The following is a 143,117-nucleotide window of genomic DNA, read 5'->3' as shown; positions in this document are numbered from 1 at the left end:
GTACGAGTCTCTGTGTAGGCGGATGCTGTCATTACTCTCGGGCGAATACCCAGGAGCGGGATTACTGGGTCATCTTGGAAGTTGATGATTAACTGAAGAAACTCCCAAACTGTTTTCCAGTGTAGTTAGGTGATTTTACATTCCCTCCAGCTGCGTGAGTTCCAGGCCCTCCGAATTCTCCCAGTGCTGGAGGGCGTCAGTCTTTATCATGCCAGTCATTCCAGCTGGTACTGGAGTATCGCATTTTGATTTTGGACTATGAGATCTTTAAGGTCCAGAATACTCATTCATGCTTTCAACAAATATTTACTGAGGACCTGAGGGCCCGTGAAGCACTGGGCGCTGTGCCAGGAGCAAAAACACAAGTCCAGTCGCTGCTCCTGTGGCATTTCCAGCTTCAGGAGTGAGACTGACATTTATCAACTGTGGGGTTACAGGGCCTCTCAGTGCATGAGATGCCAGGAAACTGTGAGGCAGAGAAGTGTGACCTGTTCTTGTGGAGAGGGAATCACGGCAGGCTCCCCTGAGGAAATGATTTTTTAAGAACTAGCTAGTTGGCCGGGCATGGTGGCTCATGTCTGTAATCCCACCATTTTGGGAGGGCGAGGTGGGTGGATCACCTGAGGTCAGGAGTTCAAGACCAGCCTAGCCAACATGGTGAAACCCTATCTCTATTAAAAATACAAGATTAACCGGGCATGATGGCATGTGCCTGTAGTCCCAGCTACTCAGGAGGCTGAGGCAGGAGAATTGCTTGAATCCAAGAGCTTGCAGTGAGCTGACATTGCACCATTGCACTCTGGCCTGGGTGACAGAGTGAGGCTCCATCTGAAAACAAAAGAACTAGCTAGTTACGTGGGCAGGAGGCAGGAAAGAGAGCCCAAGGAGAAGAGATGCCTGCACATAGAAGCCATGGATGAGCTGGGATGCTTTGGGCTTCGAGTGACAGCCGTGAGGAAATTTACTACTGTCATTGCTAGGGATTGAGTGTCTGCCTCTCTCCCAGATTCGCATATTAGATCCTAACTCCCAGTGGGGTGGTATTAGAAATCATCTAATTTGGCAATGATTGGGTCATAAGGGTGGGGTTCCCATGAAGGGGATGAGTGCCTCATCTCATGTGGATATTTTTCCCCACCCAAATCTCATACTGAAATGTAGTCCTTTAGGCTGGATGCAGTGGTTCACGCCTGGAATCCCAACACTTTGGGAGGTCAAGGTGGGCAGGTTACTTGAGTCCAAGAATTTGATACCAGCTTGGGCAATACAGTGAAACCCCGTATCTACCAAATATATATATATGCACGCACACACACACACGCACACACAGACTACCCAGGCAGGATGGTACATGCTTGTAGTTCCAGCTACATGGGAGGCCGAGGTGGGAGGACCACAGGCGGAAGTTGAAATGAGCTGAGATCACACCACTGCACTCCAGCCTGGGCAACAGAGTAAGACCCTGTCTCAAAAACATCAGAATAAATATAATCGCAATATTAGAGGTATGGCCTGGTGGGGGGACTGGATCATGGAGGTGGATTCCTCATGAATGGCTTAGCACCATCCCCTTGGTGCTGTCCTTGTGACTGAGTGAATTCTCACAATCCAATTGTTTCAAAGTGTGTGGCGCCTACCCCACCCCCTCACTCCCGCACTGGCCACGTGACAGGCCGGCTCCCCCTTTGCCTTCTGCCACGATTGGAAGCTTCCTGAGGCCTCCCCAGAAGCAGAACAGATGCCGATGCCACGCTTCCTGTGCAGCCTCCAAACCATGAGCCGATTAAGCCACTTTTCTTTATGTTACCCAGTCTTAGGTATTTCTTTAGAGTGACACAAGAATGACCTCATACAGCACCCTTCTGAAAGAGACCCCAGAGTTCCCTCACTCCTGCTGTGTGAAAACACAGCAAGAAGGCGCTATCTATGAACCAGGATGTGGGTCCCCTCCAGACGTCGAATCTGCCAGCAACTTGATCTTGGACTTCTCAGTCTCCACAACTGTGAGCAACACAAAAAAATTTTGGCTGGGCACGGTGGCTCACGCCTGTAATCCCAGCACTCTGGGAGGCCGAGCAGGTGGATCACCTGAGGTCGGGAGATCAAGACCAACCTGGCCAACGTAGTGAAACCCCATCTCTGATAAAAATACCAAAAAATTAGCCAGGTGTGGTGGTACATGCTTGTAATCCCAGCTACTAGATAAAAAAAAAAAATTTTTTTTTTGAGACAAGGTCTCACTCTATTGCCCCGGCTGGAGTGCAGTGGCATGACCACAGCTCACTGCAGCCTTGACCTCCCAAGCGCAAGCAATCCTCCCACCTCAGCCTCAAGTAGCTGGGACTACAGGTGCGCACCACCACACCGAGATAATTTTTTTGTATTGTTTGTAGAGACAAAGTTTCACCATGTTGCCCAGGCTGGCCTCAAACTCCCAGGCTCAAGTGATTTGCCCACCTTGGCCTCCCCAAGGGCTGGGATTACAGGCATGAGCCACCGCACCCAGCCTGAGCAATAAAGTTTTGATGTTCAAAAGCCACCAGTCTATAGTATCGTATAACACAGGGTCACCAACCCCCCAGCTGTAGACCAGTGCCAGTCCATGGCTGGTTAGGAGCCGGGCCGCACAGCAGGAGATGAGCAGCAGCCAAGCGAGGTTCCCACCTGAGCTCCGCCTCCTGTCAGATCAGTGGCGGCGTCAGATTCTCCTGGGCACGCAAACCCTACTGTGAACTGCGCACGCAAGGGTCCCAGGTTGCCTGCTCCTTATAAGAATCTAACGCCTGGTGGTCTGATGTGGAGGTTTCATCCTGAAACCATCCTGCTCACTGACAGGCCGTGGAAAATTGTCTTCCTCAGAACTGGTCCCTGGTGCCAAAAAGGCTGGGGGCTCCTGGAGTAACAGCAGCCTGAATAAGACACTCACATAACAGAAGGCCTCGGGAGGGGCAGTTTCAGAATGCTGGAAAACTTCTAGGCTCTTGCTCACAATATCAACAAGAGCCTAGGAACTTCCCAGCTTTCTGCTCCACTAACCTCAGTGGGTCTGCCATGTTTTCCCTCAACGTCACAAAGTGGCTGCTGTGGCTCCAGACAACACAACCTCACCCTCACCCAATGAGCCAAGCAGGAAGGAAGACAGGCAGCAAGAGGCACTTCTTCTCGTTTCTCTCCTGTCAAAATCTGCCCCAGCTGAGTTTCCCTAACATTTTGCTTGCTAGAACTTGGTCTCATGCCCACCCTAGACCAACGAGAAATCGGGTTCCCTTAGATCTATCATGATCAATTCCATCGGGCACGGAGACTCACCCTCTAAATAAAATCCAGACGGTTTGAGAGGAAAGGAGGGAATGCCTGCTGAAGAGCCGACCACCAGGGGCTGCCTGGCTCAGATTGTCGTTTAGCAGAACTGGGGGCTATCTCAGGAATGCCTGGGTTGCTGGCCTGAGAATTCACCCAAAGTGATATGGCAAAAGCTGAGAGATTGGGCCAGGCAGGCTCATCCCAAACACAAGGACTTAGTTCCCAAATGTCCTCTAGGCTCCAAGAGGACCCAGTGAGGGTTGCAGGTGGGAACAAGGGGTGAGCCCCCGGAGCCCTACCCGTGAGGCTTCTGAGTGGGGGTCCCAGGCCTCTGCTCCCCACGCTCCACTGAGACATTGGGTGTGGAGCTGGGGGCAGGGGCCACGCAAATCGACCTTGGCACTGGCCCGAGCCCAGGCAGCCACTGACATTCAGTCTGAGTGCGCTCTCTTGCTGTCTTTTAAAAGACTCTTTTTTTCACTTCACATCTCAGCAACCCCTGAACGCAGCTCTGAAGATGAAGGGCGACTTAGAACAGAAACCATCGAATGACGCCCATCGGTCCCCTCCCTTCTCCTCCCAGCGCGGGGAGGCCCCTGGGCCTCGCTCCACCCGAGATGCAGCACAGTGCGTGATCACCTTCCTTCGGGCAGCCAATCATGTGCCTGGGCCTTCTCTGAGTTCCCAGAAGGTGGTGGGGAACAAGCTCCCTCCACCCAGCCTGGCATCCTCCTGGGAAGCAGAGACTGTCAACAAGAAAGCAAACAAACGCAGCAACGGCAGAGAAAGCTTCGTGCTGCCATGCGCAGCTTGGCTTCTCTACCTGAAGTTCAGAGAAGGCTTCTCTGAGCAGCTGACCTTCAGCTGACAACTGGACGAGGAGCCAGCTCTGCAAAGACCCCAGGGAGGCGGGGTCAGGCGGAGGAACATCCAGTGCAGAAACCCTGAGGTGGGAAGGAACCAGGTGGCTCCAGGAACAGGAAGGGCTGTGTGGCTGGCGAGGCTCGGGGCACCCGAGGTTGTGGGCAGAGCTGGCTGCAGGGTCTGGGTGCACTTGGCTCCATGTGGATTTGGGTATTCAGCCAATCACACCAAGAACACATCTTAGGTTTTGCTTGAGAATTTTTCCTTTTTTTCCAGAAATCCTAGAGACAGAGCAATTGAGAAGCTGTTTTTAGGTTTGTTTTGTTTTTTAAAAAAAAAAGAAAAATAGACATGGGGTCTTGCTATGTTGCCCAGGCTGGTCTCGAACTCCTGGGCTCTAGCAATCCTCCCACCTCGGCCTCCCAAAGCACCGGGATTACAGGCTTGAGCCACTGTACCCAGCCAGAAGCTATCTTTGACTCCAGAGTTGGGCACCAACCTTTGATGTTTTCAGGTGTGACAATGTGCCTGGCTAAAGAGTGCCCTTGCCACGCTCCCCTGCAGACACAGGTGGTCGGTGAGTGACAAGCAGCATGTCAGGCAGGGCTCTTTGGAAGCAATTCCTATTTTCTTTTTCATTTTTGAGACAAGATCTCCCTCTGTCCCTCAGACTGCAGTGCAGAGATGTGGCCTCGGCCCACTGCAGCCTTGAGCTCTTGGGCTCAAGAGATCCTCCTGCCTCAGCCTCCTGAGTAGCTGGGGTCACAGGTGTGCACCACCATGCCTGTGCAGTACATGCCCAGGCTGGTCTCGAACTCCTGGGCTCAAGCGATCAGCCTGCCTTGGCCTCTCGAAATGCTGGGATTACAGGCGAGAGCCACTGCTCCTGGCCAGCATTCCTTTCTCAGAGCAGGCATAGGGAGGCAGCCTGCGGGAGGGGTGGGAGTCCTGCCTTCAGGCTGGTTGTCACCAGGGCTGGCTCTCAGCTCTCAGGCCTCTGCTTGCCACCCAGGAGCTGTGACTTCTTCAAAGCTGGCGGAGTTCCTCTGCTAATCCAACTTTCCCATGACGTCATGCAGTCACAGGAGCGACTACACCATCACTTTCTTGTCATGTGGCGTGGCCTGATCAAGGGAACAACTACCACATCACACTCTCACTCAAGGGGGGGATTATCCCAGGCATGGACACCAGGGGAGAGGGGCTTAGGGGACATTTCAGGATTCTGCCTCCCACAGAGGACAAAGCTTTGGGGAGCTTGGCCTGGTGCAGATGCTAAACCCAGAGTTCCCAGTCCAGGCATCGCCCAGAGTTCCCAGTCCAGGCATCGCCCAGAGTTCCCAGTCCAGGCATCGCCCAGAGATCCCAGTCCAGGCATCGCCCAGAGTTCCCAGTCCAGGCATCGCCCAGAGTTCCCAGTCCAGGCATTGCCCAGAGTTCCCAGTCCAGGCATCGCCCAGAGATCCCAGTCCAGGCATCGCCCAGAGTTCCCAGTCCAGGCATCGCCCAGAGTTCCCAGGGCGGTGTCCGCTGCCTGAGCAGGATCCGCCACTGGGCAGTTTCCAGCACGCATTGCCAAGGCCTCCCCTGCAGGAAGTAGATGCGATCAGGAGAGTCGGGAAAGGCTTGAATGGAAGTAGGGACAAGCCAGGAGAAGGCCAGACTCCTGTGCCGAGCTTCAGGAGGGCCCGGGAGGTGGCTAGCAGCTGCCACTTCACAGAACCAGAAGACAAAAGGCCCGAGGGCGGAGGAGTCAGGACTAGACTCCACTGCTTGGCCTAGGAAATGCAATCTCACAGCAGCATGGGGTCCCTGGGGAGTCCCCAGTGGCTGCTGCTATAAATAGAAAAGAAATCCAGCTGCCCACAGAAGGTGACCTCCATTTTAGAGATTACAAAATTAATGCTCAGAGAGGTTAAGTGACTTGCCCAGGGTCACACAGCTAGGAAGTGGTGGAGCTGAGATTTGAACACCCTTGACTTGACTTTGTCACTTGCAACAAATAGGTCCTGATCACTGTGCGATGGGACCCTTGACAAACCAGGGAGTGAGTTTCTGAAGCTTTTGTTTTAGGTGTATGTGTGTGTACACATATGTGTGTGTGTGTGTGTGCGCGTTTTTGAGACTGAGTCTTGCTCTGTCGCCTAGGCTAGAATGCAGTGGCACCATCTTGGCTCATTGCAACCTCCGCTTCCCAGGTTCAAGTGATTCTCCTGCCCCAGCCTCCTGAGTAGCTGGGATTACAGGTACCCACCACTGCACCCAGCTAATTTTTGTATTTTAATAGAGACAAGGTTTCACCATCTTGGCCAGGCTGGTCTCGAACTCCTGACCTCGTGATCCACCCACCTCAGCTTCTGAAAGTTTTGGGATTACCGGCATGAGCCACCATGCCCGGCCAGGGTTGTGTTTTAAAATATTTGCAAACAGGCCGGGAGCAGTGGCTTATGCCTGTAATCCCAACACTTTGGGAGGCCAAGGTGGTCAGATCACCTGAGATCAAAAATTTGACACCAGCCTGCCCAACATGGTGAAAGCCTGTCTCTACTAAAAATACAAAAATTAGCTGGGTGTGGTGGCGCACATCAGTAATCCCAGCTACTTGGGTGGCTGAGGTGGGAGGATCGCTCGAACCTGGGAGGCGGAGGTTGCAGTGAGCCGAGATCATGACACTGCACTGCAGCCTGGGCGACAGAGTGAGACTTCAAAAATTAAAATAATAAAATAGAACAGTCTGAGCAAGCATTGCTGTAAACCCGCATTGCTCAGGTCCTCCATGGATCAGCAGCCCCAGATACGCTGGGAGCCTGTTGGAAACGCAGTCTCAGGCCCCACCCTCCTGCTGAAGCACAACCTGCGTTTTAGCCAAATTCTCAGCTGAGCTGTGCGCAGTTTTGAGAAGCTCTGGACAGATACCTACGAGCACCCGCAGCCACTAGGGCTCTGAAGGAGCTCCAGGCCCGCATCATCTCTCAAGCATCCCCCAGATGTGAGGGAAGCTTAGGGCGGTGGCAGGAACTGAAAACACAACCCCAAACGTCTCCCACGCCATAGCCCGGCCCTCCCCACTGCCGCCTGCTGGCACAGCTCTCCCTGGCACTGTGCCCACGGCTTCCCACCGCCTGGGTCTCTCAATACGTCCTGGGAGCTCTCAATACCACACACCCAACTTGCCCAGCGCCACCCGGGACAGGCCTTGCAAGCTCCCCAGAAGTGGAAATGGGACTTCACTTAAAGAAACAGATCACACAAAGGGTGGCGACCAGTTCCTCTCTGCACTGCCATGAGGGTATATCCACGAAAAGCTAAGTTTGCAGCAGGAGGCATGGAAGTCAGATAGGCAGACAAGCATGGCGGCGCTCTAGTCACCACCACACTTTCTGACCCCTGTCTCTACCCAGCAGTTCCTTGAAAACATTCATCCACCCACTCACGCACCCACCCACCCACCCATGCATCCACCCACGAATCCACACACTCCATCCACCCACCCATGCATCCGTGCATGAATCCACACACCCATCTACCCACACATCCACCCACCCACGCATTCACGCACCCACCCACGCATCCACACACCCATGCATTCACCCACCCACCCACGCATCCACACACCCATCTACCCACGCATCCACCCACCCATGCATTCACCCACCCACCCACGCATCCACCCACCCATGCATTCACCCACCCATCCATGCATCCACCCACCCACTCATCCACCCACCCACGCACGCATCCACACACCCACCCACCCACCCGTCCACCACTGACTGAGGTCCTCCTAAGTGTCGGGCACTGCTCCAGGGACTGGGGTACAGCCGTGAACAGACAGGTATACATTCTGCCACTAACCCACAAGGTGACTTCTGAAGTCGCCAAGCCACTCCAGGCCTGTTTTCCCTTTGGTAAAATGTAAGAGTTAAACAAGGAGACCTCTAAAACGTTTCACTTTGATCTTTCTTTCCATATGACAGTAACAGGGTGAATGGCACACAGTAAGCGCTCACTGAGTACCTGTCCATGAACAGACACAGCCCGACAGCACTGTCCATGCCCTTGATTTTAGAGAGGCAGTCCCAGGCCCAGCCCCACGGTGGGTGAGCTGATGGGGTGACCATTCTGCACTGCTCTGCCAGCGACTGGCCTAGGTGTGGTCACGTGACTCGCTTCTACCGAGGAGACATCAGAGGAAGTCTACCGGGAACTCAGGAAAGATTTTGCTTCCTGATATAAGAGAAACACACAGAGAAGCCCTCCTCTCTCCACCCAGCCCCTTTCTTCCAGTTTGAGAGGCTGCCGTGTAAAGAACTGATGTCTAGAGCAGCTGCAGCCATGTTGGGACCCTGAGGCAAGAAAGACGGCAGCGCGATAGGCACTGAATGCCCTGGCCTTTGATAACATCACTGAGCTGCTGAGCCATGCCTGGAAACTCAGACCTCTGCACTTAAGTTAAATGGCCTCATCATCTACGCCACAGCGTGCTGGGTTTTCTGTTACCTACAGCTGAGGCATGCTAAGCAATCCAGTCAGTTCTTCAAAGCCACTCCTTACCCACCTCCCAGAGCTCTGCTCAAACGCCCCTTCCCTGACCAGCGCCCATCCAGACACCCTTGAATTCACCGCAGTCCTCAGCAGCACCCTGATCACAGGTGCCGTTTAATTTGCCAGGAGAGCTGGCGATAAATGCCTACCAACCCTAACCTCTCACGTGGGCCACGCAGAAGGAAAATCCCATTTTTCTGGTGCCCTCGTCTAAGTCAGAGCCCTGGGCTGCATTTGCGTGGGGACCGGATGGATTCCTAGCCGACCCGAAGGTCGATGGTGACAGCATGGGAAGCCAGACTACATCCGCGCTCCCAGCTCAGGCCAGGGAGCCAAACGGGCCTCAGCCTTGCGATTCCCTAGCTGTGTGCGCTCGGGCAAGTGACTTCACTTCTCTGGGCCTCAGATTCCCCCCTGTGAAATGGGAACAGTAACACCTCCAAGGTCATGGTGAGGGCTAAATGGAGGCAAGGAAGGGCGCCAGCTAGCCACTTGGAGGTCCCTTTCCCGTGGGAGGAAGTGAGCATGAGCGTGGCTGGGAGGATGACACCCACTCCCGGGAGTGTGGGAATGGGCTTTTCTGGTCATCAGTGTGTGGCCAAGGCCATCTCACAAACTCTCCACTCCAGATTCGGCATCCACAGAGTTCCAGGGCGTGAGCCGCCACTAACCCTTCCCCGGCTGCTACCCAACAGCAATGCGGCCTTCCCCTGCACCGCCCAAGGGCCCGAGGCCATTGCCAGGCCCCTGCTGGGGATCACGTGCCGGCCAGGCCCGGCTGTTTCCCGATGCTGTGGGAGGACGAGGCAGGCGAGATGACAGGAAGGCCTTTCCTATCCAAAGTGCAATCAGACAACCGGTACCTGCTCCCACCTCACTGTGAGGAGAGGCCGCTGATTAATAAGGTCTGACATTTCTGGAGCAATCCTACGTGCCAGACGGGCTCTAGCACTTTCTATCAACGTATTCCATCCTCAGAGCAACCTATGCAATAAACACTATCATTGCCATTTTATAGATTAAGAAACCAAGGCTCAGAGAGGTTGAGTAACTTGCCCAGGGTCACACAGCTAATAGGCAGTGGAACTGGGCTTTGCACCCACCTGATTTGACTTTCTGATATTTGCAGCCGGTCAGTCCTGATTAAGGTGGCATGTGACCCTGGGCACCTGCTCTCAACCCACTGGAGGGCGAGCTGGCTGAAGCCGCTTCCTTCTCGACAAACGGGCCGACGCTCCAGCACTCCTACTCCGACAGAAACCCTGACAAATGGAGATGGCGGTGGCCAGGGTCAGCCAGAGAAGCAGGCGGCCTGGGCTGGGGGCCCCGGGACCACACACGGAAAGCGCCGCGTTGCTTTCTCACCCGGCACCAGCAGAGCCGGGCAGCTTAACCCGGGAGGTCACCGTCTCTTTTGAAGTCTGAGTCACAGGACGAAGATTCCATTTAACGCCCCGATAAAGCAAAACCACTGAGAAAACAAATGAGAGTCCGCCCGGTCACGAGCGCGCCCTCCCTCCGGGAGCCCCGGCTGGCTGCACAGCAACGGGGCTCTTTCCAAGCCAGCCTGTCGCTCAAGAACGCGCCCAGCCCGGGAAGATGCAAGGCCGTGACTATCAGCCCCATTTTACAGGTGCGGGAATGGAGGGCCAGAGAGGTTGCACCACCTACCCAAGGTGACACAGCCCATGAATGAGACCGGAAATGGGGAATAAAACTGAGGTCTCCCCGTTCCCCCCAGTGCTCTCCCCTCCTTCCCAGGTGAGCGTTCTCCCTCCACTCCTGTAGAGAGGAGGTGCTGTTTTGGGGCACACTGCATTCATTTCTCTTAAGAGACAGGGTCCCGCTCTGTTGCCGAGGCTGGAGTGTGGTTGTGCAATCAAAGCTCACCTCAGCCTGGAACTCTTGGACTCAAGCAATGCTCTCACGCAGGCCTTCTAAAGCGTCGCGATCACAGGCGTGAGCCCCCGCACACGGCCTCGCTCCCTTTCACCGGGAGCCTCGCTCTGCATTCCCTCCACCTGCCAGCACTCCCGCAGTCAAGGGTGGTCAGGTGGCTTCCACCCCCTCGAAGGCCAGAGCCCGTGCCCCAGGTCTGGCCAATCAGAGCACTGCCAGCCAGGTGATTGGCTCGGAGATGGGCACCGAGCCGGTCCCATCCGAGGGATGGCGAGGTAATTGCGCCAGTTTCCAGGGAGAAAACATTCCATCTCCTCCGAGACTAGAACCAAGGGAGATGTGGTTTAAAACGACACACATTTATTATCCTACAGTTCTAGAGGTCAGAAGGCCACAGTGGCCCTCACTGGACTAAAAGCGAGACGTTGGTGAGGCTGTGTTCCCTCTGGAAATTGCAGGGGAGCATCCGTTCTCTGCCTTTTCCAGCTTCTAGAGGCTGCCTGCACTCCTAGGCTCGTGGCCCCTTCCAGCAACGCCGTCACGCCTGCCCCTGCCTCTGCAGCCACAGCTCCTCTCTCCGACTCATGCTTCTCTTTCACTGACAAGAAACCTTGTGATTACATCACCATTATGATAATCCAGAAGAATCTCTCCATCTCAAGATATGTAACATAATTATATCTGCAAGGTCCCTTTTGCCATGTAAGGTCACACATTCACAGGTTCTCTGGGATTGGGACATGGACATCTCTGTGGGTGGTTGTTTTGTCTACCATAGCAATCACAACCATAGCAGGCAGGGGGCCCAGATGGAGAAAGTAAATCCTGGTGAGTGTTTTGAGCCCCTGGATCAAGCTGTACCTGAAGGTATGTACTTAACTTTTCAGTTACATCATGACGATTACATTTCCTCTTGTGCCTAAGTTCGTTGGAGGCTTTTGTTTTGCTTTGTTTTGTTCTATCACTTGCAAATAGAGAGCCTGGCTGAATTCACTCCCAGCCCGTAAAGATTTCAAGTGAGAAATTACCAGCTTGCCTGTCTCTCTCACATGAGGCTGAAATCTTGAGAGTAAAGACACCTCCTGTAACTTTCTCCCATCAGCACCTACAAAGGAGGCACTGAGAAAATGTTTGTTGATTGAATAACAATTTGCTGATGGACTAGACACCCTCCTACATGCCCCTGCTCAGCGGTCAGCACAAGAACAAGCGGCCAGAGAGAAGCCTTGGCAGGATTTCCCAGGGGTGAACGCCAGGCCAGTCATTTCCCTCCGGGGGTGGCAGCTTCCTCAGAGAGGGACGACGCGGACAGACGTCCTGGAGAAAGCCTGACTTCCGTGGGCAGTAAGGGGCCCGCCACCCAGAGCCAGCACTTCCCAACTGGTCCCGGGACAGCAGCTGCAGCGCTCTGCCGACAAATCCTTCTGAGTCATTTCTGGTCAGGAAGCAGCTCGCTGTCAGATGAGAGTCACAGCGGCTCCCTCCACACACCCGGAGGAGGCAGCAGCCTCCTCGTTTTCCACAGCTGCAGAGCTCAGCGGCCACGGCCCTGCAAGGAGAGTCTCTCGGGGCAAGGGGAGGAGCCAGAACAGAAGCCTCCCAGGAAGGCCTGCGTGTCCTGGTCCCCAGCACTGAGCTATCATTTTACCCGGCGATGAGGTCGCAGCCATTCTTGTTCCCATGTGCGTCTGAGAGACGTGACCAAGGCAGGCTCCCTCCCTCTCTTCTGCAACTCCCTCCTCAGACACACCTGCCTGGCTGAAACGTTGCTTCTGGTTCGTGTAGCATCTAGCATTCATCACGATCGCTGGTGATACGGATGCAGCGCTCACAACCTGCCAGGCTCAGCATCGTCTGTTACAGACGTACGGAACAACTCACTTCACCTTCACCAAAAGGCTAAGAAGTGGGGAAAGTGAGGCACGGGTATTAAGTGACAAACCCAGCATCCAGAGAGCTGCCCCCAAGGGCTGGGTGCTCAACCCTTGAGCTACCCCACACACGACAGATTTCCAGGACTCCTGGACTTTAGCCAAGTCCCCCTGCTGTGCCCCACCCCCAACTGCCTGCTAGACCCCAGGAGCAGGGGCAGGGGCTGCCTCGTTCACCTCTGACCCTCAGCACCATCACTGAATGGCGCATACATACATAAATGAATGAATGTGCAACCAAGCCCTGTGACCTTGGGCACGTAGTCCTGTGCCTCAGTTTCCCTCCTGTGGAATAGGGACAATAATGGTACCGACTGACAAAAGGCATATCTGAGCCCATCCTCTTAGGGGGAATCCTGACAAGGAATTTGAATGAGAGATGGGGGGTCTGGATACACATCAGTGATTTCGGTGGCGCTGCCCCACAGAGGCCCAGGCAGGAATGACGCTATAAATATTTAACAGCTCGACGGCCTGGGCTCCCGTCCAGCGGAATGAAACCTGGATGTGAACACCAGGCACAGTGTGCTGATGTGGATCGGTGTGACTGACCCCTGGGCACCTGCTGGGAGCACAGCTCCACCGAGCCCAGTGCTTGGCAGACGCCACTTGCCACCGTGCGTGAGCCAAGGTGACTGTGCAGCTGCAGGAAGGCCATCCAGATAAGTGAGTCACTGGGACCCTTCACAGACTCCCGAGGGGCACTAGAGGCCGCAGAAAACGCCGTGGGGCTGCACAGCTTGGACTCCCCACCCAGGCCAGGCGTCCCCAGCTCAAGGCACACACAGCGCTTCCTCCCCACACGTCTTCAATGCCTGAAACTGGGCCTCCCCATGTGGCCAGTAGGTCCTGTTGAAGTGGCCGGAGGGGTCCTGTTAGGGAACCCATGGATGGCTCAGGATTTTAGAATACTCCGAGCCTGGGGTCCCCAGAGAGCAGACCTTCAGAACCCGCATGACTATCTCTGACTGTGACTCCTGGCAGCTCTTAATCCTAAAGAAGCCAGATCTGAATCTTGGCAAATTGTAGCCAGGAGTTCTCAGGCAGCCGGAGAGTGGTGGGCTTCCACTGGCAGAGGAAAGATCCAGCCTTAGGAGCAGACTCACACCTGCGAGCCGGCCCTAGCGAGCTGCGGCCCCTGCCTACACCCCTCCAGGGACAGGGGCCCACTCCCTCCTCGGTTCGTGGCTCAGGGTGGTGGCCAGACCCTGCCTGTGCAGAGAAGAGTCCCGCAGCCGCCAGCTGCACCCAGCTCTGCCACACAGCTGCACGCCCAGCCTCTTGCCCTTTGTCAAGTTCACCACAGTCATGCCCCATCCCCCATTCCCTGAAATCAGCCCAAACTGCCCGGAAGCCCAGACCCCGCACCCCCTCCCCAGCTTTCCTTCCTCATGGAGTTTATATTTCAGAACAAGAAAACAGATACCCCAAAACAATTAAAGAGATCTGTAATTACAAACTGTACCAAGTGCCATGGGGAGAAATGGCAAGCAAAGGAGACGGGCTACTTTCCAGGATGAGTTTGACACCAAAATAGTTCCAGAATATTTCCTGGGTTTGAGAGAACAAGGGTTTTTATCCCACAAAAGAGAAAAAAGAAAGGAAGGAGGGAGGGAAAAGAAAAAGAAAGAGAGGGGAGAAGAGAGGGAGGGAGAGGCCCCAGGAAAGAGGAAAGGGACACTGGTTCCCCAGAACCCTGAGCTCATCCGGGGGCCAGCAAACCGCAGCCGGGAGACGAATCCAGCCCACAGCAAAGGAGAAGAGTTGGCAGCCTGCGTACCAAGAATCATTTTTACATTTTTACATTATTTATTTATTTGAGACAGGGTCTTGCTCTGTTGCCCAGGCTGGAGTGCAGTGGCCCAATCACAGCTCACTGCCGCCTTAACCTCCTGGGCTCAAGCGACCCTCCGGCCTCAGCCTCTAGAGTAGCTGGGTCTACAGGCGCATGCCACCATGCCTGGCTACATTTTTTTTTTAAAACACTGGGTCTCACTATGTTGCCCAGACTGGTCTCAAACTCCTGGTCTCAAGCGATCCTCCCTCATCAACCTCCCAAAGCAATGAGATTACAGGCATGAGCCACCGCACCTGGTCATTCTTTACATTTTTAAAGAGTTTTTACAAACAAAACAAAAAACAAAGAATGCACAACAGAGACCTCATGACCCACAAAGCCTAAAATATTCACTATCTGGCCCTTGACAGAATAAGTTTGCCATCTCTGAACTCCGCCACTGACTCCTGCCGGGGCCAGCTATGAAAAGTAGAAAGAAGGGACAGATCAGACAGCCGAGAATTGTCCACTTCTGCCCACAAAGCCAAGCGCCATCCATCACAAACTTCTAAACGCCAAGGCTGGGAAAGTTAAGTGATTTCTATTCCAGCTCAGTGAGGCGAGGTCAGGGGCCGGCCAGAGAATGGATGTCCTCACGCACCAAAGAGAAAGGAGTCATCGCCCAGCCTCTACCATTAGCCATTGCTCATCAGCTGTTCAGGAAGCAGGGGAACTAATTTTGCTTGTTCCACATGTGGTGTTTTACGAAATAAGGGGAGAGGAAAGGCCTGTTTATCAGTCAGTGCTCCTGGCTGCAAATGACAAAATTTCCAATTCAAAGTGGCCGAAGCGACAGAGTTTATTTATCAGCTCATGTTACTGAAAAGTCCAGGGGGTGGGTGAGCTCCAGGCACAGCTGGATCCAGGGGCTCACAATGGCACCATCAGGACTCATTCTCTCCATTCCTCTGGGCTTTTTTTTTTTGGCGGGGGCGGGGGGTGTTTTTTGTTTTTGAGATGGAGTCTCACTTTTATCGCCCAGACTGGAGTTCAGTCGCGTAGTCGCGGCTCATTGCAAACTCCACCTCCCGAATTCAAGCAATTCTCCTGCCTCAGCCACCCAAGTAGCTGGGATTACAGGCACCCGCCACCACACCCAGCTAATTTTTGTGTTTTTTTGGTAGAGACGGGGTCTCGAACTCCTGACCTCAGGTGATCCGCCTGGCTTGGCCTCCCAAAGTGCTGAGATTACAAACTGAGCCACCACACCTGGCCCTCTGGGTTGGTTTTATTCTCAGGCAGGCACGCCCTTCCTGAGGCAAGAATCTCATTGAGCCCTGACTGCATCACGTGACCCTCCTTTGGTCCAATGACTGCAGTCAGAGGATGGGATGATCTGATTGGCCAGGCCTTGGTCATGTGCTCTGCCAGGAGCCAGGGAGGCAGGGTCAACCTCACCTGAACTACAGATGGTGAGAGAAAAGAAGAAAACTCTTTCCCCTAGCAAGATCCCAGGCACTGTTACCAGGAGGAACAGATGCTGAGCTGGTAAAAGCAACAGCTGTCCCCAACAGAAGCAAACCCATATTTCCCAGGCCCCTGGCTAAGTCTCACCACCACCCATTTGACAGCTGAGTAAACTGGGGTCCTGGAGGTGAATTCAGTCTCCTTCGCTGGTGATGCAGTCAGCGCACCAGTCCTAATCTGGGTCTGATTCGTGCTCAGGCTGTTCATAATCCTGCCCTCCAAGAACCCTGCAAACAGTTGGTATGCAATAAATGCACATCACATTGAATTGTTGTTAAGAGTCTGCCTCTGCCCACTGGACCATAAGATGCCTGAGGGCAGAGATCACGTCTGTCCTGTTCACTTCGGCACCCCAACACACAGCGTGTAGTAGGTGCCCCACCAATGCTTGGTAAATGAATGAATGGCCCCATGGTGCATAGTAATGCTCCACAAATACTGATAAACATATGTATCTCTGTGGATGCTCCACAGATAATTGGTAAGTGAATGCAAGTCTCTAGTGCCTCACGCACAGTAGGTGCTCCACAAACAGTGTTAAATGAGCAGATTCTTAGTGCCTGCACATAGTGGGCGCTTAGTAAATATTTAGTGAATCGATGAGTGAATCTCGATGGGAACCAAGCTGCCTGGGTGCTCAAACATTGCCAGATCATTAACAAGATAGAGAGAGGGAGAGAGATTAGGGGGCTGGTGGGGGGGAAATGAATAAATGAAGAATGAATGAATGAATGACAGAAACCTTTGCGGGACTTTAGTGTCCGGACAAGGAGCCACAGTCCCTGCAGATCCACAGTGAGCATCAAGGTTGCTTGGAAGGAAAACCCAGTTTTGGAAAGGGTGCTGGATCTTTGTGAGCTAGGAGAGGGGGCGGTGGGGCTGGCAGCAGAGTCAGGAGGAAGGGAGGTCAGCCAGGGCGGGTGAGCAACGGGCTGTGCCAGGGACACTGTGCCCTGGGCAGGGCCTGCTCCCCCTGCCCCGACCTTGCCTCCCATTCCACAATAGAGCATCCTTTGTAAGTGGGTAATTGGGTTTCGGCGCATCCCCTCCCCCGGCTGGGGGTGGAGGCAAAGGGAAACACAATCTGTTTTCTATTTGTCACGGCTGCCAAGACACCACTCCCTCCCCCAGCCTCCACTCCAGGCTGGCCGCTGAGCCACAGCCGCTGCAGACATTCCTTGGCCTGGGCTGAGCCTACGTTCAGAGCTGCCCACCCCTGCTGGCTGACCCAAGAGAAATGACATGACAGAGACCTAGAAACAGCCTCAGGGGCCTTCTGGCCTCGTTCCCCAGCCTCCCCCATGGGAAGCCAAAACTCTCACTAGAGTCTTTCCACCCCAAAGGAGACTCACATCCTGGCTCCTTCTCTTTTTAGCTGTGTGACCTTGAGCCAGTCACTCAGCCTCTCTGTGCCTATTTCCTCCTCTGTAAAATGGGGAGGACATCAGTGATAGAACGGCCCTCTTGCATGTTGAATGTGTTCTCCAGGCAGAGTGCTGAGCGCATAGTAAGGGTTTGGTCGCCGTTAGCTGTCATTTCGTTTATTCTTTTAGGGAGTGAGTAGGAGCTTCCTGGTTTCAGTGTAATTCGCAGAGTTGGGTGTCTCTGTCCCCGAAAACTTTGAAGTGGGGGAGATGAGGGCAAATGCTCAGCGGGTCTTGTGCCTGAGACGCAGGCTGCCTCACTGCGCTGCCACCCACCTGCAGAGGGCCTGCTGGATGCCTCGTGTGCGCCCAGCTCGCACTGACCTCATGGGAGAGGAGCAGGAAGGTGAGAGAAGCGACACACAAAGAAGTCCCAGGTCTGAGCTCTGCCTGTGAGGGGCTGGCAAGCCGTCATGCTGGGTTACAAGGCAAACGGGCTCTGCTGACATGCCCCTAAGCCCCGGAGTTCTGTGGGGGTTGGCGAAAGGCAGCAGGCATGGAGGACTTCCCGGAGGAGGTGAGCCAGGTTTGAATCCTGCCTCTGCTGTGGGTCTTGGGCAATGTCTTCACTCCTCTGGGCTTTGTGATTTCATCTTTTGGGGACTTCTTTAAGAAAAAGGACAGCACAAGTCAGCTGGGTCTTTAACAGGCAAGGTTAGGGCAATTTCAGAAGAAACCAAGACACACTGAACTTGGCTTTTGTTGGATGAAATCCCATGGAGGCCTTGGCCTGCATGTCCGGAGTGATCCTGCTTCAGCCCCACCAAGGGACCCTATGGACAGACGTGCACTTGCGGCTCTGACCCCAAGGCCCTCCCCACCTGGGGCAAGTCACTGAGCCTCCTGAGACTCAGTCTCCGCATCTGTAAAATAGGACTTCAGAGGTACCAGCGTGAGGCCTTAAGCTAACAGACTTGGTGCACAGCAGCTGTTCAACAGATCTTCGCAACCACCCCGAATTCCCAGAGGCAGGGGCGTCTGAGCAAAGCAGGGGCAACAGACAGCAGAGGCCACAGCTGATTTGTGGGCACCAGCAGGGACCTCTGCTCCCCTTTTGATGAATAAGCTTGGACGTGTCAGGAATGGTGTGCATCAGCCCTGCGTGACCTCAGGTGCATAAAATCAGATTAGTCATTGTCTCGTGACTCACTCCCGTGGTTGGTGAAGCCTGACCTGTTTTTCTGATATGGGTTTATTTCTTCATTTCTTTTTGTTTTTTCGAATTTGTTTCACAATATAACGGACACTCATGAAGCTATCCGCCATGTGAGAACAAGAACATAACTCAGGCAGGGACCCATCTAGCTCTAGACCCTCCCCAGAAATAAGCCCCAAACACATATTTTGTCCTCACTGTGGGCTTTGGGAATGAGGATTTGTGCCTAAACCGGTGCTTCTCACACCACAGTGTGCTGGTCACTTGAGAGGCTGTGGAAACGCAGGTCTCAGGTGCAGCCCAGAGCGTCCCGCTCAGCAAGTCCCGAGTAGAGCCCGCGAATGTCCATTTCCAACACGTTTCCAGGAGCTGTTGCTGCTGCAGCTCTGGGACTACACACTTTTAGAAGCTCTTCCCTAAAGGGTTTATTATTAGGCTGGGCGTGGTGGCTCACACCTGTAATCCCAGCATTGTGAGGGGCCAAGGTGGGAGGATCACTTGAGGTCAGGAGTTCAAGACCATCCTGGCCAACATGGTGAAACCCCGTCTCTTCTAAAAATACAAAAAAAAAAAATTAGCTGGGTGTGGTGGCGTGTGCCTGTAGTCCCAGCTACTCGGGAGGCTGAGGCAGGAGAATTGCTTGAACCCGGGAGGTGGAGGTTGCAGTGAGCCAAGATCACGCCACTGCACTCCAGCCTGGCACCCGGTGACAGAGTGAGACTCTGTCTCAAAAAAAAAAAAAAAATTATCTGGGTGTGGTGATGTGCACCTGTAGTCCCAGCTACTCAGGAGTCTGAGGCAGGAGAATCGCTTGAACCTGGGAGGTAGAGGTTGCAATGAGCTGAGATCGTGACGTTGCACTCCAGCCTGGTGACAGAGCAAGACTCCGTCTCAAAAAAAAAAAAAGAATTTATTATCGAGTCATAGTTGTTGCTAAACTTCCTGGCGCAAGGGTCGTGGTGTATGTAGTCTTCTGTGACTAGGGTTTTTTTCACTCTCCACCGATGAGTCTCGGCTTTACCTGAAGTGAGATTGGCTCCGGGCACTCTGGCAGTGTCTGGAGACATTTTTGGCTGTCACGCTGGTGGAAAGGGTGCTGTGGCTGCAGACACGACGCGACACATCCCACGGCACACAGACCCGCCCCACCACCAAGAGCGCACTGGCCTCCGGTGTCCGTAGTCCCAAGAGATACGAAGACACGCGTTCATGCAAGAACTTGTACACACGTGTGCATAGCAGCGTTATTCACGACAGCCCAGAAGCGAAAACAACTAGAATGTCCATCCGCTGACGACTACATAAACCACACGTGGTCTGTCCACGCAGTGGAATGTGACCAGCCACAAAACGGATTCAGCACTGACGCACGCTACAGCGTGGATGAGCCTTGAAACATGATGCAGCGTGAAAGAAGCCAGACACGGGAGGCCACACAGTATCCATCCCATTTCCATAGAAAGTCCAGAACAGGCAGACCCAGAGAGCTGGACAGTAGGTTGGCAGTTGCCAGGGGCTAGGGGAGAAAGGAACAGGGAGGGACCTCTCAGGGGACAGGTTTTGTTCTTGCTTTTTTTTTTTTTTTGACAGGGTTTCACTCCCATCACCCAGTCTGGAGTTCAGTGGCTCACTGCAGCCTCTACCTCCCAGGCTCAGGCAATCCTCCTGCCTCAGCCTCCCGAGTAGCTGGGACCACAGGCACACACCACCATGCCCGGCTAACTTTTGTATTTTTTGTAGAGACAGGGTTTCCCCGTGTTGGCCAGGCTGGTCTCGAACTCCTGACCTTAAGTGATCCTCCCACCTTAGCCTCCCACAGAGCTGGGATTACAGATGTAAAGATGGGGTCTTAACATTTGCCTAGGGTGGTCTTGAACTCCTAAGCTGAAGCAATCCTCCCGCCTAGGCCTCCCGAAGTGCTGGGATTCCAGGCGTGAGCCGCCGCGCCTGCCTGGGTTTCCTTTTGAGGCGTGAAGATGCTGCTGCTGCCCACGTTCCTGTCACATCGCCTGGGGTACATGTTCAAGAGTTCTACCTTGGCGCACACCGAAGAGAAAAATTACTGAGTCTTAGCGTAAGAAAGCGCCACTTGGCCAGAAATTGTTGGCGTTATGTTGAGTCCTTTCTTGCCCCAGGCACTGGGCTAAAAAGATCTACCTGTTTTCTCCTCGAAATGTCCCTACACTAGTATCCTTGGGTCCATTTTAGAAATGAGGAAACTGAGACTCAGAGAGGGGACTGGCCGGCCTGGCCCGGAAGTGGCAGAACAGACGTCAGCTCTTGGCCACTCATCATACAGCTCAGTCCCGTCACCCCCGGAGCCTGAGAGACATTCCCCAAGCGGGCTCACTGCCGGTAGCCGGGCGGGGAGGGGTCTTGGCAGAAGCCACCCTCCCACTCCCCCAGCAATGGCCTTTGAATAATTCACCAGCCGCTTCCAGTCCAGGGGGTAAACACTTGTTTAGAAAATAACCAAGAACTTCTGAGAGGTTGCCCAGAGGGTGGACTGCTGAACTTTCTGGAACCCCTGGTAAGCCTACATCACACATGCCAGCCATCTGCGTCCTGAGGTACACAGAACCCTCCCCTACCCCAATGCCGCCTGCCTACCCTGCGTCCAAACTCCAAACGGTGCCTGCACACACAAGCAGGGAGGAACGGCACAGCCACAGTGCACGCGGGGTCTGCAAACTGCCAGCCTGGTTCCCAATGCCAGTTTTACTGTGAACTTGCTGTGTGACCACAGGGCAGTGACCTGACCTCTCTGAGCTCCAGTCTCCTCAGTTAATATAAGAGGGATATCAAGGCAACGTGCATACGGGTCAGGCCGTGAAGCCAGATCTGCGAGATGTAACTGATTTTCATTTCTTTCCAATCCACTGGGGGCTGGTTCCAAACCCCATCCTTCCAGGATGAAGGGAGATTCGGTCTCAGGATCGGGGCTTCTCTGTGCTAAGTCGGATCAAAGGCCAAAGTTCATGAGGTCCCTTCGGTCACTGATTCCCTGTGAGCCCTGGAGAGCCCTGAGATGGGGAATGGGGACTGTGATCCTTTCTGGGGTGAAGGGGGCAGGCCTTGTCTGCCCGGGAACTCTTGGCTTAGGGCGCCTTCTTCCTAGAGCAGGACACAGCTTCCAGATCCCATCAGCTCCAGAGCACTGTCAAGGAGCCAGGTCACCAGGCCTGCCGTCACCCACTCCCAGCATGGGAAAATCTCGCTCCCTCTCTCCATCTCCCTCCAGAACCAGCAACACTTTCCTCAGCAAGCTCAGGTGTGGCCAGCGTGTAGTTCTCCTGGCTGGGCACGGCCACAGAGCCGGAGACCAGAGACCTCGCTCCCGCCTCCCTTGCTCTGCTCTGCTGGAATGTGTGGAAGGGTCCACGCCCTCAGCTTGCCGGCTCCTTCCTCCGCGCTTTCTGAGAACTGAAATGTGGGCGTGGTTTTAACGTTGCTTCAACCACGCCTTGAGGACCATATCCAGGGAGAATGGACGACAGGATGGCAGGGCCTGGGCCCCAGTCACTGCAGGGCACAGTCACTGTAGGGTCCATTCACTGTAGGTCCCAGGTCCCAGTCACTGTAGGTCCCAGTCACTGTAGGGTCCCAGTCACTGTGGGTCCCAGTCACTGTGGGTCCCAGTCACTGTAGGTCCCAGTCACTGTAGGGTCCAGTCACTGTATGGTCCCAGTCACTGTAGGTCCCAGTCACTGTAGGGTCTCAGTCACTGTAGGGTCTCAGTCACTGTAGGTCCCAGTCACTGTAGGTCCCAGTCACTGTAGGGTCCCAGTCACTGTAGGTCCCAGTCACTGTAGGGTCCCAGTCACTGTAGGGTCTCAGTCACTGTAGGTCCCAGTCACTGTAGGTCCCAGTCACTGTAGGGTCCCAGTCACTGTAGGTCCCAGTCACTGTAGGGTCCCAGTCACTGTAGGGTCCCAGTCACTGTAGGTCCCAGTCACTGTAGGGTCCCAGTCACTGTAGGTCCCAGTCACTGTAGGGTCTCAGTCACTGTAGGTCCCAGTCACTGTAGGGTCCAGTCACTGTATGGTCCCAGTCACTGTAGGTCCCAGTCACTGTAGGGTCTCAGTCACTGTAGGGTCCCAGTCACTGTAGGTCCCAGTCACTGTAGGGTCCCAGTCACTGTAGGGTCCCAGTCACTGTAGGTCCCAGTCACTGTAGGGTCCCAGTCACTGTAGGGTCTCAGTCACTGTAGGGTCTCAGTCACTGTAGGGTCTCAGTCACTGTAGGGTCCCAGTCACTGTAGGGTCCCAGTCACTGTAGGGTCTCAGTCACTGTAGGGCCCAGTCACTGTAGGGCCCAGTCACTGTAGGTCCCAGGTCCCAGTCACTGTAGGGTCTCAGTCACTGTAGGGTCCCAGTCACTGTAGGGCCCAGTCACTGTAGGTCCCAGGTCCCAGTCACTGTAGGCCCCCCGTCACTTCAGGGCAAAGCTGCTGGCTGTCCTGGCAGCCCGCCTGCCTCGGCCCTCTTACCCGCCTGCAGTAGACAGAAACAAGCTTCTCTCCTGCTTCAGCCAATGTTGCATGGGAGCTTCTCTCTCTCTTTGTTTTGTTTGTTTTTGAGACAAGGTCTTGCTGTGTCGCCCAGGCCGGAGTTCAATGGCTGTATCATAGCTCACTGCAGCCTTGACCTCCTGCCTCAGCCTCCCAAGTAGCTGGGACTGCTAGTGTGTGTCACCATGCCTATGCCCATATCCAGCAATATGTTTTTTTTGTATTTTTTGTAGAGACAGGGTCTCATTATGTTGCCCAGGCTGGTTTCAAACTCCTGGCCTCAAGTGAGCCTCCCACTTGAGGATCACTTCCCAAAGCACGGAGATTACAGGCATGAGCCACTGTGCCCAGCCTAGAGTTTCTTTGTTACAGCAGCTGAACCTAAACCCTGAATAATACACCCAGTTTTCACAAAAGGCCAATATAGATGGACTATCTTCCAGAAGCTTCTCATCTCTGCCCAGAAAAACAAACATCAAGGAAAGGGCTAGACGTTGCCTTGGAATTGAGGGAGAGAAAATTACAGGGTGAATAAACACAAATGAATATCTCAGCAAAGACTCTGCTCACCACGGTTCCTTCCTTGGGGAATGGTTTGAAGGACCCCCAGGGACAGACACACACAAGACAGCTGGCTCCCAAGGCCTGGGGCGCAGCACGTGCCAAGTGCCAGGAAATGCCGTGGCCACGGGCGGCTGCACTGAGCCTTATCAATAGTGAGCACTTTGCTGTAAGCCCTGTCTGGCTTAGAATCTGGCATGTGAGCTTGGGCAAGTCATTGCATAATTGCACCAGATAATTACTGAGCACCTACTGCATGCCAGTTCTAGAAGCTGGAGACAAAGTGGGGAGCGAGAAATACCCAGACTCTGCCCTCTCTGAGTCAGACGTGGCTATCTTGAGAGGTGCCAGCCCAGGGGTTCTTTGAGTGCCTGGCTGAGCGGCTTCAACGCCCTGCAGCAGGCGCTCAGGTTCACAGCAGATGGAGTGGCGTGGCAGAGGCACGAGGAGAATGATTAATCTGGCAGCGGAAAGCAGAATGGCTTCAAGTCAGATGATGAGCAGCCCCAGGAGGCACAAGAGAAAAAACCCTGACTCTCCGATGGCTCAGCAGAACTGCTCTCTCTAATAAATAATAATTCTCCAGCTTCCCTGCTAACAGGCACCGGCAGGGTTTCTCATTGCTACGCCCACCCCTGACCAGAAGTCAGGCATGTCTGTGTGGCTTGCCTGGGCCAATGAGATGTCAGCAGAGGTGATGTCAGTTGCATCTGAGAAGAAGCTCTAAGAAGCAGTGCACAGCCTGCCCCAAGCCCGACAGTGCTCCACATTGCAGAGACCCCCTCTGCATCCCAGAATGAGGAGACAGGGCACAGAGCCCCCTGCCAACACACAGCAGACACGCAGCACGAGGGAGAGACAAACGCTGGTTGTTTTAAACCATAAGATTTTGGAGTTGTTTGTTACTGCAACACAACTGAGCCCATACTGACTGATACATCTCCGTGTCACAGGTGAGGAAACAAAGTCTGGAAGAGGTCGCATAGGTTACCCAAAGTCAAACAGAGCAGAGGCATGGACAAGCCTCATGGGCAGATCTGCCCTTCGCTGCAACCCTCCCTTCCGAACAAAGCCAGCCAAGCCCCTCGCGGCTAACCCCTTCAATTAAAGCCAACGTCAAGGTCTCCTGGTTTCCAAATGAACAGCCCTGATCATGTTTGTTAAAGACCCTGTCTGCGCAGACTGCCCATTTTATCAGAAGCCGCCAACAAGATAAATGGCCCTGTAACTTATTGTTCTGCTGCAAAGCACCTCACGGCAAGTGGCGGCACAGATGCCAGGAATAAATCACATCTGATCTTCCGAGAGCCAGGCAGAGCGCCCACGAGGAGCGTCGGAGGCAGGGGAGGCCGGAGCAGCCCCGGACCCTGGGGGGCTTCACTAAGGATCGGAGTGCTGGGAGGTCTTTATTAGGGCCCCGGAGCTCTGGTGTACACACTGTTCTTTTTTACCAGCCCAGCAACTCTTTCCCCTTCTTAGGGTTTAATAGCACCCCTTTTTCTTTGGGAAAACATCTCTCCTCCACTCTCAGTCCGTCTGGTTTCGATGGGGTCATGCCTTCTCCCAGTTACGGGGAGTAGTATGAACGCATGACCTACCCTGGCCAACCAGAGCCTCACGTTATTTGCCTGCCGTGACTGGCTCAGGGTCGGCAGGTGACCCACACCAGGCTGATGGGACCCCAACCTCAGACTTCTGCTGAAACTGTCAGAAAAGAAGAGGTCTCTCTTCTAACAGAGGCTGCTCATGCAAGGAGCTTTTCCATTGGATTACCTCTCGTTTCCAGCACAATTACAGGCACACGGTAGGTGCTTAGTGAAAATGGGCTGGACCAGTGAACAAGCCACCTGGAGTCAGCACAGCTAGCTTCTTGTCTGGGCTCAGCCTTCCGTGACTTCAAGACAGCTTCTTCACCTCTGCAGGCCTCAGTCTTCTTACCTGTACAATGGCATCAATAACAGCACTTAGCAACAGCTGACTGTAACAGTTAGTTATTGCTGCCAATATGCTGCATAACAAGACTCCCACATGCAATCATTCATTATCATTTCCACGTCCACCAGTTTGCTGGGGGTCACCTGATCCAGGTTGGGCTGGGCTGCCCCACCTGTCTCTTTTCCTCCTTGGATCAGCGAGCTAACCCAGGGCGTGTTTGTCTCACCCAGTAGCAGAGGCACAGTTAGGACAAGGTCCCTGAAGGGAAGGGCCAGCACTAACAGCATCATTTCCACTACCTTCTTTTTTTATTGAGACAGAGTCTTGCTCTGTCACCCAGGCTGGAGTGCGGTGGTGCGATCTCGACTCACTGCGACCTCCACCTCCCGGGTTCAAGCAATTCTCCTGCCTCAGCCTCCCGAGTAGCTGAGACTACAGGTGCATGCCATCATGCCCGGCTAAGTTTTATATTTTTAGTTGAGACGGGTTTTCACCATGTTGGCCAGGCTGGTCTCAAACTCCTGACCTTGTGATCTGCCTGCCTCAGCCTCCCAAAGTGCTGGGATTACAGGCATGAGCCTCCACGTCCGGTCTCCACTACCTTCTTATGGTCAAAGCAAGTCACATGGCCAGACCCAAAGTCAAGAGGTGGGGAAATGCACTCTCTTCTTTGCCACCTGGCGAAGGGCGCCGATGCGGGGGCTGAGTGGGGGGACTGAGGCTGGCCGTGCACCCCCACGATGCGTTGCCTGTGCCCTGAGTTGACTTGCCCCGCGTCTGCCTCCTTCTCCACTAGAAGAAACCTCCGAGCACCAGGATCTCCGTCTGCTCTGCTCACGGCTGCATCCCGGCATCTAAAACGGGCCAGGGCAGGGTCGATGCACGAGTCCTTGTGGAGAAGCCTGGCCGGTTGCCCCAGCCCCGCTCTGCTGTGAGGACTGAGTCAGCTCAGAGACCCAGACATGGCGTCGGAAGTTACGGAAGCCCCCAAGACTCAGGGCGCAGACCCCTGCTCTGGCTTTTAAATATCCAGGGGGAATGAATGTCCCGTCTCTGACACCTGATAAACAGCAGTGCCAGGGGTGCAGTTTGGGTGGGTGTCGTCACATCTGGGGAGCGACCTGCTGGCCCTGGCCCTGTTTGCACGCCATTCTCTCTCCTCTGACCCAGTGGCCCTGCAGACACCCCTCACAGCGCAAACCCATCCCCTTGGATCAGGAAGGCACAGGTTTAACCCCATGCTGAGGCCACAGACCTGGCTGGGGTGTGCCGGAAGTGGTCTGAAAAGCCCCTGGGAGAGGAACAGCCGGCTGGGGCCATGTGCATGGCCCAGGGCGCCCGAGTTCCAGCCTTGCCCGGGCCTCCCTTCCCTGCCCTGTGCGGTTTTCCTCTTGCCCTGCTTCCCATCTCTGAGAAACAGCAAAGTCACCCTCCCCATCTGCCCTTCCCTGAGGGAGCGGCCCCCGCCCCCACGTCCATCTGGACCTCAGCGCGGCCACCCCTCCCATGCGCAAAGCTCCTCCCAGCTCCGGTGCACAGGAACCCTCTCGAGCCTGCCCCCGTGGTGCACACTTCAGCACAAAAGCCTCCCCCTCTCCAGGCCCAGCCTGAAAGAACCAAATGTTCCTCTATTATGCAAGCTCATTCCTCTCTTCCTGCCGCGGCCGAAATTGCAATCTGTGTGGAGGGGTGGAGGGGGAAGAGCGGGCCTCGGAAAGAGAGAGCTGAACAGCAGCGGAAGGGGCCTCCCTCCCACCCCGCTAAATGCCAACTTAGCACCAGCCCCAACCCTCCCCTCGGAGGCCTGGCCGGACACCCCAGCAGAGGGGATGTGGTGTCAGCACCTGCCACCCCACACAAACCCTGCTGTCCCTGTCCCTGTGGTTTGCCCGGAGATAAACGCTGGGTGTTTTCCCACAGTGAAGAAGGACGCTGCTCCCAGCCAGCTGTCAGCTACAGAGTTTTCACTCCCAGAGGGGCTGGGGCGGGTCAAAGGCGCTGATCACCGGAAAACAACACGTGGAATTGTGTGTTCCGAGCTGGCTGTGCATCAGGCACTGTTCTAAGCACCTTACCGAGTTAATCCTCACACTCTATGGACAGGTCTTAGGATCACCCCCATTTCACAGAGGAGGAAACCGAGGCTCAGAGTGGGCGGCTTCATGGAGGAAGCATTATCAGGAAGCAGAGGAACTGGGGTCCAAACCAGGCAACCCGAACCCCGATCTGCCCCGTAAACTGCTTCTCTGTCAAAGCACAGATCCGCATTTGTGTTCTGCAAGGCTTTCTGCAGCCAAACAGCCACACCATCTAACATCCAGCAAGCCCACTTCTGGGATGGATGGATGGATGGATTGATTGATTGACTGATTGGAGATGGGGTCACACTCTGTTGCCCAGGCTGGAGTGCAGCAGTGTGATCATGGCTCACAGCACCCTCAATCTCCTGGGCTCAAGTGATTCTCCCACCTCCGCCTCCCAAATAGCTGGGACAGCAGGCATGTGCCACCACACCCAACTAATTTTTAAAGTTATAGTGGAGACAAGGTCTCAAGATGTTGCCCAGACTGGTCTCGAACTGCTGGGCTCAAGCGGTCCTGACACATCTGCCTCCCAAAGTGCTGGGATTGCAGGTGTGAGTCACCATGCCCAGCTCCCACTGCTAGGCTTATATCCGAAAGAATAGAAAGAGAGTCTCAAAGAGGTACATGCACACTGAATTTTACAGCAGCCTGACATGTTCATTCACAAGAGCTCAAAGCTGGAGGCAGTCTAATGGTCTGTGAGCGGATGAATGGATAAACAAACTGTGGTCCGTCCATACAGTGGAATATCATTCAGCCAGGAAAAGGAAGGAAACCCTGTCATGTGCTAACCCAATGGACGAACCTTGAGGACATTATGCTGAGTGAAATAAGCCAGTCACAAAAGGACAAATACTGTATGATTCCACTCAGAGGAGGTAGACAGAGTCATCAAATTCATAGAGACAAAGTAGAATGGCAATTGCCAGGGGCAGGGGAGTTCTTGCTTAAAGGGGACAGAGTTTCAGTTCTGCAGGATGAAAGCCTTCTGGAGATCTGTTGCACAACAATGTGAATGTCCCCAGTGCCCCTGAACTGTACACTTGAAAATGTCCTCAGTGCCTCTGTACGCTTGAAAATGGTTAAGATGGTAAATTTTATGTTATATGTGTTTTGCCACAATTTAAAAAAGCAAAACACCATCATTGTTGTCACCACCAGGAGAATTGCTGTGCTTGGGTGGCACCCTTTGGATGCCCACTGCACTGTTGTAAAGATTTGACTTAACCTCCCTGATAGATTGTGCCGATGGTCCCAAGTTCATACCTCACCCTGCATGCATGCCCTTTGCTGTGTGGCTTTGCAATTCCTCTCACCAAAGAGGTAAAGTTACTCCCCAACCCCTTGAATCTGAAATGGCCTTGTGACTGGTGTTGACCAATCAAAGTAACAATGTGCTAATGCCAAGGTGGGCCCTGAGAAGCCTGGCACAACTGCTTGTACTCCTCCACCTCTGCCATGGTCTCAGATCCTGCCCAGGCTAGCCTGCTGGAGGAGAGATGTGCCGAGCAAAGCAGGGCTCTCCCAGCAATCCCAGCTGAGGCCACCCTGGAACAACCAACAGCCAGCCACCCGCAGACATATGAGAGAGCCCAGCTGAGACAGAAGAACCGCCCAGCCAAGCCCAGCCTCAATCACTGACCTGCAGACGCATGAGCCTAATAAACGCTTATTGTTTGAGGTCACTGATATTTGAGGTGATTTGTTATGCAGCATTATTTTGTCAATAGATAACCGATACAAACTCATATAAAAGGCCCCATCTGTTCACTCATGTATTCAGCTGTTCCAGCACATGCTCGTGAAGCACCCACTCTGTATCCAGGGATGGAGCTTCAGGCAAAGTCATCATGGAGCCCACAGCTCAGAAGAGGGAGAAAGACTAAGACCCAAGTGCTCACAACAGTGTGAGTAAGTGAAGATCCCAGGCATAGCCTATAGCAAAAGCACACAGTCAAGGCTTGAGAGATCAGGGAAGTCTTCCTGGAGGAGGAGTGATCAAAATGGAGGCCCAAAGAAGAAGTGAGAGAAGACAGACTAGGGGTTGCATGCAGGCAGGAACAGAAGAAGTTGTCCCAGGTGGAAAATCAAGGATAAAGGCAGTGGCTGGGGGGAGGGGAACCAGTGGATGACACAGCCTGGCTACTTGGAAGAACTGCAAGGCCTTTGGGAAAGTTATGCGGGAGCCGGGTCACACAGGGCGCTGCGCCCCCCATTTCAGAGCTGGGACCTGATCCTGGGGGCCTGGGGGATTTCAGCCGGGAGCTACATGAGCAGATTTGCACTTGAGAAAGATCACAGGGGCAGCTGTGCGGAAGAGATGTCAGCTGAGCGCCAATTAAGCTGGGCGATGAGAGGCAAGGTCCCTCCTCCACGCTGCAGTGCGGATGCCCTGATCACCAGGAGTCGCCAGCAGGTGGCTGGCTGTCTCCGCTGCCCTTTCCGAGGCTGGCTCCCTCTTGGGCAGCGATGCAGAAACCGAGGTTGACCAAGGGTACGCCGCTCCATCATTAGCCCGGCTCCCCAGGGACCCACACAGTGGCAGGAAGGCAGACTTCTCCAACTGTCAGCCCGCTCCCTACCCAATCAGCGGGGCCGCCAGCTGCAGAGGATGCCCGGCCCAGCCGGAGCTCGGACGCCCCTGGGGCCACCTTCAACGCATCAGTGGAGAACTAATCTGCTGATCCCAGCTCTGGCCGGAGCGGCCAGAACCCTCCTGCCAACCTCGTCAGCATGTCCCCACCTGGTCGGGCAGCCGGCGCCCCTGCCCCAGCTGGCCCCCTCTCACTGGCGAGACCCCGCATCTGTCAAGCAGGATCACCCCTTGGCATCCATCACTCCGGAGAAGAGAGATAAAGACATTCCCATATCATTGTCCCAGGACTGATTTCCCTGCTGTGAAAACAAACGTCGCGTCTTCCCGCCAACATTTATTTTTGATAAATGCTGTGACTTTGCCTTGACATTTCAGAAGCAGCAGGAGACCATTACCCGGTGACAATGTTCTATTCCACTGACATTATCTCTTAATTATAATATGCAAGGAATGCTGGAAAAAATGGCCCATAAATAGCTCATTTGGAGTTGCTGCATTCTGCCCTGTCAGGGGACGCTGAACGATTTCATTCAGCACTTGCAAATGAGGGGAGACAAGGGGATATCTGGGGACCTTGTGTGTCCTGCCTCCTCAGTGACAAAGCTCGCGGGGTGGCAGAGAGGTGGCAGGGAGGTGAGGATGTCGGGGCATCCGCCGGGCTTCCACCAGTCCCCAGCGTGCTCCTCCCCCTCCCCCAAATCAGAGGGCACTTCACTCCCCCACCGTCAGCCTGCCAACTCCGTTCCCGCAGAGCACTTTAATATTTCCTGCAGAGGGACAGGCATGGTTTTTTTTTAATCAGAAAGTTAATTGTGTTAAGAGGCAGGGAGGTGAGGGAAGGGCAGCCTGGAGGAAATCCCATTTTGCAACTCCTTTGGGTCCTTGAGGGCGGATGAAACAGTTCCCGAAGTTCAGAGAGAACAGGTTTCTAGGAGAGGGTCTGCAGGGACGAGGCAAGCAGAGGCTTTGGGACGGCTCAAGAGAGGGACAGGGACATCCTGTGTGGAACAGCGGACACAGAATTTAGGCACTCAGTAGAGGACAGGCACGTGGCTCATGCCTATAATCCCAACACTTTGGGAGGCCAAGGTGGGAGGACCTCTTGAGGCAGGAGTTCGAGACCAGCCTGGGCAACATAATAAGACTCCATCATCTCTATTTAAAGAGAGAGAGAGAGAGACCCACAGTACAACCAACAGTCAGCACTAACATTTATGGGAACCTGACACTTCTGGGGACAAGAAGGGCCGAGTTAATTTCTGCTTTGAAAATCCTCGTGGTGGCCCGGCGCGGTAGCTCATGCCTGTAATCCCAGCACTTTGGGAGGCTGAGGCAGACGGATCACCCGAGGTCAGGAGTTTGAGACTAGCCTGACCAACATGGAAAAACCCCGTCTCTACTAAAAATACAAAATTAGCCAGGTGTGGTGGCGGGCACCTGTAGTCCCAGCTACTCAGGAGGCTGAGGCAGGAGAATTGCTTGAACCCGGGAGGTGGAGGTTACGGTGAGCTGAGATTGCACCACTGCACTGGGCAACAAGATTGCACCGAAACTCCATCTCAAAAAAAAAAAAAAAGAAAGAAAGGAAAAAAAAAAATCCTCGTGGCTCCCAGCACAGATTGGTAAAAACAAAACCTCCAGGCAAGGCTTCCCAACCCTGGGCAATTCTGTCCCCCAGGGCACAGCTGGCAACGTCTATAGACACTTTGGGTTGTCACAACTGGGAGTTGGGGTGGCCCTGGCAGCCAGCAGCTGGGGATGCTGGTAAACACCCCTCAGCGCACAGGGCGCCCCACAGCCCCAGTGCCGGCAGAGCGGAGGCTGAGTAACCGCGGTCCAAACAACCACAGAGGGAAATGGTTGATGGGTATTTGGAGAATGTCAGGTTCCTTGATTGGTGGAGAAGAGCCTAGAAATACAGATAGCTGTCACCTCTGGAGGAAGATGTGCAAACGTGAGGCTTTACCATCTGAGGACAGCTGCTAAAGGAACGAAGTCTATGCTTTCCAGACGGGCAGGCGAGGGGTGGAAGTTGGGGGGCAGGCGAGGGGTGGAAGTGGGGGGGCAGGCGAGGGGTGGAAGTGGGGGGGCAGGCGAGGGGTGGAAGTGGGGGGGCAGGCGAGGGGTGGAAGTGGGGGGGCAGGCGAGGGGTGGAAGTGAGGGGGCAGGCGAGGGGTGGAAGTGGGGGGGCAGGCGAGGGGTGGAAGTGGGGGGGCAGGCGAGGGGTGGAAGTGGGGGGCAGGCGAGGGGTGGAAGTGGGGGGGCAGGCGAGGGGTGGAAGTGGGGGGGGCAGGCGAGGGGTGGAAGTGGGGGGGGCAGGCGAGGGGTGGAAGTGGGGGGGGCAGGCGAGGGGTGGAAGTGGGGGGGCAGGCGAGGGGTGGAAGTGGGGGGGCAGGCGAGGGGTGGAAGTGGGGGGGCAGGCGAGGGGTGGAAGTGGGGGGGGCAGGCGAGGGGTGGAAGTGGGGGGGCAGGCGAGGGGTGGAAGTGGGGGGGCAGGCGAGGGGTGGAAGTGAGGGAGCCGCCCGCTCCGTTGTCACACCAGCTGAAAGGCCACGAAGGGAAACATCTTCCCATCCGCGCTTTGAGGAGGTTCTTCTTTGTCTCACAGATGAGGAAGCCGAGGGTCCGGGAAGAGCGCGCGCCAGGTGCCATGGTGGTGAGGACCCCCGAGGGGTGCAGCCTCGGAGTCGAACGGCGGCCGGGCTCACAGGCGGCTCGCCCTGGGTGGACAACCTGACTTCTCCGGGCCTTTGCTTCCTCACCTGGAAGTGTGGCTGATGAGCCCGCCCTGGGGGCTGCTGCGGGGGTGGGCGGGGCTCACAGAGCAGCTCGGGCAGGGAGGGAACCCAAGTCCAATGGTCGAGACTCTCAGGAAGGGAACTGCTGACCACGTGGGGAGCGGGGAGGAGGGAAGGGCCAGGGAGGTGCTGGGACTCAGGGGCCGGAATGGTGGGGAGCTGCTGTCCCACTGCCAGGAAGAGTTGGGGAAAGAAATTTCACCTGCAGGCAGAGGGAAGAGGGAGCCACGGAAGCGAGGCCTCCCAGCAGGGGCTGAGATGTAGGCAGGGGACAGAGCTGGCCCCATGGTCATGGTCACAGGGCACCAGCCACAGCCAGAGCAGGGAGGGTTCCAGGGGCTGAATACCACCCCAAACTGACTCCAGCGTCTCCAAATACCACCCCAAACTGACTCCAGCCTCTCTGCTTCCTGCCCAGCCTGACACCAGAGGCATGGAGTGCACAGGGTCCCCTACCCCATAGAGAGTGCGGATTGGGCACCGCAGGGGCCTCTGGGAGGATAACCAGCAGAGGACAAGCTCCGCACAGGCCCCAGGAAGGAGAAGGGTGCTGGCCTGTGGTCATGAGAAGCAGCAGGAGCGATGGAGCACAGACTGAAGCCCAGCTGCCCAGGTTCAAGTCCACACCGAGCCCTCCTGGCTGTGTGACCCCTGCAAGTGGCTGACCCTGTCTGTGCCTCAGCTGCCTCATCTGTATAATGGGGTAAGGCTGACAACCACCCCTGTGGGTCACTGTGAGCGTGGAACGAGGGAACTCAGGTAGAATGTGTAGCAGGGCCCGGCACACAGTAGGTCCTCAGACAACCAGGCAAAAATCATCCAAACCTTCACTTGAGGTCAGGAGTTCGAGAGCAGCCTGGCCAACGCAGTGAAACCCTGTCTCTACTGAAAATACAAAAATTAGCCAGGCATGGTGGCACGTGCCTGTAATCCCAGCTTCTTGGGAGGCTGAAGCAGGAGAATTGCTTGAACCTGGGAGGCAGAGGTTGCAGTGAGCTGAGACAGCACCCCTGCACTCCAGCCTGGGCAACAGAGCAAGAATCTGTCTCAAAATAATTTTTTAAAAATATTGTTCAAACCAGAAAGAACAAAAGATGGCCCCAGTGGGGGCTGGGCTGGCCTCTGGAAGGGGAGGGGGCTCAGGATGCCTCGAGTCTTCTGTGCGTATTTTCCTCTTGCTCTCAAGAAGGCCATGAGAGCTCAGCCGAGGGGACGCTCACGAGCTCTAGGGGAGAAGACCTGGCTTGGAGTCCCAGCGCCCTCACGCCCTCGCTGTGCAGCTTTCCGTAGCTCACTCAGCCTCTCTGAGCCTTGGCGTCCTCATCTGTAATGTGGGAGAACTCCTCCTTGAAGAATGTGTACGGAGGGAAAGACGCAACAGAAGGCAAACACCAAGCACGTAAAAGGCACTTGGAAAATGTGACGCCCTTTTAGAAATTCCCGATGTCTTTTTTAACCACAGCCCTGGCTGTTGCATCAGAGTGGAGAGCTTGGATGGGAAACGTTACACCTTTGGGTGTTCGGAGGTGTGTGGAGACTTCCTCCCCCAGCTTCGTGCGCGAGTGTCTTCTACCAACACATTTCAACCCACTCCCCAGGGAGCCCGTGCTGGCCCGGTGCCATCACTGCCGTCGCCATGGGCAGCCTGGGTTGACCTGGCCTGAAACCCAAAGTCCCCACAATCTGTCTGCTGGCTTCTCCAAAAGGGAGGGGTTCCCCACACCCTGGTATCTGCAGACCTGCCTTTCAAGGCACTGTGGCCCCCAGAGAAAAGGGAACGGCTCGTTTTCCTTGGGCATGCAGCGAGGGCGGAGAATAGCTACCCGGTTGCTGGAAGGGATTTCTATGGCAGCAGGGATTTGGGTCTGTTTTGTTCACTCCTCTATCCCCAGTGCCTAGAACCGAGCCTGGCAGGGAACACGTGCTCCGTAAACCGCTGCTGAATGAATGAAGAGGAAGCTGCCATTTGCCGAGTGCTTGCTACGAGCCAGGCACTGTGCTAAGCCCGTCCAATGCATCGTTTCATCGGCTCCTCCTGCCCTTGCAGAAGGTGTGGCAGTCAGGGAGGTCTAAGTCATGCTGCAGTAACAAACAGCCCCCTTGATCTCCAGAGCTTGAAGTAACAAAAGTCCATCTCTTGCTCGTGCTGCAGAAGCCAGCTTGGACTCTGCTCCGTGGAGTCCTCATTCTGGGACTCAAGGTGATGCACCCACCAATGTCTCCGACCCTGCCTGTCACGCAGTGGAGGGGAAGAACTCTGAAGGTTCTCGCACCAGTAACTAAATGCTGCAACCAAGAAGAGAGCCGAGTGATACTTCACTGTTAGCTCATCAGCCAAAACGAGTCACATGCCCCCGCCACACACAGACAGGCAGGCCAGGAAGGCCCATCCCCCATGTGCCCAGAAGGTAAAAGTTAGAACTCATGGCCACCACAGTGGTGTTTTTATTATCCTCATCTTTACAGATGAAGAAGTGGAGGCTCAGAGAGGTTAAGTGACTTGCCCAAGGTCACACAGCTAGTGAATCATAGACCCAGGATTCAAACCCAGTTCTGTCTGACCCTAGAAGCTAGTGGTTGTTATCATTCAGAGCCCCCCAGTAGGATCTGCTGAGCCCTGCTCATGGGAAAACACCACAGTCAGTGAATCGGGCGGGTGAGGCACACCCACCCACACACCTCCAGAAAGGGGTGGGTAGCCACAGACGTTTAGATTTAAGTTACACACCTAAAAGGCAGAGGCAAACACCACCCCAAAACTGACAGACTGAGTCGTGGCCTAGACGGTTTCCTTTGGCCCATACGGCATTTTTTATTTTTGAGACACGGTCTTGCTTTGGTGCCCAGGCTGGAATGCAGTGGCAGGATCTCAGCTCACTGCAGCCTTGACCTCCTGGGCTCAAGCCATTCTCCCACCTCAGCCTCCCGAATAGCTGGGACCACAGATGTGTACTACCATGCCCTGCTTATTTTTGTATTTTTTTTTTAATAGAGACAGGGTTTCGCCATGCTGCCCAGGCTGGTCTGGAACTCCTGGGCTCAAGCAATTCACCTGCCTCAGCCTCCCAAAGTGCTGAGATTACAAGCATTAGCCACTGCACTCAGCTGGTCCATATAGTATTATTATAATTGGAATTCGTTGCCAATAATTAAAACTCAGGAGATTTCACATTTAAAAAAAAAATCTTCTCTTATAAAAAAATTAAAAATTATATATTTATATATGATGTGGCAACATTGGCCTGCATTCCCGTGAGACAGTAATCAGTTCTGCAATCACAGGAAGGCAGCCTGGGCCAGAGTGCAGACGGTGGGGGAGTCATTACCCCAGAACCCGACACAAAATGCCACTCTCTTTAACCACAGGTCTAACAGCCTCACTTTCACACTTTAGCATGTTTTCATCGTGATCTTAACAATAATGCTGTTGGCTGGGTGCAGTGGCTCATGCCTGTAATCCCAGCACTTTGGGAGGCTCAGGTGGACGAATTAATTGAGGCCAGGAGTTCGAGACCAGACTGGCCAACATGGTGAAACCCCATCTCTACTAAAAATACAAAAAATTAACTGGGTATGGTGGTGCACGCCAGTAATCCTAGCTACCTGGGAGGCAGAGGTCGCAGTGAGCCAAGATCGCGCCACTGCCCTCCAGCCTGGGTGACAGAATGAGACTCTTTCTCAGAATAATAATAATAGTGCCAACAGTGTACCTTTAAAAGTGATGAACAGGTGCCACTTTGGGGAGGTACGGCATCAGCTGCTTCCACACCCACCCCCTTGCTCTCTAGCCATGCTTGTGGACGGGGCATGCCTTCCCCCTCTAGCCAGCCACACAAGCTACCCTACCACTCAGTGAACAAGCCCCTGACCTGTAGGGCCTATTTACACACTGACTGCCTGCTTCTGTAAGCATTGAACTTGCCTCCACTGATGCACATGCATTCCTCCATTTATAGAAACTAGTTTTACACGATGTATGATCGCACCTCTCCCATGTGCAAGAACTCACGATGTGTTTGACAGTGGCACCTCCTGGTGATGTGTGGTATTACAGCTCAGCTCCACTAGACCTTGTAAATACTTAGCTAACTGGGTCATGGATGTTAGGGTTTGTTCCAAGAGTCCTTTATCACACACTTGAAAAATCTTTCTGAACTATTTTCAACTGAAAGTACATAAAATGTTTTTCTTAATGATCCTCACGAGAATCTGAAATAGATGGGGCAGAAATTAGAATTCCTGTTGGGCAGAAGTGGACACAGGCACAGAGGGGTCAAAGTGACTTGCCTGAGGGACACAGTGAATCCAATCTTCTTCAGCACACACTTCTAGCTTCCAAACCCTGCCATCTGCCTGGTCTCCAAGGCTGACATCATGAAGGAAACTACGTCCTTCCCTCGAACAGCTGTTGCTGCCATAGACAGAGAGACAACAGGGCCAAGCATACCACAGTATATGACCAGAGATGCCACGGTTGAATCTCAGAGTCCCTGTTCCCTGAAATGGAAGAAATTCCTGTGGCCCAGAAAAGAACAGACGAGGCGGGTCATAGAAGCAGAGGGAAAATCCCAGAGACCAGAAGAGTGCTGCACAGTTCTGAGAAACCACAGCAGGCCCAACCACAAGCCTCAGGCTTAATGCCTTCCACGCCAAGTTGTTCCAATCCATCTGCAGAGATGTTTTCCCAGGGGCATGGAAGCCCCATTTTGAATGGGAGCTGAGGAGGTAAGTGAGATCTGCTTTGCAGAAACATGTGCTTCACTGCCAGTGTTGCTCAAACATCTGTTCCTGAAAGTGGGGAAGAAAAAAAAGCTCCCTCTTAAAAGCCTCCCTCTGCCTCAGCCAAGGACTTCTAAATGCTTTCAAGTTTGCTAGGGCTAAGGCTTCATGGCAAACGTGTTGTGAAATCTGGAAACACTCATGACTCGAGATGTTTGGCCTTCACCCTCAGGCCCTCCATCCAGCCTGGCTCCCAAGACCTCAGAGAGGAAAGTCAAAGAAACAGCCCCCACCAAGGCAGGTGCACCTGGTTCTTCCCTCAGCAAACCTCCAGGCTCTCCCTCCCAGTTCTCCTGCCCTCTCTTTCCTGTGGGTTGTGGGTTTGGAGATCCAGGCACTATTTTTAGACATATTTATGCTTACTCCTCTTCCTCCCCTCCTGTTCTCGACCTCTCTGGAATGAGCCTGGATGCTCCCCTGCCAGGGACTTTTCTGGAGCGATTGGACACATGCTTGGTATGCGGGGACTCTTTCTAGATGGAGCTGGGATGGGATTTGGGGGAAATGAGACTTGCAACCTCCTTTCCTCCCCCAGCTCCTCAGAAGCTCCAGAGCCAGGACCTGTGTGGACTCGCTGCCTTTGCTTGGAAATGATGTTCCTTGAAGCTGGGTTCCCAAGTTCGATTCCACTTGGGATAAGGGATAAGAGAAAGTGGGGTGCCTCTGCCACCAGCCATAGGAAGCTCTGCTTCCTGGTCAGTGAGGAGGCGGGCAGAGTCACTGATAAGCACGCATGCCCCCGACCGTCCAAGATCCAGATCCAGACTATGACCCTTCCCGGCCATAAGACCTTGGACAATGGCCTCACCTCTCAGTGCCTCAGTTTCCTTATCTGTAAGATGAAGATGATGGTGATAACAGCACTCACCTGGGTTATGATGAAACTAAGTGAGCATATGCCAAGGGTTTAAAATAGTGCATGGCACTCAAATACTCAGTTCATGTCAGCAACAGTCTGATGCAGGAGGGCAAGCCAGGATGCCAGAGCCCAGCTTGCCTGACTGGGCTGCGAGTGGCCAGCACTGAGATTTTCTTTCTTTTTTCTTTTTTTGAGACAGAGTCTCACTTTGTCGCCAGGCTGGAGTGCAATGGCACAATCTCAGCTCACTGCAACCTCCGCCTCCCAGGTTCAACTGATTCTCTTGCCTCAGCCTCGCCGGTATCTGGGATTAAAGGTGCTCACCACCATGCCCAGCTAATTTTTGTATTTTTAGTAGAGACAAGGTTTCACCATGTTGGCCAGGCTGGTCTTGAACTCCTGGCCTCAGGTGATCCGCCCACTTCAGCCTCCCCAAATGCTGGGATTAGGGGTGTGAGCCACAGCCCAGCGTTGAGATTTTTTATCTTCTGGGCATCTGAGATTTGGATCAGGAGTGCCTATCCCCGGGGGGGCCACAGACCGCCATTTGGCCTGGACCCTGCATTCACAAGAACACCACAGATCCAGTTTTGGAGAAGAGTGTGAATGTACTGTCCTAAAGCCCCACACCACCAAGACTAAAAGAGCTGTGATCACTTCCTCTTTCCAAATCGCCCTCTCTGGATATGGCTCATCAAGAATTTCGCAAGCCCTGTAACTTAACAAAAATATATTGCATGATTATTTCGTGTTTGGAAACTGTTAACTTTTCACATGTAAACATACAAGAGAGCATAGTTCATGCAGCCCTAGTTCACCAGTTTTTCGTTTTTTATCTTTGCCATGTCCAGAGCCTCAAACAACAGACATTGCTCAGCCCCTGGGACCGCCAGAGAGGTTCAACCCGTTGCTGGGGCCTCTGCGCCTCGATCAGGGGCTGCCATGCGAGGCTGGACCCACGGCGCCCCCTGGCGGCCGCAGTCCGCACATGCAGCCTCTGGCAGGCCCTGGGCAGGTCCGCAGAACTCCGCTCCCAACACCAATCCCCAACCTCGCTGCACCCCAGATCATTTATTCATTAATTCAGCAAAGACTGATTTGCATGCGTGCCTCATGAACCATGAACCCCATAGAACTCAGGTGCCTGCCTTCAGCAGCGTAAATTCTAAAGAGGGAGACAGTGCGACCAAAGGCTCACACACAAAGATCCGCCTTGCAAATATAACCCCACCCCTCAGCCTCCGTCTTCCCATCTGTAAAATGGTCCCCTCAAGACTCCCTGGCCGGATAGGTCCAGGAAACATGCGCTCCCCTGAGCATCCAAGAGGGCTGCTGTGATTGGTGCTGTCGCTGTGCTGGGATTCGTGGTGCTTTCTCCCTCTGGCCGCTCACAATCCAGCCGCCCTGGGGGTGGGTGTATTGGGATAGGGGCTGAATCGGGTGTGGGTGACACAAGAACCTCAGGGTCCTGACGCCCTCCCCTACACCCTCCACATGAGGTCACAGCCATTCAATCCACGCTGAGCTAAGCCCAGGTCTGCCTGGGTGATGGGAACCTCCTTGTTCACAGCCCTGCCTTCCTGTCCCTCCTCCGTTAGAGGCACCTCCCTCTGGCTCACACCTGTAATTTCAGCACCTTGGGAGGCTGAGGTGGGCGGATCAGTTGAGGCCAGGAGTTCGAGACCAGCCTGGGCAACATAGTGTGACCCTCTTTCTACAAAATAAAAAAAAATTTTTTTAAAGACGGGGTTTCACCATATTGGTCAGGCCGGTCTTGAACTCCTGACCTCAGGTGATCCACCCGCCTCAGCCTCCCAGAGTGCTAGGATTACAGGCGTGAGCCACTGCGCCCAGCATAAAATTTTTTTTAATTAAAAAATTGGCCAGGTGTGCTGGCATGTGCCTGTAGTCCCAGATACTCAGGGGGCTGAGGCAAGAGGATCACTTGAACCCAGGAGGTCGAGGCTGCAGTGAGCTATGATTACACCACTGCACTCCAGCCTGGGTAACAGAGATCCTGTCGCAAAAACAAATGAAAACAAACAAAAAAATGGCTCCTCCTTCCCCCTGACGTCAGGATCAGACACTTGAGAGTCTCACTGGATGCTTCCTTGCCCCTCACCCCACATCCAGTTTCACACCATGTTCTAGGAGATCCAACCCCGAAAATACACCCCACATCTGTCCCCTCTTCCTCCACTGCCCCACCCTGGCCCAGGCCAGCACCACCACCTGTCACAGGAGGGTCACTGGCTGCAGCCGGACCTCCAGTGTACACGCCTGCCCCCGCAGCCTCTCCCACTGCAGAAATAGCCAACACAGCCCTCCTCAGCTTCAAATTCTCCAGTGGGTTCCCAGTGTACTTAAAATCCTAACGACAAGCCCCCGCAACTCTCCACCTTCATCTCCCTTCAACCCCTCCCACTGCAGTCGTGTAAAATATTGCTTTGGTATCCTTGGAATCTCCAAGTGATGTCCTTTTGTTTGCTAGAGACTCACCCAGGTGGCCCGCAGCCCCTGTGCAGCTTCAGAAAGGGGACTGGTCTCAAAAAAGACCAAGTCAGAGTTAGAGGGTTAGGACTTTCAGCCTCACCCCCAACCTCCCTTGGGGAGAGAGACTGAAGGTCAGACTGATCACCAACGGCCTGTGGTGTAATCAATCATACCCCCATGTATACAAAAAATATATACAGAGAGAAAGAATGAATAAGACCTACTATCCGATCACACATCAAGACCCCAGAGAAAAAGAGTTAAGACCCTTTTGACAATCTGAAGACTGTTGAGGAAATGCTTCCCAGAATAAAACTCCCAGACACACATATAAAACACAATTTCTAGGGGTCACAGGTTTCCTGAGCCAGGCTGTGCACCACAGCCTTCCCCGTCTGCAATCAATCCACTCCGTTCTAGGAACCAACTGACCCGCAGCCCCTCCTAAGCAGCAGCCTCTGGACCACCTGTGTGCACAGCTCGCCCCCAAGTGGCCGAGCTCAGAATCGACCTGAAGTCTCCCGCGTCGGGCAGCAAGATTGGGGGGGATCGCGGATGGAGAGACAAGTTGTGGGGCGGGACTTTACTCCCAGGATGGGGAAGAACCATCCACGATTCAAGTAAGGATGAGCCTTGTGACAGATTTACATTTCAGGGCCGCTGCCTGGAGAATAGATGACTCGGGACACGCGTGGGAGCCAGGAGACCATGGACCAGGCTGGGAGAGGGTTCAGGTGAACAGGACGGCTCAGGGCAGTGGCTCGGACACAGGGTCCCTGGCCCTGGACCACACACGGGGCCGCCACCTCTTGAGCCCCACTCTGCCCCTGAGAGGCACTGTTTTCAGCTGAGGACCACCACTCCGGCCCGCTCCGTTCACCATCCACTTCACTCCTCTTTCCCAGCACATCCCTGCAAAGCAGGTCTGAGTCACCAGGTCTGAGACCCAGGTCTGGAGTCACTGGGACTCCAGAGAGGCTGTGTGACTCATCCAGGGTCCCGCAGCTAATAAGTGGCAGAATTGTTAAGTCGTTTGAGAGGAAGGGCTGCCTCTGTCTGGTCCACAGTTGCACCCCCCAACGCCTAGCGCATAGTGGGCACTGGAGAAACATGTGCTGAAAGAATGAGTGTCTGTGTGAGCCAAGGAGTGCCGAGGCGTGTAAGTACCCGCCTAAGAATATGCGTTTCCAGCGCAAGGGCAGGTGCCAGGGGGTATGTTGCACCACACACACACCACACACCACACACACCCCACACACACCATACATACACACACCACACACACACATCACACACACCCCACACACACCCCACACACCCCACACCACACATACACACACCACACACACCACACACACACCATACATACACACACCACACACCACACACACACCCCACACACCACGCACCACACACACCATACATACACACACCACACACATCACACACACCCCACACACACCACACATACACACACGACACACCCACACACCATACACCACACATACACCACACACACACCCCCCACACCATACATACACACACCACACACCACACACACACCACACACCACACACCACACACACCATATATACACACACCACACACATCACACACACCCCACACACACCACACACACACCACACATACACACACGACACACCCACACACCATACACCACACATACACCACACACACACCCCCCACACCACACATACACACACGACACACCCACACACCACACACCACACACACCCCCCACACACCATACATACACACACCACACACCACACACACCACACACCACACACACCATACTTACACACACCACACACATCACACACCCCACACACCCCACACACACCATACACCACACACACACCCCACACACCATACATACACACACCACACACACACACCACACACACACCCCACACCCCACACACCACACACACACCACACACACACTACACACACACCTCACATACACACCACACACACCACACACCACACACACCACACACCACACACCACACACCACGCACTACACACACCATACATACACACACCACACACATCACACACACCCCACACACCCCACACCACACATACACACACGACACACACACCACACACATACCACACACACCACACCACACACACACCACACACACCACACACATACCACACACACACACACACACACCACACACACCACACACCACACACACCACACACACAAGAATGAATGAATGGCCGGCGCCGTGGCTCAAGCCTGTTACAGATCACTTCAGCCTGGGAGTTGGAGATCAGCCTGGGCAACATGGCAAAACCCCATCTCTACAAAAAAATACAAAAAAATTAGCCGAGTGTGGTGGCACAGGCCTATAATCCCAGCTACTTGGGAGGCTGAGGTGAGAGGATCACCCGAGCCTAGGAGGTCGAGGCTGCAATGAGTCGTGATTATGCCAGCCTCAGTGACAGAGTGAGGCCCTGTCTCCAAACAAACAAAAAAGGATGACTTCTCTTCTTGGGACTGTTTTCTTCTGTTTTATGAGCAGGTAGACCTGGATGCAAGAGTTAGGTGTGTGATGTGTTGCATACGCAGATTAAGTCAAAATCCTCACTGTGGCTATCAAGTAACCAAAGCTGGGCTCAGCTTCTTAAAGGATCAGACATGGGGGGTTTGATGGGAACCATCCTCTGGGCCCGGACTCTCCCGAGCTTGTCACTCGCCTGCCAGTCCCCCGGCCAGGCCACAAGACCTCCCACCCCTCCACTCTTCAGCCTACGGGCAGAGCCTCCCTGACCTCCAGCCCCAATCAGAGGGACATTCCCGGACGTGGGTTTCGGAAACCCATCTAAAAATTGGGTAAGACATGCTTGTGCAAGCCGGCGGTTCCCACTTTGCTGCTTTCTACAAATCTGAAGAAAGGTCAAACGGACCTGTCAGCTGGGAGATCAGTGACAATCGCTTCCGGTGACAGATCACCCTGTGACATTCGCATACTATCCAGAGGAGTATAAGAATTCCACTCCAAGTGACTTCATGCAAACAAGGCTTCTCTGCACTCACAGCAGCAAAGAATTGATGGCAAAAATTGGTCTCATTCTACCAATATGTGACAGTCATTCACGAATACACGAATTAATTGGGGGTGGGGAGGAAGTCCCACATGATACGATGTATTTCTAAGCAAATAAAAGCCACAGTGAGAAACCACCACGAAAGGCTGCAGCTTTTCAAAACTGAAAATACCAAGGTGCTGGCGAGGACGCAGAGCTGGTGGGAAAGCAGCCTGGCACAGCGACTGTGAAACTGGCAGGCCCCCAGGAACTGAAACGCAGAGCTCCGGTGTGACTCAGCAGTCCCACTCCTGGGTATACACCCAAGGGAGAGGAACGCGTGCGTTCACACCCAAACCTCTACGTGAACGTTCACAGCATCCTTGCTCATAGTGATATGGTGTGGCTGTGTCCCCGCCCAAATCTCATCTCGAATTGTAGCTCCCATAACTCCCACGCGTTGTGGGAGGGATCCGGTGGGCGGTGACTGAATCACGGTGGCGGTTTCCCCCATACTGAGCTCAACTCCATTCTCTCCTCTGTCGCCACGTAAGACATGGCTTTGCTTCTCCTTTGCCTTCTGCCGTAAGTGTGAGGCCTCCCCAGCCTTGCGGAACTGTGAGTTCATTAAACCTTTCTTCTTTAAAACTGACCCGGTCTTGGGTATGTCTCTATCGGCAGCGTGAAAACCGACTAACAATTGCCAAAGGCTGGAACCACTCTAAATGTCCCTCAATGAGTGAATGGCCGAAAAACAGCGCTGTGTGCACCCCATAGACTTCTGCTCGGCGGGGAAAAGAAACGAACTATCGCTACGCAGAACAGGCGTGCATCCAGAGAAGGGGCTGAGTGAAAGAAGCCAGGCTCAGAGGGCAACAGGCTGTAGACGCCACTTAGAACATTCTGGAAAAGGTTAAAATAGCTAGTGGCCAAGGGCTAAACATGGGGGTGGGGGCTTCCCTACAAAGTGAGAGGAAGGCAGCGCAGGACACAGGCTGGGTGCAGTGGCTCACGCCTGTAATCCAGCACTTTGGGAGGTTGAGGTGAGAGTAATACTTGAAGCCAAAACTTCGAGACCAGCCTGGGCAACACAGCCAGACCCCCGTCTCTACAAAAAACTAAAAAATCAGCCAGGTGTGATGGCACACACCTGTGGTCCCAGCTACTCAGGAAGTTAAGTCAGGAGGCTTCTCTTGAGCCTGGGAGTTTAAGGCTGCAGTGAACCAAGATGGAACCACGGCACTCCAGCCTGGGCAACAGAGTGAGACCGATCTAAAAAAAAATGATGGCAGTCCACTGTAAAACAAACAAACAAACAAAAATAGAGAAGGCGTGAGGAAATCTTGGGGGATGATGAAATTGTTCTGTGTCTTGATTGAAGGAGTGATGACTCAACTCTATCCATGTCAAAATTCATGGAAATGTACACACACACAACTCTAATCTGTAAACGACAAATATATAAAATTCATACCAAAAGGACATGCATCCCCATAAAACTTTGCTTCTATGATATGTAACATAAAACACAGTGATATAGTTTTGATCAATTGTGTCCTGAGAGTTGAAAGGCAATCCAGATGGTATAGACTAAATGTTTTGTTGACCCAAAATTCCTGTGTTGAAGCCCTAACCCCTAGTATGGCTGTATCTGGAGATGGGGTCTGTAAGAAAATAATTAAGGTTAAATGAGGCCCTGATCTGATAGGATCAGCGTCCTCAGAAGAAGAGACACTGGCTGGGCGCGGTGGCACATGCCTGTAATCCCAGCACTTTGGGAGGCTGAGGCAGGTGGATCACAAGGTCAGGAGATCGGGACCAGCCTGGGCAACGTGGTGAAACCCCATCTCTACTGAAAATACAGAAATTAGCCAGGCATGGTGGCGGGTGCCTATAATCCCACCCGGCTACTCAGGAGGCTGAGGAAGGAGAATCACTTGAACCCAGGAGGCAGAGGTTGCAATGAGCCAAGACCACGCCTCTGCACTCCAGCCTGGGCGATAGAGCGAGACTCCGTCTCAAAAACGAAAAGAAGAGACACCACAGAGCTCTCGCTCTCCCTCTCTCTTTCCCACTCCACACCGAGGAGAGGCCGTGTGAAGAGAGGGAAGGCAGCCGTCTGCAAGCCAGGAAGAGAGGAGGCCTCACCAGAACTCAACCCTGCTGGCACTCTGGTCAGATTTCCAGCCTCCAGAGCTGTGAGAAAAATTAGACAGTGTCCCGCTCTGTCTCACAGGCTGGAGTGCAGTGGCACGATCACAGCTCACTGCAGCCTCAACCTCTTGGCTTCAAGCAATCCTCCTACCTCAGCCTCCGAAGTAGCTGGGACCACAGGTGTGTGCCCACCATGCCTGGCTGATTTTTGTTTTTTGTTTTTTTTTGGTAGAGATGAGGGTCTCGCCATATCACCCAGACTAGTCTTGAACTCCTGGCCTCAAGCAGTCCTCCCACCTTGGCCTCTTACAGTGCTGGGATTACAGGCATGCACCACCATGCCCAGCCTTGATGGGAAGTTTGTTATGGCAGCCCCAGACCAAAAAAACTTACCCTTGATGGTCACAAGGAAAAAAAAAAAGTTTAGTTTGCAGACAAGTACAAAAGTGATTAATAAAAGGTTTAAAAGCAGCAAATATATAGATATCTCATTTAGATAAAATTTTAGGAGGAAAGAAGAGAGGAAATACACGTTCAAGGGAAAAGGGGCATAATGCGTCTGACCATAGAGGAGCTTGCTGGTGTGTTCTTTTAAATGTTTGGCAGTGAATATCCTCTCGCTGTCCTAGTTAGATCCCAGCGGGTACATTTAAATGGTGATGAAATGGGCTCATATTAAATCATGACTGATGACGACAACAGGAGAAAATGGCTGCGATCTGTTCTGTCACCGCTTCTCTTCTTCACCATTTATGTAACAAGAAAAAGCAAAGACCTAGAACAGCACGGAGCGTGCCCTGCGGGCACCGGGATGTGAGATAAATGCACAGAAACACATCCAGAGGGCCCCGTGCGAAAGTGGCAAAGGCGTCTGCACAGGGGGCTGTGGGCACGGTTGGGGGTGGGAGGGGAGACGCAGACCCTGCTGCTTCTAAACAAGGACGGAGTCATGCGGAATTTCTACGAAACTCGAAATTGCACAAGGTTGAAATTTAAAAACAACAGGAAGGGAAGCCAGCAGCCTGGCCCTGGGAGAGACGCTCTTGGCAGCCCCCAGGAAGGAGCTATTTTTTTTTTTTGAGACAGTTTCGCTCGTTACCCAGGCTGGAGTGCAATGGCGCGATCTCGGCTCACCGCAACCTCTGCCTCCTGGTTTCAGGCAATTCTCCTGCCTCAGCCTCCTGAGTAGCTGGGATTACAGGCACGCGCCACCATGCCCAGCTAATTTTTTGTATTTTTAGTAGAGACGGGGTTTCACCATGTTGACCAGGATAGTCTCGATCTCTTGACCTCGTGATCCACCCGCCTCGGCCTCCCACAGTGCTGGGATTACAGGCGTGAGCCCCCGCGCCCGGCCCCAGGAAGGAGCTATTGACCAAGAGAAGGAGAGCCCAGAACCTCCCAGAGGCCACCCCCGACAGACCCCAGCAGACAAGGCTGGCACGGAGGCAGGCGTCCAATTTTTTTAAAGGTTTATTACTTCAATAGTGAATTATTTTTCAAAGATGATAAAACTCATTTCTCTTCCAGTAGAAAAGGGTCACAGGCTTCCCCCAGGGTCCAGGAACGCCCGGCAGGCAGGGCCCCCAGCCTCTCCACCTCAACCTGGGCACCTAAAATCTGAGGGACCCTGTGCAGGGGTGGGGGCATCTCGGGGGCACAGCCCACTGCCACTTCAGCCAGGGAGTGGTCGGCTTAGTCCATAGGATGATGTCAGATTAGGCTGGAGGAAAAGGACGCCAGACACCTGATGCCATGCCTGTGCAGACCTCGGGGAGATCGAAGTCCGGCCAGGGTGGGTGGGGACCCCGGGCAGCTACGTGGTGCATCTTGTGCTCACCCTGTTGTTTTCTGAGGCCTGTGTGAAGGTGCTTCACCTGGCCTGGCAGGTGGACCGAGGCCAAAGCTCCTGGCCAGGGCCTGAGTCCCACAGAATTTGGCACAGGAAGCCAGCACTCCCAGCCTGGCCCACCTGCATGGGGAACCACCACACTGGGGCAGCGGTGTTCACCCTGAAGGGAAGGAAGCCTGGGCCCAGCGGCTGAACGGGACAGGACAGGCTCACCCAAGGAAGGGGACGCAGCGCCCACAGCCCCTGTGGTCAGGCCTGTGGGCCACATGGAGAGAAGGTTCCAGAACAGTGCTTGTCGATGCACCTCTCCCTGCGAGTCCCTTCAGCAGCAGCTCCATCCCTGAGTGTGTCTGCACATGCCTGCACGTGCGTGTGTGCATGTGCCAGGGCGTGTGTGCGGGTGTCCAACAGGCATGGGCCGCGGGGAGGCTCAGGCTGTGGGGCTGGGGGGCTGTCCGCTGGGAGAGTCTAGGAGAAGCGGGGTGTAGGGGCTGGGGGGCCGGTCAGGCCCAGTGGCCAGGCCTGGCTGGCTCACGGTGTCCTCAGGAGCCTGTGGAGAAAGGCAAAGCTGGGTGACCACCCACGCCCCATCACCAAACCCCACCCTCGTCCCCGCCCCGGCCCCGTGCCCACATCCCCAGCACAGACACCACCCCTGACACCAGGCTGTCAGAGGTGAGAAGAGGCTGGAGTAACCCAGAGTCGTGGAATGTCCCCCACAAGGGCCTCTTCATCTCACTGAACACCCGCCTGGCCTCTCTCACCTCCTTTAGAGATGGAGAAACTGAGGCCCAAAGAGACTTAATACAGTGAGGGGCAGGGCAAGGGGAGCCGCGTGCAGCAGTCAGCACGGGGCAACTGGGCAACCTCTTCCCTCAGGAGGAGAACATATGTTCATGTATTGATTTATGTTTTATTTTTTGGAGATAGGCTCTCTCTCTGCCACCCAGGCCGCAGTGCCTTGAACTCCTGCGCTCAAGTGATCCTCCCACCTCAGCCTCCCAAGTGGCTAGGACAATGACATGTGCCACCACCATGCCCGGCTAACTGTTTTATTTTTGGTAGAGGTCAGGTATCACTATGTTGCCCAGGCTGGTCTCGAACTCCTGGGCTCAAGCGATCCTCTCACCTCAGCCTCCCAAAGTGCTGGGATTACAGGCATGAGCCACCACACCTGGCCTGCACTTTTAAACCAACATCACAGGACAGTATTCAGCCTGAACAGCACTCACGAACAGAAAACAGAGAGCGGAAAGCCAGCCACACAGCAATACACGCAGCGGGACACAGCTTCGGTCACACTCAAAAACCGATCGTGTAGATTCAGAGAAAACAAATCCACGTGCCAAGTTCCTGGCCGTGGTTGCTCAGGGGGCGCAGGGCGAGGTGGGACGTGGGGAGGGGCGAGGGCCACCCGGGGAACGAGAGAAACCACGGACGTGAAATGCTGACAACCTTCAACACTGACAGCTGGGAGCAACGGCTGGGCCTGGGTGGGGGGACTGGACACTGTCATTTGTCTAGTTTGACACTTGTAGAAAATTTCTCAACTTAAAAAAAATTAAAAGTACAGATAATGCTGATGAAAAATTAAAAGTACGGATAATGCCCTGGCCACTCCATCTGTGCTGAGAGTGAAAAACTCCCTGCTCTACAGCGGATGGGCCCCCACCCCTGCACCCTGAGAATCCCAAGCAAGTTTCTGCAGAAGGGAGCAGTAGCTGGAAGGAGCAGGGACACCAATGGGGCCAAACCGTGCCCAGCACACAGTGTCCTGGAGGAATCCTGGGAGGGAGGAAGGGAAGAGAGGCCTGGGGACCCTGTCCCAGGAAGGGTTCTCTCCTGATATTAACACTCCCCTGCCCCCTACTCCCAGATGGGCGGGAAGGGGCCCCCAGAGCTTGACTGGGACACAGGCTGGCAGCGCCTGCCAACGCCCACTCCTTGGCATCTTCCTTTTGGTTTCCTTGCCCAGGCCTGGCAAGTGAGATGAGCTGGAGGCAGCCAACTGGCCCCAAAGAGCGGGCTGGTGCCTTGCGTCCCCACAATGTGGCTCCCTGGAAAGCTATTTTCACACAAGTAGGCCCAGCCTCAGAAGCTCTCAAGGGCAGATTTTTCAGAAACTAAAGTAACAGCTATTATGAGAGGCACCACTGTAGAGTGACTCACCCCTGCCCAAACCTAAGTTGTAGGGCCTGCGGCTCTGCCTGTCACCTCCCCTGGCAAGGACACCATCCCCGGCCACGGCTCTCCCAAGACCACAGCCCTACAGAGCCTGGCCAAGGAAATGGAGACCCCCCAGGGGCATCAGCCTACTTCCCCGACAGATACGGCTGCCACAGAAAATCAGGACGCCTGGTTCAATGTGAATTTCAGGTGAACAACAGATGGATTTCCAGTATATGTGTGTCCTATCATTGCACGAATAAAAAGTATTCATCACAGCCAGGCGCGGTGGCTCATGCCTGTGATCCCAGCACTCCGGGAGGCCGAGGTGGGTGGATCACCTGAGGTCGGGAGTTCGAGACCAGCCTGACCATCATGGAGAAAACCCCATCTCCACTAAAAATACAAAATCAGCCAGGTGTGGTGGCGCATGCCTATAATCCCAGCTTCTCAGGAGGCTGAGGCAGAAGAATCACTTGAACCTGGGAGGTGGGGGTTGCAGTGAACCAAGATCGTGCCGTTGCAGTCCTGCCTGGGCAACAAGAGCGAAACTCCATCTCCAAAAAAAAAAATTCATTGCTTACCAGAAATTCATCTTTAACAGGCACCCTTCTATGGTTCTTGTGTTTGTTTGGGGTCAATCTAGCAATCCTACCCTCAGATCCAGTCCCAAGTATACAGCTGGTGTGCAACTGATGCCTACATTCTTTGTTCTTGGTCAGTCATCCCAGATTTATTTATTTAGTTAGTTATAATTTTATTTTATTTTTATTTTTTGGAGACGGAGTCTCGCTCTGTCACCCAGGCTGGAGTGCAGTGGCACAATGTTGACTCACTGTAACCTCCATCTGCTGGGTTCAAGCAATTCTCCTGCCTCGGCTTCCTGAGTAGCTGGGATTACAGGTGTGTACCATCACACCTGGCTAATTTCTTTGTATTTTTATTTATTTATTTATTTTTAGATGCAGTCTCGCTCTGTCGCCCAGGCTGGAGTGCAGTGGCTGTGATCTTGGCTCAGTGCAACCTCCACCTCCCGGGTTTAAGTGATTCTCCTGCCTCAGCCTCCTGAGTAGCTGGGACTATAGGTACACGCCACCACGTCCCGCTAATTTTTGTATTTTTAGTAGAGACGAGGTTTCATGATGTTGGCCAGGCTGGTCTTGATCTCCAGACCTCATGATTCACCTGCCTCGACCTCCCTAAGTGCAGGGATTACAGGCATGAGCCACCAAGCTCGGCCTTTTTTTTTTTTTTTTTTTTTTGTATTTTTAGTAGAGACAGGGTTTCACCATGTTGGCCAAGCTGGTCTCAAACTCCTGGCCTCAAACTCCTGACCTCCCAAAGTGCTGGATTACAGATGTGAGCATCCACGCCCAGCCAGTCATCCCAGATTCAGATCAATGTTTCTCAAACATATTTCGACATCAGAATCTCATTAGGGCCCATTAAAATACAGATTCTACCATGATTCTATTCCAGGAGGCTAGAAGACAGCCCAGGGATCTGCATTCTAGCAAACTTCCCCAGGGGAGTCTACTGCACAAGAGATTTGAGAAGCAGCAGGCCTAAGACTTGTTCCTGCTTTCCTAATATGACCTTGCAAATAGGCACCAGCCCATAGAACACCAGTTCCCCTCTGGAATCAAAGAAACTGCTATTCACTCAGAACATAGGAAGGGGTAGTTTCCAAAAGTGAAATACACAAATATGCATCTTCAGTCTGTAGATACTCCAGGTGAAGTCGAGGCTGAAGGAATGAGCAGGAACCCAAGTGTTTGAAGCCACCAGCATTCTACTTGATGTGGGAAGGGACGGGGAGGCGCACGGCGTTACCTGGTACCCACCTACAGTTTTGCTTCCTGCAGCACAGAGCCCTTGGGAGCTGATGTCATCAGGGATTCAGAATAGGCCTGAATGGCCTCCTTATCCTTTGAGCCCTTTTTACTACTACTCCAAAATAAATAGCACTTCTCCTAGAAGATAACCAAGCTAATTTATAGTTGACGTTGAAGCCACATGAAAAAGGTCGTACATGGTTCTTTGATTTGCAAAAGGCAAAGAGGAAACAGGAGAGAGGTTTAGAGTCCAACAACCCTCAATGCCTGCAGGGGTGGAGACGTGGGGAGCCGCTGCTGTTAGATGGAGTACAAGCATTTTCGGGAAACTCACCTGGGAGGCGGACAAGCCAAGCTGAAAAGGGCTCGGCCACTTGAAAAGGTAACCCAGCGAGGAAGCAAGGTGGGGAGATAGGCCCTGGAGGCCGACAGCCGGTGGACTGAGCTGGGGGCTGTTTACAATCAACCAGGAACAGACTGTTCTGTTAAAATGCTTTTGATTTTTTTTTTAAAGAATGACTTGAGAAGAAACATTTCTTTCTTTTTTTGATTTTTGAGACAAGGTCTCACTCTGTTGTCAGGCTGGAGTGCAATCGAACGATCATGGCTCACTGCAGCCTCCAACTCCTGGGCTCAAGAGATCCTCCTGCCTCAGCCTCCTGAGTAGCTGGGATTATAGGCAAGAGTCACCATACATGGCTCAAGAAGAAAAAATTCTCTAAAGAGAAATTAAAATATGCTGAGTTTACCAGCATGTGATTTTTTAAAGAATCAGGGCAAATTACATAAAAACTGAGAGGTAAGGCCCTGCTAAATCCAAACACACATAACGGGATACATTTCACTTACGTGGCCTCCAATAAAACCTGCAGGGACGGGGGCCACACTGCCGATCATGGCGTTCTTACTGGATTTGAGGCTGGGATGCTGATTTGGGGGCTGTGGCAGGGAAGGGGACCCCAGCCTGAGCCTAGAGGTCCTGTGCTTCCTGACCCTCCTTCCCTGTCCCCATTCTGATGGACGATTTGGAGAGAGACAGAAGGGGACAGAGGGATGAGGCTGTTGTGACCTCTTCTGGCCCAGCCCCTCAGCCAGTCCCCAGGGACCCCTTGTGTGGCTGTGCCTCCTTGCCTGTGGACACCCAGGTGATGCTCTGCCACGGGAAGGTATTCACGATCTGGGAGCGCGGGTTCCGATTCCTTCTCTCCTCCCTACATAATTCAGTCTAGAAACCAGGAGTTCCCTTCTGCTTGCCGAAGTCACAGCCCCTGCTGGGTCCTGGCTCCCCCCGGGGGGCAGTAACAGAGAAGGGGGTGCCCAAAAGGGCTGGTTGGACCCAATGGTCACTGTTGATCGGGAGCTCAAACACTGGAGGAGCAACGTGATGACAGCTGGTGTCCAGGTCACCACCTCGCACCGTGGAAACATTTTCCCCCCAAGGACAGGAATTTGGAAGGAAAGTTGGGTTTCAGGTCTGAAAGCTAAGGTGAAGAACCGAGAACGCGTATTCTCACCCAGCACGCAAGCATGGAAGCACGCAAGCCGCCCCCGAGAAAGGGGAGAGGAGAATCGTCACCAGAGCTAAAGAAGCAAGTGCAGCATTGGAGCCGAGACCAGCAGAGCAGCGGGGTGGCCCCAGGGCCCCTTGGAAGGCCACGGCCTGTGGCCCCGGGACGACGCAGGTGGGGGCCACCTCAGAGGGTGGCTTTCTGGTCCATGCATCCAAAAACAGCCCTTCCCGACGCCCTGCCAGGGGCGGCATCCCTTCCCTTACCACGGCAGCCACTCCCCTGTCTCCACTGCCCCTTGAGCTCTGTGCTGCTCTCCTGGCCCTTGTGTGACTGGGTAGCTTGCCTAAGGGCCTGGCTTGCCCATCTTTGCTGCAGACCTCATGTTCTGGTCATTTCTGTATCCCCCGACCTGTGCAAAGGGCCTGGCAGCGAATGCCATGAATGAATACATAAATGACCCCAAAGCAAGGAGGGGCACTGTTGTCACCCCTCTTCCTCCTGCATCTGAAGATCTGAAGCTCTTCCCCACTTCCATTCCCTCCTGATAGCAGCTGCCCCATCCTGTTCGAGCCACCAACTTTCTCACCCACTGGGGCCTCCCTGCTGGGCCCAGGCTTCTACCCGTCCCAGCCCAGAGCCTGTACCCAGCCAGCAGCTGACCTAGCAATTCCCCTCTTTAAAAGGCTCCAAGGGCTGTCACCCCCAGAATCAGTTCCAAACTGCTCACTCTGCACCACAAGGCCTCGGGGGGCCTGGCCTGCCCACTCTCAGACACCACCTCCTACCTCCGTCCCTGCCCTCACTCCCCGCCAGCCACCCCGGCCCTGCCTGATCCTCTGACGTGCCTTGCCCATCCCTGCCCTAGGGCCTTTGCACTGGCTGCTCCTGGCAGCATTCCTCCTGTGGCTCTGTGCCGAGTGCCTCCCTGGCCTCCACATCAAAGCTCACTATCTACCTCTTCCTAGAGGCCTTCCTGAAGCTCCATCTGTCCTTGTCCCCACTCGCCCCAGACATGCACTGTCCAGTCTGGAAGCTGCTTATGGCTGGTGAGCCCTTGAAATGGGACATGTATAACACACACAGGACTGCAAAGACTTCGTGCAAGAAAAGAAAAAAACTGCAAAAATATTGACATCTTTTACACTGATTATACGTTGAAGTGATAAGACTTTGGATATATTTGGGTTAAATAAAATTAAAATTAATTTCACCTGTTTCCTTTGGCTGTTAAGTGGCTATTAGAAAATTTAAACTGAAAACCTCACACATGGCTCATGCTGTATTTTATTTTTTTTTGAGATGGAATCTTGCTCTGTCACCAGGCTGGAGAGCAGTGGTGTGATCTTGGCTCACTGCAACCTCCGCTTCCCAAGTTCAAGTGATTCCCCTGCCTCAGCCTCCCGAGTAGCTGGGATTACAGGCACAAGCCACCACGCCTGGCTAATTTTTTGTATTTTAGTAGAGACGGGGTTTTGCCATGTTGGCCAGGATGGTCTCGATCTCCTGACCTTGTGATCCACCCGCCTCAGCCTCCCAAAGTGCTGGGATTACAGGCATGAGCCACCACATCCGGCCTCACGCTGCATTTCTATTTGACATCATGGCTCTAGCCCCTCACATTTCCTATCATGGTGAAATTATCTTTTCTGCTGATTTGCTTGGTTTTCATCTGTCTCCCGGCTAGAATGCCATCCCCCCTTCAATCCCCCAGGGCGGGGACCTCAGCTGTCTCCTCCAGTGCTGTCCCCTTGCCCCTACCAGAGCCTGGCATCCCCAGGTGCTGACTTGATGAATGAATGATGCAAGTACCAGGTCTCATTACTCAAAGCCCACCTGCAGCCCCTTCAAGAGGGGGTCCCAGACCTTCCAGAACAGGCAGAGAAGTGGCAACGTGGCATGCAAAAGACACAAGCGTGCAGTGAAGCCCCCAGCAGTGACCACTCCCACTCTGGCAGAGGTGCAGGACCGCTGCTGGAGGTGGGCTCCAGGTTGCAGTTGGCCAGTGGGTCTGACCTGAGCCCCCTCCCCCAGCAGGCAAGCGAATGGCTGTCAGCCAGGGCCACGCTCTGGCCAGCACCTACTTGGCTCCGGAATTGGTAGATGACAGGGGCCAGCAGCAGGATGCAGCCCAGTGCCAGGAGCACGTACTGGGCATACTGCATCACCTTGGGCACCAACACCAGCTGGGTGTAGAATGTGTGCAGTGTGTCCCCTTCCATGGCCCCGCTCTGAGGAGGCAGAATGACAAACACATGATCTGGGGCCGCAGGCTGTGGGCTACAGCACAAATGCCACCCAACACCTTCCTCTGTGCCCGCCTCAGCCCTTCCCCATTTCAAGCTACCCGGCTAAAGCCTGTGTTGGAGCCTGCCAGGGACCTCCTCCCTCAAGGACACAAGGTAAGACTACAATTCCCAGACTCCTTTGCAGTTGGGCAGGGCCATGTGATCCTGTCCTGACCAACGGGAAGTGGGCCTGGCCTCACGTGACTCTCCATCTCTTTCCCCACCACTGAATGGACGATCACAGGAGGGCAGGGCCACCAGATGGAAAGGGTCCTGGAGCCCTGAATTACTGCAGGGAACAGAGTTCTGCCTCCCAGTCAACCCCCTTCAGATTGGGCTGTGAGAAGGAAGTGAACTTGACATTTGGAGGCTTGTCTATCCTGGCCATTAGCTCACCCTGATTTAAAATGAGGTAGGCAAGAAACAATACAGAAAATAAAATAATAGGCTAGGCCAGAAGGAATTCTGAAAAGCTGGGAGAGAAGTAAGTTTAAGTGAAAAGCTGACACCTTGGAAACCAAATCCCTTTCTCTCAGGAGAGGAGGTCACATGCCTCAACAAAATTATTTTACACCTAGGGCCAGGGACTTTACCGCTTCATGAGCTTCTGTCTTCCCCATCTCAAGGGATCCCTTTCAACTCGGTGGGATAACTGACATAGGGTGCTTGGACAGTTTCTGATAGGCCGGTCCATGTCACAGTCCAGTTACCCTGCCTCAGCCCTCTCCCTCTCTACAAGCTGCTCCCCGCCCCTGCCTCAAATGCCCACACTGGCTCCTAACAAAAGCCCCTGACACTGTGCCCAACACACCCTTACCTCTGCAAACCAGAGCAGCGGCAGGACCACCGGCTCAATCTTCCCAGTTTGTCTGGAAATAAGCAAGACATAGATGTGTGAGACAAAGTCTTACACCCTAACCTTGATATAATTCTGCTTGACTACAACCTCTAAACAGGTTTAGTAGGATTTTGCACACACTAAACCCCCACCACCAAATACAAACAGTGAGCAGAAACACTTTAGGAGCCACGTGACAAAACCGTCCCCAGGCTGTAGGTCTGTCCACAGCCCTCAATAATACTAGTAAATAAGACTAACTTTAATTCTTTAAAAGATGTATTTTTTTTCTTTCTTTTTTCTTTGAGACAGAATATCACTCTGTCGCTCAGGCTGGAGTACAGTGGCGCAATCTCGGCTCACTGCAACCTCTGCTTCCCAGGTTCAAGTGATTTTCCTGCCTCAGCCTCTGGAGTAGCTGGAATTACAGGTGCGTGTCACCACTCCCAGCTAATTTTTGTTTTTTGTTTTTAGAGATAGGGTTTCACCATGTTGGTCAGGCTGGTCTCGAACTCTTGACCTCGTGATCAGGTGAGATGTTTTGCCATAGGGCTGTTTGACATCACACAGCTTTGAACCTGTGAGCATAAGCTCTGGGGCCAGAAGGGACTTGATTCTGCAACCTCGGTCATACCTCCTTATCTATGGTTTTGATTTCTGCCATTTCTTATGCTCAGTACAGTACAATAAGATATTTTGAGAGAGAGACCACAGTCACATAACTTTTATTATAGTATATTGCTATAATTACCCAATTCTTAGTTATTGTTAATTGCTGCTATGCCTAATTTACGAATTAACTTTTTTTTTTTTTTTCAGATGGAGTTTCATTCTTATTTCCCAGGCTGGAGTGCAATGGTGTGTTCTCGGAAACCTCTGCCTCCCGGGTTCAAGCAATTCTCCTGCCTCAGCCACCCGCGTAGCTGGGATTACAGGCACCTGCCACCACACCCGGCTAATTTTTTGTATTTTAATAGAGACGAGGTTTCACCATGTTGGCCAGGCTAGTGGCGAACTCCTGATCTCAGGAGTTCCACCGCCTCGGCCTCTCAAAGTGCTGGGATTACAGGCGTGAGCCACCACGCCCGGCCACAAATTAACCTTATCACAGATGTGTATGTGTAGGAAGAAGCATAGTACACGCTGCATAGGGTTCAGCACTATCCCCAGTTTCAGGCATCTGCTGGGGGTTGTGGCATATACCCCCCGAGGATGAGAAGCCATGGCACTCGACTGCTGTGGACTTAGGGAACCAGTGTTTTGATGGGCTGCTGGAAGGAATCTCCTCTGGCAAAGAGTTTCACAATTTGATAATAATCTTTTTAAATTAAAAACTCACATCTCCTACAGGGCAGAGACCACCAGTGACCCAGCCAAAATCCATTGATCCCTTTCAGAAACAGAACCCAAGTTTTACTCAGGATGGCAATTCATCCAGCTAAAGACTTCATCTCAGCCTCTCTTGTGGCAAGCGAGGCTCTGTGACCAAGTTCTGGTTAATGAGATGTTCGCAGAAGCGTTACATGGGATGGCTGGGAAGCCTGCTTAAAAAGAAGCTTTCACAGCTGGGAGGTGAACCTTTTTTCCCTCCTCCCTTTCAGATGCCTGGAATGCAGATGCAAGGGCTGGAGCTCTGTAGCCACTGGGACCAGAGGTGACCTTGAGGATAGAAGCCATGGGCTGGGAAATGGAACAGAAAGATGAGTGGAACTTGGACCGTGAATGTCTCTTGGAAGCAGCCATACTTGGACTGTCTGCCTTCAGACATCCTCGAAAAGAAGATTTTTGAAATAACAAAATACCTTTGTCCCATCTGAGCCACAACTGCTGAGTTTTCTGATCTACATTGCCAACCTAATTCCAATATTCCTGAGGACCCAGCAATTACGCTCTTCAGAAACTGCCCTAGAGGTGCTCACGCATGCGCAAAGAGGCACAAAGATGTTCAGTGTTGCCTGGACTAGCAAAAACAAACAAACGACAACATACATCTTCTCTATGGCAACATATACGTGAATGTAAATAAGCAGGAAAAGGCCCGGAGGAGGGGCGGCAACCTGGCAATGGTGGCTATGACTGGGGACGGCGGTGGAGTCACGGGAAACTCTATTTTTCCCCTCGAGAAGATATGTTCACAATACCTGTGAAATTAAAACTTACATGTCCAGTTAAAAAGATAATGAAATCCGAAGGGAGAAAAAAGTTAACTGGACACTGGAGAAACGTCACAGACACGACTTCGTCCAGGCGAGTGAGGTCGGTATCAGCAGTGATACAGTATGCCGACAGAAGGTACCTAGACGCTATGAAACTGGAACTTTCTCTCTGTGCTCTTCCTCCCCCAAAACCCATCACCCCAGGCTGATATGAGAAAAGCACCAGGCCAATCCCATTGGAGAGGGCATCCTACAAAGTACCTGACAGGGTTCTCAAAAGCGTCATTGTCATTAAAAACAAGGAGCGATGAGAGACTGTCACAGCCGAGAGGTGCCTAAGGAGACCAGAAGACCAATGTGACACCTGGGAAGCTGTGACCCGCCACGGCGAAGTGTGGGAACCGTGACCCGCCACGGCGAAGTGTGGGAACCGTGACCCGCCACGGCGAAGTGTGGGAACCGTGACCCGCCACGGCGAAGTGTGGGAACCGTGACCCGCCACGGCGAAGTGTGGGAACCAGGACCCGCCACGGCGAAGTGTGGGAACCGTGACCTGCCACGGCGAAGTGTGGGAACCATGACCCGCCACGGCGAAGGGGACCGTGCAGATGTGACTACAAGGCTCTGAGATGGGGAGAGTGTCCTGGAATATCTCAAGAGTCCTTAAGAGAGAAGCGGGACGTCCCAGCCAGAGCAATCAGGCAAGAGAGAGAAAATGAAAACAACAAAAACAAATTTTAAAAAACCTAAAAAAAACACACACTAATTTGTTTTTTTTAGATGGAGTCTCGCTCTGTCACCCAAGCGGGAGTGCAGTGGCACAATCTCGGCTCACTCCAACTTCGACCTCCTGGGTTCAAGCAGTTCTCCTGCCTCAGCCTCCCGAGTAGCTGGGATTATAGGTGCATGCCACCACGCCTGGCTATTTTTTTTTTTTTAGTAGAGATGGTTTTTCACCATGTTAGCAAGGATGGTCTCAAACTCCTGACCTTGTGATCACCCACCTTGGCCTTTCAAAGTTTGAGGATTTCAGGTGTGAGCCACCACCCCCAGCCAAAAAACTAAATTTTTAAAAAGAGGGAAGCAGGAGGTTAGAGGCAGGGAGAAACTGGAACAACACTACGTTGCTGGCTTTAAAGAGGGAGAGGCCAGGTGCAGTGGCTCACATCTGGAATCCCAGCACTTTGGGAGGCTAAGGTGGGAGGATCACTTGAGCCCAGGAGTTCAAGACCAGCCCAGACAACATGTGAGACCCCATCTCTTCCAAAAAAAAAAAAAAAAAAAAAATTAGCAGGTTGTGGTGGCACGTGCCTGTAGTCCCAGCTACTCAGGAGGCTGAGGTGGGAGGATCACCTAAGCCCGGGAGGTTGAGGCTGCAGTGAACTATGGATCGCGCCACTGCACTCTAGTCTAGACAGCACAGCGAGACTCTGTCTCAACAACAATAAACAAACAAAGAGGAAAAACAGGGAGGGTTAGGATTAAGGTCATAGCTAAGGATGGTAGTAGGCAGCTTCTAGAAGCTGAAAACAGCAAGGCACAGGTCCTCCCCCAGAGCCTGCGGAAGGAACAAGGCCTGCCGACACGCTGATCTCAGCCCTGCTGGGCCCCTTGAGACTTCAGACCTCCCACACTGTCAGTCTTTAAAAGTGAGCCACGACATTTGTGGCAAATTTGTGACAGCAACAACAGGAAGTGAATACAGCAACTCACACCCAGTACCGAGCAGCAGGGTGGGCTGGCTCACTGCTTCCCCCGCGCAGACCCCCACACACAGCAGATGTCTAGCAGAAAAGGCAGTGTGGCGAGGTTGTTAATGGCATACACTCGAGCTCCCTGCCTGGGCTCGAATCCCACCTGGGCCGCCTTGCAGGCACGTGTTCACGTGGCGGGCCCGAGCCTTCCCTCCTCACACGGGCTGCTGGCAAGGCTGGCCCGGGGCTGGCGTCTGGGAGCCTGGATTCCGGAGGGTTCCCACTGCTCCCTAACTGACAAGGATGGCTCACTGTGCCCGAGCAATCCATACAAGTAACGTGGTTGATACCGAACACCAGCTGGCCTTCTAAGGGTCTGGAATTTCGGTACCTGCCAGGCAGAGGGTGGCCACATGACCAGCCCCCAGTAAAAACCCTGGGTGCTGAGTCTCTCTAATGGGCTTCTCTGGCAGATGACATGTCATGTGGGTTGTCATAACTGCCTGCAAGCAGGAATTGGGCAACTCCTCGGGAGAGGGCTCTGGAAGCTGGCGCCTGCTCTCCTCTGGACTTGGCCTCCTGTGGCTTTTCCCTTTGCTGATCTGCTTTGAATCCGTTTACTGTAATAAATCCCAGCCATGTGTACAACCGCATGCTGTGTCCTGAGGCTTCCCAGCAAATTATCGAGCCTGCAGTGCCTCGGGGACCCCTGACGCAGCCACTTGCGAGCTCTGTGACCTCGGGCATGCTACTGAGTCTCTCTGTGTCTCTTCCTGTATAAGGGAGATATGATTATACAACTCCTCCTAGGGCTCTAGGGAGGATCCAGTGCAGTGATACGAGTAACGTGCTTAGAAAACTACCCAGCATGTAAAAGCGCTTGACACATTTATCATTATTATTGTTATTGTTGTTAAATCCCAGTACAGAAATGGACACACAAATATTCTGTCACTTCACAATGCACAGCAGTAGGGAGGGGAGATGGAAGTCACTCAGGGGCGGGTGCCAAAGTCAGCACAAAAGGCTCAAATCCTCCAGTCACAGGCCGGGCACGGTGGTTCATGCCTATAATCTCAGCACTTTGGGAGGCCAAGGCAGGTGGATCATCTGAGGTCAGGAGTTTGAGACCAGCCTGGCAAACATGGTGAAACCCCGTCTCTACTAAAAATACAAAAATTTTCTGGGTGTGGTGGTGGGTACCTGTAATCCCAGCTACTCAGGAGGCTGAGGCAGGAGAATCACTGGAACCCTGGAGGCAGAGGTTGCAGTAAGCCGAGATCGTGCTACTGCACTCCAGCCTGGGTGACAGAGCAAGACTTTGTCTCAAATAAAGAATGTGAATTACCTCCCAATAAATAAAAACTGACAGAGCTCCTGTTAAAATCCAGATTTGGAGGTCCTTTGGAAAAATGCAGAGGACGTGGCCACACTGAGCCCACACCTCCATGGGGCCACCATCAGCGGGTGTCAGGAAGGGGCTGTGTCCTCGGCCGCGGTGGCCTCTTGTATCTGGGTCACCCACTTGGCCCCAGTTGCATCCCAGTTAGCAGCCCAGGTGCCACGTGGTGGAACCAGAGGGAAGACTTGGGCTGTGAATGCCTCTTCTGTGCCTCGGGCTGTTTCACCACCCACAAATCCATCAAGAACAAATCCCCGAAGTGGCCTCAAAATACAAAAATAAAATGCAGGGGCAGGATGAAGGAAATGAGCTGACAGTTATTACTCCCTGCCATTCTCTGACAAAGTGTGATTCTTTCCAGCCGAGAGGCATTGGACAAAGCTGAATAGAGGCTCACATTCTTGCAACCCACAGATTTTTCTAAGAGAATTTTTTTAAAAACAAAACTATTTCAAATATGCTAAAAAGTCCAGACACTGACATGGCAACAAACCAGTATAATCCCTGAACAAGTTCTAGCAGAGCTAATGTTACGCGAGCGCGGGTGCACGTGGGAGGAAGCGGAAGCCTGGGCGCTGCTGGTAAGAATGGGAACGGGGCAGAGGCTGTGCACAAGTCTGGCTGTTCCTCGAACGGTTAAACAAAGCATTAACATAGGACCCAGCCATTCCATCCCTCGGCGCGCACCTAAGGAAAATGGGAACAGATGTCCACACCGGGCTTCAACAGGAACATTGACAGCTGCATTACCCATAATGGCCAAAGCGTGGAAACAACCCAAACGTCCATCAACTGATAAATAAATGTGGTCTGTCCAGACAATGGAATATTATCCAGCCATGAAATGTACTGATCCATGCTACAACATGAATCTTGAAAACATGATCCTAAATGAAAGTAGCCAGACGCAAAAGACCACATAGCGTATGATCCCGTGTATATGAGAGCATATGATCCCGTGTATATGACAGCATATGATCCCGTGTATATGATCCCGTATATGACAGCGTATGATCCCGTGTATATGATCCCGTATATGACAGCGTATGATCCCGTGTATATGATCCCGTATATGACAGCGTATGAGTCCATGTATATGACAGCGTATGATCCCACGTACATGAGAGTGTATGATCCTGTGTATATGACAGCGTATGATCCCACGTGTTTGAGAGCGTATGATCCCATGTATATGACAGCATATGATCTCATGTATATGAGAGCGTATGATCCCGTGTATATGATAGCATATGATCCCATGTATATGAGAGCATATGATCCCATATATGACAGCGTATGAGTCCATGTATATGACAGCGTATGATCCCATGTATATGACAGCATATGATCCCATGTATGACAGCGTATGATCCTGTGTATATGAGAGCGTATGATCCCATGCATGATAGCATATGATCCCGTGTATGAGAGCGTGTGATCCTGTATGTGACAGCATATGAGTCATGTATGACAGCGTATGATCCCATGTATATGACAGCATATGATCCCATGTATATGACAGTGTATGATCCTGTGCATATGACAGCATATGATCCCATGTACATGACAGCATATGATCCCGTGTATATGAGATGCTCACAACAGGCAAGTCCTCAGAGACAGGAAGTAGAGGAGCAGGGCTGCCCGGGGCTGAGGGAATTGGGAGTGAGTGTTAATGGATGTGTGGTTTCTTTTGGAGGTGATAAAAACGTTCCAAAATTGATTGTGGTAATAGATGCACAATTCTGTGAATAGACCATAAATCATTGAATTGTGTATTTTATTTTGGGGGAGGGAGTTTGTTTTAATGTTTTAATTTTGAATTGTGCATTTTAAAAGGGTGAGTTTTAGGGTATGTGAATTATATTTCCATAAAGCTGTTTTATTTTAAAAATCAAAAAGAAATCAGTGCTCAAAAAATTATTGTAAAATGAATAGTCAAACTTAAGAATGCTGTTTGGTAAGTTTCCATTTGCAAACATTCAGTTTTGCCAGGCTTTCATTTTTGCCACTCTGTTGAGTAGGAAACAGCTTGGACTGAAGATTCTGGCTAACTGGCAGGGAAGGGGTGAATGTTAAGAAAAAAAAGTGGGGTTCTGGGGAAGGAATATCAGGATGCAGGTAGGACCTGGCTCAAAACCAAGAACCCTCAGGAGAAGATCTGCAGGGACTGGATTCCACCCCCAACAGGACCCTCTCCCTTCCCCGTGCCCTGGTTCTGGGGTACGCCACTGGAGTCTGGGACCAGAGCACTGAGCCCCTCATCTCTAAATGAGCAATGCAGCCCCAGCGCCAGTCCCCACTCACCCAATGCCTTTGATGGATTTCATGTAGAGGCTCAGCTGAAGTTTCACAGAGCAGTTCATGGGGATTCCAGTGACCTGCAGCAACACACACGGTGAGGAGACTGGCCTCCCCCAAGCTCCAGGGATGCCGGCAAGCCCTCCTCTCCCTGGTCTCAGGCAAGAGGGTGGACGTCCCAGCTAACTGCCCAGTGGAGCTTGCTTACATCTGACCTGAAACAAGCCACGGGTTGGGGGAGTCCACGGTTCTAGCAATGTCGTGCAGGTGCCCTGGGATCTCCTCCTGGTTCTCACCCCTCACAGGAAAACAAATGCTCCCACACAGTCACACCCACACCCTCAGGAGGTCCCTTCTGTAAAGCAAGCCTATCTCAGGGTGGAAAAACCGAATCACTCTCACCTGTCACTAAGACAGTGAGATTTCCCAAAGGGCAGAATGGCGATTTGTAGATGCCCCCTCAACCTCCACGTTCAATAACATGGATGAGAATCCCTTCTCAATTCACTCCCAACTGTCCCTGATCATTCTGAAGAGTAGGTCGCAGCCTGGTGTTTGCATCATCTTCAACGCCCCTCTAATAACACACCTACACAAAACCTCCACCTTTAACGATGGTGCTGAGAGCTGCCTCAGGTTCGCCCCTGCTGGCAGACAACGGTACTTTACATAGAGCGTAATATTTTACATAGAGCCTATTTTTTTTTTTTTTTTTTTTTTTTGAGATTGAGTCTCACTCTGTCACCCAGGCTGGAGTGCAGTGGTATGATTGCGGTTCACTGCAACCTCCACCTCCTGGGTTCAAGTGATTCTCCTGCCTCAGTCTCCCAAGTAGCTGGGAGCCACCATGCCTAGCTAATTTTTGTATTTTTAGTAGAGATGGGGTTTCACCATATTGGCCAGGCTGGTCTTTAACTCGTGACCTCATGATCTGCCTGCCTTGGCCTCTCAAAGTGCTGGGATTCCAGGCGTGAGCCACCGTGCCCGGCCAGACTAATATATTTTTCCTTGTTCATTTTTATGGTTGTCTTCTTTTTTGGAGAATTTTGTAATTTCCTAGTTGAGGTAGTAATAAAAAGCTTCCTTTGTGCAGAAATTTATTTTATTTTATTTTTTGAGACAGTGCCTCACTCAGTCGTCCAGGCTGGAGTGCAATTGCTCACTGCAACCTCTGCCTTCTGAGTTCAAGTAATTGTCCTGCCTCAGCCCCCCCAGTAGCTGGGACTACAGGTGTGTACCACCACACTTGGCTAATTTTTGTTATTTTTAGTAAAGACAGGGTTTTACCATGTTGACCGGGCTGGTCTCGAACTCCTGGCACCTGTCCACCTCAGCCTCCCAAAGTGCTGGGATTACAGGGTGAGCCACCGCGCTCGGCCTATTTATCATTATTATTTTTGTAGAGACAGAGTCTCACTATGTTGCCCAGGCTGGTCTCGAACTCCTAGTTTCCAGTGACCTTCCTGCCTCAGCCTCCCAAAGCACTGGAATTACAGCCACGAGCAACTAAACTCAGCTCTTTTTTTTTAGGAGACTTTTTTTTAAAGTAAATAACAGAAGTAAAACGCATATGTCAACGAACACAAGAAGGTGGTTCCAGAATGAAGTCGGGAAACTATAGTGGAAATAAAACCAGATTCGAGGTCACAGAACTGCAATTGGGTCTTCTTAACTGAGAGCTGCTTCCTTAGCCATAAACTAGAGACAATGCAAGAGCAAAAATAAGGTATGCAAGACAGCCACACTCGGGGCCATAAATGCCTGGCTTAGGATCACGTGCACTGTAGGGAAAGACGTCTTCTTCATTATGGCTCTTGGCGCCAGGACTGGGGAGCACTTGCTCTCCAGAGCCTGGGAGGATGGGCGTGAGATCTCCGGAGAGTCGGACGGAGTTCGCACTGCAGGCCTAAGCTGCTCTCCTTAAGAATTCTGCTGGCAAGGCCGGACCCAGATTTCAGGAGGGTCCCCACCATCCCCTAGGTGATGAGAGTCGTTCACTGGGCCAAAATTATCTGTACAAATGACATGGCTCCTGCTCAGCACCCGCTTTCCTTCCCAGGGTCTAGAATTTTGGTACCTGCCACATGATTGACCCCTAGTGAAACATCCTGGGCACTGAAATTCTGACGGGCTTCCCTGCTAGACAGCATCGCCTACACGATGCCACAACTCGTGGCCGAAGACGTTAGGTGCATCCCGTGCGACTCCCCCGGGAGAAGACTCTGGAAGCTCCAGCCTGGCTGTCCCCGACTTCACCCTAGGTGCCTTCTCCCTTTGCTAATTTTGCTTTGAATTTTGTCGTTATCCTAAGTCTTAGCTGTGATACCACCATAAGCAGAGTCCTGGGAGTCCCCGTCCCCATGCCCTCCCCCAGTTCCAGGAGCAGAAAAGTGGCCGCATGGAAGCAGCTCCCAACATGCATTCGGTTTTCAAGGCTAATGGCTAACAGGCAGCAAGCGGCTTTCAGGATCCCTCTCCCCAATGTGCCCAGCTCAAAACACAAAGAAACAAAGCCCACTTCCTCTCCCTGTGTGCCTCAAGCCGATCTGGAGGCAGCGGTGGAGGCGGCGGCTAACGTGGCTGCAGCAGAACAGCTGTTTCCCTCTCCCTGGGCTCCCAAACTTAACTCCTTTCTTGATGTTGAGGGGGCATTGTGGGGGAGAAAATCTGTGCCCTGAAAGGAAAGTGACCAGTGAGAGCACAGAGGGGACCGTGCTCATGGTGGAATTCTGTGGAAGAGCAAGAGAGGTCGGAGGAGGAATTAACTGAGAAGAGAGGGAAGGCAGAGAGCCGGGGCTAGGGCAGGGGCTGAGGGGGTCTAGCCGGTGGTGAAGGAGGTCTGGAAGGACAAAGAAAAACGGTGCAGAACAGCATCCACAGTGGGGCTTTGGGAAGGGCCTGAGGAGCGCAGCAACGGGGAAACACACAGAGCTTCCTCAGACAACAAAAACCAGAACTACCATCGGATCAGCAAGCCTGCTGCTGGGATCACCCAGAGGAAACGAAATCAGAGTGACAAACAGCCAGGGGCACTCCCAGGTACACTGCGGCCAAGATACGGAACCAAGTGAAGTGTCCGTCAGTGAATGAATGGGCACAGCAAAGGTGGGGCATGCAGTGGGATATGCTCAGCGTTTAAGAAATCCGGCCGGGCGCGGTGGCTCACGCCTGTCATCCCAGCACTTTGGGAGGCTGAGGCGGGCAGATCACTTGAGGCCAGGAGTTCGAGACCAGCTTGGCCAAGGTAATGAAACCCCATCTCTACTAAAAATACAAAAATTAGCTGGGTGTGGCGGTACACACCTCTAATCTCAGCTACTCGGGAGGCTGAGGCAGGAGAATTGCTTGAACCCAGGAGGTGGAGGTTGCAGGGAGCCGAGATCATGTCACTACACTCCAGCCTGTGCAACAGAGCGAGACTCTGTCAAAAAATAAATAAATAAAAATAAAAACAGGGAAATCCTGTCATTTGTGACATAACAAACCTGGAGGGCACTATGCTAAGTAAAATAGGCTAGGCATAGAACGACAAATACTGCATGATCTCACTTGTATCCGTGGAATCTAAAACAGTTGAATTCAGGCTGGGCACGGTGGCTCACGCCTATAATCCCAGCACTTTGGGAGGCCGAGGTGGGTGGATCACCTGAGGTCAGGAGTTTGAGACCAGCCTGCCCAATGTAGTGAAACCCAATCTCTAATAAAAATACAAAAATTAGCCAGGTGTGGTGGTGCACACCTGTGATCCCAGCTACTTGGGAGGCTGAGGCAGGGGAATTGCTTGAACCCGGGAGGAGGAGGGTGCAATGAGCAGAGATCGCACCACTGTACTCCAGCCTGGGTGACCAGAGTGAGGCTCCGTCTCAAAAAAAGAAGAAAGTTGAATTCATGGAAGCAGAGGTTAGAATACCGGCTACCAGGGGCTGGGAAGGCAGGCGGGGGGTGGGGGTCGGTTAAAGGATACAGAATTTCAGTTAGGAGGAGTAAGTTCAGATCTCCTGTACAATACAGCAGCAGCCACCATACTGTACTGTACAACACGACACGGTGACTACACTGAACATCCATGTCCTGTAAACTTGAAATTTGCTGAGCGTGGATTGTAAATGTTCTCACCACTAACACATGGTCAGTACGTGGAGTGACGCCTATGTTAATTGGTTTACTTAGGCATTCCACAATATATACACACATCATAGTATCACGTTGTACACCTCAAAAATACACAGCTATTCTTTTTCAATTTAGAAAATTAATCTTGGCTGGTCACAGTGGCTCATGCCTGTAATCCCAGCACTTTGGGAGGCCTAGACAGGCGGATCGCTTGTGTCCAGGAGTTCGAGAGCAGACTGGGCAACATGGTGAAAATGCATCTCTACAAAAGATATAAAAATTAGCCAGGCATGGTGGCACATGTCTGTAGTCCCAGCTACCAGGGAGGGTGAGAGGGGAGGATCACCTGAGCCCAGTGAGGTCAAGGCTGCAGTGAGCCATGATCACGCCACTGCACTCCAGCCTGGGCAACAGAGTGAGACCCTGTCTCAAAAAAAAAAAATTAATTTTATTAAAGGCCCAAGGAAGAGACCACAAGTGCCCAGCCAGGAAACAGAAAACCCACAGATTTCTGAATCAATGGTAGCAGCCACCAAGTCCAACTGGGCATACTTTACAGAGACCAGAGGTGCCAAGAAAAGAGGCCACGGACTGAGGGCATGTCCCTGGGAGGGCCACATGTCCAGCTCCCTGCCTGTAGACAGAACTTCACACGGGACAAATTCCCTGCGTGATTTATCTGCAAGATGTTCCAGGCTCTCCCTGAAGATCTTTATGGTACACCTTGACACATCCAGATGGCTGCCTCCAGCTCACATGTAGGAGACACCCCAGCTGATAAGTTCTAATTAATTTACTGTCTTGGGGTTCACTGATAGAACCAGTACCTTAGAAAGGGATCATAAAACCCTTGAACTACCTTGATCTATGGAGTCGGGGTAAAGCAAGGACCTTGGGTGCCTCGAGAGCCTAGAAGCCAGCCTTCCCACCACCCCAGCCCACAGCGGCTCTGTGCTTGCGGGGAGAGGAGGTGGCCAGGTGTGCCCCAACCAGGACCCGCCCACCCCCCCGCAGAGGATGGCAGCGGCTCACCGGGTGGATGTCCAGGAACAAGGAGTGTGCCTCCTGGTTAGGGTGCAGGCCAGTCACCGCTTCGGCCAGGACCGGGTCAGCGTAGAGGAAGTGAGGATGGGAGAGAAACAAGGGGGCACCTGGAAGGCAGAGGGGCAGGGAGGGGCATCAGGCGAGGACAGAGCATTGGCAGGCCCTGCCAGGCTGGAGGTCTGCAAAGAGCTGTGGTCCGGGGAGCACCCCTGTGGCGATGACAAGATAACCAGACAAGGAGGAGCCCCTCCTCCATTCTGTAAAGAGCCCAGGCCCTAAGTTGAGGGCCAAGCTCTGCATCAGAGAAGGGGTGAGGCAGGAGCCACTGATTCCGGCAGGAGAGACCAAAGGAAGGCAGAGGCCTCTCACAGGAGCAGGAGGAGGCCTGGGCGCCTCGTTGCAGGTGGGAGGGATGGCAGAAGAGCGCAGGGAGGGGAGAGGCACGGAGCACGCAGGAGCTAGGGAGGCGGGATGGAAAAGGCGACGCCAGATTTGAACTTGGGTGTGGGGAGGGTGTCTCGAGCACAAGCCAGGCAGCCCACGCTGCCCCCCCCCGCAGGCCACGCAGCAGCAATCAGAGCTCAGGTGTGTGCACCTGCGGCCAGGTCTCCCACACCTGCTACAAACGTGAGGTCAGCCTCGCCACGGACCAGCCAAACCAGGCAAACACCAGCCCACCTGAGGGACAAGTTAACAAGGAACAGGGAGCAGGCCTCTCTTCAAAGCTCACGAGGGCCAGGCGCCATGGCTCACCCCTGTAATCCCAACGCTTTGGGAGGCCTCAGCAGGCAGATCTTGTGCCCAGGAATTGTAGACCAGTCTGGGCAACATGGCAAGACCCCATCTCTACACAATAATACAAAAATTAGCCTGGCATGGTGGCATGTGCGTGTAGTCCCAGCTACTCAGGAGGCTGAGGCGGGAGAATCACTTGAGCCTTGGGGGTTGAGGCTGCAGTGAGCCATGACTGTGCCACAGAACTCCAGCCTGGGCAATAGAGCAAGATCCTGTCTCAAAAGAAAAAAAAAATTTAAAAAGCTCACGAGGACCCAGACCTTGGTAATCCACAAACAGAGCCGACAGGTGGTGACCAGGGGCCGGGGAAGGGGGCGGGAGTGACCAGCTGATGAGTCTGGGTCTCCTTCTGGGGTGACGGAAATGTTCTGGAGTGAGATGCAGGTGACGGCTGCACAACCTTTTGACTGGGCTAAATGCCACCGGATCGTTCACTTCAAAATGGTTAATTTTATGTTACATGAATTGTGCCTCAGAAAGAAAAACAAAAAACAAACAAACTCACAGGTCTCCTTCCCACAAAGCATCAGCCCTCCCCCACTGCCGGCCAGAGGACCGGCAACCGCGCTTCCGGGCGTCTCACCTCACCCCTCTGAAGTATCTCCGCTTTTCTTAGCAAAGCCAGGCATTGGTGTGAAATAAAAGCCGGGATTTTGATCCACGTCGGGCCTCCTCTTTCTCAGTCCTTGTGCATCCCTGCCCTTAGGGTTTCTCAAGCACCGTTCATCCCAGAACCGCTTCAGTTTCATCACATCTGAACGCCCCCTGCACTGTTATATAACGTGCTGCTCTGAACCAACTGCCACTGCCGTCCTTCGATCTCTGTATTTTAAAGGGAAGCTTTACAGCTGTGCCATTCCTGGCAAACACTTGCCGCAATTAGATAGTACATATTTGAGCCAGGTGCTGTGGCTCACACCTGTGATCCCAGCACTTTGGGAGGTCGAGGTGGGCGGATCACTTGAGGTCAGAAGTTCAAGACCAACCTGGGCAACATGGTGAGACCCCTGTCTCTACTAAAAATACAAAAATTAGCCAGGCATGGTACATGCCTGTAATCCCAGCTACTCGGGAGGCTGAGGAAGGAGAATTGCTTGAACTCGGGAGGCAGAGGTTTCAGAGGTTGCAGTGAGGTGAGATCGCACCACTGCACTCCAGCCTGGACGACAGTTTGTAGAGATTGCAGTGAACCAAGATCGTGCCACTGCACTCCAGCCTTGGCAACAGAGAGAGAGTATGTCAAAAAAAAAAAGGAAGGAAGGAAGAAAGGAAGGAAGGGAGGGAGGGAGGGAGGAAGAAAGGGAGAGAGGGAGGGAGGGAGGGAAAATATTTTAATAAATATCATTCAGAATAATGAATGTTGTAAGTTCTAACTAGAACCTGTTACTGCACAAGGCTTTAGCTGGAAGCCCTGGTCTTTTTCTGTTTAAAAAAAAAAAAGACTGATGAGTGTGGAAGGGTCTTGGAGCCCTCTCAGCACCAACAGAGACCTTCTCCTGCAGGTGATGGCAAGCAGAGAAAGAGGATGGGCCCAGAAACTCCCTCTCAGCTCCTTGGACCTTCTGAGGCCATCCCAAGAACCTGCAGGGACAATGTCCTCCACAATTTGGAAAATGCTGCCTCTCATCCTCCCATCTCAGGCAAAAGAGCCATGTGACACAAGCCTTTTTGCCCAACAGGGCACACATGAGCACCGCCCCCCACAAGTGGAAACATTCTCATGGCCCCCCGTGGAGGAGGCAGCCACGGAGCCAGGCCCTGGAGGAGTTTCAAGCAAGCCCTGGCCTACCCACAGCCCCAGGTGGAGACCGAGGTGGGATGGGGCAACGTGCCAGGCCCTGCCCTTGCTTCAGAGGACAAGCCTGCACGGGCCCGTGCACATGTTTCTTCCAATTTTATTACCAAACATGCCGAGAGAGATATTCCTGGCAGTAAGTGGTAATTAATTTATAGCTTTATGGCCTATCTAGCCAGACATAATTGCCCAGGATTGCCACAGATGATAATTACTTGGCTCTATGAGGCAAGTTGGAGGCCCTCGTGCAAGGGAGGTTTGAGATGAGGGAGGTGTCCAAGTCCAGCAGCTTTCAAGGTGCAGAAAGGCAAAGGCATGAATACCCTTTACTCTTTAGACAAAACGCCACAGAAACACGGACATGGGTGCACCAAACGACACGTGTGCACCATGGTATGGTCAAAAACAGGAACTCGGATGCCCAGGAGCAATGGAAGGAGTGAGAGGATGGAGGTGGCGCCCAGTATGGAACACCACGCAGCAATGAAGAGGTGCTGCAACTGCCACAATGTCACAGACGAATCACAGCAGGGTGCTCAGGGGTGCACAGGCCAGAAAAGCAGAAACAGGAATCTAGCTTTTGGGTCCATTCGCATGGAGATGCAAACCAGCTGAGCTCGGGGGCTGGACAGCAGGACGGTGGGAGGAGCGTGAGCGGCGTCCGGCCTGTCATGTTCTGTTTCTCAGTCGGGGTGCTGGCCACGTGGTGTGTTGACTTTGTGAAGTTTCAAACTACGCATGTCAGCCAGGCACAGCGGCTCATGCCTGTAATCCCATCACTTTGGGCAGGAGAATCGCTTGAGCCCAGAACTTCAAGACTAGCCTGGGCAATATGGTGAGACCCCATCTCTACAAAAAATTTAAAAATTAGCTTGGCATAGTAGTGAGCGCCTGTAGTCCCAACTACTTGGGAGGCTGGGGTGGGAGGATCAATCAAGTGATGGAGGTCAGGCTGCAGTGAGCCGTGATGGTACCACTCACTCCAGCCTGGGCAACAGAGTAAGACCCTGGCTCAAAAAACCAAAGCAAAAAACCCCAAAACTGCATGAGTCATCTGGGAACTTCTCTGTATCTGTGTATGTTTTATTTAGAAGCAAAAACTAACCCCAGGCAAGACGGCACAACCTCATCTCTACAAAAAAATTTAAAAATAAAATAAATTAGCCAGATGTGGTAGTGTGGACCGGTGCTCTCAGCTACCTGGGAGGCTAAGGTGGGAGAATCATTTGAGCCCAGGAGGTCGAGGCTGCCGTGAGCTGTGATTGCACCACTGCACTTGAGCGTGGGCAACAGAGTGAACAAAAGGCAAGACGCAGTCAAACAGAAGCTCGGCTTCCAGTCCCACCAACCCTGTGACCTTGGTCACATCCAGCCTCAAGCCTCCATTTCCTAAGTACAGAACACACTCACCATCCCTATATTCAAATATTGTATGAGTATCCATTAAATGCAGGCCACAATTCTAGAAGCTAAGAGTAAAACCAAGAGCTTGTCATGCCCACAAGGATGACAGTGAATTCAAGAGGTAGCCAATGAAGAAGAAGATGAAATCCACAGTCCCTGATTTCAGGAAGCAGTGAACACCTAGAAGACAAGAAAAGAAAGCCATAGGGAGCAGCAGGTGGGAGAGGGGACAACTTTAGAACAGGAAATCAGAGGAGACCTCCCAGAGGAGCTGGCATTTGCATGCAGACCAAAAGAAGGTGATTGTTGATCTGCTCAGAAGCCCAGACAAAGAGCACTCCAAGCAGGGGAAGCGGCCCACGCAAAGGCCCTGAGGCAGCACTGACCTCGATATATTCTCGACACAGGGAGAAGGCACCAGGGCTGAAGAATAATGAACAGGGGACGTGTGGGGAGAAATGGAGTTAGAGAGGCCGGCGGGGGCTGGATCCTTCAGAGATGCTGGGGCGGAACGGGGGCTGGATCCTTCAGAGATGCTGGGGCGGGACGGGGGCTGAATCCTTCAGAGATGCTGGGGCGGGACGGGGGCTGGATCCTTCAGAGATGCTGGGGCGGGACGGGGGCTGGATCCTTCAGAGATGCCAGGGCGGGATGGGGGCTGGATCCTGTGGGGCCCAGGGTCATGGTGGGGAGTTTGGACCTCACTATAAATGCAGAAAAAGCTGCTGGACATTTTAAGAGTACAGTGGCAATCTGCATTTTTTTTTTTTGAGATGGGTCTTGCTCTGTTGCCTAGGCTGGAGTGCAGTGGTGTGATCATAGCTCACGCAGCCTTGACCTCTGGGCTTAAGCTCCCACTGCAGCCTTCCACATGGCTAGCACTGCAGGCAGGCACCGCCATGCCTAGCTGATTTTTGTTTTTGTTTTTTTTGGTACAGAGAGGTCTTGAACCCTTGGCCTCCCGCCCGCCTCGGCCTCCCGCAGAATTGTGATTACAGGCGTGAGCCACCACACTGACCTGTGTTGCTAAAAGATCCCTCTGCTGCTGCTGGATGCTGCAGAACTTCCTGTGATGATGGAAATGTTCTCTACCTGCGCTATCCAAGATGGTAGCCGCTAGACACACATGGCTTATGAGCATTTAACATACAGCCAGTGCAACCAAGGAACTGCCTTTTAATTTGATTTTGTTTGAATCAATTTCAATTTAAACAGCCGCACAAGGCCAGCAGTGACCGCACTGGATGGTCTAGCAGATGGACGGTACAGCAGCAACGCTGCATTGCGGGGTGGGCTACTGAAAGGGCTGGACCACCAGGAAGGACGTGTCTGTGGCCTGGACGATGCAGCGGGGGCTGGGAGGACGAGGGAGAGGGAGGAGCGAGGACTCAACTTGGAGGTAACGCCATCTGGGCATGTTGATGCACTGGAAGAGCTGGGTGAGGACAGGGAATCCAACTGACACCCAAGGGTCCAGACTGAGCAACTGGAGGCGGGGGCGCCTCGGGGCCTGGCACACAACTGAGACGCACCAACGATGCCAGGAAACAGCACGCCAGCACCAGTCCTCCCATCTGCCCGGCCGCCCCACACCCCGGAACGAGAGGATGTTACGCAACACACAGACCCTCGCCAGCCTCTTTCCATCTCAGAATGGGGTGAAGGGTCCTTCCCACCAAGCCTCACTTTCAAGTTCCAAATCACGGTGTGGGAGGGCAGAGGAACAGCCCCCCAGACATATCCATGCCCTAAGCCCCAGAGCCCATGGCTATGTTAGATCACAGGGCAAAGGGGCACTGGACCTGCTCAGCAGCTGCCTTGAAGGTCGGGACGCTAGGCCGGGCACAGTGGCTCCCACCTGTAATCCTACTGCTTTAACAGGCAGAGCAGGTGGATCACATGAGGCCAGGCATTTGAGACCAGCATGGGTAACACGGTGAGACAACATCTCTACAAAAAGTTTACAAAAATAAAATTAGCTAGGTATCATGGCTCACACCTGTGGTCCCAGCTACTCAGGAGGCTGAGGCAGGAGGATCACTTGAGCCGGTGAGGTAGAGGCTGCAGTGAGCTATAATTGCACCACTATACTCCAGCCCCAGGCTACAGAGTGATACCTTATCTCAAAAAATAAAAACCTGTAATCCCAGCACTTTGGGAGGCCAAGGCAGGTGAATCGCTTGAGGTCAGGAGTTCAAGACCAGCTTGGGCAACATGGTGAAACCCCATCTCTACCAAAAATACAAAGAATTAGCCAGGTGTGGTGGCGCATGCCTGTGGTCCCAGCTACTTGGGAGGCTGAGGTGGGAGGATCACTTGAGCCTGGGTGGCGGAGGTTGCAGTGAGCTGAAATGGTACCGCTGCACTCCAACCTGGGTGACAGACTGAGACTCTTTCTCAAAAAATAAAAATAAAAATAAACAAGATTGGGAGATTGTCCTGGGGTTTCCAGGAGAGCATGATGTGGTCTAAAGGGTCCTTAGAACTGGAAGAGGGGGCAGAGAAAGAGATTCGAGGACACGGTGGATCAGAAGGGTGCTGTGTTATTGGCCTCAAAGGCGGAGGAAGGGCCCAGGACCCGAGAAACCCAGAGGGGCCTCTAGAAGCCGGAAAAGGCAGATCCAGATTCTCAGAGCCTCCAGAAGGAACGCAGCCTCCTCCATCTGAGCGCGGTGAGACCCACGCGGACTTCTGAACTACAGAATTGCAAGATAACAAGTGTGTGCTGCTCTAAGCCCAAGTTCATGGAAATTAATTGTGGCAGCAACTAATAGACATGGCATTTCTTCCTTTTCAGATCCTCTTCCTGCGGTCCTCATTATCTTCAGGCTAATGGGATTATCAAGAGTACAGAGGCCAGAGATTAAGCAGACAGCCTGGGGCAGATAAGCCTGAGGCAGATAAACACTCAGCTGGCCCCACCCTCGAGCCCTCCCAGCACAGGGTCGACACGTACTGAACCTGCAGGTGCTGACGTTCTGAATTCCAGACTCTCGGCAAGGACAGAAGCCTTCATTGGGTGGGTAGGTGGACCCGTTGGCGAACAGGGTTTTGGGAGCCACGAAGCGGTAGGTGGGGATGCCTTCAAACTCCCCCGGCTCCTTGTACGTGAGCTTCATGGACCTGCAGGGGACAGACAAGGTGAGAGGGGACACCCAGACCCGGTGGCCAGAGCCAGGCCCTGCCAAAGGCTGCCCAGATCCGGCCACTTCTCCCCACAGGTGCTACCACCTCTGTCTTGCCCGGGTAACTGAAGGGACCTCCTAACTGGCCTCTCTGCTCCGACTCTGCCTCCCTACCCACACCCATGTATTCGCCACAGCCAGATAGAGTTTTACCAAAGAACAGAGGCCAGGCACCATGGCTCACACCTGTAATCCCAGCACTTTGGGAGGCCGAAGTGGGAGGATCACTTGAGCCCAGGAGTTCAAGACCAGCCTGGGCAACATGGTGAGACCCAGTCTCTAAAAAAAACTTTTTTGAAAGTTATGAAATTAAAAAAAGAACAGAATACATCATGCCCCTGAAAATGGGTGACCTTTCTAGTCTAACCTACCATTAGGATGCATGGTCCTTATCAAGCTCCTGCCTAGCTCTACTCAGCACCTTCCTGGGCCCAGGGCCTCCTTGCGGTTCCTAAGCACGCTCCCTCCTGCCCCAGGGCCTTTGCATCAGCTGCTGCCTCTGCCTAAGAACAGTCTTCTCTGGTGTCTTCATCCATCAGACTTCAGATCTCAGTTTGTCTGTCACTTCCTCAGGTGGCAGCACTGTCCCCCAAACCCACCCCATTCACCCTCCATCCGTTCACGCTCCTGCACTTTCTCAAAAGCACTTCTGAACTTGAACATGCACTGTGCTACCCACTCTGTCCACGGCAGCCACTCCTCTTGCGTGGCTGCCCATCCCGCCCTTGACGTGGGGCAAGTCCACACTGGGATGCAAGTGTGAAATACAGCCCAGATTTCTAACACTTGCTAGCAGAAAAAACAACCAAAACTCCTCATAACACTTGAAGTGATTACATTTTTGATATCTGAGGTCAAATAAAATAAGTTATTCAAAATAATTTCACTAATTTCTTGTTACTTGTATTAATGCAGCTACTAAAAAATTTTTAACTGCATGTGTGCCTTGCCTATTTTGATTGATTGGAAAGTGCCAGCTTAGATAATACTATTATGTCAATGTCACATTTCCTCATTTTGATAATAGCATTGTGGTTATATAAGAAAATGTCCTTGTTTCTGGAAAACACCCACTGAGTATTTGGGCATAAGGGTGCCACGCAGCCTCCAACCTACTCTCGGATGGTTCAGGAAGGACACCCAGTGAGAGGAGGGGGCAGGGGGCGTGATACAGCAAAAGAGACACGGCTAGTAAACCTGGGTGAAGGGGAGGCGGGCCACTTGTACTTCTCATGTAACTCTTCTCTAAGTTTAAAATTCAGTTTTTAAAAAGTCAGCTAGGTATGGTGGCTCACACCTGCAATCCCAGCATTTTGGGAGGCTGAAGCAGGAGGATCTCTTGAGGCCAGGAGTTCAAGACCAGCCTGGGCAACATAGCGAGACCCCATATGTAAAAAACAAAATAAATAGGCTGGGCGAGGTGGCTCATGCCTGTAACCCCAGCACTTTGGGAGGCCGAGATGGGCAGATCACGAGGTCAGGAGATCGAGACCAGCCTGGCCAACATGGTGAAACGCCATCTCTACTAAAAAAAAAAATACAAAACTTAGCCAGGCGTGGTGGTGCGTACCTGTAGTCCCAGCTACTCGGGAGGCTGAGGCAGGAGAATCTCTTGAACCTGGGAGGCGGAGGTTGCAGTGAGCCGAGATCGTGCCACTGCACTACAGCCTGGTGACAGAGCGAGTCTCTGTCTTAACAAATAAATAAATAAGTTTACAGCAAAAAGTGGCCACACAGAGCAAAAGCACTGTCACTCTCTGACACTCTGGTGTTCGTCCATTTGCCTGAGTTGCCCTGATAGGACACAACCTCCTGGGAACGGAGACTTGGCCCACCCTGTCACTACGGGGCACCTGGCACACAGTAGGGCTTCACAGGGTTTGCTGGGAGGGCGGATAAGTCAAGGTCCACGTGAGCGAACTCCCAAGTAAAGGACTTTTCCAGAGTGACCGGAATGGAACACGACACAGCAAGGCCTCCAGAAAAGGCTGCAGGAGCTCCCACTGTCTACTCCGACCCCGCAACTGACACCATGGGACGCATTCAGGCCTCCCAGGCTGCAGAGCTGAGCCTGAAGGGGCCGCGCAGAGCCAGCTGGTATCTCAGCACCCAGATGGTCACGGGGGCCGCCAGCCAGATGCCAGGGGAAGCCTACCTCTCGCCTGCATTTCCCGGCCCCCGGCGACCCTGACAGGCCCCGCCCCCTCCTCCTGGCCCAGCACCACGGGCTCTAAACCACCACCAGCAGCCTCTCTTTGGGCCGAGTGGAGGCACTGGCAGCTGGAGTTCTGCTCTCCAATTGGTGGTGCGGCCAGAGAGAATTCAAGATGGTGCCAAGGGCTACTGAGTCAAACCCACGATGAGTCGAAATGCTTCCCAAGTGCACAGCCAACGCCTCTGGATTTGGCCATGAGCTGCCCCGGAAGCCCAGAAGCCCCATGTCCCAGTGATTACCGGCAGGCCTCGGGGCTGTAGAACTCCAGCGAGGACTCAGGAGTCATGAAGGGCGGCCACATTTGCCCAGAAGTTCCATTGATCATGTTGCACTGATCGGAGTGCCAGAAGGCAACCTGCAGGAAGCATCAGATGGGCCCCTCAGTAGGGCCAAGGCCCCTTAATAAGGCCCCTCAGGTGCCACAAATCCTGCTTGTCCTGGTGCGGACATGGCCACTCAATTCCCAATACTGGCATGGTGGGAAGAGGGCAGGCTGTGTAGACAGACGGAGAGAATGCCGACCACAGCTGCCTACCCCCAGACCCCTGAATGTGGAACTTGGCTAGGGACTCAGTTCTTTCATCTGCAAGATGGGCCTATCACCCGTATCTCCAGCCTGAATCTGGCAAGAGGCGTGGTGAACAGGCAAGGTGAGAGGTGGGGCACAGCTGTGCTCAGCCCAGAGTGGAAGTCAACAGGCACCTCCTAAAAACAGATGGGGTTAGGAATCGGCAAACTACTGAAAACCATAACGGTGGCCACCACTGGGCACCCCAAAGCAGAACCTATCAGGTAAACTGCCTCTGGGCAGCGAGATAAAACCGACTGCTCCCTTTCCAATCTTCCGTACCACGAGAATGTTGATACCACGCGCACACGTAGCACGCTGAAATATACAAGCCACAGTGAACGTGAACTCTAGCTACCATGCGTGGGTACCGCCGGTTGCAGATGGTGATTTTTGCCACTCTGGGCACTGGCTCAGGTACATTTTGTCCCAGCCCTCAGGGTCTTTGCAGTAACTGCCATGGGGAGCAGGTAGTGGGTACCTGCACAATCATTTTCACACATATTCAGAAAAGGTCACGAAGGTGAAAAAAGCAAGTTGCAAAACAATGCATGCAGTATGATTTCACGAGGTGCAAAGAAGAAAAAATGCCATGTTTCTCTGTGTACACACGGGCGTGCACATGAATAAAAACGGACGGGAAGAATAGATCCCAAACTGCTAACTGTGAGCTTCCTCCGGGGCGAGGGGAGGGGGGCGAGGGGATACTAAGGGCACTTCTCTCTCTCTCTCGTTTTATTTTGTTATGTGAACGTCTTCTGTGTTCTAGTGTAATATTTCAAAACATTTTGTAAGAAAAGAATTGAAAAGAAGAAAGCACTCCATCCCCAGCAGACACCAAGTCTCAGTGAGCAGTCACTAACCACTAACCCTCCCTGCCCCTCTGGCTGGTCAAGCTTTACCCAGAGGTAAACTCCCTCCTCCAACTCCAAGAGTGTTCATCCTCCCAGCACCCTCTTCATGATAAAGGAAGAAGGGGCCCTGTGGTCCCTGCCGTCCCCGTGCGGCCCGGCCCACCCTCCCCTCTCCCCGGCGACAGGGGCCCTCGCCTCTCGCCCCTCACCTTGCTCAGCCCGTTCCACTTGTCCACAAGGTGGATCCTGCTGATGTTCTGGACCCCCGTGAACACCGTGAAGAGCCCAGAGTTGGAGTTGTTGAGCTGCAGACACAGCAGGGAACAGCATGGTTAAGGCTCAGGCCAGCCGTTGAGCCGGCCTGGTCTGACATCCTAGGCTGGGCTCTCCTCCCCGCCACCAGAAGGACAGAGCCCCTGGCATCCGGTTCACTGCCACAGGCCCAGTGTCTGGGGACCGAGAGGAGGCTTGGGGGCTTCCTAGGAGGGACGGTCCTGGGTTCCAGTGGCTGCAATTTTCCACCCTCCCTTCCCAGCTCCGGGAAAGTCGGCTTTCCTCCCAGGTGAACGGCGGATCACTCCCACCACACCCCACCCCAGCGTAAAATAGGACATAGCCAGGTCAGCTCCCGGAACAATGAAAAAGGAGAAGTGGCATGTCACCTGGGGGGACGCTTTAAGGACTGTGTACACGCCTCTCACTGGGCCGCCGAGGAGGTATGTGTCAAGACGGAGCCTCCCTCGACCTCGGTCCCCAAGTGACCATCACAAGCGAGGGTGCCCCAGTCACCCACACTGGACGTGGAGTGCAAGGAGGCAGTCTCGGCTGTTCTGAGCCTTGGAGATTCTGGGGCTGCTTGTCGCAGCAGCACAGCCTGACCCGGTCTAACCTCTCAGAGTTAATGGAGCATTTCTTGAAGTAGGGCCCAGGCTCTGATGCTCTGAGGGCATCTCCCAGAAGCTGGTTTCTAATCCCAAGGACATGCAAAGCACAAAATGGTATGAGTGACTGGAAGGAAAGATCTAGAAGTGCTGTGCAGGGCGGAGCACACTGAGGTGCTCCACCAGGGTCAGCCGGCCGAGGGGCTGCCCGCATCACAGACCTTCCAGACAGGACCCAGCACGAGGCCCTGGCTCGGCCTCCCATGTGTCTCTGTCACCTGCCCACGTGGAGCCAGGAATAACCAGAGCCACTACAAGGGGAGCAGTAAGGGGGCTTCTGTGCAGAAGGGCAGGGGCGGTGCCTGGCCACAGGAAGCGTGCGAAATGCTGGTCTCTATTTTCATTATTACTGTTATTATTAACAAATGCTGGCCAGGTGAGGTGGCTCACACCTGTAGTCCCAGCACTTTGGGAGGTCGAAGCGGGTGGATCACAAGGTCAGGAGTTTGAGACCAGCCTGACCAATATGGTGAAACCCCATCTGTACTAAAAATAGAAAAAATTAGCCAAGGTGGTGGCAGGTACCTCTAGTCCCAGCTACTCAGGAGGCTGAGGCAAAAGAACAGCTTGAACCCGGGAGGCAGAGGTTACAGTGAGCCAAGATCACGCCACTGCACTCCAGCCTGGGCGACAGAGTGAGACTACGCCTTAAAAATAAAAAATAAAAAAATAAATGCTCACCCACCAGGATCCTTAAATGATCATTATCATGGACACAGGGCATCAGAAACTGCCAGTTATTACCCGAAGTCCACTCTCTCCTTTCTCCCTCATAACAAAGCCCAAACCATACTCACAGCACCAGCACACCCACTGAAAAGGCTACCCCATTTTCAGCTTCCCCTGGAGCTAGGTGTGGCCACGTGACTCCGTTCTGGCCAATAGAAAGTCAGTGGGCGTTGGTTTTCTCCCTCCCTAAGAAGGAGGCAGCTGGGACATGCTGTTTTAGCCCCAGTTCCTCCATCTGCTCCCCAAAGCCCCACCACTTCCTTCCTGCTGTGCTGCCTGGAATGTGATGTGATAGCTGGCACTCCAGCAGCCAACTTGGACCATGAGGTCATCTTGAAGATGAAAACTACATCTGAAGTAGAAGACTTCCAGATCACTTAAGACCATGAAGCCACCATGCTAACACTGAACGGCCTACCGCTAGACTGTTCTTGTGAGGTTTTCATTACAGGCGGTCAAACGTAGATTATACTAAACTAAATCTACTAAATGTAGATCATACTAAACTAGTGACTTTGTAATAACTTTCATTTGCAAAGCACTTCAGGATTTACAAGCTGCTTTTATAGAATCATGCCTCTTACCCCAAACTTGCCAATTTACCCACATGACAGGAGTCCATCACCCTTGACATAAATGTACTGAGCATGTATCACGTGCAGCACTGCAATACACCCCTCAGCACTCTACCCTGACCAGCAGAGGCCAACGAGATGGCTGAGGCTGGAGCAGTCCTGAGGACTCACTGAAACCTGCAGTGAGGGAGCCAAGGTCAGGGTCAGACCCTACATGGACGAGATGTTGCCTCAGAAGCCCAATCAGTGACCCTACCAGGTTGTCAGGAGTTAAGATTAAGAGTCGGCCTGTGATCTGACTCCCCAGCAGTCGTGCCCACTTCTTCCAGCAAAGGCTCCAATTTGCTAAGGTAAGGCCCAGTCACATCATTTGAGCCTGGATCAAGCTGTACCTGAATCCACCCCTAGCATTTTCAGTTCTATGAGCCCCAACACTCATTTCACTTAAGCCAGTTTGAGTCAGGTTCTCTGCCACTTACAACCCACAGCCCCTACACCCCCAGCCAGCTACAAGGAGAGCTGGTGACCGGTGTCCAGGCTGTGTTGGAGAAGACAGGACACAGGCCTGAAACTTTGGCTTCTCAGCAGGCCGCACGTACCTCAGCAAATAACCCGAACTTGTCCTTGAAGGGGAAGGTGCCGGGAAAGTACTTGTTGATGAGGTTCACGAGGGGGTCGCTGTAGCCCCACATGATCTCCCCCACAGTACGGTTCATGAAGGCGCGCTCGCCGAGGGTGCTGAACGCCAAGGTCATGATGAGCTTCAGGCTCATGGGCTTGTCCTCCATCATCACCGCCGCACCCTGCAAGGCCAAGGGACACGTGTCAGAGGCTGGACGTGGCTGGCCCATCCTCCCTCAGCCCCTGCTGGGTCTCACGGCCAAGAGCCCATGAAAGGAAATGTTGGGGTGCAGGAGACCCCTGGAGTGGCCTCGTGGGGCATCCGCGACACCAGAACCACCCTCTGCTCCTCCAGTGCCAGGACCACGTGCTCCTGAGAGCCCCTTCTCCCCCGTGTACCCCACAGGACTCAGGCCAAGTGAACTCCAGCCCCAGTCCCAGAGGCGGGCACATGGCTCAGCCCCCAGCAAGACAGCTCCTTTTGGAGATCTCAGAAGCGCAAATTGAAAAGGAAAAAAAAAAATATTTCGGCCAGGACTTCCAAACCAGAGACAGCTGGACCCACCTGGGAACCTCAGAACCCACCGGAGGTGGTGGAAACAGCACGGGGCAAGAGCCACCCACAGACGTGAGTCCTCACGCTCCGACCACCTCAGGGACCGCTCTCTGCGCCAGGGGCAGGCGGGAGGAGATTCAGGGTACGAGGCCAGGGTGTCAGGCGGCGGGGGCCACGGGGCAGCCTCACCAGGACCAGGATGTTGGGCATGACGATGTAGTCGCTCTCCGAGCCGTGGGACATGGAGGGCTGGAACTGGAAGTTGCGGTACTCGAGAAAGGACACGGTGTCGTTGTCGTTGAAGGTGATGTTGGTCTTGTGCCTGAACTCCCTGTGGGGGAAGCCGGTGGGTCAGATGCCCGGCCCACCACTGCATGGGACGGACCTCTGTGTACACCTCCCGCCCCACGGCCAAAGCCGAGCTCAGCCCCTCTGCCAAGCCTGTCCCTCCCCCGCCTGCCCACTGTGGGACACGGTGCCGCCACCCAACTGGCCTCGTTCTGCGCTTCCTCACCCAGCACGGTCATCACCTCTCCATCTACAAAATGGAGCAATCGCTGGGCTAGGTGGCTCATGCTTGTAATCCCAGCACTCTGGGAGGCCGAGGTGGACGAATCACGAGGTCAGGAGTTCGAGAGTCTGGCCCACAGAGTGAAACCCCATCTCTACTAAAAAATACAAAAAATTAACCAGGCGTGCTGGTGGGAGCCTGTAATCCCGGCTACTTGGGAGGCTGTGGCAGAAGAATCGCTTGAACCCGGGAGGAAGAGGCTGCAGTGAGCAGAGATCGCACCACTGCACTCCAGTCCAGGCAACAGTGCGAGACTCCATCTCAAAAAACATTAAAAAAAAAAAAAAAAATGGAGTAATCACAAGCCCCACTTCAGGGGGTGCCTGTGGGGATTAAACAATCAGATCCACCTAAAGCAACCAACACAGCCCGGGCGCAGAGAAACCACGAGGCAAACATCAGCGGCGTGACTGTCGCTGCCGCCGTCATTATGATCTCCCGCCTCCGCAAGCCATTCTCCACCATCCAGAAGAATCTTTGAAAAGTGGGAATCAGGCCGGGCATGGCGGCTCACGCCTGTAATCCCAGCACTTTGGGAGGCTGACCTGAGGTCAGGAGTTCAAGACCATCCTGGCCAACTTGGTGAAACCCTGTCTCTACCAAAAACACAAAAATTAGCCGAGTGTGGTGGCACGTGCCTGTAGTCCCAGCTACTCAGGAGGCTGAGGCAGGATAATTGCTTGAACCCAGGAGGCGGAGGTTGCAGTGAGCTGAGATCACGCCACTGCACTCCAGCCTGGGTAACAGAACGAAATTCTGTCTCAAAAAAAAAGAAAGTGGAAATCAGATCATGCCGTGCTCTGGACCACAAGCCCACTTGCATGCAGGTTAAAATCAGGCTCCTAACTCAGCCTCTGAGGCCCTCAGCAAGGCTCAGGCCTTATCTCTCCACTGCCTCCTTCCCGCATAAACCCAGATGCACAGGCTTTTGTTCCCGGCTTTCAGGCCTTTGCACACGCTCTGCCCGGGACTCATCTCCAAGCCCTCTTCCCACCATCCGGGTGCAGGGAGTGCCCCTTTGCAGAGCTGCTCCCACCCCTCCGGTCAGACCGAGCTCCCTCCTGCACTCCGGCTGCACACTGTTTGCTCTGCACAACACGGCTGCCTGATTTCCCCTTACTGGTCCACTCATTTACTCTCCCCATCAGAACATCGGCTCGGTGACGCAGGGCCTTGGTCTGCCTGCGCCCCGGCACACAGGAGGCATTCGGTCAGTGCTCACAGAATGAAGGAGTATACAGAGCTTTGGCATTTATGCCCATTCTGTCCTCTGCTGGGTTCCCTTTGCTTAGAACAGCAGCCAACACCTAGTAGATGCTCAATAAACATTTGTTAAATGAACGAGTGAATGCGTGAATGAATGAGTGAATGTGTGAATGAATGAGTGAATGAGTGAAGTGAATGAATGAATGAGTGAATGGGTGAATACAGCAGCTGACCCATGTTTCTGACTCCCAAACCTCAGGCACATTGGCTGGCTTTTCATCCTGGCTTTCCCAGAACCAAACAGCGCGCCTCCAACAGCGGGAACATGCTCCGCCCACCCCATCCCTGGAACACCGTGTGCCGGGGGCAAGTCAGCTCTCCTCTCTGAGCCCCCGCTCCTCTGCCTGTGAACTGGGAAGGTGCAGGGGTGGGGTATGAAGGAGGGGATGGGAAAATGGTGGGCTGTGGTGGAGGAGGGGAAGGTGGGGGGTGTGGTGGAGGGGAGGGGAAGATGGGGGGGCTGTGGCAGAGGAGAGGGGAGGGGAAGGTAGGGGGGTGTGAAGGAGGGGAGGGGAAAGTAGGGGGCTGTGGTAGAGGGGAGGGGAAGTTGAGGGGTATGGAGGAGAGGAGGGGAAGGTGGGGGGCTGTGGTGGAAGAGGGGAAGGTGGGGGTATGGATGAGGGGAAGGTGGGGGTATGGAGGACGGGAGGGGAAGGTGGGGAGGTGTGGTGGAGGGGAGGGGAAAGTGGGGGGCTGTGATGGAGGAGGGGAAGGTAGGGGTATGGAGGAGGGGAAGGTGGGAGGGTATGGAGGAGGGGAAGGGAAGGTGGGGGGCTGTGGTGGAGGGAAGGGGAAGGTGGGGGGTGGTTGAGGGGAGGGGAAGATAGGGCTGTGGTGGAGGGGAGGGGAAGATGGGGGTGTAGTGGAGGGGAGGGGAAGATGGAGGGCTGTGGTGGTGGAGGGGAGGGGAAGGTGGGGGGCTGTGGTGGTGGAGGGGAGGGGAAGATGGAGGGCCGTGGTGGTGGAGAGGAGGGGAAGGTGGGGGGCTGTGGTGGTGGAGGGGAAGGGAAGAGGGAGGGCTGTGGTGGTGGAGGGGAGGGGAAGGTGGGGGGCTGTGGTGGTGGAGGGGAGGGGAAGGTGGGGGGCTGTGGTGGTGGAGGGGAGGGGAAGGTGGGGGGCTGTGGTGGTGGAGGGGAGGGGAAAGTGGGGGGCTGTGGTGGTGGAGGGGAGGGGAAGGTGGAGGGCTGTGGTGGTGGAGGGGAGGGGAAAGTGGGGGGCTGTGGTGGTGGAGGGGAGGGGAAGGTGGGGGGCTGTGGTGGTGGAGGGGAGGGGAAGGTGGGGGGCTGTGGTGGTGGAGAGGAGGGGAAAGTGGGGGGCTGTGGTGGTGGAGGGGAGGGGAAGGTGGAGGGCTGTGGTGGTGGAGGGGAGGGGAAAGTGGGGGGCTGTGGTGGTGGAGAGGAGGGGAAGGTGGGGGGCTGTGGTGGTGGAGGGGAAGGGAAGAGGGAGGGCTGTGGTGGTGGAGGGGAAGGGAAGATGGAGGGCTGTGGTGGTGGAGGGGAGGGGAAGGTGGAGGGCTGTGGTGGTGGAGGGGAGGGGAAGGTGGAGGGCTGTGGTGGTGGAGGGGAGGGGAAGGTGGAGGGCTGTGGTGGTGGAGGGGAGGGGAAGGTGGGGGGCTGTGGTGGTGGAGGGGAGGGGAAGGTGGGGGGCTGTGGTGGTGGAGGGGAGGGGAAGGTGGAGGGCTGTGGTGGTGGAGGGGAGGGGAAGGTGGGGGGCTGTGGTGGTGGAGGGGAGGGGAAGGTGGGGGACTGTGGTGGTGGAGGGGAGGGGAAGGTGGGGGGCTGTGGTGGTGGAGGGGAGGGGAAGGTGGGGGGCTGTGGTGGTGGAGGGGAGGGGAAGGTGGGGGGCTGTGGTGGTGGAGGGGAGGGGAAGGTGGGGGGCTGTGGTAGTGGAGGGGAAGGGAAGGTAGGGGGGTGGAGGATGGTAAGGGCGTTGTAACAGGCACATCCACTTGGAGCACGCCTATGCAGCCCCGCCAGCTGTCTCACAGTTCCAAGTGCATCCTGAGTGTCCTGATGACCCCAGGAAGGGGCTCTTATGTCTCCCCAGTCTGCAGACAAGCACACTGAGGCTCAGAGTGGGGAAGTCACTTCCCCTGGCCACAGCCAGGTACCGAGCAAGCAGAAAGCAAAGGCATGACTCTGGTCCCTCAGCCAGCGTGTTCCACAAACAGCTGACCCCTTCCTGTGCTGGCCTACCCAGTCCTCTGGCCCAGACAGAGTTCGGGGGGTAGGTCCCTGCTCCTGGTCGTGCGTGTGTGCGTGTGTGCGTGTGTGTTTGTGTGTGTGTGTGTCTGTCTGTCTCTCACACATGCACCCTCCACCCAGACCCACACCATTGGTCCCTCCCTGCTCCATAAAGAACTTCTCTAGGCAAGGTCTGGTGACTCACACCTGTAATCCCAGCACTTTGAGAGGCTGAGGCAGCAGGATCGCTTAAGCCCAGGACTTTAAAACCAGCCTGGGCAACATAGCAAGATCCCATCTCTAAAAAAACAAACAAAAAAAACCTTCCCCTCTCCAGGACTAGTAAGTACTTCCCCCGTCTACACCTTGCCTGCTCCTGGAACAATCTCTGGGGCTCAGCCAGCAGCCTCCCCCTCCCGTCCACTCTGAGACCCCTCCCCTGCCCAGCCTCAGCCGGCCCCTCCGCCCTCCCTGGGCCCAGCCTCACCTGTACACATAGGGCCCGCGCTCCTGCACCTGCGGCTTCTCGCCGTTCAGGACCTCGCTGGGGTTCATGACGTTGAAGAAGTAGACGGAGAGATAGAAGGGGATGGGGATCTCCCTCCACATGTTGAAGGACAGGCTACTGGGGTCTATGCGCACGTTCTGCAGGGGACGGGAGAAGTAAGCCAGTGACTAGAGTGACGAGGGCCCCACGCCCCACTAGGAGGCTCCGGAACAGCTGCCCGAGCAGGCCAGGGGAGGGGCCTCTCGGCGGGGGATCCGGATAGGAGGTGTCGGGAAAGCCCCTCACACCTGAGGCTGTCGCACCTGGAGCTTAGGGAATTAAACCAGCAGCCGAGTCACGCTGTCACAACGCTTCTTAAAATACGTCGTAACAGCAACAGGTGACACCAGTCACGGGACTGTGGTAAACAGGGGCCCACGCACCATCTACAGGGGGTGCGAGCTCAGGGCAACGAATGGCCCCATGCAGGAACATGGGCTCCATGCAGCCAGGTGGGTCATTCATTCATTCAACAAACAGGCACTGAGCACTACCACGTGCCAGGGACCCCACGTGATGGGACAGTGGCCAGGACCCTGCTATGTTGGGCTTTACCGTAGCAGGGGAAAGGTAGGCACCAAACGACTCACGTAAAATGCATGCTATGCAACAGAGCACAGAGAAAACACAGCAGGGACTGCGGAGAGGCCAGGATTTGAGACAGAGTCATCACGTAAGTGAAATGTAGGCCAGGCACTGTGGCTCATGCTTGTAATCCCAGAACTTTGGGAGGCCGAGGCAGGAGGATCACTGGAGCCCAGGAGTTTGAGACCAGTCTGGGTAACATAGCAAGACCCTGTGTCTATAAAGAATAATTTTATTTATTTATTTATTTTCTTTTTTGAGATGGAGTCTCACTCTGTCACTCAGGCTGGAGTGCAGTGGCATGATCTCAGCTCACTGTGACCTCCACCTCTGGGTTCAAGCAATTATCCTACTTCAGCCTTCTGAGTAGCTGAGACCACAGGCCCCTGCCACCATGTCCAGCTAATTTTTTGTATATGTTTTTTTATATTTTATTTCATTTTATTTTTGAGAGGAAGTCTTGCTCTGTCACCCAGGTTGGAGTGCAGTGGTGCGATCTCAGCTCACTGCAACCTCTGCCTCCCGGGTTCAAGCAGTTCTCCTCCCTCAGCCTCCCGAGTAGCTGGGATTACAGGCACCCACCACCATGCCGGGCTAATTTTTTTTTTTTTAATAGAAGCAGGGTTTCACCATGTTGGCCAGGCTGGTATTGAACTCCTGACCTCAAGTGCCACGTCCACCTCGGCCTCCCAAAGTGCTGGGATTACAGGCATGAGCAACCATGCCTGGCCTATAAAAAATAATTTTTAAAAAATTAGCTGAGCATAGTGCTGCACACCTGTAGTCCCAGCGACCTGAGAGGCTGAGGTCACTGGAGCCAAGGAGGTCGAGGCTGCAGTGAGCTGTGATGGTGCCACTGTACTCCAGCCTGGGTATCAGAGTAATACTGTGTCTCAAAAAGAAAGGGAAAGAGAAAGAGAGAAAGAGGAAAGAGAGAAAGGAAAGAAGGAAGAAGGAAAGGAGGACAGAAAGAAAGAGAGAGAAAGAAAGAGGAAAGACAGAGAGAAAGAAAGAAAGAAACACAAACTAGAACCAAAATCAATACAGAAGGCCGTGAGGAAGGGCGCTCACAAAGCTAGAAAGGGGTGGCGTTCCACAGCGGCCACAGCCCGCGCAAAGGCCCTCCTGCGGTGGGGAGACTGGGAGGGAGCCTGCCTGTGCGCTGAGTGAGCCAGTCGGGGAGGAGTCAGAGGAAGATGAGAACGCAGAAGCTTTCCATGAAAACCAGAAGTACAGAAATATATATGAAATCTCCTGACTTAAAAACTGCAAAAACGTGATTTTCTTAAAGGGATCGCAGTTTACACACCTGGGGTCCACTTGGAGTCTTCTCCCAGCTTTGCTCCTCTAGATCTACAATTCATTGCCCCAGCGACACAGGGAGCTCCCCCCAGTCCACCCGATCCCCACCCTCAACCTCTCTCGGGCCCCTCGGTGCCCACACCCCATCAGAGCTGGGAGGAGTGACCCAGCCCATCAGATTAGAGCTGACGTTGCAAAGCCAGACAGCCAGGCGGCTGCATCGCGGTCCACCCTATTTTGAACATATACTTCCAGGACAAAGACAGCCACCCCATTGATCTGAGACAGCCAGAACCAATAGGCAGAGACTCTGCAGGAGGTGGACAGCCGAGCTGGCCAGTCAGGCCCAGCCCCACGTCCCCTGGAAGGAGCAGATCTGGAGGCAGCCAGACCCCGAGTGGCACTCCACAGGGCCATTTGGGCAAGTCGGTCCCTCTGAACCTCAATGTTCCCATCTGTACAATGGAGCCGGTGACACTGTAGCTATAGTTGTGTCTAGTTTGACTAAGTGGCGTGCAAATGAAGAAGCTGAATTCCTTGTCAAGAAACTGCAAGATGTAATGTAAAATCTGGATTTCAAAGTTCTCTTGGAAAAATCAGGAGTTGAGACTTGCCTTCAAGTGCCACAACTGTTTACTGATACACGTGTCTTCCTGCCCAGCTGCGAGCACCAGAGAAGCATCTTATGGCCTGAGCAGCCCATAGGTGCAAATGAAGGTGACACAAACGCCTATTAATGAGGTAACAGAAGTGAGCATTTCTGAGTAGCGCCGAGCACCAGGTGATGCTACTCACTTGACTGTGTTCTCATCCTCTGAACAGCACCATGACTCTTTGAGACTGCCACTATTATTACCCCCATGTTACAGATTAGGAAACTGAGGCACAATTCAGCCAATAGTTGGAGGGCACTGAGGAGTCCCGGAGGTCTTCCTGGGGGAGGTGGTATATGAGCTGGATCAAAGAGCAGTCCTGCCCTGTCACTAACACCCTCCCCACCCAATGGCGGCTCCTGCCACCCCATGTGACCACAGCCCACCGGCACCAGCTCCAGCCCCTTCCAGCTCTCAGGCCCCAATCACCCAGCCCTTCCTTCTGCCCTGGCCTTCACCCAGCCTCGAGGCCCATGCACTTGGGGTCCCTCTGTCTGGGACAGACCCGGCAGCACTGGGGACCCTGCTCACCACAGCCCAGGCCCCTTCTCCAACCTGGGGCACACATCCGGCTGCGTGGTCTAGGTAGTCTCCTCACCCCCAGGCCTGCCCGTCCAGCTGCTGGTGCTCCCCCCATAGAAAACACAGCATCAAAATCCAGAACCCTAGAAAACGTATCCAGGGAATAGAGTGCGAATCTGTGTTCCCACCACAGAGCACCAGCAGGAGGGGGGCGGGAGGGAGCTGTGGAGGTGACGGATCCGTGTGGCACCTGGATCCCGGGGGCGGGTTTCCCAGGGAACACACACCAGCCCATCAAACTGCATACATCCAATATGCACCATTGTTTTATATCAATCACACCTTAATAAAGCTGCTTTTTAATTTTTATTTATTTATTTTATTTATTTATTATTATTATTTTTTTGAGACATAGTTTCGCTCTTGTTATCCAGGCTGGAGTGCAATGGCGCGATCTCGGCTCACCGCAACCTCCGCCTCCTGGGTTCAGGCAATTCTCCTGCCTCAGCCTCCTGAGTAGCTGGGATTGCAGGCACGCGCCACCATGCCCAGCTAATTTTTTGTATTTTTAGTAGAGACGGGGTTTCACCATGTTGACCAGGATGGTCTCGATCTCTTGACCTCGTGAACCACCCGCCTCGGCCTCCCAAAGTGCTGGGATTACAGGCGTGAGCCACCGTGCCCGGCCTAAAGCTGCTTTTTTAAAAAGCAGAACGCGGCCCGGCGCGGTGGTGCCTCGCACCTGGAATCCCAGCACTTTGAGTGGCAGAGGCAGGAGGATCACTTAAGCCCAGGAGTCCAAGACCAGCCTGAGCATGGAGACCCCATCACTACAAAAAATACAAAACCGGCCAGGCGCAGTGGCTCATGCCTGTAATCCCAGCACTTTGGGAGGCCTAGGCGGGCAGAGCACAAGGTCAGGAGATCGAGACCATCCTGGCCAACATGGTAAAACCCCGTCTCTACTAGAAAATACAAAAAAATTAGGTGGGCATGGTGGCACTGTAGTCCCAGCTACTCAGGAGGCTGAGGCAGGAGAATTGCTTGAACCCAGGAGGCGGAGATTGCAGTGAGCCGCGATCACGCCACTGCACTACAGCCTGGGTGGCAGTGCGAGACTCCATCTCAAAACAAAACAAAATACAAAAACCAACCATGTATGGTGGTGGGTGCCTATAGTCCCGGCTGCTTGGGAGGCTGAGGTGGGAGGATGGCTTGAGCCCAGGAAGCAGAGGTTGCAGTGATTTGTGATCACCACTGCACTCCAGCCTGGGCAACAGAGGAGACTTCATCACACAGACACACACACACACACACACACACACACACACTCACGCACACAGCCTCAGTTCCCCTTTGTGGCCTCCGTTTCCCACCTGGTTTCTCAGCGGAGGCCACTGGGCCAGAGACGTCTTTCTCCTTTGGAATCCCACCATGCTTTCCTCCTCCCCTGGCCGGCTTGGCCGGTTCTGAAGATGAGTCGGGGCTAAACCAAGGAGTCACAGGATCCAGCTGCATGTCCATCTCTCTCTCTCTCTCGCTCTCTCTCTCTCTCTCTCTCTCTCTCTAACACAAGAGGCTTTGGGGCCCTGGGTTTCAGCACATTCATCTAGCACTGCCCAAAGGGAATCTTCAGAGACCCAGCGCAGCTCCATCCAACTGGGTGACCAGGGATGAGTCACTGACCTTCTCCAAGTCTCAGTTTCCACACCCATACAATGGGCACAGGAGAGTATCGCCTTGTGGGCTGCTGTGAGGTTGGAGTGAATCCGTGGAGGTAAAGTGCTTCCAACAAGGTCTGAAGACCCCGGGCATCGGAGGGTCAGCCATGCAGTCCTGAAGTGACCCTTCCTCCTCTGCCCTACCTCCACCTGGGTTAAGGGATGAACTTTGCCCTGCTTTTGATCAGAAGGATGGCTTTTTTCTACCACGCTAGACCAGGCAGCTGATTAGATAACAGTGGTGGGGACGCTGTGGCCTGTTGCCTAACATGGCTGATTCTGTGATTCTGTCCCCACCACCCCCAAGGTCAAAGACCATGGCCCTGGAACACAAAGCTGGGATAGAATGCCAAGGTGAGCCCTTGTGGGACGCCACTCCCTCCCATCCAGCCAAACAGACCCTTGGAGCCCATTCCCAGGCAGCCAGGAAGGCTGCCTGGAGGAGTGAACATCCGAGCTGGGAATTTTTTAATGAGCTGGGCTTTGCTAGGAAAAGAAGATGGTGGAGGAGTGCCTAGCAGAGAACACAGCCCGTGCAAAAGCTGGGAAGCCTTTAAGAGTGTGACTTGGCTGAATGTTCCCCAAAAACAAATATGGAATGATATTTCCATATTGGATGGATGGAAACAACTCAAATATCCATCAACAGATAAATGAATTGCCACGTATCTACACAATGGAATGCTACCTGGGCAACATGGTGAAACCCCATCTCTATTAAAAATACAAAAAGCGTTAGCCAAGGATGGTGGCACATATCTGTGGTCCCAGCTACTCAGGAGACTGAGGTGGGAGGATCACGTGAGCCCAGGAGTTGAAGGCTGCAGTGAGCCATGATCATGCCCCCACACTACGGTCTGAGCCACAGAGCAAGACCCTGTCTGAAACAGCAGCAGCAACAATGTACCCGTGACATGCTGTATCTACCACTGTGGAGCGACCTCCAGAGCAGCTTACGTTACAAATAAACCCTAAAAAACACCACTGCTACCTTTAAAATACAATGCAATCATGTTGATCAAAAGGCAGGTATGTTACGTGCATACACAACATATAATCCCATGTATGTGACGCTCTAGAACAGGCAAGACCAATGCATCAATAGAAGCCAGAACAGGGGTCGCCCAGGGGAATAGGGGATCAGGGGGTGAAAATTCTGCTTCCTGATCTGGTCGCTGGCTAGCCGGGACTCTGTTCACTGAAAAACGTACGGTGCTGTTCCCTTTATGTGTACGCTTTTCTATATGTATGCTACACTTCACTAAAACGCTTTGAAACTATAATGTAAAATTTTAAAAATAAGAGATTAACCGCAAATGTGCAGAGGACTTGAAAAGACCTTTCTCCACAGAAGATACACAAATGGCCAGCAAGCTCACGAAAAGGTGCTCAACGCCATCAGGGAAATACAAATCAAACTCACAGTGGCCACCACGTCCCCCCACTTGGATGGCTAGAATCTCTTTCATGGGAAATAACAAGCATTGGCAAAGGTGTGGGAACTGGGACCTTTGTGCATTGCTGGCGGGAGTGTAACGTGGAGATGCCACGGGCCACGGTGGAACCAGTCTGACGGTTCCTCAAATGATCAAACACAAACTTACCGTAAGACCCAGCAACTCCACTCCCCAGAATACACACAAAAGGAACTGAAAGTGGGCGTTTAAACAACAACACCTACAAGAATGTGCACGGCGGCACTGCTGGCAATGGCCAGAGGCGAAAACAACCCAAGTGTCCGTCAGCGGATGAATGGCTGAACACAATGTGGTCTGTCCACTCCTCGGCATCTCCCTCATTCATAAAAAAGGAATGTGTGGGTTGCATGTTTACTATTGCGTTAAAAAAAATTATTTAAAGCGCCAAAAAAAAAATTTTTTTTTTTTTGAGACGGAGTTTCGCTCTTGTTACCCAGGCTGGAGTGCAATGGCGCGATCTCGGCTCACCGCAACCTCCGCCTCCTGGGTTCAGGCAATTCTCCTGCCTCAGCCTCCTGAATAGCTGGGATTACAGGCACACGCCACCATGCCCAGCTAATTTCTTGTGTTTTTAGTAGAGACGGGGTTTCACCATGTTGACCAGGATGGTCTTGATCTCTTGACCTTGTGATCCACCCGCCTCGGCCTCCCAAAGTGCTGTGATTACAGGCGTGAGCCACCGTGCCCGGCCAAAAAAAAATAATTTTAAAGAAAGGAATGGCCAGGCGCTGTGGCTCAAACCTTTAATCCCAGCACTTTGGGAGGCTGAGGCAGGCAGGTCACCTGAGGTCAGGAGTTCAAGACCAACCTGGTCAACATAGTGAAACCCCATCTCTACCAAAAATATAAAAATTAGCTGGGTGTGGTGGCAGCCACCTGTAATCCTAGCTACTTGGAAGGCTGAGGCAGGAGAATCGCTTGAACCCGGGAGGCGAAGGTTGCAGTGAGAGCCAGGATAGTGCCATTGCACTCCAGCCTGGGCAACAGACCAAGACTCCATCTCAAAAAAAAAAAAAAAAGAAGGAAGGCAGACTGAACGCGCTACCACATAGGCAAACCTCAAAACCACGACGCAGAGTGAAAAGCCAGTCAAACAGCCACACATAGTGTATGACTGCACCTACGTGAAATGCCCAGAATAGGTGAATCCAGAGACCTCAGATTGGTGGTTGCCAGGGGCTGGGGAGAAGGGAATGATGGGTGACTGCGTAATGGGTGCACGGTGGCCTCTGGGGGTAATGAGAAGGCTTAGGAAGTAGATCGCGGGAACAGTTGCACAACCTTGCAAATGCACTAAATGCCACCAAACTGTACATTGGTAAATGGCTTTGGTGAATTTTATGTTAACTGGATCTTAATCCCAATTTTAAAAAGAAAGATTAACTCCACATTAAAAGCAGCTCTCACTTCCCAGTAGATGAGCAAAATTTAGGACATCCAAGTAAACAGCTGCAGGCAAAGATGTTTGGAAACAGGACGGCCGTGCACAGCGGGCGGGGCGGGCGCGGGTCAGACCACAGGGGAGTCGGGAACAGTTTCTAACTGAGTCAGGTGTGAGCAGGGCCCCATGGTCTGCGGGTCCCTTGTTAAAACATGGTACAGAGCACCAGCTTCCCAGCGCCTGCTGCACTAGGCCCACAGCCTGCGTGCCCACCAGAAGCTTCATGAAGGGACACTCACCTCCCAAGAGTGGCGCAACTTACGTTATGACTCCATTATTCACCCTGAGATTCCGTCCTATTCCATTCTGTTCTTATAATGCTGATCCCCACCCGCCCCACTCAATTCACAACCCACGATCTGATCACATCTGACAGTTTGAAAACTCTGCCCTAGAAAGATTCTCATGTGTGTGCAAGAGAGCAGCAAAACAATTGTCAGACCTCAAAAAAGAACAGAGGGCTGGGCGCGGTGGCTTGCGCCTGTGATCTCAGCACTTTGAGGGGCCGAGGTGGGCAGATTGCTTGAGGTCAGGAGTTCCAGACCAGTCTGGCCAACACGGTGAAACTCCGTCTGTATTAAAACTACAAAAATTAGCCGAGCACGGTGGCAGGCACCTGTATTCCCAGCTACTCGGGAGGCTGAGGTGGGAGAATTGCTTGAGCCTGGGAGGCGGAGATTGCAGTGAGCTATGATCACCCCACTGCACTCCAGCCTGGGTGACAGAGCAAGACCCTGCCTCAAAAAAGAAAAAAAGGAGGTAACTATGTGAGGAGATACATACGTTAGTCTGCTGTAGTAATCATTTCACTATGTGTATTTATTTTGAGACAGAGCCTCACTCAGTTGCCCAGGGTGGAGTGCAGTGAGGCAAAAACAGCTCACTGCAGCCTCCCGACCTCCGGGATCAAGCAATCCTCTCACCTCAGCCTCCTGAGTAGCTGGGACTATAAAGCACACACCACCGTGCCCAGCTAATTTTATTTTCTTATTTTTTATTTTTTTGCTTTTAGTAGAGATGAGGTCTCACTATGTTGCCCAGGCTGGTCTTGAACTCCTGAGCTGAAGCGATCTGCTTGCCTCAGCCTCCCAAAGTGCTGGATTACAAGCATAAGCCACTGCATCTGGCCTCAATTTTTTTTTTATTTTTTATTTTATTTTATTTTATTTTTTGAGACGGAGTTTTGCTCTTGTTACCCAGGCTGGAGTGCAATGGCGCCATCTCGGCTCACCGCAACCTCCGCCTCCTGGGTTCAGGCAATTCTCCTGCCTCAGCCTCCTGAGTAGCTGGGATTACAGGCACGCGCCACCATGCCCAGCTAATTTTTTGTATTTTTTTAGTAGAGACGGGGTTTCACCATGTTGACCAGGATGGTCTCGATCTCTTGACCTCGTGATCCGCCCGCCTCGGCCTCCCAAAGTGCTGGGATTACAGCCTTGAGCCACCGCACCCGGCCCAATTTTTATTTTTAAAGAAAAAAAAATCTTGAGTGAAGAAAAGGCCAAAGAAAGAAACAACTGACATTGGCCTCTTGATGTGAATTTTCCAAACACACGACATCTTACTCTATATTCTTTCTGAAGATGAACCCACGTGGAAATGTAGAAAAACATTCAGGGAAATGAGACCTGCTACCCTGCAAAGCATCTCAGGAGAGGGCTGGGAGCTGGGGACGTGTGGAAAGCTTTAGCTGTCATTGACGACATTTTATTTCTTGAAAATAACACACAAGCCACCGTCTGAACATTGGCCTACAAGCCCCTCTGCCTGGTCTGGCCCCCGTGTCCTCTCTGGCCTCATATCCAGCCACTGTCTCTGTTACTCAGCCCAGCCCCACCACCTACTTGCTGTCCTATCTATGTGGCCACACTCCTGCCCCAGGGCCTTTGCACCTGCTGCTCCCTCCTACCCATCTGGTCAAACTCCTCACCCCTTCGAATCTCTGCTCACGTGCCCCCTTCTCAGAAGGCTCATCCGACCTGCCCCTAAAACTCCTGACCTCCCGTGCTGTTTCCATGCTACTGTGGCCTTCGACACACGATATAAGTAGCTTATCAGATTTATGGCTCTCCATCTGTCTCCCCTGCCAGGCCGTAAACCCACAAGGGTAAGAGCCTCTGCTGCTGTTTGCTGATGTGTCCTCAGGGCCTGGGACAGCGCTTGGCACCCTCCAGGAGCGAAAGTGAGACCTGAAACCTTATAATCCACGTGGAAATGTCTACCAGGTGGTAACGCGAGTCCTCCTTTGTGTATGTTTGAAACAGCTCATACTTAAGAAGGGAGTTTTTTGTTTTGTTTTGTTTTTTGTTTTTGAGAAGGAGTTTCACACTTGTCGCCCAGGCTGGAGTGCAATGGCGTGATCTCGGCTCACCACAATCTCTGCCTCCCAGGTTCAAGCGATTCTCCTGTCTCAGCCTCCCCAGTAGCTAGGACTACAGGTATGTGCCACCACACACCCGGCTAATTTTGTATTTTTTTTAATAGAGACAGGGTTTCTCCGTGTTGGTCAGGCTGCTCTCAAACTCCTGACCTCAGGTGAGCCGCCTGCCTCAGCCTCCCAAAGTGTTGGGATTACAGGTGTGAGCCACTGCACCTGGCCTGGGATTTTTTTTTTTTTTTTTTAATACACAGAGAGTACCGCCTGTTTAGCCTGGGGCAACAGCTCGGTAAATGTGTGTTGGATGAAGATCTCATAGACATTAATTTTTAGCTCTCTCTTCCTACCACGCATAGCACTCTCCCCTGTACCTGGAGAGGGCCCTGACCTCCAACCCTAAAACCCCACTCGACCAGGTGCCGCCTCCTCCATGAAGCCCACTGGGATGACCTCGGCCTACGGCGAGCCTGCTCTGACCTCACTGGGATCGCAGTTCACCCCCTGCGCTATCATCCGCCCCATGCCAGATGCAATGCTAGGAATTTAAAGACACAAGGATGAACAAGACGGGTCCCCTGCCCTGAGACACCCGGGGAGCAGAATCGTACGGACAATCTATACAGCACTGTTCAGGTAGCAAAACACCTCCACCTACTTCACCTTGTTAAATTCTCAATGGCTCATCTCACAGACGCAGACACTCAGGCTCCAAACGCACATGCCTGACCGAGGTCACAGGTGCAGGAGAGCCAGGGCCCCAGGCTCCCTATCCGCTTCGAGGCCAGCGCCTTCACACTTCTCTGCTAGGCCATACCCGCGGGCTCCCTGCACAGGAGCTTCACACATGAATCATTCACTTGACCTGGCCACCGAATTGCAGAACTCCTCCTCCTTTGAGAAGAAGAAACAGGCCTCAGAGAAACACACCTCTGACCAAATGAGCCAAGAAGCCAATTTGCCCAGACTTAGCCTAGTTCTGGGGCAAGGCCATGCCCTGCCCACTCCGGACCAGCCAGTCAGCCGCTGACTCCACCCTTGGGGATGCTCCGGACATCCCCAGCGCCATGGGGCCTCCGAATGCAGGAACAACTAAGACACAGGCTAATCCAACCTGGGACTAGGGAAAACCACATCCTTGGCTCATGTTCCAACTTCTCTTGATTTTTAAAGGACTAAGGTAAGAAGACTAAAATAAAAGGTTTTTATAAGAAACCCACACGTGTGAGTTGCTTAAGCGAAGGGGTTGAGTCATTCTGAGTCCTCCGTTTCCCTCCCACCCAGCACCCAGCCATCAGCAAGGCCTGGCTGCTCTCGCTCGAAGGCATGCCTCGAATCCATCCACTGCTTCCCAAGACCATCCTGCCCCCTCCTCACTTGTGTGGCCAGGTGACGTCATCTCCTCACTCTTGTCAAGCCTCTGCTCTTGCCGCCACCCCCATTCTCCCCATTCTCCTCTATACTTGGTACAGGGGGTCATTACAAGCATGCATGCTCAGGTAAAAATCCATCAATCTCTAACCAAAATTGTGCACTTTTCTTTACGTATCTGATACTTCAATTTTTTTTTTTTTTTTTGAGATGGAGCCTCACTCTGTCGCCCAGGCTGTAGTGCAATGGCATGATCTTGGCTCACTGCAACCCCCACCTCCTGGGTTGCAAGGAGAAAAAAGAAAAAAAATAAACTGTTCTAAAACAGAAAGTTATTTTTAAACAAGCAGGCTCCGTGGCAGCAGTACAAGGCGGGCCAGATCAGTGCCTCCCCAAAATCACATTACAGCTTATATTTTTTCCAGAACATTAAAGTCTTTTTTTAAAAACACTGAAGTTTCAAAAGTATGTATATTAAAACTTCCAACATTATTTTAAGTTTAAATATTTTATCTAAGCCCACCCGAACCAGAATATACCACCGTGTTACTGACCTGGCTTTAGCAGAAGCATTTTCACTGGATTAGCTTCCCACTTCTGCTGTGCAAAGAATTAACTACTGACACTGGCTCAGATCAATACAAAGTATTACCTCACAGTTCTGGGGGGAGAAGTCCAAAATGGGACTCGCCCTGAGATGGGACTAAAGTCACGGTGCAGGCAGGATGCTTCCTTCCGGAGGCCTGGAGGGAATCCATTTCCTCGCCTTCCCCAGCTCCTGGGAGGCCCCCGCATTCCTTGGCTCCAGTCGCCTCCTCACTCCAACCCCTGCTTCCGAGGTCACACCTCCTTCTCTGACCCCCCTCCCTCCCTATGACAAAGACCTTTGTGAAAGCATGGTGGCCCTGGGACAATCCAGGTCCATCTCCCATCGCAAGATCCTTAACTTTTTTTTTTTTTGGAGACAGGGTCTCACTCTGTTGCTCAGGCTGGAATGCAGTGGTGTGGTCACGGCTTACTGCAGCCTCGAACTCCCGAACTCAAGCAAGCTTTCCACAGAGCTGGGACCACAGGCACGCACCACCACGCCTGGCTAATTTCATATTTTTTGTAGAGACAGGGTTTCACTATGTTGCCCAGGCTGCTCTTAAACTCCTGGGCTCAAGAAATCTCCCACCTTGGCCTCCCAAAGTGCTGGGATGACAGGGGTGAGCCATCACACCCGGCGTAAGATCTTTAACTTAATCACACCGACAGAGCCACTTTTGCCGAGGACGGTCACGTATTCAGAGGTCCTGGGGATTAGGACCCCAAAACCTTTTGGGGACACTGTTCAGCCTGCCACACCCACTCAGAGACCCTGGGGCATCCTCCCACACAGCCCCCTCCACCACAGGGAACACCCCTGCACCAGGGAGTGTGACATTTGCCCCCTGCACCCCTTCCTGTCCCCACAGCCATATCTTCACCGTTGGCAGGCTTTGCTAGAGACCAGGTGGGGCCAGCCGGAAGCCCGGGGTCCTCATTAATGGGAAGCCCCAAGCCCAGGATGCTCACATATCCCCGGCTCCCCTGCTTTTGAACCCTGCTGTGTTTCAGCCTGAGCTGCCCTAAGAGAAACCCAGCCTGCAAGCGGACATGGTCAGTGGAGCAGGACACTCTCCCATGGCTGCTTTCAAGCAGCTCAGCGGGGGCGCTTTGTTCTCACGGCTGGGATCTGAAAAGCAAGCCCCCTCTGCCTGCACTGCCTCCTCGTGACTCCTGAGACCGGGTGTACAGAAACAGGAACCAAGGCCCGCCCTGAGAAGGGCTAAGCCAGGAGGAAGAATGCAGGCAACAGCCAGCTGAGGCCTCAGGGGCCCTGCAAGGCCAGAGCCCCCTCCCCTGGGCTACATCAGAGCCAGGGGTCTCTTCAAAAGCAGGCCTCCAAAGCCAGTGAGCAACCACGGGACACATGGGGGGACAGGGAGGCAGCCAGAAGTCACGGCCACTCCAGGGTGGCCAGGTTCTCAGAAGCTTCCAGGCTGGGCCGGGACCAGACACAGACATCACCGGTTGCTGGCCTTTGTGCCACCGCTGAGGCTCCCCCTGAGCTAGGGGCTGAGGGTCCAGGCAGAGCCTCCCGCTCCAGGCATGAGGCCTCGGGGAATTCCTGAACATTCCAGCAGGTCCACTTTTCAGAGCTCATGACGGCCCTACAGGATGACCTTTGGTGTGAGCACAGTGCTGTGGTCATGCTTGGGGATTTTCTTTCGCTTTGTCGTAGTGCTGGTGTTTACCAGGTACCTGTCCAGGCAGCGGTTCTTGAAGTGTGCTCCCTGGCTGAGCGTGGTGGTTCACGCCTGTATTCCCAGCACTTTGGGAGGCCAAGATGGGAGGATCACCTGAGCCCAGGAGTTCAACAGCCTGGGCAACATAGCAAGACCTCGTCTCTAAAAAAAAAATTATTTTGCAATAGTCAGGCATGGCGGCATGTACCTGTAGTCCCAGATACTTGGGAGGCTGAGGCAGGAGGATTGCTTGGGCCCAGGAGGTCGAGGCTGCAGTGAGCTCGACCCACACTCCAGGCTACACAACAGAGCAAGACCTTGTCCCCCTCAAAAAATAGGTGAACCCCGAACCAGCAGCATCAGCATCACCTGGGAACTCGATAAAAAAGCAGATTCCCAGGCCCTGTGCCAGGTCTGCTGACTCGAACACTCAGGGGCTAGGGCCTGGCGATCTGTGTTTTGGCGAGCCCTCCAGGGAACTCCAGTGCACCATGGCGTGCCGTGGCTGCGTCAGAGACACTGATGATGAGGCGATGTCTGACGTGAGCCCCAGAACCATGTGGAAAAGGAAAAAGCACATGCAGGCGCGTGCGGGGGGCACGGCTCGATACCTGCTCAGCAGGTCAGAGGGCGCATGACCATCACACCAGTCTACTCTTATGTATGTTTGAATGTTTTTTAAGAGACAGGTTCTCAGTCTTTGACCCTGGCTGGAGTGCACTGGCCCAGTCCTAGTTCACTGTATCCTTGAACTCCTGGGCTCAAACCATCCTCCTGCCTCAGCCTCCTAGGAGCTGGGACCACAGCAGCTCCTGTCACCACTCAGCTAATGTTTTTTATATTTTTGTAGATTTTATTTTTTGGAGGGGGTCTCACTATGTTGCCCAGGCTGGTCTGAAGCTCCTGGTCTCAAGCAATTCTCCTGCTTCAACCTCCCAAAGAGCTGGGATTTCAAACGTGAGACGCTGTACGCAGCCCTTGAAATTTTTTATAAGTATTTTTAAATTCACTCCAAATTTCTTATACTCCCCATCCTACCCCCCACTAAAAAATACACAGAATAGGTCTTGTCTCTTCCTGAACCAGATGCCACAAACTGGGCCCATGGGCCAGATCCGGCCAGTACATGGGTTTTGGATCACATGATATTTCAAAATACTTGAATTTGATGACAGGATCTTAAACCAGCAGATAAAGTCCAGATTTCTGGCTTCTTTCGGAAACCTGAGTGATGTCCAGCTCTGGGCCTGCGCACCGTGTGGCCCAGCCTGCCGGAACAGAGCAGCAACGCTCCACAGACGGGCTGTGCCCTCCAGCTTGCCCCAGGCCCCACCACCCCCTGTCGCATCATGCCAGGCCCCTCCCCCACGTACATTCCTGCACAGCCCTTAGAGGTATCTGAGTTTGCAATCCCTGTCCTATAGTAACACATGATGAGAACACGGCATTCATTCATTCATTCATTCATTCACTCAATCATTCATTCATTTCAACCCAGCCTCAGCACCTAAAGCAGGTGATCAATGCTACAGGAGTAAAGTTAATCCCACAGGACTCCTGCTCTTGTGGACTGAGCAGGACGTGGGGAAGAGGACATGCAATTCACAAGTGACTCAGGTCCACAGCAGGAATTGCTCAGAGACATCACACGTATTCACTGGCACACAGTGGCAAGCACCAGCGTTCTCATGCCTGTGTCACTGGCCAAAGCACCCATCAGTAGCCCCTCGGAGAGCCACTGAGCACGATGTTCTGAACTGCTCAGTGCATCTGGAGACAACCACCTCCCGCCTCTCAGGAAAGACGACAGTAAACACCTGCACCACAGAAGCCACTGGAGGCAAGTTTTATGTTGTTTGCAGCTCAAAGCAGCCCATCTAAAGCAATGCTTTCTTTCATTTAACCCTAACAATCGGCTGGGTGTGGTGGCTCACACCTGTAATCCCAGCACTTTGGGAGGCCAATGCAGGAGGATCGCTTGAGACCAGGAGTTCGAGACCAGCCTGGGCAACATAGTGGGACCCCCATCTCTATCAAAAATTTTCAAAAATTAGCCAAGTGTGGTCGTGTACGCCTGTGGACCCAGGTAGTTGGAAGGCTGAAGCAGGAGGATCCCTAGAGCCCAGGAGGGTGAGCCTTCAGTGAGCCATGATCGTGCCACTGTGCTCCAGCGCGGGTGACAGAGCAAGACCCTGTCTCAAAATGAAATGAAAAATAAAATATAAAATAGAATAAACCTAACAATCCGTCTGTGAGGCAGGCAGTTACTCACTCTGTTTTACTGATGAAGAAAGTAAAGTACAGTGAGATTAAACCACTCGCTTGCCCAAGAGCACAAAGCCAGTGACGGCACAGAGCGCTGACCTTGGGTGTGACACCAAAGCTGGGCTCTAACCACTGTGTCCACTGCCTCGGTAAAGGCCCAGCGCAGGTGTGGCAAGTAAGGGGCTCGGACCAGCGAAGAGAATACTGGAAAGCGCGCACAGTCCTGGTCCCCGCGCCCAGAGACGAATCAAGCACAACCTCTCCCTCCCCCACCGAATCAGGGCCTCATCCTGCTCCCCAGTTGCACCTCCATGATGGGACTCCAGGCAGCCCACCTCCACTGGCTTTTTTGGACAGGCACGGTCTCCACCAGGGCTGATCCCAGCCCCACTGTTTCCACAGAAGTCAGACAGCAAATACGCCTTCTTTCAAACACCCCAACCTCAACAAAGCCAGCTGTTTTCAAGCAAGAACATATTCCTCTCTACTTTTAGAAAAGGTTACAAGCTACGGCCTGTGGGCCAAATCCAGTCTGATGCCGATTTCTACTCACCCCACAAGCTAATTGGTTTACATTTTGAATTGAAGAAAGGAAGGAAGAGAGGAAGAAAGAAAGAAGAGAAAGGAAGGAAGGAAGGAAGGAAGGAAGGAAGGAAGGAAGGAAGGAAGGAAGCAGGCAGGCCGGCCGGCCGGGTGCAGTGGTACACACCTGTAATCCCAGCACTTTGGGAGGCCAAGGTGGGAGGACCACTTGAGGCCAGGAGTTCAAGATCAGCCGGGGCAACTTCGTGAGATTCCACCCCCCCACCACCACCCACCAACCTAAACAAAAAAAAGAATGAGCCAGGTGTGGTGGCTGATGCCTGTTGTCCCAGCTGCTTGGGAGAGTGGGGTGGGAGGAGAACCAGAGCCCAGGAGTCTAGGCTGCAGTGAGCCATGACGGTGCCCCTGCACTCCAGCCCGGGTGACAGAGCGAGACCCTGCCTCAAAAACATACATTATAATTAAATAAATAATTGAAAGAAAAATGCCATTTCGTGACATGAAAGTTACGTGAAATTCACATTTCAGTGTTCATAAACGCAGTGGCACTGGCCCACAGCGGCCACCTCAACTTATTTCTGTATCGTCAATGGCAGCCTCAGCATCACAGCAGCAGGGCTGAGTAGCTGAGACACAACCAGAGCTGGATAAATTGACTCTCTGTCCCTGTACAGCAAAGCATGCCACTCCCAGCCTAGATCACACAGAAATTCAGGAAGGGCTGTCCCCTGCCAGGCCAGCTTCACGGGTGCAGCCGGATCTGGCTTTAGGGAGAGGAACAGGGCTGCAGACCGAGTTCTGGCCTCCACTCAGTCAGCTCCTCCCACCCAGGTCCCCTGATGTGCCACATGGAGACGTGAGTGCCTCCCCATCCTCCCGGGTGGCAGTGCAGAGAGAATGAGCTGACCCAGGACATGTGTCTGCTGTGAAGAAGGCTCCAGGGTATCAACACCTCGGGGAACTATTGCTACATGAGCCTTCCTGAGCTCAGTCTGGCTCCAGTTCAAGAACACATCGTGAAGCCGGCCAAGGTCTTGTAAAATAGGGCAACGGTGGTTTGGGCCTGGAGGAATCAGAAGCTCAGGGCTGCCTCCTTCAAAGGCTGAGTCTTTTGCAACAGGCTCAGCACGTTGGAGTTCAACCATGGCCAACAGGCTGGGCCGTCTGGCTTACCATCTACAAACCAACAGCCCAGTGCATTCAAGGAGGGGCCGGTACCGATTCTCCCTTCAGGTTAAACCCTGCCACAGTTCTTTTTTAATTTTAATTGGGGTAAAATACAAATAACATAAAATTTACCAACTTGGCCGTTTGTAAGCGTACAGTTCAGTGGTATTAAGGACACGTGCGATGCTGTGCAATCATCAACACCACCCATCCAAAGAACTCTTTAATCTTGCAAAACTGAAACCCTGGACCCACTGAGTAAGAACTCCCCTCTCCCTCTCCCCGCAGCCCCTGGCACCCACCATTCTTTCTGTGTCTGTGAATCTGGCTTCTCCAGGGAGCTCATACAAATGGAATTGTTGGGCATTTGTCCTGTTGCGGCTGGCTTCTTCACATCCTCAAGGCCGGTGCGTGTTGCAGCGTGCATCAGAACGCTCTTCCCTTTCCAGGCTGAACCCTATTCCATGTGTGGGGGCCCCAGCTTATCCCCCATCACCGGACACTTGGGTTGCTCCCACCGTCTGGCCATCGTGAACAGCGCTGCAGTGAAGGCGGTGGCCAGATTCCTCTTCAAGTCCCCAGTTTCATTTCTTTTACATCCAGAAGTGGGATTGCTGCACCATACGACGATTCTGTGCTAGATTTTTTGGGGAGCCTCCATTCTGTTTTCCACAGCAGCTACACCATTCTACATTCACGCCAACAGCATACACGGGTCCCAATTTCTCCACATCCTCAACACAATACTCGAGATTGTGTTTTCTGAAGTGCCATCCTAATGGGTATGAGTGTGCCTCACTTCTTCCCGTTTCCCTAATGCTGAGCGACTGCCGCTGAGCACGCTTCCATGTCCCTGTTGGCTAACTGCATGTCTTTTTTTTTTTTTTTTTTTTTTTTTTTGAGACTGAGTCTCGCTCTATCTCCCAGGCTAGAGTGCAGTGGCACAATCTCAGCTCACTACAACCTCCACCTCCCAGGTTCAGGCAATTCTCCTGCCTCAGCCTCCCAAGCAGCTGGGATTACAGGCACCCGCTACCAGGCCCAGCTAATTTTTATATTTTTAGTAGAGATGGGGTTTCATCATATTGGCCAGGCTGGCCTCGAACTCCTGACCTTGTGATCCGCCTGCCTTGACCTCCCAAAGTGCTGGGATTACAGGCATGAGCCACTGCACCCAGCCGCCTGCACGTCTTCTTTGCAAATGCTTGGCCCGTGTTTTAATGGGGTTGTCTGGCTTTTGCTGTTGAGTTGTCCTAGCATGACTTTAGGACCAGAGGTAAGGCCCACACTCCATCCGCTCTCGACCTCCCTCCCCAGTCTTCTCATCTTGGAAAAGAGCTCCACCACCCACCAAGCTCCTCAAACCCAAAGTCTAAGAACCACCCTTGATTCCTCTCCTTCCCTCGCACCCCAGTCCACTGGCCTATCTTGTTGACTCTCCCTGGAAAAAAAAAAAAATCTCGAATCTGTTCCCTTCTTTCCATTTCACTACCCCAACCTTGGCTCAAATCACCAGCCTCTCTGCCTCCCCACTTCCAGCCTGACCCCCAATACTCCTTTCTTCTGACAGCAGCCAGAGAGCTCTTCAAGACTGAGTCAGGCCAGGCATGGTGGCTCATGCCTGTAATCTCAGCCCTTAGGGAGGCCGAGGTGGGTGGATCACCTGAGGTCAGGAGTTCAAGACCAGCCTGGCCAACATGGCAAAACCCCATCTCGACTAAAAATACCAAAATCAGCCAGGCGTGGTAGCACGTGCCTGTAGTCCTAGCTACTTGGGAGGCTGAAGCAGGAGAATGGCTAGAACCTGGGAAGTGGAGGTTGCAGTGAGCTGAGACTGCACCATTACACTCCAGCCTGGGCCACAGAGCGAGACTCTGTCTCAAAAAAAAAAAAAAAGAATGAGTCAGATCATGGCTCTTCCCTGCTCAAAACCCTGCAAGGAACTGAAAACCAAATCTGAAGTCCTCCAGGTGTCCTGCAAGGCCCCTGCCTGACGGTTCCCTCTCACCCCCTCCAGCCATTTCTCCCAACCCCGTGGGCTCCCTCTTCCTCCAGCACAGCAGGCTCCTTCCCACCTCCGGCCTCTGCACCTGCTGTGCTCCCTGCCGTCTGCTCCCCAGTTCACAGGGCCCCTCCTCCGAGATGCCCTCCTGACCCCCCATCAGAAGGAGTCCCCTCCCCAGCAGTTGCTTCACGTCAGCTCACCTGCCTTGTCCCCTTCCTAGCTCTTCTCACCACCCCAGCTCCTCTATTTGCTTCTCCATGACCCGTCCCTCCTGCTAGAAAGTAGCTGCTGCGAGCAGGACCAGGTCTCTTTTGTCCACGGCTATATCCAAAGGAGTCCCCTCACCACCATCCCTCGATATCAGCTCCAACCAGCATCAAGATGGCTAAGGTTAAGCTACTACCAGGGGTCTCAAAAATCTCAGAACACTAATCCTACCTTACAGATGGGGAAACTGAGGCTCGATGTGGTTGGGGCACTGCTAGAGACAATGGCTAGAATCTGGACCCGTTTTCTTTTTTTTTTGAGACAGTCTCACTCTGTCACCCAGGCTGGAGTGCAGTAGTGCAATCTTAGCTCACAGCAACCTCAGCCTCGCGGGTTCAAGCAATTCTCCTCCCTCAGCTTCCCAAGTAGCTGGGATTACAGGTGTGTGCCACCTGTAATCGCCCAACTGGTTTTTGTGTTTTTAGTAGAGACGGGTTTCACCACGTTGCCCACGCTGGTCTTAAACTCCTGACCTCAAGCGACTGGCCTGCCTCAGCCTCCCAAAGTGCTGGGATTACAGGTGTGAGCCACCGCACCCTGCGGGGCCTGTTTTCTTAACCTCTACTCTATACTGCTGTGTACATTGAGATAATAATCACAGTGATAAATGGTATTTTTCATTCTTGTTGTTATTACCTCACTTGACAAGGTAGAAAGCCCAGGTGCAATGACAGGTGAAGAAACTGAGGCAAGAGGGTTATAACAGGCCCGACGGCCCCGATTCCCTCTGTGAACGGCTCCATCACCCGAGACCTCAGATGGCCTCTAGGAACTGACTCCAAATTGACATGCACACAAAGGCTGGCAATGAATGTCACTGATGCCCCTCACACGGGCACCTTGCCACCCACGACGGCAGCTAAGTCTGCCCCGGGCGGCATCCACGCATGTCCCATCCACCAGCCCATCTGCCTCTGCAGCAGCAGTTCTCAAAGCAAGGGCTACTGCTAGCCCCATTTTACAAGGAGGGAGCCAAGGCACAGAGAAGCCCACTCACTTGCCCACAGCCACACAGCTGAAGGGCACCACACAGCAGAGGATGAGCTCAGCTGGAGGCCAGCCCCACCGACCGCTGCCGCGCGGCTCTCCCAACCAACGCCAGAGCCTCGAAGTCTAGATTTGGATGTAAAATCCACCCATCTGGTTGTTTTCATTTTGTTTTTTGTTGTTGTTGTTTATTTTTTTTGAGATGTCTGGCTCTGTCATCCAGGCTGGAGTGCAGTGGCGCAATCTCAGCTCACTGAAATCTTCACCCTCCTGGTTCAAGCGATTCTCCTGCCTCAGCCTCTCGAGTAGCTGGGATTACAGGTGCCTCCCACCACGTCTGGCTAATTTTTGTTTGTTTTTTTTAATAGAGACAGGGTTTCACCATGTTGGCCACACTGGTCTCGAACTGTTGACCTCAAGTAATCCACCTGCCTTAGCCTCCCAAAGTGCTGGGATTACAGGTGTAAGCCACTGTGCTTAGCCAAAATCTGCCAATCTTTCATGCTGGCAAACAATTTAGGTTTTCTTAGTAGCAGCGTGGGGCAAACAAAACACATCACCAGCCAGGCCTGGGCCCATGGGCAGCCAGGGTACAGTATCTGGATGGGATCGGGGAGCAAAGGGTCTGGTGGAGATACGGCTTCCCTCCACCACCTGCTGTGTGACCTTGCGCAGGTATCTCAACCTCTCTGAGCCTGTGTGGTGTCTGGCACACAGCAAGCACTTGATCAACAGCAGCTATTGTTAACCACACCCTCCCTGTAGCGGGTTGAATGGTGGTCCCCAAAGACACACCCGCTGGGAATCTGTGAATGTGACCAAACAAGCAGCTTCTCTGAAGTTCTTATAATTAAGTTAAAGGTCTAGCAATCAGTGTAGGTCCTGAATCCAATGATAAAATGTCCTTATAAGAGATGACACACAGCTGCTCAGGAGGCTGAAGGGGGAGGATCGCTTGAGCCCAGGAGGTCGAGGCTGCAGTGAGCTGTGATCACGCCACTGCACTCCAGCCCGGGCAACAGACGAGGTTCCCCTCTCTACAAAATAAAAAATAGGCCAGGCACGGTGGCTCACGCCTGTAATCCCAACACTTTGGGAGGCCTCTGCGGGCGGATCGCCTGAAGTCGGAAGTTTGAGACCAGCCTGACCAACCTGGAGAAACCCCATCTCTACTAAAAATACAAAATTAGTGAGGCATGGTGGCGCACACCTGTGATCCCAGCTTGTAGGGAGGCTGAGGCAAGAGAATTGCTCAAACCCGGGAGGTGGAGGTTGCGGTGAGCCGAGATCACACCACTGCACTCCAGCCTGGGCGAAAAGAGTGAAACTCTGTCTCAAAAAATAAGTAAATAAGTAAATTAAATAAATAATAAGAGAGAGAGACAACACAGAGGAGACAGCCAGATGGTGACAGAGGCAGAGTTGGGAGTGACACAGCCACAAACCACGAAACAGCTGGAGCCACAGAAGCTGGAGGCGGCAAGGAAGGAACCTCCCCCAAGCCTTTGGAGGCAGTGCGGTCTGGATAACACCTTGATTCCCAGGCCGCTGGCCTCCAGGACTGCAGGAGGACCCAGGCCTGATGTCTGAAGCCACCTAGTCAGTAGTCATCTGTTATAGCAGCTCAGGAATCTCACCCACCCGGAGAAAGCCCTGAAAGACACCAGGGTGTTTCCAGCGCAGCAGGGTCTTACTGGAAAGAACCCCCGGGCCCCAATATACCAGAGGTGGGCCCCATGACCCCACATACCCCTCTTTGCCACTCTGGTCTTTGGGAAACACAACCCTGCCCTTTGCAGGGTCCCATTTGCAAAGCCACAGGGAGAGAGAGGCCAGGGTTGGGATGAGGATGGGTTCTGTACGGGAACAGGAGATGCCAAGATCCACCCAGGTGCCTCAGCCAAGAGGCAGAAAAGCACGGGAACCGTGCGCCCATGTGGGGCGTGTGCCAGGGACGGGAAGGATACGGGTGTGGGTCCCCTCCGTGGACGCAAACATGTTTATTGCAGGAAGAAAAACAAGGAATCGTTAACCCAAGTCACCTCTGGGGCAAAGGCCAGCTGGGGCCAGGAGCAGTGTCGTGCTGTGGTCTTTCCAGAAGGCTGACTCTTTTTTCGTACACTTTCAATTTGTTTGATCGAATCCCTGTTTTACCCTCCTTATTATCAACGCCAGCCAGGGCTTCCTGGGCAAGAGCTGGGCGCACCCAGGGAGAGGCACAAGACCACCCACAGCTGCTCTCCTCGGCCTCTAGCTTCGTTTTGTCTTTTGTTTCTTACTTTTTGTGGAGACAGGGGTCTCACTATGTTGCCCAGGCTGGCCTCAGGCAGTCCTCCCACCTCTGCCTCCCTAAGTTCTGGGATTACAGGCATGAGCCACTGCACCTGGCCTTGACCTCTGGTTTGTGAGATTGAAAAAAATTGGCCCCATGTGTAAAGGAGGAAATCAGCTTTCAGGAAAAAAGGGAATTTCCACAGAACCCAAGTAGTGGGACCTGGATTTGAACCCAGAGCTCTGCAGATCTGAGGATTGGACACCGCACACACAGTGCTGGTCTGAAGCGTGCCCTCCCCCACAAATTCATGCCCACCTAGAACCTCAGAATGGGACCTTATTTAAAAATAGGGTCTCTGCAGGCCAGGCACAGTGGTGCATGCCTATAATCCCAGCAGTTTGGGAGGCTGAGGCAGGCAGATCACAAGGTCAAGAGATTGAGACCATCCTGGCCAACATGGTGAAACCCCATCTCTACTAAAAATACAAAAATTAGTTGGGCGTGGTGGCGTGCACCTGTAGTTCCAGCTACTCGGGAGGCTGAGGCAGGAGAATCGCTTGAACCTGGAGGTGGAAATTGCAGTAAGCTGAGATCGTGCCACTGCACTCCAGCCTGGTGACAAACATTCTGTCTCAAAAAAAAAAAAAAATAGTGTCTCTGCAGATGTCACCAAGTTAAGGATCCCAAGATGAGATCATCCTGGACTGAGGAAGCGCCCTACATCCAAGCCGGAGCCCCTCCAAGCCCAAGGCCGGGGGTCTAGCTCAAGATATCTGAGCCTCAAACCCGTACCTGATGACTTACAAAAGGAAGAAGGCTCAAATTCACACCTCAGAAAACCAAATGAGAACCATGCTGCACGCACACGCACTGGGACCCCAGACATTCTCCCAGGCTAAATCGTCTCCAGTGCTGGAGAGGATGAGAGCCGGGGGCGGGGAGTGAACAGACGTGGGCTTTCTGGAAGCCACGTTAGGCGAAACTGGCTCCCCGTCTGCCCTACAGCAATTCACTCCTGCCCATCCCCAGGAAATTCTGGAGAAGTACCAGGCAGCAGGGTCCAGCATAGTTGCTATGCGTGGAGGCAGGTACCCCCGTCACTAAGGGAATAAGTCCAATGGGATGAACATTAAACAGTGGTCCAGGCAGCAGCGGGAAGCAATGAGCCCAGTACACGCACAGGAGCATGGACAGATTTTAAACAGGGCAGCGCGAGGAACGCTGACACGAGCTACCGTGTGTGGCACGGAGAAGTCACCCTCTCACAGATGCAACCGGCCATGCATCGGGGGCCTCCCTGTGCCACCCCCAGTTCAAAGCACTTGCACCTCTAGCTCCCTCAGTCCTCACTCAATCCTACAGGAAGGCACGGTTTTGGCCCATTTTATAGGTACCCTACTATTAGGAGCTGAACTGGGTCTCCCGAAAATTCCCACATTGAAAGCCTAACCCTCAGTGCATCAGAATGTGACTGTATCCAGAGGCAGCGCCTTTAAATCGGCGATTAAGGTAAAACCAGGCCAGTGGGGTGAGCCCTAATCCCATCTGACTGACGCCCTTAGAAGAGGAGATTAGAACACACAGAGCCACAGGGAGAAGGTGGCTTCCACCAGGCCGGGAGAGGGGCCTCCGGAGAAGCCAGCCCTGCCGACAGCCAGATCTTGGACTTCTGGCCACCAGAGCTGAACGGGAATACGTGGTCTTTTGTGACTGCAGTCCAAGTGGACTCAGACACCCACCAGACACCAGAGACCCAAGGAGCCTGCCCACAGACACACAGCAGCAGGAGGCAGGCCGGGATCTGGACCCACCCCTGCAGGCTCTGATGCCCATCCACAGAGGAGCAGAAAACAACATGCAGTCCATCTGGGCCGTGGAGCACTGCCCAGCCACAAAAAGGAACGCAGTACTCCACATGCCACACTACAGGTGAACCCCAAAAACATGACGCTAAGCAGAAGAAGCCGGGCACTTAAGGCCACACATCGCATGATTCCATTTATAAGAAATGTCCAGGGCCAGGTGAGGTGGCTCACGCCTGTAATTCCAGCACTTTGGGAGGCCGAGGTGAGTGGATCATCTGAGGTCAGGAGTTTGAGATCCGTCTGGCCAACATGGTGAAACCCCATCTCTACTAAATATACAAAAAAAATTAGCCGGGCATGGTGGTGCATGCCCATAATCACAGCTCCTCGGGAGACTGAGGCAGGAGAATCACTTGAACCCAAGAGGCAGAGGTTGCAGTGAGCCGGGATCGTGTCACTGCACTGTAGCTTGGGTGACAGAGCAGGACTCTGTCTCAAAAAAAAAAAAAAAACAAATGTCCAGAACAGGTTACATCTGTAAAGACAGAGAGAAATGAGTGGTTGCCAGCAGGGTCTGGGGAGCTGCAGGGAGAGGAGAGTGGGCAGTTCACTTGGGAGTGATGGAAACGTTTTGAAACTAGGTAGAGATGGTGGTTGCACAACATTGCGAACGTGCTAAGTATCACCAAATTGTTCACTTTACAAGGATTAATTATGTTATGTAAATTTCTCCTCAGTAAATTATTAAATGAAAAACAAATGATGGGATTGGAAACTGTCACAACCACTTTGGACAGCAGCTTGGCACTTCCCCGTGCAGGTGACGACACACTGGCCAGGACCAGCCCCCCTACTCCAACGGTCAGGCCCTGGAGGGATTCGGGTACATGTTCCTTGCAGGCAGGGACACGAGAGTGTTTGTAACCCAGACGTGGACACAGTCACCGACATCAGGATTAAGCTGGAGGAACTGTGACACCGTGACACTGTGACACCCGGCTTCTTCCACATCATGAACTGTGCTATTACATGGCCATGAAAATGGAGAGCAGCTGATTGCAACAACGTGGATGGATCTCACAAAGATGATGTGAGGTAACACCAGCAAGACTGATCCAAACAAAAATACAGACAGTATGCCTGCATTCAAGTCAAGTCCAAAACCGGGCCAAAGTAATCCCGGTGTTAAGGGATGGGTATGAGGGAGTCATACTATAGAAAGCAAAGCAAGCTAGGACCAAAGCCACTTCCTTCGCAGGGGCTTCGCGGCAGATGAGCTTTCACTCTTTTTCATGCGGGGTGATTGCACGCATGTTCATCTTAGTTACATATTTGATTGCGTGTGTCTTAGATTTTCCTCAAAGTGAGCAATATTTCATAATAAACAGAAATCAAAGACTCTGGGTGAAAGTGCAAAGCCAGGGGTTGCAACAGGTGGAGTCCAGGAGCCTGGGAACAGACAGGAGAAGGATATCCCAAGGACGGGGAGACTTGGCCGACCCCGAAGCTGCCAAGGGATCCTGGCTGCAGTGGGCTGTCAGCCAAGTAAGGCCAGAATGACCTCCACCTGCCTGCCAGGAGGCCAGACAGGGCCAAAATGATCTGGCACAAGAATTTCCACAGGGCTCCAAGGCCTGGGCATCTCGGCTGGTGGCTGCCCAGGTAGGGAAAGGCAAACAGGAGAAGCCCCACCTGACACTCCATCCAGCCTCCCGTTCCCACCCGACCAGCCCTGAGACCCCAGGGTTTCCATAATCTTTCTGGCCCAGGGGACGAGGCAGGCACCAGATCTGCCATACTTCCCATGTGATGGCACCGGGGTGGGTACAGGCTGGCCGAGGGCCGCTGAAGGATGGGCACATCACTGCTTAAGGACAAGGAAGGAGAGCCAGGAATTTTAGAAAGCAGGTGGAGGAAGGGGCCAGGAAGAATCGCAGACTTTTTCAACCCGGGGCTTCAAACTTGCACTGGAACTGCCAGGCTGGGAGCTGGGGGAGGGTCCAGACGCCCACCCCAGCTCGTCAGAAACACTCTGCTCCAATCCAGTTCACACAATGAGGCTTTTGTGTGGGAGTCTGTGGAAAGAACGCGTGCACTCATGAGAAAGCAATCAGACAAATCCAGTCCACGGGCCGTCCTGCCAAAAGCACCCGCCTGGCCCCTTTACAGATGCCAGTGTCCTGAAAGACCCAGCAAAATGAAAAGGGCTGGAGAGCGGGTCTGGATTAAAGAGGAAAAACACACGAGGCAACCAGACGCAGGATGCAACCCTGAATTCAAAATGTGTAAATGAAAAACTATAACAAAACATGTTATTGGGGCCGTAAGGGAATCGGAACGCAGACCGAGTGTCAGATGAAAGGTGCGGATCCTCGTGGCCTTCCTGAGTGGGGCCATGGTCTGCGGTCATGGAGCAGGACGTCCTTGTCCTTAGGATGCACCCAAAAGGCTCAGCAACGCGAGAGAGAACACACGTGCAGCCACTTGTCCTTTCCTTGCCATTTTTACAAAATAAAGTTTTTGAAAATAGAACCTTGGGGTGATGGGGTGGTGGAAGGCCACACTGGTCCGCCTTATTTTACAGGCGGGAAGGCTCCCTCGTGAGAACGGCAGAATGAGCTGTGGCACGTCCGCACCGGGGAACGTTTCCAGACATCTAGAGAATCGGAGTGTGATCGTCACCAGAAAACCCCGGCTGGCTGAGGAAGATGTGGACAAGCGACGACAGCGTGAGAAGTCCACGGCACAGCAAAGCGTGCACAGCGCGGTCCCATCTCAGCAAACTGCTGACAGACGGATCCCTCTCGGTGTCTGTGTCCATCAGGTTAAGATGCTGGAAACAGCAAGCACTTATGTGACACTTGCCAAGCTGCTATCTGAAGTGTCTGACATGTGCCAACTCTGTCACCTTAAAAGCCCTCCATAGGAGATACTTTTATTAATTTCACTTTACAGAAAAGTAAAAAAGGCACAGAGAGGGTAAGTCGCTTGCCTGAAGGCACCCAACTGGGAAGTGGCCAGGCCAGGATTTGAACCTGGGCTGCCTGCCTCCAAAGTCCATATGCATGGGTCCCCCTGAGCTGCTGGATGCTGAAGCCCTGCCAGAGGCTGTGGAGGAGCCTGGGCCTGCTGCTGGGACTTGCGCAGGGACACACTGCTGGGTATACCCAGCGGCTAGGATTCCAGATCAGCTCCTCCACGGCTGCATCTGGGCAGCTCACCCCTCCTGCCCCCACCTCATTCTCTCTCTGCCCACACCACACCCCTGCAGCCTCCCACCTCGGGTGGACAAAGCCTGAAGTTTGGCACCAGCCCTGACCTCTCTCCCACTATTTAAACAACACACTTCTTCCCAGCCCTGCTGCCAGGATGTGGACAGGCAGGGGCATCAATAGGTCCCTGGAAACTTTCTGCTTGAAGGACACTCGTTAACGACTTCCTCTCCACCTGCCCAGGCACCTTCCACCCCTGCTGCCCGGGCCCTCCTGACCTCCAGCCAGCCAGCCTGGGACAGTTGGCCCCATGAGCATTTGCTGCTAACTATCTCTGTGGCCTTGAGTAAACCCCTGCTACTTACAGAATTTGGTTCCCCAAAGGAAAAATAAAAGATGGAACTGAGCAGAACCCAAGTCAGTCCAGATCTAACAATCTGACAGTGGATGAAACTTTCCCCATTAAAGTGATCAGGCCAGGCACAGTGGCTCATGAGTGTAATCTCGGCACTTTGGAAGGTCAAGGTGGGAGGATTGCTTGAGGCCAGGAGTTCAAGACCAGCCTGGGCAACATAGCAAGACCCCCGTGTCTACAAAAAAATTAAAAATTAGTTGGGCACAGTGGTGCACACCTGTAGTCCCAGCTATTCAGGAGGCCAAGGTAGGAGGATCAGTTGAGCCTGAATGGTTGAAGCTGCAGTGAGCCATAATCATGCCACTGCACTCCAGCCTGGGTGACAGCATGAGACCCTGTCTCAAAAACACTAAATAAATAAACAATAAAGGCCAGGCACGGTGGCATATGCCTGTAATCCCAGCACTTTGGGAGGCCGAGGCGGGTGGATCATTCGAGGTCGGGAGTTCCAGACCAGCCTGGCCAACCTGGTGAAACCCCGCCTCTACTAAAAATACAAAATTTAGACAGTTGTGGTGGTGAGTGCCTATAATTCCAGCTACTCAGGAGGCTGAGACAGAAGAAGCGCTTGATCTTGAGAGGCATAAGTTGCGATGAACTGAGTTCGTGCCATCACACTCCAGCCTGGGCAACAAGAGCAAAACTCCGTCTCAAAAAATAAATAAATAAATGAACAGCTGGTAAGTTACCACCTCCTCAAGAGGCCTTGGTAAACAAAATAATCAGTCAAACAAAACAATCTCTAATACTGTAACAGCCAGCGGCAGTGAAAAGCAATGAGGGGATGAAGTGGGAAGCTACTTGGGGCAAAGGAGCCCAGCCCCATTTTTGCTGCCTATCGCCCCCTCATCTCCCTGCTAACAACCCCTCCTTTTTACCTTTGGGGAACCACCCCACTCCTACCTGAGTCTCTGTGGGTAAAAACAACTTCCGTCCCTGGCTCCGAATGGGCAGGTGACCCAAGGCTGACCAATCACAGAATTCTATTACTGGAGCCACAGCAATTGGTCCAAGGATGCACATGTGATTCCAGCCCAGCCAATCACAGCCAATGAGCGTTCACTCCATAACTTGTCCCAGCCACTGAGAAAATTTTTTAATTCTCCTTCGTTACCCCTCTGGGAGTTCCAAAGCAGCCAGTTTCTCCCTGATGTGGTGCAGATACCATTTATTCTCTAATCGTCAGAAGCCACTGGCAAGTGAGACTGAGGCATACGTACAAAAACTTAGGAATCTAATTCTAGAGTCACATTCAGCCTGTCCAGATGCTCTGTCACGGGACCCAGGAGGAACAGCAGGGCCACAAGAAACTCACTCCCTGCCCGACACTAACCAAGTCTATTTATGAATGTCACTGCTATTTTCCTTTTTTTTTTTTAATTGAATGCATGTGGATGATTTTGCATAAATGACACGCATATAGGCCACACCCCTCACATTCCTGCACGGAGCAAAATCACCAGCAGAATGGACCTCGGTCTCCCGACTCAACCTCGCACTGTCCTGCTGGTGGGAACAAAGTGAAACAGAAATTATTCCTTTTTTTTTTTGAGATGGAGTCTTGCTGTCATCCAGGCTGAAATGCAGTGGCGCAATCTCAGCTCACTGCAACCTCTGCCTCCCAAGTTCAAGCAATCCTCTGCCTCAGCCTCCCGAGTACCTGGGACTACAGGTGTGTGACACCATGCCCGACTTATTTCTGTGTTTTTAATAGAGACAGGGTTTCACCATGTTGGCCAGGCTGGTCTCAAACTCCTGACCTCAAGTGATCCACCCACCTCAGCTTCCTAAAGTGCTGGGATTACAGGCATGACACATGACACCGCGCCCAGCCCATAAATGGTTTTATTCTAAATAATGAACCTTGGCTTAAATCCTCAGGGAGAGAAATGCTCCCAAACCCAGTCCCAACCTGATGTGACCAAGATGCCAACAGGAGGATCCCTGCTCCCTCCTGGAGGCAGGAGGTGGCCCCAGAACCAGCCTCCATGCTTCCTGTGGCCCCTCCACCATCCACAGACAGCCTTGATGACATCTTTATACACCCATATCCCTTCCTTCTGGCCACTCTGCCTTCATGCTGGGGCAGGAAAGGGGTCAATCAGAAGCCACCAAAGTTCAGACAGGGAGACACCCCAGCACCGGAACCAGGCAGAAGTCACTGAAATCCAGATGGAGTGTGTTAAGACTCAGGCCTAGAATCTGTGGATGCATCCCCGGGAGCCAGGCTTCTGGGTGCTCCCCAGGGCGAATGACCTCCCTTACCCCTCACTACAGCCCGAGGAGGGAGGCCCAGGGAAACAAGCCCGGCAGGGTTATACAACTCACCCACAGCCACACAGATAGGAAGTGCAAGAGCCAGTGCTGAATTCTGAGAGGCTAGTTCCAAAGTCCACGCTGTGGAGGACCCCCACTGGGGCCTCTCTCTGCCTTAGCCCAAGGTCCCACCCTTGGCGGTTCTCAGCCCTGGACAAGGATCTCCAACTATGGGATGCAGCCGTGAATGAGACAGATAAAGTCTGTCCTCATGGAACTCACGCAAGGGGATGAGATAATTTCAGAGACTGTTAAGGGCTCGGAAGGGAATAGCACGGACTGGTTATGACACAGACGGCACAAGCCAGGCACGGTGGCTCACGCCTGTAATCCCGGCTGAGACAGGTGGATCACCTGAGGTCAGGAGTTCAAGACCAGCCTGGCTAAATGGTGAGATCCCCCGTCTCTACTAAACATACAAAATTAGCTGGGCATGGTGGCGCATGCCAGTAATCCCAGCTACTCGAGGGGCAAGGCTGGAGAATTGCTTGAACCCGGGAGGCGGAGGCTGCAGTGAGCCAAGATCGAGCCATTGCCCTCCAGCCTGGGTGACAGAGCAAAACTCCATTTCAAAAAAAAAAAAAAACTAAACAAAAAAACCAGCATAGACAATGAGTGGACATGGGGGGGCAACTGTCCCTTGGGTGGAGTGGGCAGTCAGGGGGTGTCTTCTTCAAAAGGTTACATTTAAGCTTCAAATGGTTACATTTAAACATAAAAGAGGAACCAAGCATAAGAGCCAGGGGGACAAAAAGTCAGTCCAGGCAGAAGGAAGAGCACGTGCAAAGGCCTTGAGGCAGGACAGCGCATGACATGTTTGAGGAAAAGGAAGGCCAGTGAGGCTGCCGTGGGGTGAGAATGCTGAGCTGAGAGGGGTAGGGCCCACGCAAATGAGGCTGACAGCAGCTTTAACAACAAATGCAGGAAGATTTTATTCAGCTTCATGAAATGATCCAATTTGCATGGTTTTGTTTGTTTGTGTGGTTTTTTTTTTTTTTTTTTTTTGGAGATGGAGTCTTGCTCTGTCACCCAGGCTGGAGGGCAACGGTTTGATCTCAGCTTACTGCAGCCTCCGCCTTCGAGGTTCAAGCAATTCTCCAGCCTTGCCTCTTGAGTAGCTGGGATTACTGGCATGTGCCACCACACCTGGCTCATTTTTGTATTTTCAGTAGAGACAAGGTTTCACCATGTTGGCCCGGCTGGTCTTGAACTCCTGACCTCAGGTGATCCACCGGCCTCAGTCCCCCAAAGTGCTGGGATTACAGGCATGAGTCACTGCACCCGGCTCAATTCACATGTTTTAAAGAGCAATTTGGCTTTGATGCAGAGAAGTGACAAGAGTGGTATGAATCGGTAGAGCAAACAGCCCCATGAGGACACTCCAGCACCCACTGGGAAAAGCCAGTGACAGCTTGGTCTGGGCTGACGGCTGTGGCAAGTGGAGAGGAGCAGGCCCATCCCCCTGCACAGGACCACAACCTGCCACTGGTCACGCACCACCCTGTGAAGCAACCCTTGTCTTTCAAACACCCTTTCAATAAATGTTTGAGAACCTGCGATTATGTACTAGGCATCGTTCCAGGGGCTTGGGGCACGGCAACAGACAACACAAAGATCCCTGACCTCACAGTCTGACATCCCCACGGGGAGAAACAGACAAGAAACACAGGGAGGCTCCAGGGTATCTCAGTGGCTGACAGGGCTACCGAGAGGCACAGTGGTAAGCAGAGCTGGGAGCACAGGTGGACAGGTGGTGGGGGACACCTGCATGATGAACAAACGAGATGGGGGGGTCTCTGTGAGCAAGTGGTGCGGAACAGAGACCTACAGGAGATGAGAGGGCTTGTGTCACAGGAGAGCTAAGGCGATTGGGCCCGTGGGGCCGAGGAATGGCCAGGAGGCCATTGTGCGAGGGAAAAGGGAATGGACACATCACCAGAAAAGTGGCAGGGGTGGATGGCACAGGCCCCGGGCCGGGTTAAGACCTGGCTGTGACTGCTAGGGGATGGGTCTGGCCACCTGAGGGCTTTGAGCAGAGGAGGTAAGCTAAGAGCTGTTCTGATGGGGTCCCGTGGCTGCTTATTGAAAAGCCCCACTGGGGAACAAGGGTGAGCACAGGAAGCCCAGTGAGGAGGCGGAGGCAGGAATCCGGGGGAGAGTTGAGGGCGGCTTGGACCAGAGGCGATGGCGCCTTGGGTGTGGTGAGAAGTGGTTGGAATCTGGGTATATTTAGATGATGAAGCCATAAAACTTTCTGACGGGTTCCTTGTGGAAGTGGAGATAACGGAGTCAAGGCTGAGTGCAATGCATCGGCCAGCGCAACTGGAAGACGGGGGGCTACTCACGGAGTTGGAAGCTGGTGGGAGCCACAGGCGTGGCCGGGGGTGATAAGGAGCCAGCTGGGGCGAGTGTGAGCTGCCTTTGACCCTGAGTCGAGATATGGACTCTGCCATTACATGCTCAGGGGTGGGGTTCAGGGGAAAGGTCTGGGCCCAGGGATACCAATTTGGGAGTGCTCAGGACAGAGATGCCACTCAGGTGCGAGGCTGGAGGAGCTCACCCGGGGATGAGGGATGAGGACGCACAGGAAGGCCGGCCCGGGCTCCACCAGCGGGAGGCCAGGGAGATGAGGACGCATCGGCGGGCAAGACCGGAGCATCAGGAAGGCGGGAGGAAAACCCAGAGAACGGAGATTTCAAACGCCTCAAGGGTCCTCCTAGAAGCTTCCAGAGAAGGCAGAAGGAACTTCACCCAAAATGCCAGGAAGCAAACAAGGCCAGGCCCCTCCTGCTCCTTCCCTGTCCCCAGCACAGGCAATCAGTGAACAGGAAGAAACAGTGGAGTAGGGGAAAGAAAACACAAAAATTCCACCGGCCATGCCTTGGGCCGCCAGGCTGCCTGGAACCCGGGGCCCGGGGAGCTTCTGAGCAGGCAGAGCAGCTCCACATCTCACCCAAGAGCTCTGGGAGGAAAATCGCCTGGACGCCCGCGGTGAGCCAGCCCCGGGCCCTTCAAGGCTTCAAAGCCAAGGACACAGCTTGTTGTGTTGTTTTCGTCTCTGCGTTACAGCTCCGGCCCGGCCACTCCTGGGCCAGCAGAGGCCAAGGTCACGTCCAAACAGGGGAAGGGGGATGAGGTAAATAAAAGGGATTCTCTTTTTGTTTTGTGTTTTTCATTTTTGACAGGGCCCTAGCGTTGAATTCTCCGCACAATTAATGTGCCCGTGGTGTTGGAGCTGCCAGCGCCTCACGGAGCAGAAGGCCTGGATCGAACACTCCTCCGCAGAATCCTCCAGGCCCAAGATTTAAACCACAAAACTCTCTGGTCTCAGCCCCGGGGGGAGTGGCTTATGGCCCCAGGGGCCTCTTTTTGCTGACCACAGACAGGCAATCACTCTCTGGACACTAAGGAACTTCCACGCAGGACCCATAAACAGCAGTGCCTACAAGCCTGCAGCAAAGCGCCACTGGGACCAAGACTTATCCAGGAAAAACCCCTTCATGGAGCAAGCCCTCCACGGGCACTCACGTCCATCGCATTTGCTAGAAACCGAAAGCCAGGGTAAAGTGATTCCGGGTTGCTGAGCTTTGCCATGTTCTAGTTAATCAGGGTGCATCTCCAGCGGAGGCACGGCAGGTACCGGCCATTCCAGGAAGGGACGGGAAATGCTTCCTGGAAACCCCGGGTGCTGGGCCTGGCCCCAGAAAGGCCAGGTAACAGTGGGACACATCGACATGTATGTGCAGACACATTGACACACAAGGACACACATAACGTGTGTGTTCATGTGTGTCCTTGTGCGTGTATAGACACGCCGTGTGTGCCTGCGTCAACACATGTGGGCACACAGCAACACAGGTGTCTACACATGCATCATCATGTGATCATACATCAAGGCAGGTGTGTGCATGCCTACACAGGTGTGTGTGTCACTATGTTTTCACCCTCAACACATGTGTACACACAGCAACACACGTGTGTGCAAACACACACAGTCATGAAGACAGGGAGAGACAAATCTACCAGGAGCAAATAAACTAGACTCAGGCAAACTAAATATAGCCTGTGTTTTTCAGCCGTCACCAGGGAGTACGCTGAAGTTGTCTCTCACATGCCAGAAAGAATAGGAAGTTCAATGGCAGGAAAGAGGAAGAAAAACAAAGCAGAATTGGCACACACCTGTGATCCGAGCTGTCCTCTGAGGAGCCCTCTCCCCAGCCGTGACCGGCGATCAGCTCTAGACCTTTGTCCCACGAGTCCAGACACGGGGGTCCTACAGGAAACACCCTGTAGCTGGAGACCCTGTGCCTCCCTCCCAGGTTCCACGGGGAGCTGAGAAAGGTGCAGAGTGGGGCCGCCCTGGCAGGACGGGTGGGAGTCCCCCGCCCCTGGGGTCACCGGGAGCCCTGGGATAGGAAGAGGTGGCCTTCTCTGGGAGCCTCACTTGGTGCCCGTGATTGAAGAACACGTCCCTGGTCTCAGACTCCCCAACCAAAGGGAGACGTCAGTGTGCACTCTGCACCAGCAATGTTTGGCGGGGTGATTATTAGGACAGAGGCCTCAAAGGGACCCTGCTGTTCCCTGGCGATGCAGAGAAAAGGAAGGAGCAGCCCAGAAAGAGCAGGAAGAAAGCCCCCCACCACCACCTCAAGCCTGCAGTCAGCCTGCTCAGACACGCAGAGAACAGGGAGGATGCAGTCCACAGAGGCCGCCGGGACCGGCTGTGGAGTCGAGCCCTCCACTTGAAATCCTGATTCAACCACTTGGAGCTGTATAACGCGGGGCAAGTTACTTTCCACCTCTGTGCATTCATTTCCCTCAATAAAACAAGACACAATAGTACCTATTTTAGATACTAAAAGAAATAATGCACGTAAACACTTAGAACAGCGTCCGGCCATCAACCCCCACCTTTTAACTGATTGGCAAAGATTTCCCAAAGGACACAAACTCAGGGACAGTCAGTGATATCCCAGGCTGGCCCTGGTGCCTGGGCTCTCCAAGGCTCACTGTGTGGCTCTGGCTGAGGGAGGCAGGGGTGAGATAAAAAGCCTGAGGTTGGGAGGCCGAGGTGGGTGATCACAAGGTCAGGAGTTCAAGCCCAGCCTGGCCAAGATAGTGAAATACCATCTCTACTAAAAATCCAAAAAAAATTAGCCAGGCATGGTGGCCGGTGCCTGTAATCCCAGCTACTCGGGAGCCTGAGGCAGACAACTGCTTGAACCCAGGAGATGGAGATTGGCACTGGGATCATGCCACTGCACTTCGGCCTGGGCGACAAAGCGAGACTCTGTCTCAAAAAAAAAAAAAAAAAGCCTGAGGCCAGGGATGGGGGTCGCACAAGCTTCATTCATTCTGCGACCCGGCTGGCATTGAAGGGTCAGCAAGGAGCTGAGGCGAGGAGCTCAGGCTCTGCTACGGCCCTCGGGGACGCTGCAGTGACAGTGATGGGAAAGCCCCTCCCTCAGCAGATACCAGGGTATCAGAAAAAAACCTGCAGCAAAGATGAGCTGAGTTTTTGCCTCTACGCCTGGGGAAACAAATGGAGCTGCTGTTTATTGAGACCGGGAACACAGGTCGGGGAAGCCCAGCAGCTGGATAAGGCAACCAGGTTGAGTCCAACTAGAAAACCAGCTTCAAGACAGCACCGCAGCACAGGGGACTCAGGCTCTCTGCTGGCCACGGAAGAAGGCCATGAAGTGTATCACTGAAGATGGTGGCCTTGGAAAATAACTCCTTCCCTGCAGCCCAGCTGGAGTGAGGAGCCTCTCCCCACGTCCTCTAGCTGGGCCTTCCTTGGAGGACCAGAGACACGCGGGAACTTGGATGTGTGCTCCCGGGGACCTGAACCGGGCCTTCGTCACTCACCTGCATACCTGAGCACAGTGGCACGCCAGGCTCAGATCCAGGGAGAGGGTACAAGAGTCCCTGTTCTCATGGCGTCTGCTTCTGGGACACCTTCACGCACACGCACACGCACACGCACACACACAGGCATGCACACACAGGCCAGCGAGGTCACTTGGGGCAAATTACTCTCTTCAGCTCATTTCCTTAAAGGACACTGATGACAGTAAGTTGCATGTCATGGCCCTCTTCAGGGACTACACGAGATGACTTTCACAAAGGTGCTCTGAACCCTGCCTCGCGCACAGTTAGCCGCCCGTGAGTGAATGCTGTGAGGTTCACAATCACGGCCCTTACGGTGTCTGTCCAAACACCTCTGTCCAATCCTCCGCACTGGAGGAAGGGAGAAGTGAGCCGCACTCCGCAAAGCCCTCCACCACAGGGCCCCTTTGCAGTACGCCGCCTAGGTCTGTGTGGCTCATGCATCCGGCCATTCTTTGGGGAAAGCTATGTATCTGTTCATTTGTAATTTTTATTTTTTTTGACACGGGATCTCACTCTGTTTCCCAGGTTGGAGTACAGTGGCACAATCACAGCTCACTGCAGCCTCAAGCTCCTGGGCTCAGAAGATCCTCCCACCTCAGCCTCTCGGGTGGCTAGGACTATAGGTACCTGCCTCATGCCCAGCTTAGTTGTTTTGTTATTATTATTTTTGTAGAGATGGGGTATCACTATGTTGATCTCGAACTCGTGGGTTCAAGTGACCCTCCCACCTCAGCCCCCACTAAGTGCTAGGATTATAAGTGTGAGCCACCATGCTTGGCCTTGTAATTTTTATTTTTTTATTTTTTTTGCACTACTATTTAGCCATAACAAGGAATGATGTAATTTTTAATTAAACACATATCTTGTGGATATATTCTCTTTGTTAAAAAAACAATTAGCAGCATTACAGATAAAGTATTAGGTTTCCCTTGGCCACATCCCCAGGGTTCTGCCTTCTCTCTTTAGAGCATCCACTTTTGTTAGTCTGATGTATACCCTTGCACACCTTTTCCCAAACTTTAACATATTCTAACATTAAGCCATTGAAAATAATGGCAGGGCACGGTGGCTCACACCTATAATCCCAGTGCTTTGAAAGACCAAGGCAGGAGGATCACTTAAGGCCTGGAGTTCAAGACCAGCTTGGGTAACATAATGAGACCCTGTCTACAAAAATAAAAATAAATAAAAACTGAAAGAAAATATATAGAATATTGTTTGGTGGGTTTTTTAAAAAAACATAAATAGTGCCAGAGCTTTTTTCAATTAGTAATGTGTTTTTATGGCCTACCCATGCTAAAACATATACTTAAGTTCCTTGTTTCTTCCTTTTATTTATTTATTTTTTTTTTTGAGAGAGTCTCATTCTGTTACCCAGGCTGGAGTGCAGTGGCACAATCTCAGTTCTCTGCAACCTCCACCTCCTGGGTTCAAGCGATTCTCCTGCCTGAGCCTCCTGAGTAGCTGGGATTACAAGCACCATGCCCAGCTAATTTTTGTATTTTTTAGTAGAGACAGGGCTTAGCCATGTTGACCAGCTGGTCTCAAACTCCTGACCTCAAATGATCTGGTGAATAATGAAGGCATGGTTCAGGTCCCTGGAGGCCAACATCCCAGTTCTGTGAACAGGACATAGACATGAAATGTAGACAAGGAGCCATTCTTAAGAAACAGTCTACGGCCAGGTGCAGTGGCTCACGTCTGTAATCTCAGCACTTTGGGAGGCCGAAGTGGGTGAATCACAAGGTCAGGAGATCAAGATCATCCTGGCCAACATGGTGAAACCCCATCTCTACTGAAAATACAAAAATTAGCTGGGTGTGGTGGCACATGCCTGTAATCCCAGCTACTGAGGAGGCTGAGGCAGGAGAATCACTTGAACTCAGGAGGCGGAGGTTGCAGTGAGCCAAGATTGCGTCATTGCACTCCAGCCTGGAAACAGAGCAAGACACCATCTCAGAAAAAAAAAAGAAAAGAAATTCAGTCTAAAGAAGCAGGCCAAGGGGGGAAGATGCCAAGTAGTATGACATTATCCACATCTTCACTGCAGCTCATTGAAGACGGCGGCCTTGGAAGATGACCATCCCTTTTTTGCAGCCTAGCCGCAGTGAGGGGCCTCTCCCCATGTCCACCAGCAGGGCCTTCTTGGGAGGACCATAGACACATGGGAACTTGGCTACCAAAAAATGGTCATGATAAATCGGTAATCACCAGTGATGGCAGAGATGGGGGAAGTGGCACAGTCCCACACCTTGTCGGTAGAAGCATCAGCACATCTGTGCAGAAGGGCAATTTGGCCATAATCATCAAAACTCAAACTGAACACACCTGCTGCCAAGGCCCCACTTGTAGAAATCTACCCTATAGAAATGTTCACACCCCACACGAAGAGGGATGTGTCAGGATATCGCTGCCGTTTGTGACAGAGAAAATGATCAGTCAATGGAGAAACAGGTAAACAAGTCTATAACCACCCAAAGGAATGCCAGCAGTGATGAAGAAAATAACAGGGTAGATTTATTGCTGGGACATGGAAAATTTTTCAGACAGTATCACCGAACTGAAAAGCAAACTGCAAGATAATTGTACATGTTCAAGCTCACTTACACTTAGTCTGAGTTATATAAAATATACATACTGATACGTATACATACAGGCTCTTGCATACATACATACATATGTATGCATACATAGAAAACGATCTAGAAAGACCCACACCAATGATGGTGAGAAAAGCTGAGTAGGCGAATAAAATGGGGGCAACTTTCTCTCTTTTCCTCCATTTGAACTTTTTTTTTTACAAGCAATTATTCCTATGTTTTATATAAAGTCATCTCTCCGTGTCAGAGAAGAATTGGTTCCAGGACCTCCACAGACACCAAAGTCTGCAGGTGTTCAAGCCCCTGACGTAAAGTGGTGTGGTATTTGCATACAACCTACGCACATCCTCCCATGTTCTTTAAATCATCTCTCGATTACTTATAATACCTAATACGATGAAAATGCTATGTCACTAGTTGTTATACAGTATTGTTTTTATGTCTTTTTTTATAGTTATGTTGTTATTTCGGGGGGATTTTTTTCTGAATAGTTTCAATCTGCAATTGATTGAATCCACAGATGCGGAACGTGCAGACACAGAGGGCCAAGTGTAGGGACTTCTGTAATTAACAAAAAAGCGTATTAAAAAAATATTAAAGCACAAGCCCTCCCATTCAAGTTGCACACGGACTCATGTAGCCAAAGAAAACACCAGCGGGCAGTCCCTGCTTATGTGAGTGTGCCACCCGCCCGTTCCCCTGAACACAGGCTCTCTTCTTCCATGCTAAGGTACTTGGCCGCCGCTCCAGCCTGGGCGGTCCCAGAAGAGGCCGTCTTGGGCTGGGCGTGTCTTCCTGCCTTCACGCCACTGGGCCCCAAACCAATCGCCTTTGGGATATCCACAGAAGGATGCCCATTCAACTTTAAGCCAGATGATCCTAGCTCTAGGACAATTGAGGACAATGTGGTTTTCCTCTTTAGCATGGGACAGGAGTGGGGAAATTTGGTGGTGCACACATCTGTGTGACATCCTTAACCTGATGACATCTGAGAAAGAAAACACCTCGAAATAAGCCCTCTAAATGACTGAGTTGGCAAGACTCTTTACCTGGCATAAATCCCACCACCCCCACACTCCCAAAGAAAGAAACTAGGTGCTCACTGCACAGGGTCACATGCTGGCACTGCCTGAGTAACAGCCCCTCTAGGGACCCTTCATACACACAGTGGGGTCCTGGCACTGCAGCAGCCACAAGGCTGTCACTGACACACACATTTCAGTATGAGTAGGCCACAAAAAAATAAAGTCCCACAGTGTAACAGAGAAAGCCTCTGAGCTGTCTTGGGGAGGAAGAGGCCATTCTCTTGCTTTTCCTGCCATGCCCAGAGACAATGTTACCCTTCACCAGGACCTCTTTACAATCAGATTACATACCTTGATGGAACAAGATTTGAAAAATCAAAAAATAGACACAGCGTGGCCAAGATGCCCCAGACAACTGCTCACCCAGAGACCTTGAGAGAGGCCACATGTTGCTCCATCTTTAAAGCCAGCTAGCTGGGTCCCAAGAAGTGGCAGCCAAATCTAAGCAGATGTATCCTTCATTCATTCACTCATTCATTCACTCTGTGAATGGGGGAAGAGACATGAAATGTGGACAAGGAGCCATTCTTAAGAAACCCAGTCTAAAGGGGCAGGCGGAGGGAAAAAGATGTCAATTATAGTGACAATATCCACATCTTCGCCCCAGCTCTGCATCTGGCTGGAACTTTGGTAACAGTGAGCCCCAGTTTCCCCTCCCGGCCACTGCAGGTGCTGGCTCTAAGGTTTCAAAGCTCTAAATGGTTTTTAGCTCAAATGTGATACTCTGCAATCTCCCAGCCCTTCCCTAACTCCAGGCTCATTCAAACAGGCCACCCAGGGCAGAGTCTGTCCGTCTGCAGACCAGCTGACCTCCTAATCTGTCTCCCTGGTTAAAAGGGCAATGGTGTGTAAGGTTAGGATCAGAGGAAAGACCTCAGGCTGCGTGCAGGCACAGGACCTTGGGCTGGTGCCTGCCTCCGCATGAATCTGGGGAGAAAAGCAGCTTATCGTTTCCAGACTGAATCATGAAGGCAGTGAGCAAGGAGAAGAGAGTCGCTCATTCTGCCTCTGAGAGTTCCTATGGGGAGATTGCGGGCAGCGGAGGATGCTCACCTGAGCACCCACTAAGTGAGCTGAGCACCCACTATGTGAGCTGGGCACCCACTATGTGAGCTGAGCACCCGCTATGTGAGTTGGGCACCCACTATATGAGCTGAAAACCCACTATGTGAGCTGAGCACCCACGTGGGCCTCACAGAAGGTTCCTGCCCTCTGGGGCTCACAGGATACAAGCAAAGTGCGCTCTCATTTTACCAGACACTGCTACCGGCTGCTGTGAAAGCAGGCGTTCGCGCACTCCTGGGCTCCTTTGGCGGCACCTGTTCACACTCCTGACCCGTCATGGGCGCCCAGACCCTTTAGGGCAGGGGAGGCCCCCGGGGGGTCTCTCATCCAGGCCTCCCGAACCCTGGCCTGCGCCTCCAGCAAAGCCCCTGAGTTCCCCGTTATCCCCCCAGCCTCAGTCTGGGGCGGCGGAGGTGGAAGTGGTGGGGAGGCGGGCAGCGGCTCTCCCGATAAGCCTGGCCTCCCTCGTGCTCTGCGGACCCCGGCCCAGACGCCGATCCCGCTGCGGTCGCTCACCCACCGCAGCGCGCGGGTCCTCCTCGTCGCCCAGCGCCCACCAGACCTGGGCCGTGCGCGGACCCCCCGGGGATTCCCTCACCCACCTTGAGGACCTGCTGTTTGATGAGCGAGGGCACCATCCCGATCATGACAGCGCCCAGCACCACGCACAGCAGCCCCGCGACGCCCAGCGCCGCGGCCGCCCAGCGCGCTTTGGCCTGGCAGCCCATGTCAGCGCGCCTGGGGCCCACCCGCGGCTCGCAGGGTTCCGCGCCTGGCAGGAGACGGACGCGGCGACAGAGGCGACACAGGCGGGGACTCCGGGCACGCGGGCCGCAGAGGTACGGTGGGCCCGGGACGGCAGCGCGCGCAGGAGCAGCCCGGCAGGTAGCCAGCGGTTTTATACCCCATCGCCGGCGCCGCCGGACCGCCCCCGGGCCGCCTTGGGCTCCAGGATTCCCGCGGGAGCGAGCGCAGGGCGGGGCCTGACCGAGCTGGGACTGGGACGGGGTCGGGGCCTGAGCGCGCCGGGGGCGGGGACGGGGCGGGGCGCGGATCGTCCGGGCAGGGGGCGGGGCCATGGCCGCTAGGACACGCCCCGGCGCGCTGTGGCTGCCCCAGTGGTCTCGCTTCCGTTTTTGGGCGGGAGTGGAGGCCTCGTGGCCGCTGTGCCAAAACGCCTGTGGGGCCTGGCGCCCCTCACCCTCTTGCTCTCTTCCCCCTCCTCCTCTCTCTTCCCCCGCCTATATCTCCTCTCTTCCCAGCCCTCCCCTCCTCCCAGCTCTCCCCTCCGCGCCCCTCACCCTTCCCTTTCCCTCCTCCTCGCTCTCTTCCTCTATCCGGACCATCATCATCGTTGGTCACAGTGAGTGGGACTTAGCCAGTCCACCCAGGAACCCCAAAGCCCATAAAACGGTCTACATGCCCCCCCATCACCTTCTGGACCCCCATCTCCACAGTCTATCTCCAGCCTCACTGTCCCTGGAGGAAGCCCTGCAGGCTCCAGCCCCAGAGCCTTCAGGGCACTTCTGTTCTCCCAGGGATCCGCCTGGCTCTATCCTTCATAATGTTGGCGCCACATCACCCTATGACTGAGCACCCCCTGGCAGGTTCACGTTCATTTGGTTCCTTGCATTCTGAGCATGTGCTCCAACTGGGATGCCGGCCCGTGAGGCGGGCCCCCCACGAGTCCCCAGCTCTAAAACGTGGCCTGGCGGGGAAGGCCTGCTCACAGTAAATATTCTAGAATGAATGACCGAGGAGCCTTCCAGGTGCTGGCCGCTGTCCTAAGTGCTTTGCACACAATGGCTCCATTTTACAGATAAGATAACTGAGGCACGGGGAAGCTTAGTTAACCCAAACCAAGTCCCGGCTTCCTAATGAAGAGGGAAACCAATGATGAGCATGTGAGCCAATGAATGAAGGATGATTGCAGGCAACTGCTCCAAGAAAACAGAACAGGCCTGGTGCATGGTGGCCCACAACTGCAATCCCAGCACTTTGGAAGGTCCAGGTGAGGGATCGCTTGAGGCCAGGAGTTGGAGACCAGCCTGAGCAACATAGTGAGACCCATCTCTACAGAAAATTTAAAGATTAGCCAGGCATAGTGGCATGCACCTCTGGTCCCAGCTGCTCAGGAGGCTGAGGCAGAAGGATCCCTTGAACCCTAGAGTTCAAGGCTGCAGTGAGTCCTGATCACACCACTGCACTCCAGCCTGGGTAACAGCAAGACTCGGGGGGAGAAAAGGGAGAGGGAGAGGAAAAGAAAACAGAGGAGGGTGCGCAGCAGTGGGCTGGCGCTAAGTGGCAGTTGCCCTTAGATGGGTGCATGTGTCCCTGAAGCCCTCCATGCCCCCCCGCCGGGCCTGCCTCCTGGTGCCTGCACCGCTGGCCCCACCCTGAGTTTTGGGCTCCTCTCGTAGGCCAGTCCCCTCATTTTCTGAATGAAGTTGCTGAGAGGACAAGAGACCCCTGGGTGACACAGGGACCAGAGGGTGGCGTCCCCAGCACTGGGTAAGACTGACTCCACCCTTGAGTGCTCTGAGGGAGGCTTTCTGAACCACTTATTTAACCCCAGAAGAAAGCAGCCTTCTCCCAGGCCCATCCTTAAGCAACATGTCTTGGCCTGAACCAGTATTAACTGAGCACCTGCTGTGTTCTGGTTAGACAGCTTTGCCTGGCACTGCCTTCCTCTAAGGAGACCAAACATGATCCAGTGCCCCAAGGAGGAGGGCCCAACTCCTGATGGAGGTCAGAGTGGCTAGGATGAGGCTGTGGCGTCCCAGGGGAACAGGTTCAGAGCAATCCAGGCTCCGGAGTTTCCCACGTTGGAGTCCTGGGGCAAGTGGTGTGGGGCTTTCTGTGCCTCAGTTTCCTCATCTACAAAATAGGGATTATAAGAGCCCCTGTCCAAGGGCTACCATGAGGATTAAACAAGTCAGGAAAATGTGCCAGTGCTTAGAACAGTGCCTGGAATGTGTCAGTGCAACTGAGCTGGGGTCTGTCATTATGTTCAGGACCTGCCTGACCTGGCTCCTGCCCACCTCTCTGCTTCCATCTCCCACACTCTCCCCTGTTGTTTCTGTTTATTGAGCATCCCCAGCTTTTTCTTATGTCAGGGCCTTTGCAATTCCTGTTCCTCTGTCTAGGATACGCTCCCCTAGATCCTTCCATGGCTCCCCATTGTCCTCTTCCGGGCTCAGCTGAAACCCACTCCTCAGAGAGGCCTTTGCCATTGCATCTGTCAAAAACAGGAGTCCCAGCCCACTCTATCAGTTCACCTCATTTTGTCTGAAACAGTCTCATCTGTCTACTTGTTCGTCTCCTCCAGCTCCGGAGAGACAGAAGCTGACCCTGTTTTGCTTGTCGATATATCTCCAGCACCTGGAAAAATGCCTGGCACTTAGCAAGTACTCAATAAATGCTTTACTCAATCAGCTAATTAACTCATAAATCAGTCAACCAAGTAACTGATCAATTGATTAACTAATTAGTATCACTTCATTGAATTCCTTAAGGCCTTCAACAGCCTTTAGCTATGCAGTTCACCTTTTTTAATGACTTTTGAAGTTCTTGGAAATTAGCCATTTAACTCAGATCCGTGGCCTGCCGGGCCCTGATGCCCTCCCCCACTTCCTTGATACTGACCCGCCTTGACCATCTCATCCAATCTAACTCTGATTCGTGACCAAGTCTTCAAGGTCCAAATGTACGTGGTGCTTACCCAAGAGGACTGCAAGGCCATGGCTGGAGAGCCCTCATGTCACGCCATGCTGTCATTCAATGAGAGAGAAGGGCAGAGATGAAAGAGTGCTGGGACACGTGAGCCACCTTGGCCTTGCCGAGGGGAGTCACTTCCGGTGGCAGGGAGAGCAGCTTAAGAAGGGAAAGAAGTCTTCGTCGTGTTTTAGAGAAACACCCTGCCCTGGCGAAAGCCGAAGACACAGAAGGAAAGCAAGAGGGCTGATAACAAAATGTGATCAACATGGTGGTGGGCTCCTGGCAAACCAAGTCGGATGGCTTCCTCCTCTGCTGAGTCCTCTCGTGATCAGAGACGGAGAATGAGCGCATGCAAAGACCTGGAGGAGCTGGAAGCCTCCTGGGGTGCTCGTGGGATTGTAAAATGGTACAGCCTCAAAAGGCAAACATAGGGTCCCCTGAGACCCAGCCATTCCACTCCTGGTCTATGCCAAGGAGAAAGGGAAGCGTGTGTCCACACGGAAGCCTGGACGCAAATGTTCACAGCAGCCCAGCAGTGAAAACAACCCACATGCCCATCAGCTGACAAAGAGGTAAATACGATGTGGCATAACCACACACTGCAAGATTACTCAGCATGAAAAGGAATGAAGTGCTGACGCATGCTACACCACGGGCGAACCTTGAAAACATTGATAAGTGCAAGAAGCCAGACGCAGAGGCCACCCATGTGATTCACTGATGTAAACGTCCATACTAGGCAGATCTATGGAGACAAAAAGTAGACCAGCGGTTGCCAGGGGCCGGGGAGAAGGAGGAGTGACCGTTACAGGTTTGGGGTTTCATTTTGGAGTGGTGAAAATGTTCCGAAAGTGATGGTAATGATGGTTGCACAACTCTGTGAATATACAAAAAGCCATCAAATTGCACACTTTATTTACTTTTTATTTTTTTAAGAGACAGGGTCTCGCTCTGTCACCCAGGCTGGAGTGCAGTGGTGTAATCATAGCTCACTACAGCCTTGAAGTCCCGGGTTCAAACCATCATCCCTCCTCAGCCTCCTGACTAGCTTGGACTACAAGTACACGCCGCCATGCACACCTAAAGTTTTAATTTTTGTTGAGACAAGCTTTGTTGCCCAGGCTGCTTTCAAAATCCTGCCCATCCTCCCACCCTGGCCTCCCAAAGTGCTGGGATTACAAGTGTGAGCCATCCCGGGCGTGGTGGTGGGTGCCTGTAATCCCAGCTACTCAGGAGGCTGAGGCAGGAATCACTTGAACCTGGGAGGCAGAGGTTGCGGTGAGCTGAGATCGCGCCATTGCACTCCAGCCTGGGCAATAAGAGTGAGACTCCAACTCAAAAACAAACAAAAACCAAGCAAGTGTGAGCCATCACGCCTGGCCAAATTGTATACTTTAAATGGGTGAATTTATAATATGCAAGTTATATCTTAATAAAAACTGTTTTAAAGAAATGGCCAGGTGTGGTGGCTCATGCCTATAATCCCAGTGCTTTTGGAGGCCAAGGCAGGAGGATCCCTTGAGGCCAAGAGTTCGAGACCAGCCTGGGCAACATAGCCAGACCCCATCTCTACAAAAAATAAAAAGCCAGACAAGGTGGCACGCACCTCTAGTTTCAGCTGCTCAGGAGGCTGAGGTGGGAGAATCACTTGAGCCCAGGATGTCGAGGCTGCAGAGAGAGAGCTATGATGGTGCCACTGCACTCCAGCCTGGGCAACACAGTCCATCTGTCTCTCAAAAAAGAAAGAAAACCTTTCGTAGCTCCCACCTCACTCAGCGTAAAAGCCAAAGCCTTCACCATGGCCCACAAAAGCAGCACATCTCATACTAGAGAGACAAAGTCAAACGCAGCCAGATGGGCACATCTCCCTGACTTCATCCGCCTCCCTCCCCTTGCCCACTCTGCTGCAGCCACACCCACCTCCCTGGAGCTCCTCCCCCTGCTGCTTGGCTCCTGCCCCAGGGCCTTTGCACTCCCTGGTCCCCTTCTGGAATGCTCCTCTCCCTGATACCCAGAAGGCTCACCCTCCCTTCCTTCTGGTACTTGCTCCAGTGCCATCTTCTCAGCAATGACTGCCTTCCTGCCCAGCCTTTGAAAGTTACAAACCACCCGGAGGACACTCCCTATCCTCCCTGGCTGCCTCGTTTCTCTCTGTGCATCAGCCACCCTCCGGGGCAGGTGTTTGCTTGTTTGATTGGCTTCCTTTTCCTCTAGGATGAAAAAAGCTCCAGGGGGCAGGAATCTGCCTGTTTGGTCCTTTGCCATTGCTGTGCCCTGGGCTCCTGAACCTCACGTGGCCCCCAGCAGGCCATCAGTCAGTGTGTGTGGATGAACCTTATCTACCAGAGCCCAAGGTAAAAGCCCACCTCTGCCACCGGGCCACGCAGCTGCCTGGCGGGGTGGCCTGGGCCAAGTTGCCAAGCCTCTCTGTGCTCTGGCTCCCTCATTCATGCCTCAGGATTGGTCTGAGTCATGCCTGCACCCTGGGGTGGTCATGAGGATTCCATAGGCTCATCCTGGTCATGTGCTTAGCGAGGTGCCTGTGTGAGGCGGGGCCAAGTCCTCTGGCAGGCTGCCGCGCCCTGTGCCCCACCCCAGCCTGGGAAGAATCATTCTCATCCCCAGGGGCAACAGAACTACTGCATGGAAGCTGAAGGGCTTCCTTAAAGGAGGCACAGCTGGCTCCTGGTGGAGCAGAGAGCAGAGATGTGAACCAGTCACTTGGCACAAACATGACCACTACGTTGTTTGCCGAAGGAAAGGAAAGAGGAAGAAAGGGAAGGAAAGTGAAGAGATGGGGCGAGAAAGGACAATATAAAAAGCAAAGGAAGAGGAAACCTTATTTTTCCCTTTGGAGATGGAGTCTCGCTCTGTTGTCCAAGCTGGAGTGCAGTGGTGCGGCCTCGGCTCACTGCAACCTCCACCTCCTGGGTTCAAACAACTCTCCCTGTCTCAGCCTCCCGAGTAGCTGGGATTACAGGCGCATGCCACATGCCCAGCTAATTTGTGGGGGTTTTTTTGTTTTGAGGTTTTTTTTTTTGAGATGGAGTCTCACTCTGTCCCCCAGGCTGGAGTACAATGGTGTGACCTTGGCTTACTGCAACCTTCTCCTCCCGGATTCAAGCAATTCTCCCACCCAGCCTCCTGAGTAGCTGGGATTACAGTCACCTGTCATCATGCCCGGCTAATTTTTGTATTTTTGTAGAGATGGGGTTTCATCATGTTGGCCAGGCTGGTCTTGAACTCCTGACCTCAGGTGATCCACCTGCCTCGGCCTCCCAAAGTGCAGGGATTACAGGCGTGAGCCACCTCGCCCAGCCAGGAAACCATTTTAGCCGCATCTGCCATGTGGCTTGCTGCTGGTGACAGAGGAAAGAGAGCTCACGTGTGCCTGCTGGATTCATTCAGTCAATATTGAGCTCCCACTCTGTGCTGGGCACTGTGTTGGGGGCTTGGGGAGCCAGCGGGGACCATAACCAAGCCCCTGGCCGTTCAGGTCCTGTATGTCAATAGACAAGTAATAACATTAAATTATACACATCATCAATGGTGAATTTCATAAAACATTAGCGCTGTGGGCCAGCACAGTGGCTCACACCTGTCATCCTAGCACTTTAGGAGGCCGAGGCAGGCACTTTGCCTGAGCTCAGGAGTTCAAGACCAGCCTATGCAACATAGCAAAACCCCATCTCTACAATAAATAGCAAAAAAATTAGCTGGGCATGGTGGCATGCACCTGTAGTCCCAGACAATTTGGGAGGCTGAGATGGGAGAATCACTTAAGCTCAGAAGGCAGAGGTTGCAGTAAGCCAAGATAGCACCACTGCACTCTAGCCTGGGCAACAGAGCAAGACTCCATCTCAAAAAACAAAACAAGGCCGGGCATGGTGGCTCACACCTGTAATCCCAACACTTTGGGAAGCTGAGGTGGGTGGATCACCTGACGTCAGGAGTTCAAGACCAGCCTGACCAACACGGTGAAACCCCATCTCTACTGAAAATACAAAAATTAGCTGGACATGATGGCAGGCACCTGTAATCCTAGCTACTCGGGTGGCTGAGGCAGGAGAATCTCTAGAAACCAGGCGGCAGAGACTGCAGTGAGCCAAGATGGTGCCACTGCACTTCAGCCTGGGGAACAGGGCGAGACTCCATCTCAAAAACAACAACAACAAAAACAAAACAAAACAAAAATATATTAGGGCTGTGCTATCCAACACGGTAGCCACTGGCCCTGTGTGGCTATGGGACACTTGACACAGGGCCAGTCTGAAGTGAGATTATGCTGTGTCATATACATCCCACATTTCAAAGGCTTACTATATAAAGAACATAAAATATCTCAATATTCTTATATTGATTACACGTTGAAATGACACTATTTGAATATCAAGGATTAAATTACATATACAAGTTAAAGTAATTTCACTTGTTTCTTTTTGCTTTTTAAATATGACCCCTAATTTTTTTTTTTCTTATTTTCTTTTTTCAGAACAGTTTCCTCTGTCATAATTTTTTTTTTTTTTTTTTGAGTCTCACTCTGTAGCTCAAGCTGGAGTGCAGTGGTGGGAACTCGGCTCACTGCAACCTTTGCCTCTGAGGCTCAAGCGATTCTCCTGCCTCAGCCTCCCAAGTAGCTGGGACTACAGGTGTACACCACCACATCTGGTTAATTTTTTTGTATTTTTAGTAGAGACGAGGTTTCACCATGTCGCCCTGAGTGATCTCGAATTCCTGAGCTCAGGTGATCCTCCCAAAGTGCTGGGATTACAGGCGTGGACCACTGCGCTCCGCCATAAAATTTTTAAAACTGTGTGTGTGCTTTGTGTATGATGCATTCCATGGGACAGGGCTGTTGGAGGATGATGCATGCTTTGGGGGGAAAACGGAACAGTGTAAATGCCACTGGGGGAAGAGGGGTTGCCATTTAAATGGGGTGTTTGGAGACAGCCTCAGTGAGAAGGTGACATTTGAGCAAAGACCTTCAGGAAGTGCAGGAACATGCTGAGATCCGGGAACAGCATTCCAGGCAGAGGGAACAGCCAGGGCAAAGGCTCTGAGGCAGCAGGTGCCTGCACAGATTTTAATTAGAATGCAAATCTCTTATGTTGCTGCAAGTCACTTTTTAGGAGCTGTTTCTCTTCAGCAGGTCAAAATGCCCCCTGCAACATTGTGAATATCAGAGAAGGTCTCCAGAGCCCTGCAAACAGCCCCTCCAGAAACTTAGCCTCTGCCCCTGGATGTTAGCCCCTATGTTAGAGTCTGAATGTGTCCCCTGAAATTTGTATGTTGAAACCTAATTACATGTGATGGTATTAAGAAATGTGGCTTTGGGACGTGATAAGGTCATGAGGGCAGAGGCCTCACCGATGGGATTAGGACCCTTGTACATGTGGCTCCAGAGAGCTGCCTCTCCATTTCCACAAGGCAAAGACACAGAGAGAAGCTGCCATCTGTGAACCAGGAGGCAGGGCCTTGCCGCCACCAGATCTTCCAGCTGCCTTGATCTTGGACTTCCCGGCCTCCAGACCCGTGAGAAATAGATGTGTGTTGTCTGTAAGCTCCCCGAGTCCATGGTGTTCTGTTACAGAAGCCTGAACAGGCTGAGATGCCCTGGAAATCCTGTCTTCCTGCAAAATCAGCCTTTCTGAGTCCTCGGCCACTGACTTCCCTGCAGGAGCCTTTCCTCTCTGACTCAGGGTTGGCGATCGATCCTCACCTTTGTCCCTGGCCTTCGGGGACTCTGATATGTCCTCTCTGGCAAGGGCTAACCCTGTAACACAGACGTGCTTTCCAGGACAAAGGTGCAAGTGTGTGGGGAAGACCCAGCCGGCAGCTGCGAGCTAATGATGCTACTCCGAGGGCCAGGTCACACGTCTGTCGGCTCCCCCTGCCAACAGCAGCTGGAGACAGGAGCGTGATTCCTATCCCAGGACCCAGAAGGCTCCTCTGAGACCACCTGGTCCTGTCCTACCTGCCAGGAAAGGGATGGACATGCTCATTCATTCATTCATTCATTCATGTGCCAAATACTTGCTGAGCACTCACTATGTATCAGACCTACTGTGTGCTAGTTCCTCGGGGGAGACGGGGAAGAAGGAAGGCAGGTCCTCTCTGCCTTGGCCTTACTTTTTTTTTTTTTTTTTTTTTTTTTTTTGAGACAGAGTCTGGCTTGTCACTCAGGCTGGAGCGCAAAGCTCACTGCAGCCTCCACCCCCGGGCTCAAGCCATCTCCCCACCTCAGCCTCCTACAGGCATGTGCCACCACACCCAGCTAATTTTTTTTTTTTTTTTGGAGACAGAGTCTTGTTCTTTCTCCCAGGCTGGAGTGCAGTAGCATGATCTCTGCTCACTGCAGCCTCTGCCTCCCAGGTTCAAGCAATTCTCCTGCCTCAGCCTCCCGAGTAGCTGGGACTATAGGCGCCTGCCACCACACTCAGCTAATTTTTGTATTTTTTTAGTAGAGATGGAGTTTCATCATGTTGGCCAGCGTGATCTCCAACTCCTAACCTCAAATGATCCACCCACTTCAGCCTCCCAAAGTGCTGGGATGCAGGCATGAGCCACCACACCCAGCCACGCTAATATTTTATTTTATTTTATTATTTTATTTTATTTTATTTTTTTGAGATAGAGTCTCACTCTGTTGCCCAGGCTGTAGTGCAGTGGTGCATTCTTAGCTCACTGCAGCCTCCGACTCCTGGGTTCAAGTGATTCTCCTGCCTCAGCCTCCTGAGTACCTTGGATTACAAGCATGCACCACTACGCCCGGCTAATTTTTGTGTTTTTAGTAGAGACGGGGTTTCACCATGTTGGTCAGGCTGGTCTGGAACTCCTGACTTCATGATCCACCCACCTTGCTTCCCAAAGTGCTGGATTACAGGTGTGAGCCACCATGCCTGGCCAATTCTTATTTTTTTGATAGAGATGGGTTACCACTATGTTGCCCAAGCTGGTCTCAAACTCCTGGACTCAGGTGATCCTCCCACCTCAGCCTCCCAAAGTGCTGACATTATAGGTGTGAACCACCATGTCTGGTCTGCCCTGGCCTTACTTTTTAGTAAAAGAGAGAGAGAGATTTAAAATACATATATATATACACACACATATATATATACACACACACACACACACACATATTATACATATATGTATGTATATATACGTATAAATATATTTATAAGCAAATAAATAGACAAGGATTATACATGCTGCTAAGTGCTAATGAGAAAAATAAAAGGTCATGCCACAGGGAGATGGGGGCTGGAGGGGTGAGACCGGAAGGATAAGAGCTGGGGAGGACATTTCCGGCAAATGAACCAGCAGTGCAAAGGCTCTGTGTCAGCGAGCTGCTCAGTTTGCCCAAGAAACAGATAATCAGAGACCACTGCGCCTTAGACGGTGCAATCACCCCAGTTTATACCTCCTGTCCCAATAGTATCATTAATAGCACCTCCAAGCCACTGCATGTTGGGGTGGTCTGTGACACCCAGGCTGGCTGCAGCTCTTGAGCAAAGGGCACGGTCCCTGGAAGGCAGCCCTCTCTAGACACCTCTCTCCTCCCAGGTTCCAGGCGACACCCTGCCCTCCTCCCCTCAGCTGCAGGGTGGGAATAGCTTCACTTACCCTTTGTTTCCCCTACGCCTTTGTAAATATCCTCAAAGTCTCCAATTTTGAGTGTGCTCTCCACTTCCTGCTCAGACTATTACAGGAACTGATTCTGTGGTGGGAAAGGAATTAGAGAAGAGAAAGAAGCTTAGAGGCGGCATCCAACAGCTGGGGTAGAAACCTGGAGGTAAGAAAGCCTAGTAGTTAACGGCCAGCGCAGTGGCTCACTCCTGTAATCCCAACACTTTGGGAGGCGGAGGTGGGAGGATGGCTTGAGGCCAGGAGTTCAAGACCAGCCTGAGCAACATGGTGAAACCCCATCTCTACTAAAAATACAAAAAATTAGCCGAGCATGGTGGCACGTGCCTGTAGTCCCAGCTACTCGGGAGGCTGAAGCAGGAGAATCACTTGAGCCCAGGAAGTAGAGGCTACAGTGAGACATGATCGTGCCACTGCACTCCAGCCTGGGAAATGAGTGAAACCCTGTCTCAAAAAAAAAGAAAGAAAGAAAGTAGGCTACCTTTAGAAAAAAAAGAAGAAGACTACTAGTTTTGTTTGTTTGTTTGTTGAGATGGAGTCACCCAGGCTGGAGTGCAATGGCACAATCTCGATTGACTGCAACCTCTGCCTCCTGGATTCAAGTGATTCTCCTGCCTCAGCCTCCCGAGTAGCTGGGATTACAGGCACCTGCCACCACGCCCAGCTAATTTTTGTATTTTTAGTAGAGACAGGGTTTCAACATGTTGGTCAGGCTGGTCTCAAACTCCTGACCTTGTGATCCGCCCACCTCAGCCTCCCAAAGTGCTGGGATTACAGTGTGAGCCGCTGCACCCAGCAGAAGACTACTAGTTTTAACTAACTAATAGTTAAAAACAGCAAGTCTGAGCCGGGCGTGGTGGCTCACGCCTGTAATCCCAGCACTTTGGGAGGCTGAGGTGGGCGGATCATGAGGTCAGGGGTTCGAGACCAGCCTGACCAACATAGTGAAACCCGGTCTCTACTTAAAAATACAAAAATTAGCTGGGCGTGGTGGTGCACACCTATAATCCCAGCTACTTGGGAGACTGAGGCAGGAGAATTGCTTGAACCCGGGAGGTGGAGGTTGCGGTGAGCCGAGAGTGTGCCATTGCACTCCAGCCTGGGCAACAGAGTAAGACTCTGTCTCAAAAAAAAAAGAGAAAGAAAGAAACAGCAAGTCTGGAGCCAGACAGTCCAGGTTCAAAGCCCTGCCCTCCTGTGGGCACGTTACTTAACTGTCTGGGCCTCAATTGCCCCATCTGTAAAATGGGGCTAATAAGACCCATCTCAGAGAGGTGTGGAATAAGTGAATTGCTTGAACCTGGTCGGGTAGAGGTTGCAGTGAGCCGAGATTGCGGCACTGCACTCCAGCCTGGGTGACAGCAAGACTCTGTCTCAAAAAAATAAAAAAATTTAACATAGAATTACCATGTGATGCAGCAATCTCACTTCTGGGTATAAAAGAAATGAAACTGGGGACTTGAAGAGGAATCTGGCCACCGCCTTCACTGCAGCGCTGTTCACGATGGCCAGACGGTGGGAGCAACCCAAGTGTCCACTGATGGGTGATGGGGGATAAGCTGGGGCCCCCACACATGGAATAGGGTTCAGCCTGGAAAGGGAAGGACGTTCTGATGCACGCTGCAACACGCACAGGCCTTGAGGACATTATGCTAAATGAAAGAAGCCAGCCACAACAGGACAAATACCGAACAATTCCATTTGCGTGAGCTCCCTAGAGAAGCCAGATTCACAGAGACAGAAAGAATGGTGGGTGCCAGGGGCTGCGGGGAGAGGCGAAGGGAATTTTTGATCAGTGCATATGCGGTTTCCGTTTTGCAAGATGACAAGGTGCCAAGAAGGGTGGTGGTGATAGTTACTCAACAATGTGGGTG

At 53.0% G+C, this 143,117-nt stretch overlaps 1 protein-coding gene across 3 annotated transcripts; it reads right to left on the bottom strand.

Annotated features, from left to right (window-relative positions):
- Positions 1-48,177: 48,177 nt before the first annotated feature.
- On the bottom strand, positions 48,178-130,607 carry SCARB1 (scavenger receptor class B member 1). 3 transcript variants are annotated; one of them, XM_021669994.2, is made up of 13 exons: positions 130,482-130,607; positions 88,204-88,361; positions 83,886-84,027; positions 83,119-83,322; positions 80,484-80,579; positions 79,092-79,207; positions 76,409-76,575; positions 69,447-69,565; positions 64,308-64,381; positions 56,728-56,779; positions 55,707-55,853; positions 52,124-52,252; positions 48,576-48,663 (listed from the first exon to the last, which is right to left on the bottom strand). In XM_021669994.2, the coding sequence occupies exons 1-12, from the start codon at positions 130,605-130,607 to the stop codon at positions 52,124-52,126; spliced, it is 1,530 nt and encodes a 509-aa protein (XP_021525669.1). In that variant the 3' UTR covers positions 48,576-48,663. The 3 variants fall into 3 exon arrangements, with proteins under 3 accessions (XP_021525670.1, XP_021525669.1, XP_021525672.1); XM_021669997.2 differs by lacking the exon at positions 130,482-130,607 and adding an exon at positions 129,178-129,281; XM_021669995.2 differs by lacking the exon at positions 52,124-52,252 and having other exon boundaries at positions 48,178-48,663.
- Positions 130,608-143,117: the final 12,510 nt, after the last annotated feature.

Source organism: Aotus nancymaae, unplaced genomic scaffold (genome assembly GCF_030222135.1).
Source record: "Aotus nancymaae isolate 86718 unplaced genomic scaffold, 86718_ANA_hifiasm-v0.15.2.pri h1tg000021l, whole genome shotgun sequence".
Lineage (NCBI taxonomy): Eukaryota > Metazoa > Chordata > Mammalia > Primates > Aotidae > Aotus > Aotus nancymaae.
This window is presented reverse-complemented; position numbering and strand designations above follow the sequence as displayed.

What these genes read in the sequence shown, in the direction of transcription:
- SCARB1 (XM_021669994.2), bottom strand. Translation starts at nt 130,607, where the DNA reads ATGGGCTGCCAGGCCAAAGCGCGCTGGGCGGCCGCGGCGCTGGGCGTC. An exon ending in TCAAACAGCAGGTCCTCAAG is followed by an intron (nt 88,362 to 130,481) that starts GTGGGTGAGGGA and finishes CGTCCCCTGCAG; the next exon opens with AACGTGCGCATAGACCCCAG. An exon ending in TGTTCCTGGACATCCACCCG is followed by an intron (nt 64,382 to 69,446) that starts GTGAGCCGCTGC and finishes GTGTTGCTGCAG; the next exon opens with GTCACTGGAATCCCCATGAA.